General features: G+C 30.1%; 1 protein-coding gene and 2 non-coding genes across 11 annotated transcripts; 2 read left to right on the forward strand and 1 right to left on the reverse strand.

The window, feature by feature from the left end:
• The first annotated feature begins 15,608 nt into the window (after positions 1 to 15,608).
• Positions 15,609 to 103,737, forward strand: LOC111628429 (calcium/calmodulin-dependent protein kinase type II alpha chain-like). Of its 9 annotated transcripts, none has more exons than XR_002757171.1 (13): positions 15,609 to 15,703; positions 15,785 to 15,907; positions 16,823 to 16,906; positions 17,671 to 17,713; positions 23,931 to 24,020; positions 47,450 to 47,503; positions 65,088 to 65,165; positions 76,159 to 76,191; positions 86,211 to 86,286; positions 89,104 to 89,198; positions 90,069 to 90,166; positions 101,060 to 101,174; positions 101,281 to 101,303. XR_002757171.1 is itself a non-coding variant. In XM_023372209.1 (12 exons), exons 2-12 carry the CDS (start codon positions 15,842 to 15,844, stop codon positions 101,408 to 101,410), a joined length of 864 nt encoding a protein of 287 aa, XP_023227977.1. In that variant the 5' UTR covers positions 15,609 to 15,703; positions 15,785 to 15,841; the 3' UTR covers positions 101,411 to 103,737. The 9 variants fall into 9 exon arrangements, 7 of the variants coding, with proteins under 7 accessions (XP_023227977.1, XP_023227978.1, XP_023227980.1 ...); XR_002757172.1 differs by having other exon boundaries at positions 89,104 to 89,150; XM_023372209.1 differs by lacking the exon at positions 90,069 to 90,166 and having other exon boundaries at positions 101,281 to 103,737.
• Positions 103,738 to 124,051: 20,314 nt separating this feature from the next.
• On the reverse strand, positions 124,052 to 124,175 carry LOC111628434. The gene has a single exon (XR_002757176.1). It is a non-coding gene; the product is annotated as a U5 spliceosomal RNA (small nuclear RNA).
• An 8,917-nt stretch (positions 124,176 to 133,092) lies between these two features.
• Positions 133,093 to 133,213, forward strand: LOC111628433. The gene has a single exon (XR_002757175.1). It is a non-coding gene; the product is annotated as a U5 spliceosomal RNA (small nuclear RNA).
• The last annotated feature ends 4,106 nt before the right edge of the window (positions 133,214 to 137,319 follow it).

A 137,319-nucleotide genomic window follows, 5' to 3' on the forward strand; every position in this document is an offset into this window, starting at 1 on the left:
AGTGAGAGTGTATTGACTAAATCTATGTCTATATTATCAATGATGGATGAGGAAGTGCCTATAGTATCATTAATGGTAGTTGTTGTATGTGTGCTATTATCAATGCTTGTTGCTGGATTATCCTGACAGGTTATGTGATCTTCATTAATGTTACATGTTTCTGTCTGTTGATGTACTTGATCAGCAACCTGTTGTTTGATAAGTTCAAGTATTGTTTGTGGGATAAGGTTGTTGTGTATAATTGTTCTTTTTTGATCAACAACCCTTTGTTTGGTGACAGTGAGGAAATTGTTGTGTGAATCTATGGTGTCTGTACGCTGTCATGTTTGTTTCAAGTTTTGTGATGGTGTAGTAGGTATACCATCACAAAAATAAACTTGATAAACTAGATAAACTTGTTTATTTCTATTGTCCATTTCATCCGTTGGCATGATTTTCTAGCCTTTGTGGTCTGTGGATGCATTGCCACAGAAACACCAAGGCTAGGTTGATTCCTCAAATCTGTTGAGGGCATTTCAATAACCATGCTTGGCTTTTCACCACCAGTAACCAAGGGAGACTGTAGCCTATTTTTCAAACGTGAGCCTCTGCCTAATCCACGAATGCGGACCTTGTTAACCCAGGCAATGTCTGAGCTGGTATCATATTTAGATCTGGTTACTACCATGATAAATATCTCCACATGATGTGGGTGTGGTCACTCTTAGCTTCATTTCTCTCCATAGACCTTACTGGCATGGGTGTCCCTACCAGGAGCTTGTGCTCTAGCCTGCATTGTCCTATGGATCAGTAAAATTACTGGGCTCTCCCACCATGACCAGGTGGTGACCATGGGAGAGTTATTATTATTATTAACCCATCTCGATTATATTATAAGATTCTAAATTATTTATTAAATATTAATTTAATTAAAATGATTAAACTTAATAAGAGATGGCACCTAATGTCTACCTCTAGTNTTAATTAAAATGATTAAACTTAATAAGAGATGGCACCTAATGTCTACCTCTAGTGCCAAATTATTTAGAATTTAATTTAAAATATTAGCAATAAAGTAGCCCAATTTAGGCTGCATTCACACTGCCGATGACAATGACAAAAACTCCTATTTTTATTGTTCGTCTTTGCCTGTAAAACATTCACACTAGTTGTTATCGTTGTTCATCATTTGAATGTTAGCCAAGTTTCAACATGAACTTCCCATAATTCTTTGAGCAAGATGGAGGAATCACTAATTTCTTGTGTCAAAGAAAGAGGCCCTACAAAGCTTAATAGATGGTTAAAGTATTTGGAGACATGCAAAAATAATTTTAAAAATATTTTGATATCTTTTAATTGTAATTCCTGGACCAAAGCATGGAAATCACCTTGTTTTTCTCTCAATATGAATGGCTATGATTACCATCAACATTTTTATATTTTCCTAACATGTAATAAATTGCTCTATCAAAATTGAAAAATTAACATTTTACTTTGCATATCCAATTTTAAAACACAGATAAGAGCAGTCTAAAAACACAGAAAACCACAGAATAATGCTATGTCTAATGTATAATGCACATATAATGCTCTAAGACAAAAACTAACGAACAATGTGAATGTTTTGGCAATGAATGAATATAGTGAAAGACAAGTCATTGTTATCGTTTAGAATCTGTGGTCATTGTCATCACCAGTGTGAATGCAGCTTTAATCCTGCAATCATTTAGCAAATATAAAAACTTTTTAACTTTTTGATGTACAGTAGTATAGAATATTGTGAATGTTTTATTTTATGTAAACAATTAAACATTTTTTATTTTTATCTTAGCCTGAAAATCTTCTTCTTGCAAGTAAGGCTAAAGGAGCTGCTGTAAAATTAGCAGATTTTGGATTGGCTATTGAGGTGCAGGGGGAACAGCAAGCCTGGTATGGTAGGTTTCTTGTAATATATTTTTTATATAAGGTATAATCTGTCTTGTCTTAACTAAAGAATGGTGAAAGTATTTCAATAACTGTAAATGTTTTAATTTATTATATATAAATATTGACACAATTTTATATTCATATTTAAAATATACATTTAAAGGAATATAAATGTAAAAACAGTTTGTTGAAAGATGTGATATAAAAAGCAACTATGTATGGAAAATAAATATTAAACATTTTTTCTTAATTATTTCTCTTTGTTTCTTTAATACAATAATTTAACAAATTTACAATATACAATCTAATATGGCTTAACTTTAAAGATTATGTTCTGGCAATTGTTCTGTTAGCTACATTTTTGTGTACACTGCAGTCTTTGACATTATTAGTTTAACATCAAGTCGCAACAAATGCTGGTGAACAGAGTTTGCAGACATTTCCTGCTGAATGATATTCCTCCATTGTTGCATTAATGGTCAAGAAGGGATTTTGTATCTGCCAATATTATAAAATATTGGGATCTTGAATAAGTTCTCACTGTTTTTTGTGAAAATTAATGCTTTATTTAAAAAAAGTTGTAAAAAACATCACCGAAAGTATTGTCCATTGCTAGCCACTACTTTCTCCCATTGTTCTGGCAGCATTTGAATTCCACGTTGGAAAAACAACACATCTTTTGAGACTATCCAAGAATCAACCCATTTTTTGGCATCTTTATAAGGATGGAAGTGCTGCTCAGCCAGGCCATGTGCCATTGATTGGAACAAGTGATAATCTGAAGGGGCAAGGTTTGGTGAATATGGAAGGTGGGGTAGGACTTCCCATTTAAGTGTTTCCAAGTAGTTTTCACCGGTTGTGCAACATGTGGCAAAATAATTTTATCTGCCAATCACACCTAAATTCAAAATTTCCAGCAAATAAAAGTCAAAAACACATATCGAATGTTTTTGGCCACTAAATTTATCAGCCTTCCTCAGGAAGTATCAACTGGAAAAACCGTTCTATAAATAGAACTTAGCTGCCTTTTTAAATTTTTTAAAAGAACAAAAATAGCTGTGACGTATTATGTATGACGTATATTATGAGTCTAGATAGTGTTTCCACGCTGATGATATAGGAATGACATCCATGTTGATGCAGTTTCCACTCATGCTCGCCTTGTAGACCTCTACTGCTTCTACAATTTTTATATTTTGCCTGTCGAAAACCTTGTGTATTAGCTAGATCTACAAGGTGAGCATGAGTGGAAACTGCATCAACATGTTTGTCATTCCTGTATCATCAGCATGGAAATGCTATCTAGACTCATAATATACATCATACACGATACGTCACAGCTGTTTTTGTTCTTTTAAAAAATTTAAAAAGGCAGCTAAGTTCTATTTATAGAATGGTTTTTCCAGTTGATATTTCCTGAGGAAGGCCGATAAATTTAGTAGCTGAAAACGTTTCATACGTGTTTTTGACTTTTATTTACTGGAAATTTTGAATTTAGGTGTGATTTGCGAATATTACAGTCAGCGGCGGCCTTATCCATTGCGAGGCTCTGGGCGGCAGATCTTTGCGAGGCCCTTGTCCTTTGTGCAAAGTATGTGAATTGAAATAGTAGGCACTTATTAATATTAATATATACTGTACTATAAATTAAATTTATTTTATTGTTATAACTAATAGCCAAGGATAAAAGAAAAAGTTTTAAATATCAACTTTTTTCTACTTGGTTGTTGCGCGAGGTCCCGGGCGATTGCCCTGCTCGCCACCCCTTAAGGCCGCCACTGATTACAGTTCCAGTTTATGGTGAAGTTGCATTTAATAATTTTGTCATGTCTCTGCTTGTATAGCGGCCATTTTTCCTTTAATGCTTGGCTCAAACGCATCAATTATAATCAATGGTGATCTCCTGTGATGGTTTCATTCGGTTTGAGCAGCTCATAATAAACTACACCCAGCTGATCCCACCAAATGCAGAGCAGAAGCTTCAAACCATGGATATTTGGCTTTGCTGATGATGTTGATGCATGGTCAGGCTTACCCCACAATTTTCTATGTTTAGGGTTATTGTAGTATATCCACTTTTCATCACCAGTCATGATACGATGCAAAAACCTTTCCTTTTCTGCCATTGAAGCAATGTTCACATATGAAAAGATGCTGTTCAACATCTCCAGTTTCAACTCGTACGGTACCCAATGTCCTTGCTTTTGAATCATTCCTAATACTTTCAAACATTTCAAAACTGTTGCGGAATCATTAGGAGTTGATCACACAAGTTCAGCTAGTGTCTGACATGAGTCTTCATGAAGTACTGCCTCCAATTCTTTGTCTTCAAACTTTTTTGGTGCACCAGAACATTCTTTATCTTCAACATCAAAATCATTATTTTTTAAGCATCTAAACCAATATCTGCATGTTGTTTCCATCAGAGCATGGTCACCGTAAGCCTCAACAAGAATTCTGTGCGCTTCAGCTGCAGCTTTTTTTTTTTTGAAAAAAAATAATGCAATAAAATTCCCTGCAAATACTCTTTTTTTGGTACGAAACTCGACATGTTTAACACTATGAAAAAAAAAGTTATTTACACTTTGACAAAATGACATACTGAATTTCAAGGTTGTTTATCGTACTTCCTTACAGATGCATCACCATCGAAAACTACATGCACACAGTACTGGTAACGCCATCTGTTGGAAAACAGCAAGAACTTATTCAAGGTCTCAATATAAAAAGGTTAGTTACCACTAACAATGGAACCTAGAAAATTCAGCAATACAATTACAGATTTAAATATAAATTGCATAGATTGTTTATCTATGCCAGGATGATTGAGTGAATCTGGCGTGCACAAGAGTTTGGCAGACAGGCTCTATTTTAATTGTTGATTTTATATTCATTGTAATATCATGTTTTCTTCATTATAATACAATGCTTTTTGAACTTTTCTGATTCTAAAATTAGAGTATGCATTAGAACAAGATACAAAGTTGACTTAATTTTAATTTAGCATCATTTGCTCCTCACTTTTGTCGGCAACTTGTCTGTATTACATTGTTATAGAAATTGTACAGTACATATCATGCCCACTACTTTTGTTTTGATTTTGGAACAGTTTTCATGATCTTGAACTATAGTAAGCTGAGTGAATGATGTCCAGCAGATGAATCTCTTATTAAGCTAAGTTTAAATGGAGAATTAACCACTATGCTGAAGAACATGCATACAGGTATTTCATTGTGGTTTGAGTATTTGGAAAATTTTATGCCATTAAACAATTTCTAACCGAGTTACTGGAATAATAATACACACTCTAGAACCTTTATAATACAGTAACATAAACTTTAATGACTACTAATGTTTTAGACTGCAATCTCAGTCTTCCTCAGGTTTGTAACCAGTGAGATTCAACTTTCATGCCTTGACTAAGGGAGTTTGTGTGAATCTTTTCACACGTGCCTATAAACTATTTAGATATTGATCATCTACGGGTACACAGTCTGTGTCCATGATGTATTGCTGCATTAGAGATTTGTAAGTGTCTTCCTTCAAGAAGACTAGAACCCTACTTTTGTCTGCTTTGAGTACAACAATGTGTTCCTCAGCTAACCATTTCTTGGATTTTCTTAGAAGACATCAGAAACCATCATCCCGGCCCCGGTTGTTGGTAGAACAGATTTTGAATGTTGCTTTCCATCTACAGTACTTGTGGACATCCATCGTACTTTTAATGACGTTTTTGACGTCTGGCATCACTTTTTCAGGTTGTATTTTGGAATCACCTGGCGCATACATCAGACCGTGCATTATGGTATGGACAAAGTATTCCGAAGAATGTGATGATGTCCCAACAAATTAAGGACATAGCATGGACTTCCTTGCTAGGCTTTTGTTTACTTATGATCCATGTTATCTTCTTGTGATATCTTTTTGCCAGGATTCATTCAAGTATGTCTTCGAAAATTGTTGCCTTTCTATTCACCTCACACTGTAACACAGGGTTTTGCTCGTAACGTAGAGTTTATGCCATTACATACAGACATGAAATATCACTGTTAAAATATTGATTTTACAGTAATTTTTACTATGGTTTTGTTTTAGTTGGCAATCTTCTGTACCTGATAGAGCAGTCATAAATAAATATATTTGGAAATGTAAACATAATGAAGCTCTGTAAATATGACAATAAAGCATTTTTCAAAAGTGCATTTATTGCTGTTTGAATATATTAACTTCCCACAGCTGTGTTCAGTTATATAGGCTGTACATTACATTGGCAGGCTAACTTTTTCGGGTTTTGATGTCTCAAAAATTGCGTCACATCATATTTAACAGTGTATTAGAATTGAGAAACAGTAAATGAAATTGCATCCTACTAATTTAAACAACTCCTCCACAAACCTAATTTCAGGTTAAAGCCAGACAGTCAGTTTAATTATAGCCTGATACAGACTGTAATTTGGCAAAGTTAATAATTAGATGCAAAGTAACTTATCTAGAGGTAGGTGATTAAGCTACCATGATTAAGCTGATGATAATTTTAATAATTTATTAAAATTATCATCATCAGCTTCATCAGCTTTCAAATTATCATCATACAGCAGTATCATCTCTGTATCACCATTGCCAATTGACAAGGTAAGTTGGAGAGGAAAAAAGTAGATGAATACTATTCATCTGGTTCATTCTGGTAGCTGGAAACATATATTATAACTAAATCTTTCGTATCAGCTTTGAACATTAGAAAATACCATTGGTATGGTGATGAAATTTCTCTTAAATAACTTAATCAGCATCATCAAATGGAGTTGTTTTTCATCAAAACTTGGTATTATATTGGATAATTGACAAAATGTATGGTTTGGCTCACCCAGTGGTGTCAGGAGTTTTCAATTCAGCAGCAAGTTATAGTGCCCTCCTCTCAAGTTGTGACTGGTGACCAGCAAGACATTAAACAGATCTTCAGTAACAAGTTAGACTGTAGGTCAAATAGTTGATAGCTGCAGACTAGACAATATACCTATATTGTGGCAGGTTTATAGTGTGGTTTTAGCCTCTGTTACCATGGAACAAATGCAAAGTCCTAATGCACTGTCTTCTACTTTGCTGAATTTTGTGAAGGTGCAAAGTTTTATACTTGGTACCTTCATCAAAATTGCTATGATATAGATAAACAATCATTTTAGATGGAAAAACAATAAAATTTTTTTAATAAATTGAATAATTGTGGGATAGCAGATTCAATGGCTAAGTTATGCTGATGATATGGCAATTCTGGCAGAGAGTGAGGGTAAAATGAGAAAGATCCTGAGTAGATTAGAGAGAGGTGTATGGCGTTCAAAATGAAAATTAATGTTAATGAAACCAAAGTGTTATGGATCAGAGAAAGGAAAAGAAAGGTCAACATCCATACAAATGGTGACAAAGTGGAAGAAGTGAACAGGTTTAGATATTTGGGTACTTGTCTTGACTCTGAGTCCAGAAGTGGGAAAGAAATCAAGAAGAGAATTGGAATGGCAAAAGAGGCATTTAGCAAAATGAAAACAATTTTGTGTGGTCCTCTGAAATTAGAATTCAGAAAAATGCTGGTCAATTGCTACATATGGAGTGTTTTCCTCTATGGGACTGAAAGTTGGACCTTGAGACAATGCAACATCAGGAGAATATAGACCCTAGAGATGTGGCTGTGGAGAAGAGTAGAGAGTCATATGGAGCAATAAGGTGAGAAATAAGGAAGTCCTAAGAAGAGTAGGTGAAAAAAAAAAGCATATTAGAGACAATAAAAAGGCAAAAAGCTAAATGCAGGAACTATTCTATTCTCAGCACCGGGATGAAAATGACATCACACTATCGGAACCTGTGACCGGTGCTCTATGCGTATACGTTAAATATCGCTTGACAAGCTATCGCTCGAAAACGTTTGTCAAGCGATATTTAACGTATACGCATAGAGCACTGGTCACAGGTTCCGATAGTGTGACGGCAAAAAGCTAATTGGATGGGCACATGATTTGAGAGGAAGACTTATGGAATGATGTTATTGAAGGAATGGTTATAAGCAAAAAGAAATGAGGAGGAAGAAGAAGAATTAAAATGGTAGATGACTTAAAATAGGATAATTATAAGGAGCTAAAGACAAAAGTACAGGATAGATTAGCATGGAAAAAGAGGAGGTGCTCACCGGACCTGCTATAACTAGCAGAAAACTAAAGAGTGAATGAAATTATACAGAAACAAATTTAACAAATATTTGTGGTGTTCATATGGGTGAGACAGTACAATCCGCAGATGAAACGTACAGAAAGGAACTTGCGACAACTACTAGAATATACGCTTACTTTTATTTTTCAAGAACAAGTTCAGTTTTATAAGGAATCCCAACTGTGATTTGTAAGAAATTTTTACAATACGAGGTGTACTAAACAGTAAACCTTTTGTTTCATAACAAAGCACGATAGTAAAAATCTCCGGGCACATAACATTTAATCTTCTGTAACCATGTAACTAAAACCTAACTTAATCCTAACTTAATACTAAGGAAATGACAAGGGAGATAGGACAGTGGGAAGGTAGAAGAACTTCACCCAGGCCTTTCCTTTCTTTCAGTTGATATTCGCTTTGGGTAAGATTTTTCTTCAATGATGATGGCTCTTGCTTTCACTATTCTTAATTCTCTTTTCATTCTGGAAGTTCTCAAATATGCCAGTCATTCTATCTAATTGTGGAGATTTCACTTCCTTAGGACGATTTTCGACCTATTCGGAGTTGTCTGCAAGCCTATTATTCGAACGTGGTTTCTCCTCAGTCCCTTACTTGACTATCACAAAAATTCTTTTTGTCCTCGCTACAAAGTCATGCTCTGAGCTCCATTTGACATGTTTGACTCTCCGTGTCTTGTCTCGTCGAAAAAGTGACTTGTCCCCTAGCCGTTTCTACCCAGACCACCTCACCTGCTATTGTCTTTACCGATTCTCCGAACGGCTAATCCTACCCAAAGGTGATAACTGTCGTCTTGGAAGGTTTTAGAAAGGATAGACAAAGGAAATAAAGGAAATTGCGAGAATAAAATAGAATTATAACTATATACAATTACAAATACATATATACAATATGGCCGATGGCCACATATTCTTACCAATTACAATTCAGATTAATATATAATAGAGAGAACTAACTCTTAGTAAAGTTCTTAGAACAGAATGTGTTTCACAAGATTTTTTGTTTTTTGAAAATTGATTGTGGTCTTGCCTGAATGGTTGATGGCCATGACAGTGGAAGTTCATTTCAATATATTTGTCACTTTAAAACATTTAAAACTTTAAAATTATATTTGTCACTATATACATTAATCATCATTTTTTTTTATAGTATTAAATGAAAAGAAATTTTAAAATTACAATATGCCAAAATAAAATTGTTTTAATGCCTACTTTTTATAAGGAATTGGAGTATATATAACCAGCATATCTGTATTTTGAGAATTTACAAAAGTTTTCAATTTGTGACACTTGTTTACATCATTCATTTATTAATCAATTAACTGATAAATAATTAAAATAAATTAAGTTAACATTAATTTATTACCTATATTATTTCATGCAGTAGAATAGGCTTTATTATTAAATTATATTTACAGATTTTCTAATTAAAAAAGATAATATACTTGTTAAAGAAGCACTTCAAACAAACTCTATTAAACTGCATTTTTTGGAATGAAAGAAAACTTTTTAGAAAAATCAAATATTTTTAAGCATTCCAAAATCAATAAGAAAAATCCTTCTTGCATCATTTCGTCAAGCTAATGACACGCTAACTGAATTTTCTCATATGATCCAATTGCACAATGAAAGTCTAAAAATTTGTACTAGAACTTCAGTTACCGGTTAGTTTGACTGGTTTTCATAAAACTAATGAAAATTTTCTTTGTGAAAAGGTTATCATGTACCCAGATAATAATGAAAAGGATGGATATTTACTGTGTGTTCTTAATGAGTTCTTACAATGTTAAGCAACCTTGAGGGCAAAATGGGATCAAAAGCCTGCTTGATATTGATTTCTACAATTACTAAAATCTTCTCACCGAGAGTACGGTCGAAAACGTTTGTTTGTTATTAAATTGATTACTACTGGATGTTTAAAGGTTTTGGAGTTTTAATTTAATTGATTTCTACAATGAAAGACAGTTTTTGAGCTTTGAAATTTTCAGTTGTAATATATAACAATTGTAAATTGGATGGAAGTACAGCAGTAGCTTAGAGTGTAGTGTTGACAAGGAAAAATATAATCAAATAAGCAGACCTCAAAAATTTTTTATCATAGTTGAAGAGATAGAAATTGGTTTGTAGGAATTGGCCTCTTTCTTAGGATTAGCAATAATGCATGAAGACTTCTATTGATCTGAAATAAAAGTTGTTTCAGTTATATCAGAAAAATATGTGATATAAATACTGTGGCAAGTGAAGAAACACTGGAATAAAAGATAGCAGTAATATGGTCAGGAATATTTGAGAATTATATAGATTAGAAATAGTCTTCTGAATCATTGCAAATGAAAATAATAAGCAAGTTGTGACAGAATAGGTTTTAAAAGCAAATTTGAAGCCTGCTTATGAATTAGGAAGAACTGAGATTTAAAGATATAAATGTGGTTAATAGAGTCATCAGAAATACAGCTTACACAGATGTTGGAATGCTTAGAAAACTGGAATAAAACCTCATAACATCTTGGGATCATAGGCAAGTTTATTAACAATGAAAATAAAATATTCTGTGTAAATTAATCCTAATGTATGTTCTTAGTTCATTATTATTTTTTTTTTTTAATTTTAAGTAAATGAAATAAAAGAGTTGAAGAATTAATTATGATATTTAAAGTAAAAAAGAAAACAAATGATCTCTTAAAAAAAGTGAAAAAATACAGTTTTTTTGTTTAGAAAATTTTTGTTAAATCAGTGTAAAGAGTCAAGTTTTATTTTCTTTAATATGGATTGAAACTGATTTTACTGTTTGATAAATTAAATATTATTTAATATTTTTTATCAATAAAATATTTAAATTAATTTTATATTAATTTTAAAAAATAAAATTTAACTTATATCAGAATTTGATTTGTGGGGGCATGTCTTGACTGTCGAGGCTGCTGGTGACTTTTTCTCTGCACTTCAACAACACTCAGAAAACTTGTGAATCCATAATCTTCAGATATTTTTAATCATTAAAAGGTGAATAGAATTAAATTTATCCTATTATCCTTTAAAGAAAAACTAAATTTTGGATAAAATGCAACACTCACCTGTAAAGCATGGAAGACCATCACTAAATAGTTTGGTGCAAACTGGGAAGCAGAAAAGACCAATCAACTATGACAAATACTAAACTTATAACTAACTTTAATTTATATGCAGATAAAGACACACAAGAATTGTCTTCAACTGTAATTGATCCCCATATGGATATTGTATCACAGAGACCACAGAAATCCTAAGGTGAGTCAGACGTATTACACTCTACCCTACTAACCAATCCAAGCAATTCACTGGGCACTGTAATGATAGTTTTATGGAACAGGATCTCAGATTTAATGACTCCAATGATAGACTTTCTAATCAAATTATGTTCATAAAAAAGGATCTTGATCTGATTTATGATAGTATTCATGAAACTAAAGAATATTATCAAAAAATGGAAGGACAAATTAATAATCTGACACAACAAATCGATAACTTAAAAATGAAAAAAGAACTCATACAATTTAAAATGGATGCTTTAGTCAATGAACTTCATCATAATAATATTAATATTGCATAATTATCCCACCTCAAAAAATATCTCAAAACTAGAAATTTATAATTTTATAAAATCAATATTGGACTTACAACTTATGTCACAGGAAGATATTTTAGATATAATCCAATTAAATAAGACATCTAACCCAGTTATAATTCTAACACTCAGGAATAATTATACCCGCGATTAAGTTTTTACTGCCTTTATAAAAAAGAAACATCAAAATTTGCTCAAAGACTGGCAAAATATGCAGATTTCATCAGACTTAACAAAGGCCTGAAGAGAAAGACGAAAAAATTTACTTCCAACCTATACCGAAATGAGGAATCAAAATCAACTGATAAAACTATGTAATGACTTCTTGTTAATAGGCAGAGATAGACTAACATATAGTACTGGTACAGAAAAATTAGTTTATGCGAATAATTTTTTGCCATTTTCCTTGCCAATGAAATTGAAAAGCTGATATCAGACAAACCAAAGAAAACTTCATCAAGAAAAAGTAACTATAGATAATAAATTGCTCTCTATAATGAATTGGAACTGCCAAGGACTGAAAAAAACAAAATATTTTCATTTAACTCTCTTCAACTTTAATTTAAATCGGACATCATCAGCTTAACCGAAACATGGATAACCTTTGAATTGTTCTACAAATCAAATTTCTTTAATGACTTTATAATAGAAAATGTACTGGCACATAAACCGTCAGGTCCAGATTGCCCAAGCGGAGGCCTATGCATTCTCATAAAAAAGGAACATTGTAAAATATTGCAAGTAAAAAAAAAAAACAGATAACTTTATATTATTACTAATTGCAATGATTAAACCCATACTTGAGAACATAAACAATAATTTAATGATAGTGATGGTCACTTATATCCTGCCCGATTGTCTAGAGAAACTAAAATAAACCTTCAAAACAATAGTATTATGGCAACACACCACACCATATACCCATTTATTAGGGGACTTTTAATTCATGAATTGCTGAGGTAATGGACTCCTGGTATAGTGGCCCAAATATCTTAATCCAAAACATCTGCCAATCAAAAGACAAACATCAATAGACTGGGTGTAAATTTAATATAAATAATAACCAACCGAAAAAATGTATATCCTAAACGGGTGCATGAAACCTGATTATCCTGCAGAATATACTTGCATAGAACACAATGGAAAATCTACAATCAACTTTACTATATGTTCAGAATTTCTACTAGACCATTGTATGGAATTTATCACAATAATGTTTGATGCATCTGATTATTTTCCTAGTGACAAAACTTTTATTGTTTACGCAAGAAAAAATAAATAAACTGAATAACAGATACCAAAGGATAAACTACAATGTTTCAAGATACTCATCTGAAATTGAAAAACATTTCAATAATATCATGGAAATAACTGATTTTAATAATGAAGAAATTTACAAACTCATGTTACATATAATGAACAGATATAAAATAAAGTAACTAATATGCAAAATAAATTTAAAAAACCATGGTATGACTCTGACTGCTACAACTTAAAGCAAAACAATCTAAAACTATTCTGGAAAGATTCAAATGATTTAAACTTTACTAATTACAGGAAGGCTAAACAGACCTACAATAACTTGCTCAAGGCCAAAAAGAAAAAATATTTTGGAAATCTGGAATTAACCTTAATCAATAACAGCAAGGCTCGTAAATTGTTTTGGTCTACAATAAGAAAATTCTGCTTCAAATCTAAGTGAAAACATCTCAGTAATAAATTTTGATACATGGAAAATTTTTTACCAGCCTTTCCAAATATTTAATCAATTCCATTGCTAATATCTAGTATTGATTCCTACAATGAATATTTAGACTCCAGATTTACAATTAAAAAATTAGATGATTTCATTAACAAAACTCAAAGTAACTTGACCCTGGGCAGTGACCATATCCCAACTAAATTCTTGAAATTACTACCTTACCAAGCAAGAATAAAACTACTGTATTTATTTAACTCAATGTATAATGCAATCTCATACCAGTCTCATGGAACTCCATTTTACTATGATATATAAAAAGGGTGATAAATTATCTTCAAATAACTACAGACCAATAGCTTTACTTTCAACTCTGAGAAAATGTTTCATGACAATATTAGCAGTCAATTTCAACAATGGACTAAAATGGAGTTTGAAGCCAAATTTCAGTATGCTTACATCAGAAATAAAGGAACAGAATCTTCAATTTTCTTATTACTATCGTTAATACAACTACACTTAACTAAAAAACATAGAAAAGTATATGCCTCTTTCATAGATATTCAGAGAGCCTTTGATTCAGTCTACATTTCTTTACTGGTGCACAGTTTGAAAGCTAAAGGAGCAGGTGAATGATTCTCATCAACGATATTAAAATTATTTTCAAAATATAATATAGTCTTTCCCTGTTTAATTAATTAATTTCTATATCTCCTCCACTAGACCTATCACATGACATACTTCAAGGAGATCCTCTTTCACCTTATTTAGTTTTTACTTAATCGGAATACATCAGCTTTTTCAAAAATCTACTGATGGTATCGAAATTAGCAACAAACTTCCATTATAGTCTATTTGCCAATGACCTGGTAATTTTAGCTCCAACTAAAGTCTCTTTGCAAAGAAAAGTTAATCAACTAAATTTATACTTTAAAGTGATTCACTTAACAATAAATCCTACAAAAACTAAAATTATCATAATTCAAAATAATAGTAAAATTTCAGAAAAAGAATCTGAAATATCAAATTTGTACATACGCATGAAACTATAAATAATTGGATTAATTATTGAATTATATTGTGCAAGTCCAATATGGGATCTAGACTATTTATATAAATTAGAATGTTTCCATATCTACTTCCTTCAAAGATTACTTCATTTAGAAAGAACTGTTCGTGGTTATGCCATATGCCATGAAACCAATCGCATCTGGCTTTTTCCCTTTTTTCTAAAACATAGAATTTAATTATATTACCAGCTAAAACTCAAAAGTGGCAACAATATAACCTTCTTACACCAGGAAACAATCAAACAAAGTAAAAAATCAAAAACCAAACAGCTTTGGCAAACCAAATTTAATAAAATCTTGAATTCATTCGGAGTGTCAGATTTGTTGTTTAAAGATAATTTACAAGACTGAAAATATGGCTACACACTGTTATTACATTCTGCAATATCTCAATCTATAAATAAAGACCAAGTTAACCTAAGCCAAAGTAATTATCATCCTTGGTATATAAATATATTAAATATACCATCATCTCAACCATATATGACCAAATCAGTAAACATCAATGTGAAAAGATCAATAGCTCAATTACAACTCAACAAATATTCACTTTTTATTGGTAACACTTATATAAAGTTTTCAAACACTTATGTGCATATGGTGTAAATCTGAGGATTTCTCAATGTGTCATCTATTGCAAAATTGCGAAGGACTTGTAAGCATGTGTGAATCATGTGATATTTTGCGGATATTCCAGTGCAGTTTATCTCACGATTTTAGAAATACTTTAAATAACTTTAACAAAAAAGATCTTTATAAACTGTATAACTGTTTTACTAAAATTATAGGAATGCAAATAAACTTTAGATAATGAAACCTAACATGTAACATTATATACAATGTAATTGTTTTTGTAAGAATACTTGTGATAAAACCATATTATTTTCCTATGCTCAGAACAGGTTTATATGGAACCTACTGTAAAATAATTGAATAAGTTAAATAATTTAAAAAACTGTTTTAATAATTTTGTGAATTCCTATCTATTGATAACATATGTATTACTCCCTGCAACAGGGAAATATTCCTTTTTTGCTAATAAAGATTGATTAATTGAATTTAATTTGTTAAAGTCATAAGCTATTTCAGAATTTAATTTTTTTATTTTTTTATTTTAGGGGTTATATTATACATATTATTAGTGGGCTATCCACCTTTCTGGGATGAAGATCAGCACAGGTTATATGCACAGATCAAGGCTGGGGCTTATGATGTAAGTTAAAATATTTTAATTTTTGTTTCAAATCACAGCATATTTTTTGTATTTCATATTTTATATCAATTAATTTTCAAGTATCCATCTCCTGAATGGGATACGGTGACTCCTGAAGCTAAGAATCTGATAAACAGCATGCTGACCGTCAACCCAGCAAAACGAATAACTGCAACCGAAGCCCTTAAGCACCCTTGGATTTGTGTAAGTTAATGGTTACTATATATTGTTTACAGTGTTGTAATATAGATTATTAAATACTTCAAAAATTTTAAATTTATGAAATGAGAAAAATTTTAATTAAAATATTAATTTAGGTATATATTTAAAATTTTTAATTTTAAATATATACTTAAATTAAAAAATTAATGTTGAAATAGTTATTTCCAAAATTTTTGATAGATTATTGTAAATGTTGTATTAAGAACTAATTTTCTTAATTTAACAGTTGCGAAAGTTTTATTTGTATTAAACTTGTAAAGCTCCTAGTTTTGAACCATTTTAAAAATATGTTTAATTCTTCATCTGATTTCATTTTGATATTAACAGAGATTATTATTAAAGAATTATCCCTGCAAATTCAGTCTGTATTTATACAGCAAGCTGCTTTCAATTATTCTGTCATGCAAGAAAAGCATAAAACTTATTTTGTCCCTTGAACACTATATAGTGTAAATACACGAACACTATATAGTATTCAAATGACAAAAGATTCACTGGCACAGTTCTAAGAGTGTATAAAACTTATTATGAGGATTCTTAATATTTTGATAATTGTTAAATCATAGTATCAATAAAAACAAAATTTTTACTAAGTAAATAACTTACTCTGTGTAATGCTCATTGAAATTATATAGAGCTATTGATTGAGTTAATGATAATGAATTACAAAGTGCAAGTGTATAGAAAATTTTTTGCTGTTAGTACAGAAATTATTAACATTTCAAAAATGAAAAGAGAAAATTCTGTATTAAGTTCGTTTTTTATAAGTAAGTTTACAGTGTACAGGGAAATAATAGTAATAGTTAAATGAATTACAAAATTAAGAAACTAATTTTAAAAAAATCATGTGTATAATTTTAGTAAAAAGTTTACTAATAATTTGTTATTTTTGAATAGCAAAGAGAGCGTGTTGCCTCTACACTTCATCGCCAAGAAACTGTGGAATGTTTGAAGAAGTTTAATGCTAGACGAAAACTTAAAGTAAGTATCTTATTTTGAATTTCAATCAGTTCACAGTTATTATGTAGGAAATATCAATATCAGTTTGACTTCAACAACAAGTAAGGAAAGGCACAGTTTACCTAAAAGATAATTTTATTTGAATGAAAATGTTAAACTACTTAAGATTATATGGCTTTACATGAAATTCTTAGAATGAAACAGCTATGCTAATGAAAAACTATATTAGATAAATTTATGTAAATATTGTTATAGATAGAATAATAGTCTCAGGAATACAAATAATTTATTTACTAAATTCAATCAAGTTTAACTACTAACTAGTTAAATAAAATTGATTGAAATTAAATCAAAAGAACAAATATAGAACAGAAAAAATAAAATTGAATTCTTTGCTCTAAAATCTTGGAACAGAGTGATTTGTGAGAACTTTTTCCATTTGAACAGTTTATTAGGGTGAAGGTCCTCAAAAATCCACTTAGTGACACACACAAACAAACAACATAAAGAATTTAATAAATATTAGACATACTGTATGGTAGATTTGTTTCAGTTTTATTAAGAAAGTGAACAAAAATGATAGTGTATTTTCATAACACAAATTCTCCATAACATTACAAAATGGAGAATCAATGTGTTAAGTATTCTCATCAGTTTAACATGATATTGTATTTAATATGATGATAATACATATTTAATGTGCATATTTACAAATATATTTTATAAAAACATTAAAAATGTATATTCATTTTAAATGTGTAGAGTAAAAATGAATTTTTTTCCAGGGAGCTATTTTGACTACAATGTTAGCAACAAGGAATTTTTCTAGTAAGTATTATTAAAAGATTTGATAAAATTAAATTACTAAGATTTATATTTTTACATGGTTATTATCACAAAAATTATATTATTTAATAATAATAATAATAATAAAGTAAGATCACTTATTTAATAGATATATCCGTTCCAAACACTCATAACAAAAAATTCTCACAGTGAAAAAATCAGCAAGTACAGTCCACTCACTCAAGAAATAAGACAGATGTAGTAGAGGATGAATAAGGTATTTATTGTACTGTACCTGTTCTCTCTTCTACCAGTGTTATACCACATACACTACACAAAAGTCTAGAAACGTTAAGCCTTAATAAAAACATATACATTGCACTATAAAAAACCACAATATTGAACATATGTCACATTATTAGGAAGTTTCTAGATACAGTAATACCCCAAACTTACGCGATAGGTGGGACCAAGCGATAATCGTGTAAGTCGAATTCATGTAAGTTGAGGTATAATTTTGCAATTTGTGTAAAATCCAAGTCAGATGTATGTAAGCTAATAAATGTTCTCGTTAATCTTATCTCATCATTTGATTCATTCACGGTTACAACAAATCACCACATAGTCTCTCAAGTCTCCGTAGATATAACAAACACAGAAATAAATAACACAAAATAAATTGTAGCTGTGTGTCGATTCTGCACAACACATCCGAACATGTAAGCTGAACAATAGTGTGGGGGAAGTGAGTAATCAAGAGTTGCATGGCACTTAAACAAAAGACGAATGGCGAGATTTGAAAATCGCATTGTAATTTGTTTGGTTAGCTATGCCTTGACTTTAGTCTGGGCACCAGTACCAGCTGAGCATGACATTTGCAATATAATAATAAATAAATTTTTAAAATAATTAGCCATAAAGATAAGATGATAGATATATCTAATACTGTGATAGTCATATCCTTTTGCTGATGTTAGCAATATTTATAAATAATCAACTGCATCAGATGATAGGTACTTGTACTGTACATTACAATATGAAAAAGTTTTAAATAAAGATATTATTAAAAATGATTAAATTGTAATAAATATTTGTTAATAGTTTGGCAATTCAAAAAATATATTTTTATAATTTCCAAACTATTAAAAGTTTAAAATAAGATGTTTTATTATATAAAAATAATTATAAAATTATACAATTCTGAAATAAAAAAAAGCATTCTTTTAATTATTATTTATTAATAAACCTTGTTATCTATTACAAAAATATACAATTATTAAATTTGTTGAACAGATTTCCTGAATTTATTAAAATATTAATAAACTGGAAAAAACTTAATCAAAAATGAATTTACTTGCTGTGATAAACAAAATGATTAAAATGAAAATTGAAAAATGTAACTTAAGTGGTACAATTTATCAGTTATTTATATTTTCTTGCACTGTTTTTGTTTTTGTAGTTGGCTTCATATATTTCACATATTTCTTGGAAAGGTTGAATTGAAAAGGTTTTTTGAAAAAAGTTACTTGAAAATCTTTAATTATCAGAATTACAGGCAATGTCAATGCCTGTAATTCTGATAATTAAACCTTTTCAATGTTTACTGTTCAAGATTTGGTGAATCCAGAAGTGCATCATTGCTGATGGTGCATGCTTTGAATGCTGTCTATAGTAGACTAATTAGCAAGTTTGTTGGTACATAAATGTTTATCATGTAATGTAAGTCTGAATCAAACTGACAAAGAAACTTTCAGTGTCTTTTAAGCCAAAATTTAGTTAATAATTATGTTAAAAGTATACAAACTCTTAGTGAATAACATTTTATCTTAAATTTGTAGTAATCAGAGTTAAATGTCATACTATTTTAAGTAGTTTAAGTATTATAGTAGTTTAACACAAATGTGCAAATTTTTAGTAGCGAAAGGGTTGTGGAAAAAGATGATGATACAGTAATATCTCAGTTATTGTTGGTTTTGGTCGATTTTTTTCACAAAAAATTTGTCTCGGATTTCGTCAGCATGCCATGTCACCTCATTTCTATTTTCTGAAAACAAAGGGCTATCCACGCATTTTTCTGCTCAGTGTGGCATTGTTTCTTGTTGTATGAGCATTACTCTGCATTTCTAGCCAACAATTCCATTGCTTTCCTTCCTTTTAGCTTCATCATGGTACCAAAGAAAGTTTCCAGAGCCAGTAGCCCTTCAAAGAAGAAGGCCAGGAGCACAATCGAGTTGAAGGAAATCATTAAAAAATACGAGAGTGGCATTAAGATTGCTGAAATCGGCTACATGTACTGTATGGGAAGTCACCATCCACGATAAGTTCTGTTGTGGCGAAAAAGGAAGCAATAAAGGAGACTAATCTAATGAAAGGCATAAATGTGCAAAGAAACAGAAATCACAAACAATTGAAGATGTTGAACAGTTATTATTAATTTTGATTAATCAAAGACAGTTAGATGGCGATTCTGTTTTGGAGACCATCATATTAGTGTTTTATATTCATTTTATATTAATTTCTTATTGTTTTTAGTATTAAACACTATATTTATTCCTTATAAAATGTGTTATTGATATGCATTTTGGAATATCTAGAATGAATTAATTTGATTTACATTGATTCATATTGAAATAATTGCCTTGGTTTTCGTTGGTTTTGGATTTTGCTGATTGTTTTTGGAAGGATTATTGATGAAAACTGAGATATCTCTGTATTACATTTACAGAGTAGAATAAGGAATAAACTCAAATAAATGTTATGAAAGATTAGATATATATACTACTTTAACAATAAAATAAATATGAAGAAAATAATCAAAACATATTAAGTAAATACATTTTAATAGATATGTAATATGTAGATAAATGAAAAGTTACTACATTCACAAATTATTAGATGGGCAAGTATTTACGTGATAATTTTCAACAAAGCAAAATAAACAAAAAACCGGTTGACATTGTGCACAATGTCAACCGGTAACAAATTGAAGATTTTGGCAATTATTCTTAACACAATTTAAACTGTCAGTGTTTAAAACAGAAAAACAAACTTGTTTTACATTTAAGAATTGACATTTTCATGTATGAATCCAGAAGCAAACCATGCATGTTTAATCAAAGTATTAAATATTGGCGCAGATAATTGATGAAGAATTGAATGTAATTTTATTATGCCATTTCTAGTTGTCCAGAACAATTTCATTGAAGAATCATTACAGAATAATTGTATAGCATTTAAAATTTCTTTAGCTAAAAGTTTTACTTGTCTATGAAATCCAACATCTAAAGGTTGGCATATAGATGTACACTTTGGTGGAATAATTAGTACTTCACATGAATTTTGATTTGTAGATGTTTGAAATACTGTATTATAAATATTAATACAGTAGAGTGTCGATTTTCCGAAAGTCAATCATCCGAAAGAATTCCAGTTGGCAAATTTAAATTTTTGCCAGTGTTGTGGCGCTTCAATCTTTGGCTATGTCTTGGGCTACTCAAATATTTTACATTTTTGATACTAAATTAACATCTGAAGTATAATTTTTTATTATTTTTATATTTTTCAATATATTTATTTTGTTTGTACAAAATAAAAAAATAATTTTTAACGATACAGTAGTCTTTGTTAGGCTTAACATCGACGAAAATTCAACGCTAAGCAACACGCAACGGAGAAAAATTTCGACATCGGATATGTTAAACTATTTTTTCGTACATAAATCAGTTATCCAAAATATCAGTTATCCGGACAACCCCAGTCCCCAATTGATTCGGAAAATCGATGTTCTACTGTATTTAATTGTCCACTCCAATTATTAATAATGAGTTTTCTGTTATATTTGGAGATAATAGATCTTTTACATAGTTTGTAATAATTGCTGTAGATAATTTGACAGATGAGCTAGCTGTAACGGTTACATTTGGGGCATTAAACAGCAACGTTTGAACTCTAGGTTCAAAGGTTCCACGAGCCTGTTGATAGCAAATAAATACATTACCTACAACTTGTCCATTAGCATTAATTAAATATTGAACAGTGTAGGAATGTTTAACTTTATTACTTGGAAAATGTACAAATCCAATAGTATTTTTTTCTCCTTTATATGAAAGTGTTCTTGGTGAAATCATTTTGTATGAAAAACCACACTGATCCATATTGAATATGAAGTTATGCAAATAAGATGGCAGTAAATTTTTTACTGTTTGAAATTTCGCAGCTTTTACGTTTTAGTAAAAGCTGTGTAAAATATCCTTTTTGTTTACAAAACTTGTAAATAAAACAGAAATAGTAATTTTTCGAGATACTAATCTGTATTCTTTTTTAAATTTTGCAACCCAGGAATCACTAGCTGTAAACTTAATTGAACTCTTCACCTCAAGAAATTTCTGTAATGCCCATATTTTTAATTGATAACCTTTAACAATTTTATAGTTGCCTCGAGCTTTGTCAAACATTTGTTTAGTATGTTCTTTAATGATTTTTAATGCTTCAATTCTATGTTTTCTCCATTTATATAGAAGTTTATATTATACACCTTGCTGTGCAGTCTGGATTTACATTTATATAAATCGCTAAAATGTTTTAATTCTTCAGCTCCTTTCTGCTGTAATATGTGTAATTTCCATTTTAGGTGTTTCCTATGTAAGTTAAGAATTTCTTTTTTTCATTTTGTTCAGATTATATTCTTATCAACTTTTTCATCATCATTTGAATATTCACAGTCAGTGTCTGCGTTATCAATTTCTTTTTCTTGAAGCAGATGTGTTATTTTTTCATATGAAATATTTTAAATCAAATTATTATTTTTCATCTGACAAAACTCTTTGTCATCTCTACTCACATAAGTACTTAAAATATCGCTAAATGCATTAAAAAAGAGTTTAGCTACCTGTTTATCAATGTCCGAAATAATAGGCCTACAAATCTCTTCTGTAGGCCCGACATTATCACATAAATGTTTAAATTCTGCTATAATGTTTTAAATATTTGCATTTAATTCTTCTCCCAGTTTTGAAAATTCTAGAATTTATTCTTAAATATAATAGCATCGTCTTCCTCCAAGACTCTTTCACTACTAAAAATTTGCATATTTGTGTTAAACTACTATAAAATAGTATGACATTTGATTGCTAATAACTGTTAGTGAATACTACAAATTTATTATAAAGTGTTAATCAGAGTTTGTATACTTTTAATGTAATTATTAACTAAATTTTATTAAAATTTATTAAAATATGCTCCGACAGTTCCCTTGCGAGTACAAAAAGAAAAGAAAAAAAGAACAAACCACTAATCTGCAAATTAAATAAACATCAATTAAGATTATAAATGATTTTAAATATTAACTCCCAATAGTTCAGGCAAATCAGGTATGACTAATTAACAGAATATTAAAATACAAAAATATATGGGTAAGATCATGATTTATACAATCTATACATTATTTTAAAATAATATGATCTTATAATACAAAAGAACAACAAATAAGTCTTATCTAAAGCATTAATTTTAATTTTTACTTGTGTAATATGTTTATGCCTGATTTTAAAATACTCATACATATACGAAGTTAAAAAGTAATGAAAAAAATCAATGTTTAGCATTTACATTTCTGTTGAACGTTTTTTTATAGAGAAGATAAGTTTTTGTTACAGATGTTATTTAACTTAAAGATTTTCTTGATTTAAGTAAGGTAAACTTGATAATTAAAATTCCAGAAGATTTGTTCCTTAAATATGGAAGTGATGTATATCTACATTGTGCAAGTTCTTGTTTATGCACATTTTCCTAAATGTAACTCCTACATAAATCATGCCCACATATTAATTTAAGTCACTGTTTCACTAATTTTTATAAATTGTAAGGATTAATTCATTTTAATATTCTTATTGTCAACAGCCAACCTGTGTTTAAATTCTGAGAGAAAAATGTAAATTAATATAAATCTTTGAAAAAGTAGAAAAACTGCATGCCTTTGGGTATGGAATGTCTGAAGTTCTATGAGAATAAGTAACAATATTAGCAAACATTAAAAAAAAGCATCTGCAGTTATTTTAATACTTTTAGATTTAGAGGATTTTCTAAAGTATAAGCAAGATAAATTTGTACCTAATCATATGTATTGAATGCTTTAAAATTATTATATAGTGCTCATGATACCTGTATAGACTTTTTTATCATATTTTAAAGAAATTGTAAATTAGACTCATATTTTGTTATAATATCAATAATTAAAGACTTTTTTTTAAAAAATGAACAGGTCGCAGCATTATGACAAAAAAAGGAGAAGGATCACAGGTAAAAGAATCTACTGACAGTAGCACAACACTTGAAGATGATGAGGTGAAAGGTAAATAATCTAGAATATCAACTTTGTTTTATTGTTTGATATTGTAATCTTTTTGTATTTGCTTGTACTTTATTAATTAATTTAAAAAATTCTTATAAAATTGTAGAAATAAATAAATATTCAATACAGTTTTCAATATACCTATGTATTTCCTAAAAAAATATGGTTTCAGTATATGTTGATTAAAATATAAAGTTATACAATATTATTTTGAATGCAGTTATGTAAAAGTTAACATGTGTTGGAAATTAGTCTTCAAATCATAACATATGTCAAACTATTAAGATGAATTTCAATATTTTGATGATAAATCATAAAAAAAAATACATAATAGTTTGATTTTGGTTCTATATTTTTGAAATACAGTAGAGCATCGATTATCTAAATGTCGATCAACTGAAACGCAATTAACTGAAAGCTTTCCAGTCGGCAAATTTAAATTTCCGCTAGTGCTGTGGCGTTGCAATCTTTGGCTATGTCTTGGGCTACTCCAATATTATTTTTGCTGGTGTGACCATAAGAGTGTACTTAAGGACGTGCCAGGATTTGAACAAATTTCAAGATGGGATAGGTTAATATATTTTTTCATACATAATCGGTTATCCAAAAAAATTGATTTTCCGAACAACCCCAGCTCCAATTGATTTGGATAATTGATGCTCTACTGTATTGTAGTTTCAACTGCAGATATCTTATATTATTATATCTTTCTGACATACTGGAATGGCATGAATTGTAATTTCAATTAAATTATATTTATTTACAGTTATTTTACCACATTTGTTAAAGAAATAAATAAGTAAATGCAATGATTTAAACCTAAAAAAATTGTATTAAAAATTTAATTTTTTTGAAATGAATATACAAACAAAAGTATATAGTTATATATTTGAAACACCTTTTTACTATTATGCTGTTGTTTATGATTAAATTAGAGAGAAGTGCATTTTATACAAGACAATAATTGCAACATTTCTTAGAACTGGAATTATAATAAAAATGTAAAGGGGCATAGTCATTTAGGCTAAAGAGCTTTTATATCTTTTTGAAATTTATTGATATTTTTGTAGCATTGAAAATTTTCTCAGCAGCTGTTGAATATTAAAAATGTAATAACTTAGTTTATTAATTATTAAATAAAGAAGTCTGTATATGAAAACTACATATCAGAATTTTATCATGTGAAAATTATAATATTCAAAATTGTTAGAACAAAATTGAATGTTTTTTTTTAATTAATAATAAAATAAAATAAATGTAAAAGCAAAAAAAAATGTATAAAACAGTTAATCTTAGAATAGAATGAAATTTAAAAAATTATAGTAAATAATTATAAAATTCAACTATTAACATGATGATAAAACTAATATTTATTATTTTCATTATCATATATTATCATCAATTAAATGATATAAACTATTTAAAAATAGATATAAGATACAATAAAATAAAATACAATAATCAACTTAAATTCCAGCAATTTATTTAATAACTGACTAATGTTTTTAATAACTTTTAGCAGTTAGTTATTAGAAAATTGTTATTAAGTTGATTATTGTATTTTTATTGTATGCATCCAGTTGTAACCTATTAAGATATATAATTTAAAATAATAATTATATGGCATTGAATCCAAATATGCTTATTTTCTCTTTGAAAATCAGAAAAGTCAATTAATTAATTAATTAATTAATTTAAAGTTAGTTATACATGTAAAGACAATAATTAATAAGAATCAGTTAAACTTTGTACATAACTTTAAAAAAATTCATTATTTAAACTTCATTCAAATCAGATTTAAAAAAATTAAATTATGAAGATGATGATAACATATACTGTACATATATGTTTTTCTTTGAATATATAGTGTATAATGCCATAAAAAACATAGGTCATGTTCCTTGCCTATATTTTTAGTGTTAATTTTCTTGAGTATAAAGAACAAGTAGTAGACATAGTAAATAAATATATGAAAACTGGAATATTTATTTATTTCTACATAATATAATAAAGCAGCACATTAATAGATTTGATAACTGAATGTTTATTTAGTTCATCTTATTTCAGCATGATTTTTTTCATGTTTGTAAAAAATAACAATGAGTAATTTGCCTCACTATTTAAAAAAATGGGTTTTGCATAATTATGCTTGTGTTGTCAGTTTGGTGTAAATAGTGCATGATTTTACTTAAAGTTTTAATTGTTTTAAATATATTAAACGTTTCTTGCATGTTTTAATTTTAAAACTGCAAAAAATATTAACTTTATATGTAAATTTTATTTTACATTTACACATACAATATATAATGCAACATTCAAAGGACATGGCCCACAGTTTTTAAGTTATTAATTCCAAATTTATATTCTCTACTGACTATTATTGATTAGAATTTTTATAATATATAATATTTATCATTATATAATTTTTTCTTTTTAAATATTATATATTTAAATTTATAAAATTTTCAAATATATTTAAATGCTATTTAAAATGATATTTTTAAAATCAATCTGAATGTTTTTAAACTGCAGAGCTTTAATTCTCTTATTCTGAAGTATCCTAGGCATTTTTGTTTTTCATGAATTGTTTAAATTCTTTCATGAGTAATAAAATTACTTTTAATGAATATTGCATCCGATTTTCCTCTGTAATTTAGTTACAGACTAAAGAAATTAAAAATTAATTGCCTAAAATAGCATTTTTACTTGTTTTAGACAATTAATTTAATTTGTTCTTAATTTTCTAACTTAATGTATAAGTATTATTATTTTTTTTTCCTTTATGTAGAATTTTTATTCTTATATGTAGAATGAAAACCATATAACTTTCTATTTGTCTTATTTCTAAATTGTGAAAATATTGATATAATTTGTTTAAAGATGAAATTGGTTAAAGTTCAAGATTTTTTAAAGTTAAGAAAGAAAAGTTACATACTCATTACTTTTCAAACAATACTATGTTTTTTAACATAATTTGTGTGTATACATTTTTTTAGTTTCAATATATATTAACAAATTCAGTATTTTTGAAAATATATCTCAATTATTATTATTTGTAAAAATATCTGATCAGATTAATAGTCCTCTAGCATTAAATCTCCAATTTACAAGTCTACGTTTATCTTATAAACAGAAAGAGATGATTTTAGTAAATTTATTTTTAAAAGTAAATATTAACTTTAAAATAAATTTACTGTATTTAATACATATTTAATCATATTTAAAATAGTTTTGTTGCAAATTCAATGTGATGTTCTAAAAAGTTTCAAGTAAAATTATTCCTAAAACTACATTAGATCATGATGTTCTCATACTGTTAATCATAATGTTTTTGCTTTTGTGAATTTAGATTTTTTGTTTTTGTCTTTAATGTTTCTCTTTAGTGAAGTATATATTTGTATTTTGTTATACTATAGAGGAATTTTTTTTTTTATAAAGTTTTATTAAATTTTAAAAAATAAATCTTGTGACCAAACTGAATCAGGAAACAGGAGGAGGTAAAAAACACACACGATTTTTTTTATCTTTGATTTTATCTTGAGAAAACAGTGTTTAAAATAAATGTATTTTATATTTTACTTTCAGAAAAATTAATTTGAAATAATTAAAAAGTACAGACATATTTATCCAACATGGAGTTTATTCTAAATCTACATTGCTGAATTCAGTTCACTTTGAACATTTTGATTTATTTTTATGCAAATTAATATATATGTCCATCAGAAATAAAATTAATATTAGATTAATGAAAGTGAAAAGTTTTTAATGAATATTCTGCATTGCCCAGAGAAAAATTATTGAGAGTATATGTTGTTTAAATACAATTATCTTACATTTTATTGAAAAGATTAAAATTTTAAAAAAATTTAGAATAAAGCATTTTCATTAGAAAAGATATAATTTGTTGTTATTTAAGTGCATGATAGATATGATAAAATAAATTGTACAAAAGTATTTTCAAAAATTGTTCATTGCATATATAAATATATATTGTAATATATAAGAATGTAGATATTTATGATTCGTGATCATATGCATCTAGCATGCAAACATCATGTTGCTAGTTTGCTAAATTGCTGTTGTTTTTGTATACATGGAATTATTGATCTGCATGAATACTTAACCAGCTAAATAGTTGCATATAATTGTAATTGTGCTTAAAATACATAAATATTATTTTTGTATTTATTAAATTTAATAGCATATTGAAAGGAATTAGTGTGATTTTGTAAGAATATTATAAAATTCAGTTATTTGTAATTAATAGCTTTCAATTGTATATGAAAAATTAATTGCTTAATCCATTAAACAAAATATTGAATGTAAAAGAAGTAAATCTTTTACTCTTCTGACTATGTATAAATCAATACCAAAAATTTTCTTTATCGGAGCACACTTACATTATGTGACAGTTTCTTGAATATTTTCAGGAAACAAATTTATCATCAGGAGATACAAAAGTGAATTAGCTTATTTAGTGATTTGGTTATCAAACTAATTCATTTTTATATTTTCTGACTATGAGTTTGGTTGCACAAAGGTATTTGAGAAATTGTTAACTAATGTGTCCTCCAATAGATCAGACTAATTGTTAACTTAAGAAATTGGAGTTATATTTGTTATTTTGTTAATGTGGTCGTATTTATGAGTGGTCTCAGCATTCAAAATGTGCTACAGGAGAAAAATAGAGTACAGACCATCAAAAACTATACAAGTCTCTTCAGCAGGAAGAGAAAATATCTAATAAACAACATTTGTTGAATATTATTAATTATTTAAATTTAATGTCAATTTTTAAATTATAATCAACTGCTCAAGTTTTTTATTTTTAACATATTACACCTATTTTTACTTCTGAATTATATTTCAAATAAATTTGATTAATTTGAGATTATATTATTTATTATTTCTACATTTTAAAAACAGTATTGAAATTTATTAGATAATAAATTTTGCGTTATTTAAATATTTTATGTAATTGTACACATAACATGTTTTCATTAAATTAACTAACATAATCTAATTCTAAGACTTGCATTTATTAATCTTTAGAACTAAGAGAAATCTTATACTATATTTTTCTCCTAAAAAATTATTTTTCTTATATAGAAATTCCTAAAGAAATAAAATNTATTGACTCATTCTTTTTTAAACTTATTACATAAAGCTTATTACTTTAGTTTACAATTAAAAAATATTTTTAATTGTATACTGAAAACACCATAAAAGAATGAATTTAGAGTCAAATTGAAAGTATTTCAGGAATAAAAGAATAATTACAAACTGAATATTTATACAAAAAGAAAACTCTAAATAATATAGTAAATCATTACATTTGAAAATGCTAAAATTATTTAATTACATGTATCCCTCGTACAACACGGTTTAAAAATTGGGGATATTCCTCATACAGTATGACTTCTGGTTTTACTCTAACATGGTTTCGAAAATACTCTGTACAAAATTCCACAATTTTTAAGTGTAAAATTCATTATTCAATTTTTTTTTATTCAAGTAAGCATGTGTGTTGTCTCAAATTTGCCCACAGGTTTTAGAATACTGAAATTTTCAGTTTGTTTTATGTCTTTTGTCAGGTTACTTTAATGAAAACTGATAGAATTTTTTTCTTCCTTGTCCTAACTTTCCTATCAACCAGGTGTTGTTGTTGCTTTCAGACTTTAGTCTTTAAGACTGTCACTGTGTTGTGTTTTTATAGTTTAAATAAACTTACCTAAATACGAAGATTAAACACTTTACTAAATACGAAGATTAAACTTTTTTAACTCTGGGTAAATAATCATTTATAAAAATGACAAATGAAACACAGTGCTATCTTGGTACTCAAACTGTTCCCAAATGGAACAATTCGGTATTCAAGCACAAATTTTGGAAAAAAATTGCTTTGTATTTAACTGAACAAATGTGACCTGCTAGAACAATTATTGATTAATAACATATTCTTATTTTGTCATTCATAGAAATATCAGTTTCTTCATTTTTAATTTTTAAGATCAACAAAAAAGCTCAGATGATATTTTGAAAAAAGAAAATGCCCTTATTTAACTAAAATTAATATTAACAGTATTTTTAATTGTGCTTGTTAATTAATTATTATTGATTGGAATTAAAGTATTGATTGCTTTAATAAACATTTTTCTCTTAGTAATAAAAAAGAATAGTATACTTTTGTTAACTTCTGAAACTTAACCCCTTGTTTTACATTAGTCCTTTGTTTTGTATAGCATAGATTTGCATAACATGGCACTTTTTGGAATGTTTACCTGTTATATGAGAGATACCTGTATTTTTAAATTATCATAATATTTTTAAATTTATATGATATCATATATTACTCTCTGTAATCAAAATCCAGCAAAATAACTCTCATAAATTCAGCAAATGTTTACTTCTATCTTAAATGATCATCATCAATTCTATATTGTGGAATCTTGAAACTGTTTGAGATGGAGCATGTAGATTCCACCGATCAACAAGCAACCATATTTTTGAGTCCTAATCATGGTCTTCTCATGGATATTGAGGACAGTTTGTGGGATGCTGGTGTTGTATGCAAATTCTCTATGCTGGTGGAAAAGTGTTGGTGTTATTAAAGCCATGCTTCTCAAATATCCCTATAAATCTTCATGAGCTCCAGGTATCAGTTGTTCTCTGTTTTGTGCATGATAGAGAATTCTTATTTGGTCAAAGTGGTTTTTGTTAGTGAGAGTGCAGTATGCAATATTAATATTTATAGCCAGTACTCAGTGGTGGTTGTTTATAGATATTAGTAATTTGAGATGATTGTATAAATTTATATAAAATATAATATAGTTTGTTTCAATTTTAATGTCAATCCCAATTATAAATATTGACAACTATCAAATATCCTATTTCTGACAACATGCCAGTTCTTTGAAGCTTGAATCTTACTCTTTGATGATCTTGAATTCATTCTTACAGTCATATGATTTTGTGTATATGAATCATTAATTATAAAATTTTTATATGCATATTTAATATAGAGATATTAATTATTGATGTCCATAATTTTTTAGTAATTATTATTATTAAAATTTCAGAAAGTATCATAAAACATTCATTAATTTATAGTAATATACTTTTAATATGCACAGAAAAATTAGATTAAAATATATTATATGGAAACTTAAATTGTGATGGTAGTCATTTTTGAAAAGCTATAAAAATACACCTTTTAATAAAAACATCTAATGTAATTAAATGTTTTTAACCAAAATTTTTAAAATATACCTGAAAGTCAAGTTATTTCTAATTTTATTTTTTCTATTTTTTTGTGATATGTTAATTGCTGTTAAAACAACAAATATGTTAAACAGAAAAAAATACCTAAATTGTACATTTAATTAAATTCATAAATAAATATATGTGTAATAAATATTCAGTACGCTGTATAGCATATAAAAAGCAGAATTAAATTTATATATATGTTTATATTTATTATATTTATATGTTTTTATGCTCAAATGGGGTAGGTTAAAAATAAATATTCATACTAGATTACTATATAATATAATTTTTGTTAAATGAAATAAAATTGAATGTAGTGAAATGAAAAATCTTTATTATGTATAATACATTGGTTGGAACGTCACACATCTTGATCAATTTTATAGGTATTTATACTGCTATAAAACTCTTTTAAAATAATGATACATTTTGAAATAATTTAAATTTTTTCTTGTTGAAATGCATTATTAAATTACCATTTTATTTGAATTGAAATATTAGTTCTATGCTTATTATCCATCAATATGTACAGTACTGTACTTGTTTAGTCATCATTTACAGATCAATCCTAATATGCACAACAATAATTAAATAGGATCTAGCATTGAATTACCAACAAACAATATCTAATATTCTATTTTAACTTTACGTGTACTTGTAAAGTTTGTTCTTGAAATCTCTGTGTTGTCAGACTTCATATGAAGATACCAATGTCCTATTGAGATTTTTTAGCTTTTGTCTTATCAGATTTTGCTCATTTTTAAAATTATATCATATTCTGCATTTTGCCTGTTGGCATAAAAATTATTAGGCATAGAACTAGTATAAAAATTGAAGAAAATTAATGAATTCAAGTATAAGCAATTTAATCAGTCACAAGATAAAGCACTTTAGTTATTCCTAATAGAAATCTTTTCCATTAAGTGATATCATTTAAACATTAAATAAAGAATATGTAGTATTTAATGAACTGTTCAAAAGATCTTGCTTGAATATTAACTAAAAAATTATGGAAAATATTAGAACAAGAATATTTCCAACTTTTTTTTTTGAGAAAGTCCATATGAGATGTAAATGACAAGTCTTGGGCAATGTATGAAAGATATAGCCAAAGATTAAGATTGATTTATATCCACTGTTGTTCAGAAAGTTAAAAAATAAATTTGCAATTGCTATTTCAAAAGAATATCATCAAAATCACGAATAAATTTTGCAGCATCAACATTAAAATCTCTTAACTATTCATTGGACAGTGATGTTTGATATTTTGATTTTTATATCTTTTATTTTTTACAAGGTTTGTTCACAAAGATACAAAATATCTCCCATGCAAACTTCTTAAGACTTAAAATTCCTTTTGGCAGAGAGTTATAAAAAATTTAATAAACTCTCTTCTTTAAATAGGTTTGCTGCAAAAATTTTTTATAAAAAAGTCTTAATTCTTGTTGACCTTTCAAAAGTTTATATGCTTTGAACTAGTTCAAATGCTGATAATAAAACATAGTAAAATGTGCTTAGCAGGCCAGATAAATATGCTTTCGGGGCTAAAGCTTCAAGAACCCTGTATTATAATATTGGTACATTTTACTTTTAGCAGATAGGGGATGAAACCAGGGCTACTCAAAGGTATTGCCTGGGCTGAAAATGGAGAAGAAAGATGATTTAGAGAAAAAGGCTGAAGGTAAAATTATAAAGGAGGATAGGAAAGGGGATGAAATGGAAGTCCAAAGGGTGCCTGTATCATTTTTATTTAAAACAAAATTAAAAATTTACATTCAGTTGTGGAACAGTTGTTAAGAATTACAAAAGCACCCTAATTGATTGGCACACAATCATAACATATTTACGACACCCATTGTACTTGCAATGGGATAACCAACAAAGTTCCTTATGACAAGACAATAAATATGTGCAAACAGAATAGATGTCCATGTTACAGAAGTGTCATAAGCGAGGGACACCACTAAGTAAATAGACAAAACATTGTGACTTGCAATGGGAGACTGATAAGACCATTAACACATGGCATGACATAAAACAATGAACATATGCCTAAAAAAAAACATGCCAAACTAGCAGTATGAACAAACATATGAAACATTGCAACTTGCAATGGGGACTGAAAATAGGGAAGAAAATAAACAGATATATACATAGGAATAAAATACAATGCATACTAAACAAAAGTGCCCTAGATGGGGTAATACAATACACATGGCAATTTGCAATGGGAGACTGACAATTTTCTGTGTAACAGGTTGTCCAACAATTGGTTGACACTTGCAAGAGATCTGCCTGGTCTTCTTAGTAGCTGAAGATATTGAAAGCCTGAGTTGAATGCTGGAAGAAACACCATTGAAAATGTAGGTTTAGCACGTGGAGATGAAGATTGAATTGAGTGCTTTGTGGAACAGCTTTGATGACACCAAGTATGTATATTTAGTCTGTTGAGATGAAATCCCCATTCAGTGCTTTTTTAGAGCATTTTTGAAGACACCAAGAATGTACGTTTAGTTTCTGGGACTGAAGGTATCATTGAGTGCTCCTGTGGAATTGATGAAAACGTTTAGTTCTGTATATAAGTCTTTATTGTTGATGAAGGCACTCAAAGGACATGGCCAGTTCCATCCTGAAGAAAGCACCTTTTGTAAAAGTGGAACCCTTTGAGTATCAAAAGTAGCAGTCAAATATAACATGATGAACATATTGCAGGGTTTGTCCATCACACTTACAGTAGTTACTGTCTCAAAGATGGAAACCTACGGAGTTATCTCCGTAGGTTTGCATCTTTGAGACAGTGACAGTAGGTTCCATGGCCCGTGAGGAGTTGGGAAGTGCTATGGTTGATTTTCAGGTGTTTCCATTTAAGTCTTTCTTGGATTTTTGGTATAAAGGAAAAGGTTAGCCTCCCTGTTTTTTCTTTCTTCCACTCTCTCTGCCAAAGAGCAATAACCGTGTTGTGTAAAATGTTTTGGAGAGTTGTCTTAGCTATTCCATTAAAGCTAACTGGAATTTCAGTCTGCAGCTTGCTTTGCAAGGTGATCGGCTTCCTTGTTTCCTTTTAGTCTGTTATGTCCTTTAACCCAGGTTAGTGCATAATGATTATTATTATCGTTATCATTTATATCTTGATTAATAATTCTTGACTGGAAACAGTTTTGATTATGGATCCTTTTTAAGGCAGTTTGACTTTCGGATAATATATGGATATGTTGACTGTTGATCTTTTGATTTTTGATGTATTTAATTGCTTGGTTAATGGTTAGTAGTTCAGCTTGCATGATAGTACAATATTCTGCAAGACAGAATTTGTCACTATAAATTGGTTGAGTAGGGTCTTTACCATATATGACGAAGGCCGCCCCAACCTTTGTGCTGTTTTTAGACTTGTCCATAAAAATTTGCAATGAGGGTTTTGGTTCCTCATTTTGGTCGAGTTGTGGGATTATACTGTGATGACTGGGATGTAATTTGATTGGTATCTGTGCATGAGAAAGACCTCTGCATATCTGTTTCAATGTTCAGATTTGGTAGGATTCTGATTTGAATATATTTCAACAGGCCTCCAGGCTTATTGAGATCTAAGTTGTTAAAAGAAATCATATGCCATTGCCACATGATTTCTTTTACTTTCAGATGTAATGGTTTAAGACCAGTGAGCACCTGAAGGCACTGTCCTATAAGCTCTGGTCAGCCAAAGAAGAGAAAGCCGTTGGACTTTATTGAGTAACTTTCAAATCCTTACATTGTCAATCACACTGCCCCAAAAAGGAGCACTGTAGAGGAAGGAAGTAAGTCTCTATGCAGGCTGTGTATATAAGGTAGATAGAAATTGGGGACTAGGCCCCAAAGCCATTACAAATGCAGTTGAGTAGGCCGTTGTAAACAATGTTCCACATCCCAGGGCCCGAGCAGGAACCTGGGGGCATCCCCTGTGTATGTTTTCAATAATGGTAGTGTTATTGTAAAAAAGAGTAACCATCCTATCTTTACATCATTACTAAAAACTACCTTAAAGGTTTCGTGGACAGTTATTGGTTTGTAATTGCTGTAATAGAGCTGGCCACCAAAAGGAGTTGAAGGTGTTTTGAAGTCATTCGATATCACAAGGACATGTTCTTTTTTCCATGATTTTTCAATGTAGTTGGTGACTTTGTTTATAGCATGATAGGTTGATTTTCCTCTAGTAAAGCTGTACTGATTTTGGTAGAAAAAGTGCCATTCAGAAATCCACAAAAAAATTATTTAATAGAAACAATCAATTTTTCTACTCAAACGTGAATCTGACATCCAAAAAATTGCCAGGAAATAATTCCTGCAAAATAAAAACCCCTCCAAAAAGTGATTTTACAAAAAAGTATATAAAAAAATAAAAATAATTTAAAATAAATGCTTTTATTTGAAAAATATAGCTGCAAGGATTATTATTCTTTCATTTAACAAGACATGAAATTTTACACATGCAATCTACATTGTTTACAAGCTGGTTGACCTTGAGAACAGCTGGTGTCAGCTTACCCGGGTAGTTCTCATATACGCCTTAGGGGAATATTGGTTTAAAGCAGGAGGGGAGCTAACTTACCGCATCTGTTCAAATATAACACAATTTTTTCGATTTTTATGCTATTAAATTATGAGGGGACTGAAAAGAAGGTATGGGGAAAAAATTTTACTAAACAAAAAGACCTGCTAATGTCAAAAAACATTAATAGCGTTTTAAAAAATTTTACTGAAGTCAAATCAGTCAAATAGAAGTTTGAAACGATTTAATTAATTTGAAAAAAACTCCCATAAAAAACAATAACACAATTAATTACCTAATTAGTAAATCATCATAAAATATTTTTGCGGCAAATAATTCATGAAATTTGCAGATATTATAGATAACGATGTATATATGCTGATCCATGCATTTTTGGAAAAGTTATAAGTCAAGGCCCTTTTTTGAGGACCTTAAAGCCTATGCCCAAGATAACTCGGGATATGGACTGCACAGTGTCATGCGCAACTCGGGTTACGGGCGGAAGGAGATAATTATTATTTTGAATGGATTTAATTGCTTTAGAAACTTCAGTAAAAGTAAATGGAGTATATCTTTTTCTGTGTTTGGATTGTTATCCACCTGATTACAAATATCCTGTTGTTTGTTAGTGTCGTTTTTAGTGTCTTTGGGGAAATGTGTTTCCATAAGTAATTTCAGTGTGTCTTCTAGTGAGTTAGTGTATTCTCCATTTTCCTTTTGAATGGTTGCTGGTATTATAGTCCTTTTTTCTGGGTTTGCATACAATATAATAGGGGTCTGTCCATGCTGATTTTTTACCCATTTTTGTGCAATATTCTCTCCACTTCGAGGTCCCGGTCTTGTTAATTTTCTGAAGTAAATTAATAAATATAAACATGGCCGACAGTATTACATTTAATTAAATATAAAATTGCAACGTTTAACAATACTTTGTTTCTGTTTGTTCATCCGTTGTTCGCTCCAGTTGACAGTCCACAATTTTACAAACACGGAGGCGACCTTTCTGCCTGACCAGTACCTCTTTAAATTGACCGTATCAGAGCCCAAAATCCTTATATACAAACAAAGATGTTTATCATTTGATTAATATTATTTCTCTACAACGATAACTGTTATTGACCGTTGGAAGTCCTTTAAACGACCATTATCATTCGAAAATTTGCCATAGGAATTAATGCTACAAAACTAGATCACTAACAAATAATTAATTACATAATGTAGAAGCACCAAACTTTAGGGAGTGACTTATTATCTTACTATGCGACCCCCTTTTTTGCCCCGAATTATTACTCCCCCACTTGCTAGACCCATGCGAATTTTCAAAAATTTAAGGTTTAATTACTCCCTCTAATTAGCATACCAAATTGTCCTCAGTGACTAGCTGTATTTAATACTCGGTTAATCCATATCCCAAAATTTTCCAGGAGCTTGAACAGACACAACTTCACTCTGACATCAGTCCAGGCATTGGTGTTTGCTGACCACTATATTTTTAAATTTTTATGCTAATTCATTCACATGGCATCCNTTCTCAAGATTTTTAATAGAATTTCTGTGAAATGCTTTTAAGAACAAATCTCATCTTGAAATCTAATATTGAAAATTATCTGAAAAAACAAGCACCTAAAAATATTTTATAGAGCAATAAATAACATCAGCAAATATAATTTAATATAAATATGATATGACAAACATTTTTGATCCAAGTAAGATCTGATTCAGATCAAAATGTTAGAATTAGAATATGTTAATTCGATAGAATGCTAAAAGATCAATTTAGTATTCTAATTCTATCAAACATTTTGACCTGAAGCAGATCTTATTTGGATTGAAGTTTGTCATAGCATATTTATATAAAATTATATTTGCTGATATATTTTTGAATGTTTTGATGATGTTATTTACTAATATATAACCAGCTGTGGGAAGATTTAGAATTTTATAGAACTTTAACTGAAGAGTTTAATTTTAATATTAATGTGATAGTTTTCTTCAACTCTTTATTGCCGTATTAGTCTGCAATTCACTAAGAACATCAAGACAAGACAATTTGTTAGATTCAAAAGAAAAGTAATTCTTTGTAACTAGTATAAAATAAATAATGAAGAACCAAATGCATCTAAAACTTTTATGTCACTAGTTCTTTTCAAATAATTTCTTTTTGAATGTTGGATCTTATGATGCAGTTTGTTCTCAAATATATATTAAGTGTTTTGTGTGAAATTTATTCAAATAAGAGTTTAATTTTAATAGTTTTAACATTAAGACAAGACTGATTTGTGAGTCAAAGAGAAGTGTGACATTTTAAGGAAAGAGTAACTCATTATCTTCTTTATAACTTTTTACTTTTATTTAATTGAAAAGGTGTTCCAAGTTTTTTAGGCATTTTCCCATATGCCATGCACACACTTTTCTATCACTTCCTCCCAAGCTGATTTTATGTTCTGAATCTTCCCATAGCTGGTTATACACTACAAAATACCACCAAAACTCTCAACATATTTATATTTGCAAGTATATTTTATGACAAACCTTTTTCATCCCAATAGGATCTGCGTTAGGTCAAAAATGTTCAATAGAATTAGAATGCTAAATGTTTGAATTTAAATATTTTAAAATCGTGGGAACTGTAAACATTAGAACAAGTTTACAGTTCCCACAATTTTAAAATATTTAAATTCAAACATTTAGCATTCTAATTCTATTGAACATTTTTGACCTGACGCAGATCCTATTGGGATCGAAAATGTGTCATATCGTATTGATATTAAATTATATTTGCTGGTATATTTTGAAGGTTTTGGTGGTGTTATAATATTTTACATAAAGAACATCAAATAAAATTTCCATAAATCACAAAGGGTTATTTCATCACTTTCTGTTGTTACTATGCTTTGAATGTAGCTATAGCTCCTAATTCATTGGCTGTAGGCTAGTCATGTTTTTATGCAGATACACTGCCTTTACATCTGGGTATAAGTCAACAAGATGCTGGGAGGTGTCCTGGAGAATTATTGAGCAGGAAGTTAATTTTAAAGGAATGCCCTTTTCCAGACAATCATACTTGACTGAGGTATGAAGTGGTTGATGGACCAATCCTTGAATAAAACTTGCATCATTCGTGCCTTGTTATTTGTATGATAGTAAATAGGATGGGTGTGTGCTTACTAACCTGCTTCAATACATGTTGTTCTTGGAGCAATAGATGAAAAAAGGCTATCTTAAACCCAGCAACATGATCCTGTTCTTAAAAGCTTTGAATTGTTTTCTTTGTGTGATCTTTCAGGCTTTTTTTTTTTTTGAAAGGAAAAAAAATAAGTCTGGTTTCATCCACATTGAGGATCTCTTCCAGATAGTAATTGACTTTCTTGATAATTTCATCAAATTGGTCAACAAATATTTCTGCTGCTTCTACATCCATGCTTGTCATCTCACCACTGATACTTTGATTATGCAGGTTGAATATCTGATGAAACATTGAAACCATTGATTCTTCACTTCACATGCATTCAAAGATATTGCATGCCTTGGCTTGAATTATTAAAATGTCACTGTTATTCTTTTTGTATCTGGTTTTGTATCTATCAAATAAGTTTAAATTACTGGGAATCTGTTTTGACAGATTCCCAGTAATTTTCCATTTCATGAATGAGGTTTTTTCACTGTGTAGTTATTATGGCTTTAAATCTGTTGATGTTTCCATTGCTTCTTTTACTTTCAAGATCAAAACAATTGAATGCACCATCTCCATGGGAGTAGATTATCTGACACTAGGAGTCTTACAGATAATCCAGAAACACTTTTATTTTTCTGTTTTGGTTACATCATGCACTGCACATTTAATGTTTCATGAACAAAAATTAATTTACTCAAAATCTAATGTAATCTTCAAATACAGTACAGGTATACCTACAGTGACCATACGTCCTTTATTTTGTAAAGTTGACGCAAAGTTAAAAAAAATTTTTTTAATAATATATTGAAGAAGTTAGTTTTATATACGCCATCATGACCAGTGTTGCATTGCTACATAGAGCGCAGTAGTGCAGTGTGTCGCCAACCAAACGGCCCACTGACAGTACTAGGGGGTGGACACTCTTATGGGGATTTTTGTGATAGTTTTTTAACTCTCTAGTTGATAGATGATACANAATTTTTGTTAAATGAAATAAAATTGAATGTAGTGAAATGAAAAAACTTTTTTATGTATAATACATTGGTTGGAACGTCACACATCTTGATCAATTTTATAGGTATTTATACTGCTATAAAACTCTTTTAAAATAATGATACATTTTGAAATAATTTAAATTTTTTCTTGTTGAAATGCATTATTAAATTACCATTTTATTTGAATTGAAATATTAGTTCTATGCTTATTATCCATCAATATGTACAGTACTGTACTTGTTTAGTCATCATTTACAGATCAATCCTAATATGCACAACAATAATTAAATAGGATCTAGCATTGAATTACCAACAAACAATATCTAATATTCTATTTTAACTTTACGTGTACTTGTAAAGTTTGTTCTTGAAATCTCTGTGTTGTCAGACTTCATATGAAGATACCAATGTCCTATTGAGATTTTTTAGCTTTTGTCTTATCAGATTTTGCTCATTTTTAAAATTATATCATATTCTGCATTTTGCCTGTTGGCATAAAAATTATTAGGCATAGAACTAGTATAAAAATTGAAGAAAATTAATGAATTCAAGTATAAGCAATTTAATCAGTCACAAGATAAAGCACTTTAGTTATTCCTAATAGAAATCTTTTCCATTAAGTGATATCATTTAAACATTAAATAAAGAATATGTAGTATTTAATGAACTGTTCAAAAGATCTTGCTTGAATATTAACTAAAAAATTATGGAAAATATTAGAACAAGAATATTTCCAACTTTTTTTTTTGAGAAAGTCCATATGAGATGTAAATGACAAGTCTTGGGCAATGTATGAAAGATATAGCCAAAGATTAAGATTGATTTATATCCACTGTTGTTCAGAAAGTTAAAAAATAAATTTGCAATTGCTATTTCAAAAGAATATCATCAAAATCACGAATAAATTTTGCAGCATCAACATTAAAATCTCTTAACTATTCATTGGACAGTGATGTTTGATATTTTGATTTTTATATCTTTTATTTTTTACAAGGTTTGTTCACAAAGATACAAAATATCTCCCATGCAAACTTCTTAAGACTTAAAATTCCTTTTGGCAGAGAGTTATAAAAAATTTAATAAACTCTCTTCTTTAAATAGGTTTGCTGCAAAAATTTTTTATAAAAAAGTCTTAATTCTTGTTGACCTTTCAAAAGTTTATATGCTTTGAACTAGTTCAAATGCTGATAATAAAACATAGTAAAATGTGCTTAGCAGGCCAGATAAATATGCTTTCGGGGCTAAAGCTTCAAGAACCCTGTATTATAATATTGGTACATTTTACTTTTAGCAGATAGGGGATGAAACCAGGGCTACTCAAAGGTATTGCCTGGGCTGAAAATGGAGAAGAAAGATGATTTAGAGAAAAAGGCTGAAGGTAAAATTATAAAGGAGGATAGGAAAGGGGATGAAATGGAAGTCCAAAGGGTGCCTGTATCATTTTTATTTAAAACAAAATTAAAAATTTACATTCAGTTGTGGAACAGTTGTTAAGAATTACAAAAGCACCCTAATTGATTGGCACACAATCATAACATATTTACGACACCCATTGTACTTGCAATGGGATAACCAACAAAGTTCCTTATGACAAGACAATAAATATGTGCAAACAGAATAGATGTCCATGTTACAGAAGTGTCATAAGCGAGGGACACCACTAAGTAAATAGACAAAACATTGTGACTTGCAATGGGAGACTGATAAGACCATTAACACATGGCATGACATAAAACAATGAACATATGCCTAAAAAAAAACATGCCAAACTAGCAGTATGAACAAACATATGAAACATTGCAACTTGCAATGGGGACTGAAAATAGGGAAGAAAATAAACAGATATATACATAGGAATAAAATACAATGCATACTAAACAAAAGTGCCCTAGATGGGGTAATACAATACACATGGCAATTTGCAATGGGAGACTGACAATTTTCTGTGTAACAGGTTGTCCAACAATTGGTTGACACTTGCAAGAGATCTGCCTGGTCTTCTTAGTAGCTGAAGATATTGAAAGCCTGAGTTGAATGCTGGAAGAAACACCATTGAAAATGTAGGTTTAGCACGTGGAGATGAAGATTGAATTGAGTGCTTTGTGGAACAGCTTTGATGACACCAAGTATGTATATTTAGTCTGTTGAGATGAAATCCCCATTCAGTGCTTTTTTAGAGCATTTTTGAAGACACCAAGAATGTACGTTTAGTTTCTGGGACTGAAGGTATCATTGAGTGCTCCTGTGGAATTGATGAAAACGTTTAGTTCTGTATATAAGTCTTTATTGTTGATGAAGGCACTCAAAGGACATGGCCAGTTCCATCCTGAAGAAAGCACCTTTTGTAAAAGTGGAACCCTTTGAGTATCAAAAGTAGCAGTCAAATATAACATGATGAACATATTGCAGGGTTTGTCCATCACACTTACAGTAGTTACTGTCTCAAAGATGGAAACCTACGGAGTTATCTCCGTAGGTTTGCATCTTTGAGACAGTGACAGTAGGTTCCATGGCCCGTGAGGAGTTGGGAAGTGCTATGGTTGATTTTCAGGTGTTTCCATTTAAGTCTTTCTTGGATTTTTGGTATAAAGGAAAAGGTTAGCCTCCCTGTTTTTTCTTTCTTCCACTCTCTCTGCCAAAGAGCAATAACCGTGTTGTGTAAAATGTTTTGGAGAGTTGTCTTAGCTATTCCATTAAAGCTAACTGGAATTTCAGTCTGCAGCTTGCTTTGCAAGGTGATCGGCTTCCTTGTTTCCTTTTAGTCTGTTATGTCCTTTAACCCAGGTTAGTGCATAATGATTATTATTATCGTTATCATTTATATCTTGATTAATAATTCTTGACTGGAAACAGTTTTGATTATGGATCCTTTTTAAGGCAGTTTGACTTTCGGATAATATATGGATATGTTGACTGTTGATCTTTTGATTTTTGATGTATTTAATTGCTTGGTTAATGGTTAGTAGTTCAGCTTGCATGATAGTACAATATTCTGCAAGACAGAATTTGTCACTATAAATTGGTTGAGTAGGGTCTTTACCATATATGACGAAGGCCGCCCCAACCTTTGTGCTGTTTTTAGACTTGTCCATAAAAATTTGCAATGAGGGTTTTGGTTCCTCATTTTGGTCGAGTTGTGGGATTATACTGTGATGACTGGGATGTAATTTGATTGGTATCTGTGCATGAGAAAGACCTCTGCATATCTGTTTCAATGTTCAGATTTGGTAGGATTCTGATTTGAATATATTTCAACAGGCCTCCAGGCTTATTGAGATCTAAGTTGTTAAAAGAAATCATATGCCATTGCCACATGATTTCTTTTACTTTCAGATGTAATGGTTTAAGACCAGTGAGCACCTGAAGGCACTGTCCTATAAGCTCTGGTCAGCCAAAGAAGAGAAAGCCGTTGGACTTTATTGAGTAACTTTCAAATCCTTACATTGTCAATCACACTGCCCCAAAAAGGAGCACTGTAGAGGAAGGAAGTAAGTCTCTATGCAGGCTGTGTATATAAGGTAGATAGAAATTGGGGACTAGGCCCCAAAGCCATTACAAATGCAGTTGAGTAGGCCGTTGTAAACAATGTTCCACATCCCAGGGCCCGAGCAGGAACCTGGGGGCATCCCCTGTGTATGTTTTCAATAATGGTAGTGTTATTGTAAAAAAGAGTAACCATCCTATCTTTACATCATTACTAAAAACTACCTTAAAGGTTTCGTGGACAGTTATTGGTTTGTAATTGCTGTAATAGAGCTGGCCACCAAAAGGAGTTGAAGGTGTTTTGAAGTCATTCGATATCACAAGGACATGTTCTTTTTTCCATGATTTTTCAATGTAGTTGGTGACTTTGTTTATAGCATGATAGGTTGATTTTCCTCTAGTAAAGCTGTACTGATTTTGGTAGAAAAAGTGCCATTCAGAAATCCACAAAAAAATTATTTAATAGAAACAATCAATTTTTCTACTCAAACGTGAATCTGACATCCAAAAAATTGCCAGGAAATAATTCCTGCAAAATAAAAACCCCTCCAAAAAGTGATTTTACAAAAAAGTATATAAAAAAATAAAAATAATTTAAAATAAATGCTTTTATTTGAAAAATATAGCTGCAAGGATTATTATTCTTTCATTTAACAAGACATGAAATTTTACACATGCAATCTACATTGTTTACAAGCTGGTTGACCTTGAGAACAGCTGGTGTCAGCTTACCCGGGTAGTTCTCATATACGCCTTAGGGGAATATTGGTTTAAAGCAGGAGGGGAGCTAACTTACCGCATCTGTTCAAATATAACACAATTTTTTCGATTTTTATGCTATTAAATTATGAGGGGACTGAAAAGAAGGTATGGGGAAAAAATTTTACTAAACAAAAAGACCTGCTAATGTCAAAAAACATTAATAGCGTTTTAAAAAATTTTACTGAAGTCAAATCAGTCAAATAGAAGTTTGAAACGATTTAATTAATTTGAAAAAAACTCCCATAAAAAACAATAACACAATTAATTACCTAATTAGTAAATCATCATAAAATATTTTTGCGGCAAATAATTCATGAAATTTGCAGATATTATAGATAACGATGTATATATGCTGATCCATGCATTTTTGGAAAAGTTATAAGTCAAGGCCCTTTTTTGAGGACCTTAAAGCCTATGCCCAAGATAACTCGGGATATGGACTGCACAGTGTCATGCGCAACTCGGGTTACGGGCGGAAGGAGATAATTATTATTTTGAATGGATTTAATTGCTTTAGAAACTTCAGTAAAAGTAAATGGAGTATATCTTTTTCTGTGTTTGGATTGTTATCCACCTGATTACAAATATCCTGTTGTTTGTTAGTGTCGTTTTTAGTGTCTTTGGGGAAATGTGTTTCCATAAGTAATTTCAGTGTGTCTTCTAGTGAGTTAGTGTATTCTCCATTTTCCTTTTGAATGGTTGCTGGTATTATAGTCCTTTTTTCTGGGTTTGCATACAATATAATAGGGGTCTGTCCATGCTGATTTTTTACCCATTTTTGTGCAATATTCTCTCCACTTCGAGGTCCCGGTCTTGTTAATTTTCTGAAGTAAATTAATAAATATAAACATGGCCGACAGTATTACATTTAATTAAATATAAAATTGCAACGTTTAACAATACTTTGTTTCTGTTTGTTCATCCGTTGTTCGCTCCAGTTGACAGTCCACAATTTTACAAACACGGAGGCGACCTTTCTGCCTGACCAGTACCTCTTTAAATTGACCGTATCAGAGCCCAAAATCCTTATATACAAACAAAGATGTTTATCATTTGATTAATATTATTTCTCTACAACGATAACTGTTATTGACCGTTGGAAGTCCTTTAAACGACCATTATCATTCGAAAATTTGCCATAGGAATTAATGCTACAAAACTAGATCACTAACAAATAATTAATTACATAATGTAGAAGCACCAAACTTTAGGGAGTGACTTATTATCTTACTATGCGACCCCCTTTTTTGCCCCGAATTATTACTCCCCCACTTGCTAGACCCATGCGAATTTTCAAAAATTTAAGGTTTAATTACTCCCTCTAATTAGCATACCAAATTGTCCTCAGTGACTAGCTGTATTTAATACTCGGTTAATCCATATCCCAAAATTTTCCAGGAGCTTGAACAGACACAACTTCACTCTGACATCAGTCCAGGCATTGGTGTTTGCTGACCACTATATTTTTAAATTTTTATGCTAATTCATTCACATGGCATCCTCTTGAGTTGCAGTTGATGGACAGTTTATGCTAATTACAATTATGATGTTAAGATTCAATTTCTTATAATTATTATTAGTCAGATTTTTGTAATTTAGCTGTTCAGTATAATAAATAAAGGTAAAATTGCAACAAAACTTTTTTAAAATTTGTTTATTAAATGTAAATAAATAATATAAATTCATGTTAGATAACACTATTTACTTCTACTCTATATTTAATAATGGTGATGAATAATAGAGAGGTTGAGGCACACATTTTAAACGTGTAAATGTGTACGTGTGACGTTCGGCGCCGCTTTCCCGTAAGCCTAAAAGTTTGACGATGGTGTTTGGAATGTCGAGCGTAATTCCACCGACTATCCAAACACCATTGTCAAACTTTTAGGCTTACGGGAAAGCGGCGTCGAATGTCACACGTACACGTTTACACGTTTAAAACGTGCGCCTCAACCTCTCTAATTATATCCATCATCGTGTCTAAACATGTTTCATTCTTCACTTTCAATTACTATAATTTAATCTATATATTAATATAAGATAGGATTTTAAAATTGTAATAAAATGGAAAAAGTATTTTTTATGATAACAGAGCTATATTAAAAGTGAAACAAGGATTCAAATTATAAATTAGAAAAACAGTATAATGCCATTTTGTTCAGATGGCTCATAATGAAATTTATTAGGCATTATAGAAAGTAAATTTACTGTTATGACATTTACTTATCAATGTCAAAATTTTCTGGAAATTGTTTAATTACAAATAACTGTATTTTATGAAATATGAATTTAATAATAAATATGCTTAAAGATGACTGCCATTCTAATTGAAAGCTTTCCAATTAAATTTAATTCATTGTAGAAAAAAAATTACATATTAAAAGTTACCACTATATTCATATTTCCTCATTCCATTCTGATGAGGAAACATGAATGATTGTATTGGTTTCAAAGTGTGTAGCATGTAGAATGAGAATTAATTAAATGTTAATTTAATATCTATTGAAGATACTTGTATGTAAATTATTTTTTCTTTTTCAGTTTTTTGAGATATTATTATAAAATGATATTTACAATTATTTTTCTGCTGACTTCAGATGTCAGATTTTTGATAGTTCCTTAATTTTGGATTTTGAATAGATTTTTTGCATTTTGATATGTGTAGTATAATCAACCAGAATTTTATTCTACCAGGATATTTGCTAGATTTTTCCATTTTTTAATTTTTGTAATTTTTCATAAATAAGTGCAATGATTTTAATTGAAATTATTGTTTAAAACAAGGAAATTTTTATAATTTAAAATAAAATTTGATTTTAAATAAGTTGATATATTTTGAATAAAAGTAGAAAAATTATAACAGCAGTTATATTATAAAATGAAAATAATTTATATACGCATGTAGTATGTAAAATTGTTGTTAACATACATATACATTATATATATATAAATTTAAGTGTATATGTATAAGTTTAATAATTATTAAAATTACAAAAATATTTAGATCTATATATTTTAACTAAAATAAGTTTTATTTAAAACCTAGACATAATATTTTTAAAAATAGTTAAGTTCTATATTGAAAAAACAAAGCCTCAGAAAAATAAACAAATTTCAACATTATCCATCATCTACTAACAATTGAACACAAGTTTTATATTTCACTCCACTTCTTTCTTCTGCTTTTTTCCTTTTCCCGTTTTTTCCTGTACCCAAATATCTATAGATGGCACTCATTCTGGACCCGAACGGAGTAAAACTGTTATACAAGTAGATCAAGGTAGGATTAAAATCCACAACATTGTTTTGAATAAAAGTTATGATTAATACAAAGTATTGAGAATATTTATAACAGCTTAATTTTCTGAATTATAATTATATTTACTGTATTAATTTATAGATTGACATTTATATACAAATATTTAACAAATGACAATTTTTATTTTGAATGTTTTTTTATGTTAATATGATAATTTTATTCTTTTTTTTAGCATTACATTTTAAATAATATCCTTGTAATAAACAGTGTTTAGATTGAAATTGTTCTCTATATTTCATATTCTAGAAATATAACTAAATTTTCAGTTCAATTGAAAAAAAGTAAATACTTGTTCTAGATATGTATGTTCAATTATAAATTAGTGTTGGTACAGTGAGTGGAAGTGTTAAATTTATAAATTGATAGTTGTCAGCTAATGTTTCTTTATTAATATAAAAATAATATAGAAAATTCAATTGCGTAACTTTACTTACTTTTAATAATAATTACTTTTATTCAAGCAAAATTACATATGATAATTACTAATTAAATATTATATGAAATATTAGATTATAACAACAACAGATACTGTATGTAGACACAAATATTTTACCAGACTTGTTCTAGTAATTTTTGTCATAATTAGTAGGGCTTATAAAGCTTATGCAAATTTGTATATTTCTTGTATATAACTTACAATGGCATAAACTGTCATTATAGATTATATGTGCTAAAATATGGTACACATTACTTATTATGATGGCAATTTATTTTCAAATTGAGTATGTAGAATTACAACAGTGATTATGTATGAAGTATTTTAAGTTTAAAATGTGAAATATGCTTTCAATGTTTTGCTATTATGTATATCTGTGATAAGTGTTCTGGATAGAAAATATTGATTTAAAGTTTTCAGAATATTTATAAGTTTCATTCATTCTCATAATAATCTACAAATTTTTTAAAATAAATATAAATGTCTTTTCTAGACAGGAAATTATGATTTTTACTAGTAATAATAAATAAAATAAAAAGTTAAAAAATAAACTTCTCAAGATTTTTAATAGAATTTCTGTGAAATGCTTTTAAGAACAAATCTCATCTTGAAATCTAATATTGAAAATTATCTGAAAAAACAAGCACCTAAAAATATTTTATAGAGCAATAAATAACATCAGCAAATATAATTTAATATAAATATGATATGACAAACATTTTTGATCCAAGTAAGATCTGATTCAGATCAAAATGTTAGAATTAGAATATGTTAATTCGATAGAATGCTAAAAGATCAATTTAGTATTCTAATTCTATCAAACATTTTGACCTGAAGCAGATCTTATTTGGATTGAAGTTTGTCATAGCATATTTATATAAAATTATATTTGCTGATATATTTTTGAATGTTTTGATGATGTTATTTACTAATATATAACCAGCTGTGGGAAGATTTAGAATTTTATAGAACTTTAACTGAAGAGTTTAATTTTAATATTAATGTGATAGTTTTCTTCAACTCTTTATTGCCGTATTAGTCTGCAATTCACTAAGAACATCAAGACAAGACAATTTGTTAGATTCAAAAGAAAAGTAATTCTTTGTAACTAGTATAAAATAAATAATGAAGAACCAAATGCATCTAAAACTTTTATGTCACTAGTTCTTTTCAAATAATTTCTTTTTGAATGTTGGATCTTATGATGCAGTTTGTTCTCAAATATATATTAAGTGTTTTGTGTGAAATTTATTCAAATAAGAGTTTAATTTTAATAGTTTTAACATTAAGACAAGACTGATTTGTGAGTCAAAGAGAAGTGTGACATTTTAAGGAAAGAGTAACTCATTATCTTCTTTATAACTTTTTACTTTTATTTAATTGAAAAGGTGTTCCAAGTTTTTTAGGCATTTTCCCATATGCCATGCACACACTTTTCTATCACTTCCTCCCAAGCTGATTTTATGTTCTGAATCTTCCCATAGCTGGTTATACACTACAAAATACCACCAAAACTCTCAACATATTTATATTTGCAAGTATATTTTATGACAAACCTTTTTCATCCCAATAGGATCTGCGTTAGGTCAAAAATGTTCAATAGAATTAGAATGCTAAATGTTTGAATTTAAATATTTTAAAATCGTGGGAACTGTAAACATTAGAACAAGTTTACAGTTCCCACAATTTTAAAATATTTAAATTCAAACATTTAGCATTCTAATTCTATTGAACATTTTTGACCTGACGCAGATCCTATTGGGATCGAAAATGTGTCATATCGTATTGATATTAAATTATATTTGCTGGTATATTTTGAAGGTTTTGGTGGTGTTATAATATTTTACATAAAGAACATCAAATAAAATTTCCATAAATCACAAAGGGTTATTTCATCACTTTCTGTTGTTACTATGCTTTGAATGTAGCTATAGCTCCTAATTCATTGGCTGTAGGCTAGTCATGTTTTTATGCAGATACACTGCCTTTACATCTGGGTATAAGTCAACAAGATGCTGGGAGGTGTCCTGGAGAATTATTGAGCAGGAAGTTAATTTTAAAGGAATGCCCTTTTCCAGACAATCATACTTGACTGAGGTATGAAGTGGTTGATGGACCAATCCTTGAATAAAACTTGCATCATTCGTGCCTTGTTATTTGTATGATAGTAAATAGGATGGGTGTGTGCTTACTAACCTGCTTCAATACATGTTGTTCTTGGAGCAATAGATGAAAAAAGGCTATCTTAAACCCAGCAACATGATCCTGTTCTTAAAAGCTTTGAATTGTTTTCTTTGTGTGATCTTTCAGGCTTTTTTTTTTTTGAAAGGAAAAAAAATAAGTCTGGTTTCATCCACATTGAGGATCTCTTCCAGATAGTAATTGACTTTCTTGATAATTTCATCAAATTGGTCAACAAATATTTCTGCTGCTTCTACATCCATGCTTGTCATCTCACCACTGATACTTTGATTATGCAGGTTGAATATCTGATGAAACATTGAAACCATTGATTCTTCACTTCACATGCATTCAAAGATATTGCATGCCTTGGCTTGAATTATTAAAATGTCACTGTTATTCTTTTTGTATCTGGTTTTGTATCTATCAAATAAGTTTAAATTACTGGGAATCTGTTTTGACAGATTCCCAGTAATTTTCCATTTCATGAATGAGGTTTTTTCACTGTGTAGTTATTATGGCTTTAAATCTGTTGATGTTTCCATTGCTTCTTTTACTTTCAAGATCAAAACAATTGAATGCACCATCTCCATGGGAGTAGATTATCTGACACTAGGAGTCTTACAGATAATCCAGAAACACTTTTATTTTTCTGTTTTGGTTACATCATGCACTGCACATTTAATGTTTCATGAACAAAAATTAATTTACTCAAAATCTAATGTAATCTTCAAATACAGTACAGGTATACCTACAGTGACCATACGTCCTTTATTTTGTAAAGTTGACGCAAAGTTAAAAAAAATTTTTTTAATAATATATTGAAGAAGTTAGTTTTATATACGCCATCATGACCAGTGTTGCATTGCTACATAGAGCGCAGTAGTGCAGTGTGTCGCCAACCAAACGGCCCACTGACAGTACTAGGGGGTGGACACTCTTATGGGGATTTTTGTGATAGTTTTTTAACTCTCTAGTTGATGGATGATACACTTGTTAATTAAAGCTGAAGTTAATTGAAAGAAAAATNACTAAGCTTATTTTATATCAGAAACACTTGCTGATAAAAGAATATACATGCTATGGAATATCTATCCTCTAATCTGTTTAGTAAAAGCCCAGAATTTTTAGTACAGGTATACCTCGCCTTACATTGGTAATTGGTTCCAGGAGAGGCATCTTAAGTCAAAAAACAACATAAGTCAAATTTACTTGTCACTAGGCTAAACCACAAATAACCATTTCCAGTTTTGTATTTTATTTATAAATGAATTTTTAATAATATATGGTTAATAAGAATCTATTTTAAGCTTACAAACAAATTACTTTTTTCTGTACTATATTAAAAACTAAAATTTATCTAAATTTATGAATTCATGTACGTACAATACATACATATAAATGTACATGTTTGCAAGTACAGTAGAGCGTCGTTTATCCAAAAGAATTCCTAATAATATATGGTTAATAAGAATCTATTTTAAGCTTACAAACAAATTACTTTTTTCTGTACTATATTAAAAACTGAAATTTATCTAAATTTATTAATTCATGTACGTACAATACGTACTTGTAAATGTCCATGTTTGCAACTTGGCAATGTTTACAGTACATTGCGGACTCTTTATTTGTGAATGTGGTTTGCTCTAAGACATTATAAAATAAAATGATTTTGTAAGGTTAAATAACAAATACAGTTAGTTTATTTTGTACTGTCGCAAGATAATTTTAATAATTTATATTAAATTTACCAATATCAAGTGGCGCTGACAACGATGCCAAATGGTAGATATTGAAGCTATTGTGGAAAACACCAATATTGAGCACTTAAAGACCGCTAAATAAGATGACAACACAGAAACACAATGTTTTCGTGTTTTGTTCTCTAGGATTTATGATGATATATACATTTACAGTAAATGTTAATATAATTTTAATATGATTTTATGTGCTTTAACACTTTTATAGTGATATTACGACTTCAATGTTTGTGGCGGACAAACAAAGTCGAATAAAGTGACTTATATGGAAAAATAAAAATCAAGTTTATTTTTTGACAAATGACATATAATTGAGAACGACATAACTAGAGGTATACCCATAATTGTATAACATTAAATAATGTTAAATATAGGATTAGTTTCACAGCACTACAATTGACAGATGACTTAGAGACTAAACTCTCTATGTAACTGGAAATCACTGTATATTGTACTTTATGAAATGTACACTAAGCTACAGTACAATGCTATATGTTCTAGGTAAATTTTTTTAAAAACTACATCATATAATCAAGTTTCCAATGTATATTGATTTTAAATAAAAAAATCATGGAAACTGGATGTCTTCCTGTAAGCAATATCAATCAAGTAATAATAGAATTGTTTGTGACTGACAATTTGTAAAATCTTGCTAGCTAACTGGAACAGAAAAACTCTTCTTTCAAACATTATGAAACATTTATGCACTTTGATATAAAATAAAACACTTTATGATTGCAATGATACCAAAAAAGAATAAGCATTAGAGATCTGAAGAGAGAGAATGCTATTGGACTGGTTTTTTGGTCAGAGATTTTGAATGAGAAGAATAAATTAACAGTATAGAGAAACTTGACTTATACAATTAGAACAATAATAGATGTAGACTTCTTTAGTAATAAAATTTGTCATTTCTTGACTGTTTTTAAAACTAATTACAAATTAAATAATTTTGAAACATTAGGGAAAAAGTAATGAAAGTGTTTTCAAATTGCATGAATTTATTTCAGGATATTGGTATACCTTCCTCTGGGGATTGTAAATTTACTGACTTTTTCATTTACCGGTAATTCGGTACATGAAAATTAAAATACCAGTTTTCCAGTAAATTTTTTCTTGAAAAATAACATTTTTTATCACCTTAATTTTATTATGATTTCCATTTCACATTTTTATTTCAAAGATATCAAATATAAAAATTAAAGTGTTATTCTAAACAAACTATAATAATAAATAGAAATAAAATAATACAACAAAAATAATATATGGTACCTAATACCATTTTATTGATTACCATTTTTTTTTTAAATTAACTTCTCAAGAAACTTAAATTATTTATAGTCTTATCTCCTAATTTTTGTACAAAATAATCCTGATCCCGAGAATACCCTTTCTGATTCAACACTTGTTGGACAAATGGTCATTAAATTAAAATTAAACAAAAAATATCTCACATAAAATTAATAATGAGGTATATTGTTGCTTACACTTACCTGTTTTTTTTTTTTCAATATCCCTTTAGCCCTTTTAAATATCTATAAACACAATATTTTCTACATAGAAATTTCTAGTATGGCTTTTTTATTTACCGAATTACCAGTAAATTTTTGAAATTTACTGGTAAGTTTATCAAATGTTTTTTGTCAATTTATCGGTAGACCAACCTTTCTCTAGTGTTAAATTTGTTAATAATAATTTTCTGATCATCTTAAACCAAACTGTCTGATTTTATTCCAATCTGATAGTATTTGAAAGATTAATTAATCAATCTTAAAAATGTGTAAACAAGAATCACACAGTACTGAATACTTTTTCCAGTTTGGCATCTTTCCATTTTGAACAAGTGTTTTTTACATTGAAAATTGTTCTGTTACAAAGAATTTTTTCCATTTAGACGGGTTTCTGTTTTGAACAGGTTTTACTATATTATATAAACCTATACATTAATAAAATGATTTAGTTATCTACTTTGATAAATGTGGAATAAAACAAAATTATTTTTTCATTTTGTGTATATTATCATCATGTTATGTGTAGTTAAAAATTTTATATAATTCAGTAAAAAAATCTAATTATTGTTTTAGTTAATTCAGTAGTTGTGTACATTGCTTCTGAGGTTCCCCATCTCTCTTATTTCCCTCTTCCATCCCTTATCAGTAAGTCTCATACATGATGGTGCTTCTTGTGTGGTTCAAATGGTTCCTGTGAGCCAAAATTTACAGATGACATTCACATCATGTCATTTTGTAAACAGAATTTTTATCTGTAAATTTAGTTAGATAATAGCAGATTAAAAACCATTAGTTTTTTGATGATGATAAAATAAGTTTAAAATACTTGTTAAGTATTAAATTATTAAAACATCAAAAATTATTAATGTTTGAAAGAAAATACTAATGAATTTAGGATTGTCAAATAACTGGCCAAAGAACTATAATAAACATAAGTTTTAAATACATCATCAAATATTGCATATGCACTAAAATTTGTCATAAACTTCATAGTTTATCATGTGCTAATAACAAAATTAAAATTTGTGGTGCATGATACCACATTACAGCTAGTGCATTACTGCATTCCAAAATATTGTCAAAATCATTTACTGACAGGTTGTTTTTGCAATATAAGAATGCAGATCATCTGATTTTGGTACTGAGTGTACAAATTCTACTCTTAACATAGTCAGCTTGAAAAATTGTTCACTATTCCTCATTTTGAAGAAGTACAAGAGCATTTCTTGTAGTTCTTCAAAATGATTCTGAAAGAAAGTTTGGATCTGGAAGAAAAGCTTGCATGAAAATTTTCACTTAGAGGAAGATCATTGGGAGCAGCTGTTCAAAGGCATTATTGCCTTTGAACAGATCAATTCAACAAGTTTCTTCAAAAAGTTTTGTCCACAAAGTGATGAACATCAAATATTAGTACCAGTAGGAATACTTTTTTTAGTCTAACAAGTGAATTCATTTGGCATCTGCAATTGGATTATGCTTTGTCAGAAAACTCACTAATCTTTCCTTTGTCTTAGACAGTGAATCATATTTTACTTTGTCACAATCAATGATTGGAAGAAATAATGATGTGTAAAGTTATATCTAAAATTTAAATACATCTGGAAGCAAATGCTTACTTTAGATCGGGTGGCACAACTGGCAAGCAGAAGTCAAGGATTCAAGCCCTGCCCTGGGTCAGTTGTTTTCTTCCCAATGGTTCTGAATTANCTAGACATAATATTTTTAAAAATAGTTAAGTTCTATATTGAAAAAACAAAGCCTCAGAAAAATAAACAAATTTCAACATTATCCATCATCTACTAACAATTGAACACAAGTTTTATATTTCACTCCACTTCTTTCTTCTGCTTTTTTCCTTTTCCCGTTTTTTCCTGTACCCAAATATCTATAGATGGCACTCATTCTGGACCCGAACGGAGTAAAACTGTTATACAAGTAGATCAAGGTAGGATTAAAATCCACAACATTGTTTTGAATAAAAGTTATGATTAATACAAAGTATTGAGAATATTTATAACAGCTTAATTTTCTGAATTATAATTATATTTACTGTATTAATTTATAGATTGACATTTATATACAAATATTTAACAAATGACAATTTTTATTTTGAATGTTTTTTTATGTTAATATGATAATTTTATTCTTTTTTTTAGCATTACATTTTAAATAATATCCTTGTAATAAACAGTGTTTAGATTGAAATTGTTCTCTATATTTCATATTCTAGAAATATAACTAAATTTTCAGTTCAATTGAAAAAAAGTAAATACTTGTTCTAGATATGTATGTTCAATTATAAATTAGTGTTGGTACAGTGAGTGGAAGTGTTAAATTTATAAATTGATAGTTGTCAGCTAATGTTTCTTTATTAATATAAAAATAATATAGAAAATTCAATTGCGTAACTTTACTTACTTTTAATAATAATTACTTTTATTCAAGCAAAATTACATATGATAATTACTAATTAAATATTATATGAAATATTAGATTATAACAACAACAGATACTGTATGTAGACACAAATATTTTACCAGACTTGTTCTAGTAATTTTTGTCATAATTAGTAGGGCTTATAAAGCTTATGCAAATTTGTATATTTCTTGTATATAACTTACAATGGCATAAACTGTCATTATAGATTATATGTGCTAAAATATGGTACACATTACTTATTATGATGGCAATTTATTTTCAAATTGAGTATGTAGAATTACAACAGTGATTATGTATGAAGTATTTTAAGTTTAAAATGTGAAATATGCTTTCAATGTTTTGCTATTATGTATATCTGTGATAAGTGTTCTGGATAGAAAATATTGATTTAAAGTTTTCAGAATATTTATAAGTTTCATTCATTCTCATAATAATCTACAAATTTTTTAAAATAAATATAAATGTCTTTTCTAGACAGGAAATTATGATTTTTACTAGTAATAATAAATAAAATAAAAAGTTAAAAAATAAACTTCTCAAGATTTTTAATAGAATTTCTGTGAAATGCTTTTAAGAACAAATCTCATCTTGAAATCTAATATTGAAAATTATCTGAAAAAACAAGCACCTAAAAATATTTTATAGAGCAATAAATAACATCAGCAAATATAATTTAATATAAATATGATATGACAAACATTTTTGATCCAAGTAAGATCTGATTCAGATCAAAATGTTAGAATTAGAATATGTTAATTCGATAGAATGCTAAAAGATCAATTTAGTATTCTAATTCTATCAAACATTTTGACCTGAAGCAGATCTTATTTGGATTGAAGTTTGTCATAGCATATTTATATAAAATTATATTTGCTGATATATTTTTGAATGTTTTGATGATGTTATTTACTAATATATAACCAGCTGTGGGAAGATTTAGAATTTTATAGAACTTTAACTGAAGAGTTTAATTTTAATATTAATGTGATAGTTTTCTTCAACTCTTTATTGCCGTATTAGTCTGCAATTCACTAAGAACATCAAGACAAGACAATTTGTTAGATTCAAAAGAAAAGTAATTCTTTGTAACTAGTATAAAATAAATAATGAAGAACCAAATGCATCTAAAACTTTTATGTCACTAGTTCTTTTCAAATAATTTCTTTTTGAATGTTGGATCTTATGATGCAGTTTGTTCTCAAATATATATTAAGTGTTTTGTGTGAAATTTATTCAAATAAGAGTTTAATTTTAATAGTTTTAACATTAAGACAAGACTGATTTGTGAGTCAAAGAGAAGTGTGACATTTTAAGGAAAGAGTAACTCATTATCTTCTTTATAACTTTTTACTTTTATTTAATTGAAAAGGTGTTCCAAGTTTTTTAGGCATTTTCCCATATGCCATGCACACACTTTTCTATCACTTCCTCCCAAGCTGATTTTATGTTCTGAATCTTCCCATAGCTGGTTATACACTACAAAATACCACCAAAACTCTCAACATATTTATATTTGCAAGTATATTTTATGACAAACCTTTTTCATCCCAATAGGATCTGCGTTAGGTCAAAAATGTTCAATAGAATTAGAATGCTAAATGTTTGAATTTAAATATTTTAAAATCGTGGGAACTGTAAACATTAGAACAAGTTTACAGTTCCCACAATTTTAAAATATTTAAATTCAAACATTTAGCATTCTAATTCTATTGAACATTTTTGACCTGACGCAGATCCTATTGGGATCGAAAATGTGTCATATCGTATTGATATTAAATTATATTTGCTGGTATATTTTGAAGGTTTTGGTGGTGTTATAATATTTTACATAAAGAACATCAAATAAAATTTCCATAAATCACAAAGGGTTATTTCATCACTTTCTGTTGTTACTATGCTTTGAATGTAGCTATAGCTCCTAATTCATTGGCTGTAGGCTAGTCATGTTTTTATGCAGATACACTGCCTTTACATCTGGGTATAAGTCAACAAGATGCTGGGAGGTGTCCTGGAGAATTATTGAGCAGGAAGTTAATTTTAAAGGAATGCCCTTTTCCAGACAATCATACTTGACTGAGGTATGAAGTGGTTGATGGACCAATCCTTGAATAAAACTTGCATCATTCGTGCCTTGTTATTTGTATGATAGTAAATAGGATGGGTGTGTGCTTACTAACCTGCTTCAATACATGTTGTTCTTGGAGCAATAGATGAAAAAAGGCTATCTTAAACCCAGCAACATGATCCTGTTCTTAAAAGCTTTGAATTGTTTTCTTTGTGTGATCTTTCAGGCTTTTTTTTTTTTGAAAGGAAAAAAAATAAGTCTGGTTTCATCCACATTGAGGATCTCTTCCAGATAGTAATTGACTTTCTTGATAATTTCATCAAATTGGTCAACAAATATTTCTGCTGCTTCTACATCCATGCTTGTCATCTCACCACTGATACTTTGATTATGCAGGTTGAATATCTGATGAAACATTGAAACCATTGATTCTTCACTTCACATGCATTCAAAGATATTGCATGCCTTGGCTTGAATTATTAAAATGTCACTGTTATTCTTTTTGTATCTGGTTTTGTATCTATCAAATAAGTTTAAATTACTGGGAATCTGTTTTGACAGATTCCCAGTAATTTTCCATTTCATGAATGAGGTTTTTTCACTGTGTAGTTATTATGGCTTTAAATCTGTTGATGTTTCCATTGCTTCTTTTACTTTCAAGATCAAAACAATTGAATGCACCATCTCCATGGGAGTAGATTATCTGACACTAGGAGTCTTACAGATAATCCAGAAACACTTTTATTTTTCTGTTTTGGTTACATCATGCACTGCACATTTAATGTTTCATGAACAAAAATTAATTTACTCAAAATCTAATGTAATCTTCAAATACAGTACAGGTATACCTACAGTGACCATACGTCCTTTATTTTGTAAAGTTGACGCAAAGTTAAAAAAAATTTTTTTAATAATATATTGAAGAAGTTAGTTTTATATACGCCATCATGACCAGTGTTGCATTGCTACATAGAGCGCAGTAGTGCAGTGTGTCGCCAACCAAACGGCCCACTGACAGTACTAGGGGGTGGACACTCTTATGGGGATTTTTGTGATAGTTTTTTAACTCTCTAGTTGATGGATGATACACTTGTTAATTAAAGCTGAAGTTAGTTGAAAGAAAAAATGAGGGGTTTCTTCCTATTGTTATTAGAAAAGTGGTTTTAGCATTAGAAAAATCAGAAAATATACAAGCCAAAAAATTCAATGATGCTGTGTACACATTTTATCAAACGTGCATAGATTATCTAAATAATTGGGACATGTTTTTTATTGAAATAGAGGTGTTTGAATGGGTCACATTATGCGAAATCCCTTTGTGGGCGAAAGTAGAGGAAAGCTATATCTTTATTTCGAATCATTGGTCCGTAAATATACTCGACGGTGAATTATTTGATGAAGTTTCATGTGTAAAAAAATATGTCACAAACGAAAAGATCGACGAATGGTGACAGAATAACCAGCCCTGCCATCAAAGGTGGATTGAGATTTTTGAACATTTTACAGCAAAAGAAATTGTTTTCAAAAACATTTGTAAAATCGTAGAATTTTCTTTGTCTCCCTGGATCTAATGCCCCCGTTGAACGAATATTTTCATTGCTGAATAATATGTGGACGAATGAAAAAACTGATTTAAAAGTAAGCACATTAGAAGCATGTATTTCCATCAAATACAACTTTCAAATGAACTGTATGGAATTTTATGACTTTAAAGCGTGAAACGGCGCTATAAAAAAATTAATTCTACTGAAAAGTATCAAAATTAATGTTATTTAAATTTTTACAATGTGTGTATGTGTAATAATTCAGATTGTTTAAAATTTTAATGTATGCATTGTTGTATGCTACTATTTTCGTAATAAATGTTATAAACTTATGAATTTTATAAGGTATTTTTTGATTTTCTTCGATATGTCCTTTAATTTTCCCCCAAAAATATGGTCACTGTAGGTATACCTCACCTTACATTGGTAATTGGTTTCAGGAGAGGCAACATAAGTCGAATTTACTTGTCACTAGGCTAAACCACAAATAACCATTTCCAGTTTTGTATTTTATTTATAAATGAATTTTTAATAATATATGGTTAATAAGAATCTATTTTAAGCTTACAAACAAATTACTTTTTTCTGTACTATATTAAAAACTGAAATTTATCTAAATTTATTAATTCATGTACGTACAATACGTACTTGTAAATGTCCATGTTTGCAACTTGGCAATGTTTACAGTACATTGCGGACTCTTTATTTGTGAATGTGGTTTGCTCTAAGACATTATAAAATAAAATGATTTTGTAAGGTTAAATAACAAATACAGTTAGTTTATTTTGTACTGTCGCAAGATAATTTTAATAATTTATATTAAATTTACCAATATCAAGTGGCGCTGACAACGATGCCAAATGGTAGATATTGAAGCTATTGTGGAAAACACCAATATTGAGCACTTAAAGACCGCTAAATAAGATGACAACACAGAAACACAATGTTTTCGTGTTTTGTTCTCTAGGATTTATGATGATATATACATTTACAGTAAATGTTAATATAATTTTAATATGATTTTATGTGCTTTAACACTTTTATAGTGATATTACGACTTCAATGTTTGTGGCGGACAAACAAAGTCGAATAAAGTGACTTATATGGAAAAATAAAAATCAAGTTTATTTTTTGACAAATGACATATAATTGAGAACGACATAACTAGAGGTATACCCATAATTGTATAACATTAAATAATGTTAAATATAGGATTAGTTTCACAGCACTACAATTGACAGATGACTTAGAGACTAAACTCTCTATGTAACTGGAAATCACTGTATATTGTACTTTATGAAATGTACACTAAGCTACAGTACAATGCTATATGTTCTAGGTAAATTTTTTTAAAAACTACATCATATAATCAAGTTTCCAATGTATATTGATTTTAAATAAAAAAATCATGGAAACTGGATGTCTTCCTGTAAGCAATATCAATCAAGTAATAATAGAATTGTTTGTGACTGACAATTTGTAAAATCTTGCTAGCTAACTGGAACAGAAAAACTCTTCTTTCAAACATTATGAAACATTTATGCACTTTGATATAAAATAAAACACTTTATGATTGCAATGATACCAAAAAAGAATAAGCATTAGAGATCTGAAGAGAGAGAATGCTATTGGACTGGTTTTTTGGTCAGAGATTTTGAATGAGAAGAATAAATTAACAGTATAGAGAAACTTGACTTATACAATTAGAACAATAATAGATGTAGACTTCTTTAGTAATAAAATTTGTCATTTCTTGACTGTTTTTAAAACTAATTACAAATTAAATAATTTTGAAACATTAGGGAAAAAGTAATGAAAGTGTTTTCAAATTGCATGAATTTATTTCAGGATATTGGTATACCTTCCTCTGGGGATTGTAAATTTACTGACTTTTTCATTTACCGGTAATTCGGTACATGAAAATTAAAATACCAGTTTTCCAGTAAATTTTTTCTTGAAAAATAACATTTTTTATCACCTTAATTTTATTATGATTTCCATTTCACATTTTTATTTCAAAGATATCAAATATAAAAATTAAAGTGTTATTCTAAACAAACTATAATAATAAATAGAAATAAAATAATACAACAAAAATAATATATGGTACCTAATACCATTTTATTGATTACCATTTTTTTTTTAAATTAACTTCTCAAGAAACTTAAATTATTTATAGTCTTATCTCCTAATTTTTGTACAAAATAATCCTGATCCCGAGAATACCCTTTCTGATTCAACACTTGTTGGACAAATGGTCATTAAATTAAAATTAAACAAAAAATATCTCACATAAAATTAATAATGAGGTATATTGTTGCTTACACTTACCTATTTTTTTTTTTTTTCAATATCCCTTTAGCCCTTTTAAATATCTATAAACACAATATTTTCTACATAGAAATTTCTAGTATGGCTTTTTTATTTACCGAATTACCAGTAAATTTTTGAAATTTACTGGTAAGTTTATCAAATGTTTTTTGTCAATTTATCGGTAGACCAACCTTTCTCTAGTGTTAAATTTGTTAATAATAATTTTCTGATCATCTTAAACCAAACTGTCTGATTTTATTCCAATCTGATAGTATTTGAAAGATTAATTAATCAATCTTAAAAATGTGTAAACAAGAATCACACAGTACTGAATACTTTTTCCAGTTTGGCATCTTTCCATTTTGAACAAGTGTTTTTTACATTGAAAATTGTTCTGTTACAAAGAATTTTTTCCATTTAGACGGGTTTCTGTTTTGAACAGGTTTTACTATATTATATAAACCTATACATTAATAAAATGATTTAGTTATCTACTTTGATAAATGTGGAATAAAACAAAATTATTTTTTCATTTTGTGTATATTATCATCATGTTATGTGTAGTTAAAAATTTTATATAATTCAGTAAAAAAATCTAATTATTGTTTTAGTTAATTCAGTAGTTGTGTACATTGCTTCTGAGGTTCCCCATCTCTCTTATTTCCCTCTTCCATCCCTTATCAGTAAGTCTCATACATGATGGTGCTTCTTGTGTGGTTCAAATGGTTCCTGTGAGCCAAAATTTACAGATGACATTCACATCATGTCATTTTGTAAACAGAATTTTTATCTGTAAATTTAGTTAGATAATAGCAGATTAAAAACCATTAGTTTTTTGATGATGATAAAATAAGTTTAAAATACTTGTTAAGTATTAAATTATTAAAACATCAAAAATTATTAATGTTTGAAAGAAAATACTAATGAATTTAGGATTGTCAAATAACTGGCCAAAGAACTATAATAAACATAAGTTTTAAATACATCATCAAATATTGCATATGCACTAAAATTTGTCATAAACTTCATAGTTTATCATGTGCTAATAACAAAATTAAAATTTGTGGTGCATGATACCACATTACAGCTAGTGCATTACTGCATTCCAAAATATTGTCAAAATCATTTACTGACAGGTTGTTTTTGCAATATAAGAATGCAGATCATCTGATTTTGGTACTGAGTGTACAAATTCTACTCTTAACATAGTCAGCTTGAAAAATTGTTCACTATTCCTCATTTTGAAGAAGTACAAGAGCATTTCTTGTAGTTCTTCAAAATGATTCTGAAAGAAAGTTTGGATCTGGAAGAAAAGCTTGCATGAAAATTTTCACTTAGAGGAAGATCATTGGGAGCAGCTGTTCAAAGGCATTATTGCCTTTGAACAGATCAATTCAACAAGTTTCTTCAAAAAGTTTTGTCCACAAAGTGATGAACATCAAATATTAGTACCAGTAGGAATACTTTTTTTAGTCTAACAAGTGAATTCATTTGGCATCTGCAATTGGATTATGCTTTGTCAGAAAACTCACTAATCTTTCCTTTGTCTTAGACAGTGAATCATATTTTACTTTGTCACAATCAATGATTGGAAGAAATAATGATGTGTAAAGTTATATCTAAAATTTAAATACATCTGGAAGCAAATGCTTACTTTAGATCGGGTGGCACAACTGGCAAACAGAAGTCAAGGATTCAAGCCCTGCCCTGGGTCAGTTGTTTTCTTCCCAATGGTTCTGAATTATTTAATAAATTATTATTTTAGCTAAGAAATGCACCTAACATCTAGTAGCAAATTACTTAATATTAATCATTAAATTAGCAGAGTTATAACCTGATTATTTAGGTGATCATTTGGTGATGTTTGATATACTGAACCATCAATTTTGTATTGTATATTCTTGTGGATAATGTTTTCTAAAAGATAAAATAACTTAGTTACAAATGTAGAAAACATTCTAAGTTTTATTCACTGTTAATTTTTAATTGTTAGTTTTAGGAATTGATTTGATATTAAAGAAATGAAAAACTAAGAACTCCAGCAAAAATGAAAAATATTTAATGATAAACAAATGTTTTCAATAACTTTAGCTATCATCATCAAATTAAATATGTTTGAAAAAGAAAGCAGGAGAATCAAAAGTTTTACTGGAGTTTGGTTTTTTATTCTGGAGTTTTTTGGTTTGTGTTATGCATTGACACATAATAATATCGATACAGTTTCTGTGTTATTATTCAGAGTTTATTTGACATTAGTGATAGAATAATTTGTAAGGTTCAGAGTTTGTAAATAAAAAAAAATGCACATAACACACACTTTATGAAACTAGACATGCTAGTACCAGAATTTCTGACTATAAATAAAATGTTACAATAATTAATATAGGATTCAAATATTACAGTTTCAATTTAGTTATTACAATAAATAAAATTGATTAGTAAAAACTACAAGTATTCAATATCTCAAACAAGTTGTCTGATTAGCAAAAAGAATCTAGCAGAAGAAAAAACCGTATTTATTGTTGTGTTCTAAATAAACTTAATTATTATTTAAAATAATAATAACAAAAAAATACAAATATTAACCACTGACCAAACTGGTACAATAAAAATAATTAGTGTCAACAGTTTTTCTTGTACATGCAATTTAATGTTTCAAGATTTTTGCATAGTGTATATGGATACACTATGCAAAAGTCTTGAAACATTAAATTAATACTTCACAACAGCAGAAAATTTTTAAACATGAACAGTATGTAAACATAATTGCTTGTTCTGCAGTTATGACTTGACTCTGTTCTGGCTTAGTGCTAGGCACTGATATATACACCATGTAGGATAAACTCCATCATCATAATAATAAAATTTATACATACCTAGTAAAAATACAAAAAACAAGCTCATTACAGTTGGTCAACACCACTTTGAATCCAGAGAACCCTTATAACAATACCTCTAAAATAAAACATTAAGAACAAGATTTATAAAAATAAGAAGTGAAAGTATGTAAGAAATTTACATTTTATTGAGTGACTAAAAGATAATCTTTTCTAAATAATCAAAACTAATATTTTGTTACTAATTATTAATTTATATTTCTTTAATATTTTTATATCAGCAGTGATCTGTTTATATTCATTTTAGCAAAAAACAATTATTTTCCCATATAATTTTAATTTTCAGATTTGATGTATAAGCCTGAACAATTTTTTTTCTAACTTATGTTTTTATTATTTATGTTTTTCAAATATTTGATTAGAAAATTTATTTTCTGTATGCTACTTTTTCTTTTTAAGTAAAATCCTCTATCAGCGATAATAAAATAATCCATAAAAGATCATCGGACAATATTCAACTAACAGCTATAGCAGCAGGTGAGATCATCATTAAAGAGGATAAGAAATTAAAAATTTTGTTGGTAATGTCCCCAAATTCTGCTGTAAAAAAAATTTTTTTTTGTTTAGAAAAGCTTTTTAAGAAGTTGAATTTAAAATTTATTTTTGTGTTATAATTATTTAATTTTTATTACTTTTCTATATAATTATTTGTTTTTTTAATTATTTTCACAAAATATTAAAAGATTATTTTGATTTTCCAGATAAAGATGTGGAATATTAAATATGACTTTTTTAAAAGATGTCATTTAAAAATATATTTTTATGAATTATCAATAAGATAAATATCAAGCATCCAAACATTCCAAACTGTTCACTTTATACAATGTATGTCCATATTTAATCGAAACATTATTCTTTGTTCTTATATATTAAATTATGTTTAAATAGAAAAACTTTTATGAATATTTTCTTCCATAAAATCCTTTGGTACATCCCATATTCAAAATAATTATACAAATCTAAAAAATTGAGATACTGAAAAAATATTGGCTGTAACTTCATTTCTACATAGTTATTAAAATCAAAGTATAAAACAATTAAAAAATATATAAGACTTAATTAAAGAAGTCCACTAAAATTACAATTTCATTTAATTCAGATTCTTTTGATGTGAATTGGTTGTTAACATGTGCCAATATGATAATCATCTTCAAATTTATTATATCATCTTCAAAGCTTTATTATAAAACTATACAAAATCAAGAACAATATAAACACTTTACTTTACCTAATCTCATTGCCATATAGATGATAAAATTATATTTGACAAACAGAATTAATCTTTCATCATGTTATTCTTTAATTGATCTTATTTCTTATAACCTAATGACATTTATTAGGTATGAGACATTTTCAGTTCAATATTGAGTCATCTTCAGCTTACATACAAAAAATAAATGTAAAACAAGTTCAGAAGAAAATTGTATTGCGAGTATTGATAATTGAAAAGTTTTGAAAAACTAGGAATTCTGATAAAAGAATCATTTTAAGATTAACATATTATTCAAAATAGCATTGTACAATTAAATCCAAAATTTTATATTAAAAAGTATACTAAATTAACAAAATACAAAGGTAGTAAGTGTAAAGTTATTTATCTACTTGGGGGTTTGGAAGAAGGTGCTAGATAAATATAAAGTTATAAGTTATTATTTTGTAAAAAGGAGAATAATTAGTGGATTATGTTTAACTAGTAGCCCGGGACGCCCCCTAGTGGGTGTTCTTTACAAATTTCCATCAGGCACGGTTCCTTTGACTTTTTTGTTCCTATCAATATGCTGTACAGCTCTGTTAAAGTACCAATGGTAAGATTTACCCTTCGAATGAAGAGGTGGCGACCCCCCCAAACTGTAGCCCGTGCGAACAATAAAGTCAAAGGAACCATACCCCTACTCGCGATCCTTCGCGAGATATAAGCCCCTGAAATAATAAATTCCTATTACAAATATACTGAATTATTTATATTGTTATATTGACCAAATAATAATTTATGGGCCAAATGAATAATAATAATTCATATTGTTAATTTAAATAAGAATAATATTGTTAATTTGAATGTTTGAAATATGACACACGATAGGGGCGCCTCTAGTGTCCGTTATCAAACGGTTACGGGACAGACGGACACTTTGAATGGGTTATATATATAGATTTAATTAAAGGATCTTTAATTAAATCTATATATATATAACCATCTTTAATACAACAGTAAATTATAATGAATTAATGTTTTGATCTTAATCAGCCATTACTAGGTTTGAACTAAACAAGATATTACATTTCAGAATATTGAATGCATGAGACAAATGAACTCATACATAGTTTAAATTGAAAAGAATTGAAAAATTGACAAAATGTTTTTTGGTTAAATATGCTTTTTCTTATTATAAAAGAAATATTTATTTTAAATTTTTAAGAAATAAAAAAAATTTCCAAATGAATATATTTTTTTAATCATTTTTGTTATTAAAACTGAAAAAAAAAATGAAATGTTAATGAAAAAATGTTAATTCTGAAGTTAAAACTCCGAAGTTTGTTATCCTTTGTCTCAGCTTGTTTATAACTGGATGATCTTGAGAACAGCTGGTGTTGTCTTTCCCAGAATGTTTACACCTAAGGGGATGACAAGTCTAAAGTAGGGGTGAATACTAGCTGGCGGTATATTTCTAAATATTTTGCAAAAATTACAATTTTTATTGCAATTTCTGTCCCCCTGACCTAATTAAACATGTATATAATAAAATCTATTAAAACATTAAAAAACTATTGGGATGCCATTTTTGACATCAGAACGTAGCTTTAAATAACTTTACCAAAGTAAAATCCATTAAATAGAACCTTAGAATGATGACTGTAATTTGATATCAAACTCCCATTAAAAAACAATTAATCTTTAATGACGTGCAATTAACATGTAATTAAAATTGCTATAAAACTTTTTTGTGCGGGTAAAAACTTTTTTAATTCCGCAAAGTTTTCAAAACATTCTAATAAAATTTTTTCGGAGGAGACTGGCATTAAGTTTTTTGGCCTCTTAACGCCCATGCCCGAGTTATCTCGGGATTGGTAGGAAAGTTAATCCTCTATGAAAATTGTGCCCACCAGTTGCTGAACAGATAAAAATCATTGAATACTAGTAGTTGGTTATGGTTCATGCCTCACCAGTTGGCTGGCACATAGTACAAATGTGAAGAAAACCTGGAAAAGTATCTAAATAGGGGGCAGTGTCTCGTAGAAAGTCCTCCTGGGAAGCATCTCCCTCAGCAGATAACACATTGCTGTGTATAAAGAAAGAAACTAAGAAAATTGCTTATTAATCTACCATTTTCTGATAAAATTGCCAATTTTTTTCATTTAATGATTTAATTACGCATTGTTTTTGATTTTTGAAATATCTATTAAATATTTCTATTAAATAAATCACTGATTAAGAATACAGTAACACCCCGAACTTACGCGATAGGTGGGATCGAGCGGTAACCGCGTAAGTCGGGGTATAATTTCCCATATAAATACATACAAATAATTTTTAATTGGGGCCGGAGACTAAAGAAAACAATAATTTAGAAAAAAATGTTTAATAAAATCTTACATAATACATATGTATAACAAATTAGGCCTATATTATTTTACAATTTTTCACATTTACTTGATTATTACGCCATAATTTTAACATTGTTTCCATCTCAGCGATAATACTGTGACGTTTACCAATGATGCTTGAATTTAAAGATTGAGCATTTTTCACAGCTTCGAGAATTTTTTTCTTTGCCTTTTATAATTGTTCTGTCCGACAATTCCGGTAGATCAAACTTCTTTGCCAATTCACAAATTTTCATTTTTGTATCGAAGTCTTTAATAATGGGTACGTTCGTAAAGTCAAACGAGTTAAACGCGTTAGTAACGAATCGTTCGAAAAGTCTAACGAAATAGGAATAACGATGACGTCATTCTCGTTTAACTCGTTCGACTTTACGAACATACCCAATGTTAACTTTACATTCCAAAGATAAAGCTTTTCTTTCCTTGTTTGATGCAGAAGAATTAGTTCTACTTCATTTGGATGACATAGTAGAGTCTCTCGAGTCTCCGTAGATATAACAAACACAGAAATAAATAACACAAAATAAATTGTAGCTATGTGTGGATTCCACGCGACACAGCCGAACATGTAAGTTGAACAATAGTATGGGGGTAGTGAGTAATCAAGGATTGCATGGCGCTCAAACAAAAGACGAATCGACGAGATTTGAAAATCGCGTAAGTCGGGGTATTACTGTAATAATAAAATCAAATCTTCGGTTATTAAAACTAACTATGTAGTAAAGTAGTAAACTATAATCAGTTTATTCCTAAAAACAAACAAACAAGGATCTATAATCAGTGTGCTTTTAAAGTAATATACTTTAAAAGCACACTGATTATAGCATTAATTTAGATAATATTGATTCTAGAAATAAAAATAAGCTAGTGTATATTCTTAAATTCTGTTGGTTTAACACATTCACAGCGTCAGTAGATAAACGTTTAGGCAGCTGCTGGGTGTTACAAGTCACCTGTGACTCGTACTATTAAATTAATATTTTATTGCACCTAATAAAATAATATTGATATATCAAGTATGACGTTTGTAGAATTATGTTATCAAAACATATGTGCCGCCCCATGGAAAAACAAGCAATTATGTCTATAGCTCTAACTAGACATGTCCATACCAGTCATATGTACCTCGTAATGCTGTGAACGTGTTACTCATGTTTTAGTAGCATTAAATTCAATAGTGATTGATTTATTAGTTATTAAGAAAACTGTTAACTATCATATGATAAAAACTTTATTTTAATTAGATTTGTGCAAGATTTATTGTCAATTCATTTGAATTTACTTTTGCTATTTCTTAAAAATAAATTACAAATGGAAAATATCAGAAGTCTTTTTAACATAGTACTGCTTTACAATTAGCAAATGATTTTCTTTTATTAAAATATTTTCTTGAGTATTCATTTCTTCCTTCAAATATATTAAACAGTATTTTTGTAAAATTATTTACATAAATGCTTTTCTACATTAACTGATATTGAATTATAGCAGTTAAATAAGTTGAGAAGGGGATCATTATCAGCAGTTAGTTATTAATATGGAAACAATGATAATGGTGCATAACTATTTAGAATTCTCACTGCCTCAAAATAATGCATCAAAAATTTATTGCTCCAATCAGTTGTTTGCTTTGTCTTGCATCAGCTTGACTATTTGAATAAAATATTTTCTTTCAATAGTTATACACTATCTACCAGAAAGTAATTGGACACCTGTGATAGAACAGAAAGACAAAGTTTATTCATTGTCAATAGTTGATAGAACCTCCACAGGCAGAGATTACAGCTGCGACCGTTCGGGGCATACTCTCCACTAGTCCTTGTATGACAACTGGCAGTATTTTCTTCCACTTGGCTTGGAGAAGATATACAAATTCCTTCACCAATTTTGAGTGGTGGGGACAACTCATCCCAGAGATGCTCGATAAGGTTCGGATCCAGACCTGAACCTTATCGAGCACCTCTATTCCAAGCAATGGTGGTCATCGCAACATGACAAGTAGCGTTATCATCCTGAAAGTAACATGGATCTATGCTGTAAAACTGCCACAATGTAGGAAGTATGTGGTTATCCAAAATAGTGCAGTAGGCATCGGTGTTGAGCCTACCATCAATTGCAACCAAGGGTCCCAGGCAATACCAGGAAAAACACCCCCACACCATAATCCACCTCTGCCAAACTTCACTGTTGGCACAACACATTCCAGCAGGAGGCATTCTCCAGGCAGATGCCAAGCCCAGGCTCTGCCATCCAAACAGAAGAGAGTAAACCTGGATTCATTGCTCCAGAGAACTTGTTTCCACTGTCTATGTTCTTTTCACACTTTTCACCAAGCTAGCAGAGCAGCACTGTTGGTCCTGATGATGAAAGGCTTGTGGGCAGCAGCATGTCCATGATAACTGAGCAGATGGGCTTCCTTATGGATGGTATTCAATCGAAACAACAGTCCCAGCTGCCATTTGAAACTCCCTACAGATGTGAGCCATCAGTTTGGTGGTTTTTTTTTTTCGAATTTCTCTGGAGAGCACCTCTCGTGCTCTCCAGAGAAATTCCCAGAGAAATGAAGGTCTCTAACTCCCAGTTTTGTGGGCCTGCCTGGTCGGGGCTTATTGACAGTTATCACTCACCTTCCACTTGTGAATCACGTAGCCCACTGTTGATTTTGGGTACTTCAGTTCGCTGGATGTCATGTATGGAATGGCCATTTCTATGATAACCAATGATTACACCTTTTTCAAAATCAGACAGCTCCGAACTGTGTGGCATTTTGCATGCAACCAACCGATGCCAATTTTCTTTCCCACTCGATATTTATCCACAGCAGTCGTGATGTGTATTAAGACAGCAAATGTCACTGTTTGCAGGGGTGCCTAATTACTTTCTGGTAGATAGTGTATTTGAGAGCTATTTACTAATTTGAAATGTGTTGTTATATTAAGGAAGATTTTTCTGATATTTTACATTTATTTTTAAATACATTCAATACTTACTATATTTTTCTTTTCTAGCAACTCTTTATTAGTGCTGGTTATTGGTTAATAATCTTTATCATAATGATAAATGATTAATCAATTAACCAGGCAGTACTCAAATTTCAATTTGAGTACTGCCTGGTTACTACCCAAAGACAATTTATGTAAAATAAAATTTTGACTAATGTACAAAATGCTTTTGCTTGCTTTAATGTTTACATGATTATATTTTAGAATACAAATTACAGTACAATATAAGTTCATTAATCCAGCATGTTTAACATATCTGATTTGTGGATATTAGGATTCCAAGCAAAAATTGAAGCAAAGGCAGTAAATGCAATTATAAAATAATTTTTTAATCATAAATGAACTTTTTGTTTTATCCCATTACACAAAAAATGTTAGAAAAATATTACAATAATGGTCAGCAGGGCTGGCACTCTGCTAATTTTTATAAATTTATTTGAAAAATAATATTCCTGAAAATTTTGTATAGTTTTTTTTATATAGTTCTACTTATTGCCTAAGTTGAATATTTAATAATGGAGCAAGATATGGGGCATCAAATGCATATCTTGCTCTTGGCAGCATAAACTCTAATGCCAGCTCTGATAGTACAACTTCATTCAATAATCAATTATAGTTATTAAAAAATTTCAATATTAACATCATGTATTATGTGTAAAGTGAGAAAAAGGAAATGAAGACAGAAGAATAATTACTGGATAGAAAACATACTTTATGAAAATCAACAGGAGAGTGTTACCACTAATTGAACAATATTACTCATGGTTCTTCTTGGACTCTTCTTCTCTTCTGATGCTTTGTCTTCATACAGTCGACCCCCCTATAATTACGGTCCCTATAATCACAATTCCTATAAAACTACGAAAAAATATACGTATTTTGGAAATGTTGAGTCGGATTAGTGTAGAATCGATTAATTTTATGGAAGAAAACCTTTCAATCAGCCGTAGTCCGTAAACTTGACACGTGTCGGGCTGTGATTGGAACGACTTGTAAGAAATCGGATTCCTAATAAATTGGAACGTATCTATATCTTATAGGGGGGTCGACTGTATTAAAAATCAAAGTTTAATTTTCCTAGGGGAGATTCCAGCAATACTATCTTCTCCACCCTCCTTGCATGGGACTTTCCTCCAAGTTCCATTTTTCTTGTTTTTATTCATCCATCCTTTCTTCACCTTGACTCAGTCCAAACTCTTTCTTCTATCCTGTTCTATCCTTAAATGAAATTTACATTTTTTGTGTGTTCAGGTCAACAGATATTAACCAGCTGAGAAGAGGGGGGAAAAAACAAATAGTGCACAGACCTGAAGAAAATTGCACTAAGATATGAAACATAGAGATACAAGACAAAAAAAAGGAAATAAATTAAATATGTGATACACAAATACTGCATAGTTGTGTATATTTGGAGGTTGACCTTGGATTTGAGAGCAATGTGATACAGAAAAATGACTCATTTTGTTACAGAACCTTGTTTTTATGTCATGTCTAATACATGTTTGTGCCATAACCACCAAACAAGTTGATGCAAACATCTTTCAGGATCGGATTTAAAAACATTGCCTGAAGTTCATAATTTTGACAATGATTTGATCCTTACTATATCTGCATGGCATCATCTATAAAAGGAGCTTTCCTACATAATGACACTGGAACAAAATGTATAGCAATGTGTGCAATGTTCAGATTTGAATATAACTTATCAGACTGAGAAAATACAAAATCAACAATCTGGCACCATTTAGCAATAAGCATAAATTTTGCTGAAGAGAACAAATCATACAAGGAACATACCAGTAATGACGTTAATATCCTTACAAAAGAAAATGTTATGAATGTTTAGAAATCATTAAAATTAAAGAAAACAGAATGAATTTAAATCCAGAAATAATCATCAGTGAGATATGGCATTACTACAAAGTTAGATGAGCCAGTTGTGAATGCCTTCCAACCCATTTCATCTTCCATGTTTTATAATGTGCTTTATTGTGTATCTGTAAATATCAACTTGGTTGAGGAATACAAAGTACGGCAAAGGTTTTAAAGTGATTTAATTTTATTTTTAAAGGAACTTACATAAAGGAAAGCCTTTAATAATCAACATTTTGAAAACATTTACATTCAATCATGTATTCCAAACCAATTATGGTGTGCAGATAAAGAAAACAAACAAAAACATGTTTTTGAACTCCTTCCGAGTTCTTCAATCAAGTTTTGTAATGATTCCCCGATGGTTCTTTTTAATTAATAGCTTCTGGAATAAAATTTGAACAAGCATTTGAATAAAAGTTCAAAAATTATTAAAACCATGTCGCACCTGCGCAAAGAGTCACCCTACCAGGACTCAACAAATTATAACCCATTTTTTATTTAACTTTATCATAGCCTTATATTAACTTTATTTTATTTATCACCTTATGAATACAAAGTTGATTCATCCAGTGGTCACTAGCATAGTTTTAAGAAATAGTCAGGGCTGTGGAGTCTAAAAATCCACACTCCAACTCCAAACTCCAACCAGGGGCAGACTTGTTACCAAAATAGACCTGGAAATTCTGATGTCATCACGTGACCTTAGAATAAAATATTCAATAAATAGAGTTCTAATAAAGATAGAATGTAGAAACTTTTTTATTTCAAAGCTAAAGACTCCTCTAAATAATGACATAGTCAATATATAAATATGTACTGTATTCAATAATTTTTACTTTTCCAGATGTTATATATCTAACAGAGGGAAAGTGTAGCAGTCAGTCAAAAAATGACCCCTCCCAAATTTTTGGACTCGGGACACCTTGAAATGTCGAGATATGCAAAAGATTTAGTTTTTTTCCCCTGTATGTTTTGATGTTAGACTGTGTGGGGGAAGGCGATTTTGTTCACCCTGTTTGAAGCCTAATAACTTCTGTGGTGGAGTTGGATGGTTTAACACAGGAGTTATTAAGCTTAAAAGTGGTTGAACTAAATCATGCCCCCCCACACATTCTAATATCTTAGGCAAGAACATCTTAATGGGTTTTACTGTACTATTATAAAATGACAAAAGGCTTAATTTTGAGGATAGCGACAAGTTTTTTTTTTAATTGTGAACACTAATAACAAGTAAAATATTCATTAAGTTTGATAACACTGAAGATATGACACATGACCCCTTCTATGTCTCCAGCCTGTCAACCTTTAATTAAGAACCAAAGTTTAATAGCATTAATGTCCCTTTATACACAAGCTACAGTGCCAAATTTAGTTTCTTAAACTTTGCCCGTTCTGAGGTATTGTTTAATATCTCAGAACACAGAATAAAGAAATTAAACAAACTAGATGCCAACACACACATGAATTTTTCTCCTTTAATTGACATTTTTCTTTTTTTTGTTTGGGAGGTCTCCAAACAAAAAAGATTTGCAAAAAACTTAGAGGGTCAAATTTGACATGATTCCAATACTTTTCCATTTTATATACATAAGTTGAGAAGTAAAAATAAGTCTGAGTCAGCAGATTTTTTGATGACTCTGACTAAAACACCAAAACTCCATGACTCCCATTCCACAGCCTTGGAAATAGTCAAACATCTGTAATAAAGGACTGAGGAGGGACAGGCCTGAAATGCATTTCCTAGTATAATAAAGTTGGAATTGTCAACTACTAGTGTGTTCCTTTTATGATTTGTTCTCTTCAGCAAAATTTATGCTCATCACTAAAGGATCTTAAAGAGAATGAGTAATAATTGAACAACAAAAAGAACTCTGGCACTACTCTAGTCCCATATATATCAGATTAGTGAACTTCTATTGTATTTTGAAATTCAAAGTTATGGTGCAAAATAAAAGAGAAAACAAACTGTATAATTTAATTTTGCCTACTAATTGAATTAAAACACATTTAATTATAAAATAAACAAAATATAAATAAAATTCAATAAGCTGTCCAAGCAAGCTCCAGTTTTCGGAATGGAAAAATTCAGTATGTTACAGGGTTTCTCTGTTAAGATATCATACAGATTATCATTTCTAAAAATATTTTATATTAAAGTAGTAATAAATGGTTAATCTCTGTCTGTCTGATTGTATTGTATTTGTATTTTAATACTGTCAATTACACTTGGTTAGTATAAGAAAAATTGTTGTTTTAGTTTTAATTGATTAAATAATAATGAATTTTCCAAAATTATTGGGCTACTATTGGACTACATTAGTAATTAATTTGGCTAAACTTAATTAGTTTTTTAGTCAAATTAATTATTAATCAGCCCAATAGTAGCCCAATAATTTTGGTAAAGTTCATTTGGCTGTAATAAATTAAAATTTGGTTATAAGTTGCTTTATATTATTTAATCATTTGGGTGTTCTTTTGTCTCATACTTGTATTTAATAATAACAAGAAAAGTTGACAAAAGAATATATAAGAAAGAAAATTTATTTTAAATATTGCAATTTGTTTATACTATAATTTTGAAAACAATAGATGATTACAATAATGCTCATATTACAGTGAATATAAATGTGTGCCTTACTGTAAGGTGACAATACATAAAATAATTTACTAATAATATTCCTCAAAATTGCTATTTTGTGATAATTTTAATATCTGTAAATTTATATAATTACTTTTACAATAATTAATTTTTATGTTTATTTTAATTCAATGAATGTATAAAAATGTTTGCTCTTGCATTATCAGTCTGCACAAAACCATTTCACACAGTAGTTCACTAGTCACCAAGGCCATTGCATCTATCATTTTGCCAAGATTGCCTTATATTAAATTTTTTATATAATTAAATAAAGTTAATTTTTATATTTCTTAAATTTCTTATGTTGTTATAAAAAATAATTTCTTGAAAGTAAAAATCCAAAACTTTTCTTTAGCACTGAAGAATAATAATGGTGGCATCTTGGATCGTAAGTATCATTCTATATACTGCTTACATAGAACAATAAATAATGATGTAAATAAATATTTATTGAATCCCAGTAAGACAAAAGCTGATTTTATTATAATCCTATTGTTTTTATATATGTATATATTTCAGTTATTGCATCATGATTATAGTTTAATCAGAATTATACTTAGTATCAAGAATTAAATGAGCAAATTTATCATAATCTTTATATAGAATATTAAACTATTTATGTTCTTAAATCTTAGCTTCATCTATATAAAGTAAACTTCATTATTAGAAAATTTCAAAGAAATTACATAAAATTCTCTGAATGACTGTAATTTTTTGGTGTTTATCTGTTAAAGCCCAACATGGCACATAACATTGTATGGTGTGTTCCTCTCAATAGTCTGTGGCAATTCACATTATTATTTTGAGAAATACAAATAAAATAAAAGGAAGCTTTTTGGAAACATCAAAATACTATATTTTTCAAAAATTCAAATTTAACAAAATGTTTTTTTTTAGAATAGTCTTAATATAAAAAGGTACTTCAGATTCAAAAAAAGCACATTATTCAAAAATTCAATATTAAATATTATTTGACATTTAACAAAATTTTTCTAAATACTGTAGTATAAAGAATTAAATTATTAATTATTGAATTAAATCTATTAATTAACACAATAAAAGTGTAAATGGGTAAACCTGTTGACGGCACTTCTTGCTTGTGAATGTGATGTCCACAAACAAAATGACAACCAGCGCAACTAGTAACTACACTGACATTTAAGTAAAAGTAATCTTTCACCATTGACATATTTCTAATTCTTTACTTCCAATTTCTTCAGTAAATAACATGGTTCAGATGATTCTTTCATAAATTCATCCTTTTCCATTGTAGAAACTTTTTCTGCATTATTAAAAACATTGTATTTTAATCTAGGTGTCGCTGTCAATTATTTTCAAAGCAGATTTGTTATCAAGATTGAAGTGTTGCCATCAGGTTAATCCATCTACACTTTTACCATTAACACTTACATTCTTATAAATTTTAATTCAGTAACATTTTCCAACTATTTGTCCATATATCATGACACCATTTGTTTCTTTTAATAATCTGAAACCTTGCTTCAAACACAATGAAGTGTTATAAATTACTGAATAAAATAAAACTGAATAAAAGATGAGAAAATCGCCAAGTATCTTAATTTATAACACTTCATTGTGTTTGAAGCAACCATTAGTTTTGTTATGCCCACATTTTGGATTTTTCACTTTAAATTCATTATAATGATAAAAAAGTAAAACAATTGAAATATAATACATCAAATTTCTGGAGAATTCAAAAACATCAACTTCAGATGTTGAAAAATTCCAAAAATTGATTGAAGAATCCATTTTCTAAACCTCTTTCATCAATATAAAAGCACATATCAAAGACTTGTGTGCATATTACCATATAATATTAAACACTGAATGGTAAACTTATTTCTTAAAAAAACAAATATTCTGATTATAGTAACAAAAAAACGATTTAAATATTAAATCAAATTAATTTAATTTTAATTCTCTTTGTGATTTGTGTAAAATGCAATTAATTCATTCTGTCACTCATTCAAGTTTGCCTACATTGTTTAGAGAAACAATGTGGCAGAGTATAACTTGGCATCAACTTGAACAACACCGCAATGCAATGTGAGGTTTAACAGATAAGTACCAAATTTTTTTATATTTTCAAGGATGTCTGTTTTGTTGATTTGTATTATTTATTAAATAGTAAATGGGATAATTAAGGAAACAAATTAAAATAACTACCTTATTAAACTCCAGCAAATATTTAATGAACAAAAATAAAATAAAAAAATAACTTACTGGAATATAAATACTTAAAATAATCAAAACACCTGGAAAACGTTTTTATTTTATTAAATACTTCGTTGCTGGAATTACTAAGATGTTTTGATTATTTTAAGTATTTAATGAACAAAATCTTTTTCGATCCAGCTTGATGAATTGAAAATATTTTGGTATTTTAGTTTTATTCTTACTTCATTCTCCATTTCTGTTATAAAACATTGTGATTGTGCATATGTTATATGTTCTTTTACATCAAATTTAAAGTTTTAATATTGCATGTTTCTACAGTGCTTCCCAAAAGTATAGATCGGCGATTCCCAACCTGTGGTACGCGTACCCCTAGGGGTACGCGTACCACAGGGGTACGCGATAGGTTGTTTAGGGGTACAGAAAGAAGTTAGTTATTATGGCAGAAAAAATAATATATTATGTATCACAAACTAATAGTATTAAAAAATTATTAGATAAAAAATGTTTCTTGCAACAATCACAACTTTATTATACATTTTTTCTTTTAGGTTTTTTTTTTCTTTAATTTAAAGTTACAATATGTAAAATTAACAATACAGTTACTCACTAAATTTCTTAAATGAGGGGTACAATCTAGAGATATGACATGTCACGGGGTACGCTAATGAAAAAAGCTTGGGAACCACTGGTATAGATAATCAACATTTTACTACTTTTCAGAAATGTTAGGAATTTAAGAGAAATGAGAATGATTTCATTTGTATATTTGAATTACTTCAATTTTAAAATTATCAAAAATCAGTTTAAAGATCATTAAATTAATAATTTAACAACAAAAATATATTTTTGACTGTCCCAAAAGTATAGATAATAAAACAGAATTGTAAAATTTCTAGCATAAGAAACTTACTCGACATTATTTATTATTATTTTCATAATTGTAACACTTCAAATTATTACTTGACAACAAATTTAAATATTGAATCAAAACTTTTCAAAATGCCATATGGAAGAGCGAGTAGTATGGAAAAAATTGCAAGAATATGGAAATTAATTAAAAGCAGAAGGCTGTCATGTCAAGGAAAGGAAATTTCTGTTTTAATGAACAGATCTACTCCTGGAATTTATAAAATTTTGAGAAAATCATCACCAATACCTTTTAAACATCAATCATGAAGACCTAAAATCACATCTCAAAGGGATGATAATCGAATTATGTGCCTTGCATCACAATAGAATGAAAGTGAATTAAAAATATCAAAAAGCACTGTTTATTGAAGAAGTTAGCAGTTCCACATATGAAATTTGCTGCTATGATCAAAAAACCACCACTAATAAAACAACACAAATTGGCAAGAATGCAGTGGGCTAAAGATCACATGCTGTAGAATGACCAAGGGTTCTCAGTTCTTTTCACTGATGAGAAGAAATTTAATTGGGATAGCCTAATTACTAGTGTGAAATTAGGAAAAAGAGTGCAGTTTTTCATCAGACAAAAAAGGGCAGTGGTTTTGTTATAGTGTGGGGCTGCTTTGGATTTAAAATCACTAAATTTGATAAACCATTAATTTAATTAAGTGGTAGACAGACATCAAAAAATCCTAAACTATAATTTAATAACTATTGGAGGACTTGATTGGATTTTCCAACAGTACAATTCCAGTATTCATTGATCACACTCAAGAACTAATTGGCCAGCAAGAAGCCTAGACATAAATTCGATTGAGAACTTGGGATGCATTCTTGCTTGAAAAATTTATGCTAATAACAGGCATTTTACAACAGTTTGAGCATAAGCAAGAATCATTGAGTGCTGGTTTCAAATGCATCCAGAAATCTTACAATTTAATCAAAAATGTGATTAGGCATTGATTTAAAGTCATTAAACATAATGATAGTTCTATTTCATATAATAACATAAATTGATGAAAATTGTTTTAAACTGTTGCTCAAAGTTTAAATTTACTTATATTTTTGGGACATCACAAAACAAGTATTTTGTGTTTAATATTTGAAAATTACAATATTTTACAATACTGTATTGTAATTTTCAAATATTTGAAATTTACAATATTAAATAATTTACATAATTATTTAACATTGTATTATGCTATAAATAAACTATAATAACTACTTGCATTGTTAAGAAATACTTAATATTTAAAAAAAAATAAAAACAGATTTATCTATATTTTTGGGATGCACTGTAATACATTTCATTTTGTTTAAAGCCTGATGTACTGTACATCCATCAATCTGAAATAAAAACATTCTGTTCATTAAATTTTTGCTGGAGTTTTTAATAAAGTGGTTATTTTTTTATTCATTTAATAGAAATATCTAACATTTTATAAAGTTATTTAAGTGTTAATTTTTTCTGATAGAAAATAGAAATTTTTGCAAGAAGAAATGGAAAAAGTATCTGCCTAAACATATAAATACATAAATCTGTTGTAAAATATAACTTGAGCAATGCAATGATATTCTTATCAAACATAATTCACACAAGCAAAGACTATATTTGATATCTCCGAATGTTTTCTAGCTTTTGTCACTGAGTAGATTCACTGAAAACAAAATTAAGTGGCACAATGGAACCCTTTTAGAACAATTAATATAATTTAAAGAAATTTATATATAGTAGAGTGTTGTTTATCTGAAAGCCGATCAACCAAAAGTGTTCCAGTCAGACTGTGTCATGCTGAATCGAACATTTTTGATACTAGATTAACTTCCAAAATAGAATTTTTTTGTTTTCATATTTTTCAATATATTTATTTTTTTGGTACAAAATAAAGAAATAATTTTTAACGATACAATAGCCATGATTATTATTTTTAAAAATTTACATTGGGCTTAACATCGACAAAAATTCAATGCAAAGCAACATACAACAGAGAAAATTTTCAACATGGGATAGGTTAATATATTTTTTCGTACATAATCAGTTATCCGAAAAATAAATTATCCAAACAAATCCAGTCGACAATTGTTTCGGATAAACGATGCTCTACTGTAATTAATTAAATAAAATTGATAATTTAGTGGCTAGCATGTTATATTCTGCTATTTTTTGATGATGATTTGATTCTGGAAATATTTTTTCTTTTGTCTTCTTCATTTTTTTAATTATTTAATAAATATTAGCAAATATTTTTTTCATAGTTGTAAAAAAGAAATATATAATATTTTTTATTTGATAAAAATATGTTTACTGTTAGAATTTTAATCAATTGATGTATAGAATAAACAACATATAGATGATAAACAAAAATTAAATTAAAGTATTAAATTTCTTTTATCCATCATCATCTCATTATATATTGGAACATATTTAATAAAGATAGCAATAATGAATAAAAAATTTATTAGAAATACAGTACTTATCTTTACAATCTCTCAAATAAAAAAAATAAAGGAGAATTATAAAAATATTTATTATATTAACTTACTCTTTTTAAAAATTTTAGCTGTAAACAGGAAATTATTTATTGTTAAGTCAATGAATTTATTGTATGATAACATTAATAGCAAAAATTATTTAAATAAGGAATTAAGGCTGAAATAAAAAAAATGGCAAGGTCATATACTAATTATTCATCTATTTCTGAACAAATTTATGGTATATATTATTGTTAAATTATATATTAATTTTTTACTTAAAACTTTACAAAAGTTCATTACTCTGGCATCCATAGAACCAGAATGATGCTGGATGATTTTGTATTTTTGCAAATTTGAAAAGTTATATACTATTTGAATGTTTCAGACAATTATTGTACATTATGTACCAGCATAGATTGCTATGCGCTTTGATTTGTCCATACATGCTCTTTATAATCAATCTGAAGATGATAGTTCACTATACTGTGTTAAATTAAGATTGATTGAAAAACTTGCAAAAATGTCAAGGAAACATTACACAAAATCAGTATTTACAATAATTCATGTGCATATATAGTACTATAATAATATTTTCACACCACATGGCCAAGTAATTTTTAATTTTTGGAATACTAGCTGGATTATTCTTTACTATTGGTTCCATTTCAGAGAGTGCCAGATTAATGACTTTCTACTGTATATTATTTTTATATTTACAATAAGTAGATTACATGACTCAATACAAAGAAGAAAAATACAATGATAAACTATATGGAGGAATCAAAATTTTATTTGAGATTAAATGTTCTTTAGGACTAAACATCTCATCATCAGATCTTACAATTGGAACTTGAATGTGTAAGAGGCTTCCTAAAGCTTTTCAACATCTGGAAGATTTAAATAACTTATTTAAATATGTGAACAAGTAGTGGAAAATAAAACCAAAAACAAAAAAGTAAAAGATAAAGCTGGATTATTTAAAAGTGAACATAAAACACATCCAACAGATCCCAACTTTGTGGCAATTTTTGAGGGATAAATTTCATCAGACTGGTTGGTTAGTTACTCTAGTTTGGATTCTTGTAAGTCATTTGGCTTCTCATGCTTGCTAATCCATTATTTTTCCTCCAGCTTTCTTTTCAGGATCCTTTCACTAGCAAAAGCCAATGGCATGCCAGAAGAGACAAAAAAGTCAAGGACCTCAAAATAATGGGCATGACTCCAGATTATTACAGAAGCACTTCAAAAACAAAAAAAAATCAAAATTACTATAATCTGCCAATCTATTGTCTATTACCTGGTAAAAATGAAAAAAGATGCTATACCAAAAGAACTATTAGCTGGCTACTTCAATACTCCGATTCAATTCTCATGTAGCCATTTTCTGCTCTTTGACAAGTCACATCAGGATTGTATATTTTGCAGTTTAGTCTTTGTTTTTCATGCAGAAAGCTGCCTTCCACCTAAATGCAAGAAAACATAAGGAGTTCTATAGGTGGAAGAAAAGTTTCTGCAAGTCATACAATTCTGATATGACTTGTCAAAAGGGCAGAAAATGGCTAGATGAGAATGAAATCAATGTATTGAAAGCAGACAAAAACAGAATATTGTAGTAATGAAGAAATCCACATACTATCATCTAGATCACGGCTTCTTAAACTATGGGTTGCTTAAAGAAATCTTGTGATCCCAAGATTTTAATGCAAAATATTGAAAATAATTTGTGAGAGTTTGAAAATGGCACGCTGTGTGTCATAGGTTTCGTGAGTTGCGCTTTATGTCACTTTTGGTGCAGCGAGACAACGATTCAGCAACACTGATTGTAGTGTGAACTAGTGTAGTAGTATTGTCGCTTTTCAGTGTATTCAGTTGTCTCTGTTCCATTGTAACACAAGAGTGAACTGTGGTAGTATACCATTATTGTTTTTTTGCAAATTTGTATATATCTTTATTTTATATTTTTTGGATCACGAAAAAAATCACAATCATAAATGGGGTTGTGAATAAAAATAGTTTAAGAAGCCCTGATCTAGATAGTATGTCTATCATTCTATCTAGCATATACAAAATTTCATTGATGATGAAAAATAGCAAAGATCTCAGCTTACCAAAGAGTTAATTTCCAACAGGAATGCTCATCTTTTTAGCAAGATGCTAAAATTACATTATCTGTCACTAGACAACTATTCAGACTGCTGAAGAACTTATTGTAATCACTACAGAACTTCCTAAATAAAAGAAGAGAAAACCTGGACCTTTATCCATGGATATGACTAATAATATCTGTGAAGCCAAGCTAGAAGAATTGACACCTGTTTGATGAGATTTACCCTCTTACAAGAGTTTGCACAAATTTGTTATCCATTAAATGTCTTTTCTGCCTTCTTTTAAATAATTATTTTATTGTACTTTTATTTTTTACTATGCCTTCAAATAAAATAAAAATAAAGCTGGAACAAATATTTAAAATTATTCAAATCTTTTAAATACTTAAAGGCTTTTGAATAACTTTGCAAAATTCTAATTCCAAATCTGTAAAAACTAATGATAGTATGTTTGGATTCCTTTATTTTTATATTTTTCATTCAAATGTATATAGACTTTATTATATATTTATTCATAAAAATAACACTTCGACTTATGTCTTCTTTACAACTGTGCAAAAACATTTATCTGTTCCAAATATTTAAAATAATAATTGAAATAAATGAAGAGAGAAAGAGAAGGGAAATCAAAAAATGTTTCCAAAAAATAATCTGTCTTCCAAGGGCATCAAAAAATGAAATGCTAATCATTCAGCTACCATAACTAAATTTGCATCATTATATATTATAGGCTTTAAATTAAATCCAAAAATTAAAATATTTGTTTCTCAAATAGTTTCCTAGTAACATTTGTTTTAATTAAAAGGCAACATATTATTTAAGTTTATTGAAAATAAAAGTATAAGAAATGTTTTAAAAAATCTCAAAAGCATCAAGTATTTTTTTCCTTATACCAAAGCTTTCTTAGATAAAAGAAAAATATAGTCTATATATTATATATTGAAACCATTACTGCCAAGTTTTGTAATAACCAGATTGATTGCTCCCTCTCACAATCATAGTTTTAAAGAAAACTATGATTGTGAGAGGTTAATAACTAATAATTATATGATTAGTTAAAGAATTAGCTTTAACTAATCATATAATTCAAAAAATCTGAAAAATTCAAATTTTACAAATTAGTCTTTTCCCCCCCATAAGAAAATTTGATGGAATTATATATAAGAATAAAAATTGTTTTATTTGTGGTGTCCTAAGCCAATAAGACTTTATGCATATACGTCTGTTATATAACAACGAGAATATGTTTTCTGAAATTATTAGAAGATACCATATTTTAGTTACAGTTAAAAATGCAAACATGGTATATTATGTTCTTATTTACTATTTCTACATTATGACATGTAGATCATCAATTAGAAATTTGAAAACATTATTTATGACAAATGAAAGTAACTTTCTAATGAGTTATTACAAATTTTATAAAATAATATTAATGCTCTGCTGAGAAAGTTGGATTACAGTAGCAAATGTCTATTTTTAAAAATTGTAAAATGTTGATAATAATAATTGGCTCTGGAGTATACATTTTTTCTTTTTTGTACTTGTTGGTGGCATATCATAGTAAAAGAAGAGTATTTTCAAGTAAACAAATAAAAGTTATTTTTTAAAACGTATAGCAGATGCATTTATTTATTCATAGTAAGTCTTGTTGTTGTTGTTTAGAATAAACATTCAATTAGTTAAATAGAACTGAATTTACTGAGTCTTAATGGTTTTTTTTAATGAATTTTTAAATAGTCTTTCTATTTTAAATTTTGCTACTTTCAATTTTTGTATTGTTATTTTTATCTTTTACACCTTTTTCTTTATGTGGTTTTTTAATAGGGTGTTTGTTTTTCTTATTATGGGATGGTCATACAAGACTATTTATTGATATTTATTCATTTTTACAGAAGTGAATTAACTGAAATTATATGTATATTTAAATATTCAGACGTTTACATTTATATTAGGCAACTGATAAACAGATACCCTAAATTTACATCATCTTTCCAGTAATAAGTTATCTAAGAAAAGTAAGGTCACTATTGAAGATACAAAACACAATTAATTTTACTTGAAGCTTATGTAATATTCATTATTGTCATGTTTTTATGGTTACCTGATGTCCATAGCAGTGAAAATCTGTTCCCTTAAGGACACAAATTTGAATCTGGAACAAAACCTTCAGAATTTTTCATTAGAGTATAGACCAAATATGTCAAGTTTTATTCTTCATCAGCCAATTAATCCCACTGTAGATAATTTTGAGTCCAGGGATGACAAACTTTTATTGAGTCCACATGCCATATAATAAGCATAATTATTTTTTAAAATGTTGCATGCCAAAGTTTTAAACTACAAATAACAATTTTCAAATAAATAAATGTAATGAATATGCTTTAATTAGAATAAATGTAAAGAAGCTGATTGAGACAAGTATGATGATATACTGAACCGAACATAAAACTATGAAAAAACTGAAATTTAGCAGTAAAAAAAATAAACAGAATCATATGTTGTGTACCAGATAATTTCTCTTGACTTACCACTTGAGCACGTGTACTATAGATTCACTATCCCTGATATTGTCCATAGTGTGCTGGGGCCTCATGTCAACAAATTAAGCATTGTATTATATATTAAAAATATAAAATGATAAATATAACAATATAAAATTAATAATTAATCATAAAATAAACAGCATATTGATGGTTTTTTTATTATTATATTTCAGCACGAAAACAAGAGATAATCAAAATTACAGAACAAGTGATAGAAGCCATCAGTAATGGCGATTTTGAAATGTACACGTAAGTATATTTGTAATTTTTTAAAATTTAGTGTTGAAAAATAGCACAGCAAAGTATAATATTTATATTAGCAAAATATTTCATATAACAAGTACAGTATAAACCAGGGGTGTCCAACCTGTGGCGGCACAAGGCAAGTTCCAATGTGGCCCAATAAATGTGTAAACAAAACCGACAAATTGTTTTATTTTTTTATTTCAATGGCATAAACTCAAAAAAGAAGTTTCACAAAGCCATAAACTTTTATACATATTTTATTTTTGAGTGAAAAGGAAATATTTTCAAATACTTGGAGATGTGTGGATGACGAAGGAATACTAAATAAAAGATGAAGTTGTGACTCAAAGGATTATAGACCCAAATTTGAGAAAAGGAGAAAAAGGCCAAAAGATAAAAAGTAGTGAGGAAGGTTGGAAAATTAAGGGTCAATATTTGCATAACAGAAGGTCTATTTAACTTTTCTCACTACTTTTTATCTTTTGGCCCCTCTCTCTTTTTCTCAAATTTGGGTCTATAATCCTTTGAGTTCCAACTCCAGCATTATTTAGTATTCCTTCCAGTGTTGCAATATTTGGCTACTTTGCACCAAATTTGGCTACCCTTTTTTTAGTTTGGTGTAAAAATTATCATTTGGTGCATTGGCTACTTTCTGGGCTACATATTATTTATAAATGTATTAGTCGAATAAAAATGCACTTTAAAGTGCTGTTTCGTCACTTTTTATAAATTAGAGACCCAAATAAAACAAATATTTGTGTTTTTCAAATAAATTTTTGTTTGTCTCCCTTATAATAAATGAATTTATTTATTTCTGAGTAAAAATTGAAAGTGTCTATAGAAGTAATTTTTTAAAATATCCTTTTTCGTGATAAAGTTTTAATACTTATTACTATAATCTAGACCTGTTAATAGTGTTGCAACGAATAGTATATCTAAGGCCAGGAACATGGCCGAATAGCCGAATATTCGGCTTGATTAACGCACATACAAAAATTGGCGTGCAAACCGCATTATGGCGAGGACCCTGCTCTCTATTGGCCCACTGTCACTACGCTTCGCCAATCGTGTTAATTATTGACAGTTCAGACAAGAACGTCATGGCAGTATGTGATAAGTGATGATATCAAATGTGGATAACAATGAAATGACCTATATGTGTAAATAACAGAAGAAGAACAGAGAAGGACCGCAAAGTGAAAATGTGAAAATAAATATGAAATTGAGTTGATAACATAATCGAACAAGTTAATTATGCTATCAATTCAATAAGCTGCCTCAAACAAGTCGAGGCAGCTTATTGGCATGAAATTCATGGTGTGAATGCCAAACAATTGTTGTCATAGACTTCGGAAAGCTAAATGCTTGTAATGAAAGTCACTTAGCGTGCACGGACGAAAGCCTGGAGTCGTTCGGGCTACCAAGCTGTTTCAAATCTGTGAAATCATAACTGTGACTTATACCGACGTCATATCTGTCTCTTTTTTCTGTTATCACCAGACTATGAGTCACGTAATTGTAAAATGGGAAATCTACGACGGAAAAGTGACAAATCAAAAGTATCGTGAGGGCATATTATGATGTATGCATAGGCATACGTGGACTAGAGCAATAGAGGGAAGAGCAAAGACGAGCGCTTAAAAAGAAGGATAGGCAGGGTCAGACCCTCAGATGTGCGACGATTCTCGAACGAATAGGTGTGTACGTGTGCTGATCTTTGTAATTATAAATTGTGAATACAAGTGACTAACATTATTTTCTTTTTTATTTTGTGAATGTTACAAGTTATAAATAAATATAAACAAACAACGCTAACCCAATAACATTAAATCTAAATACCAAAATGATTAATTTACTGTGTTTTTGTTATTTCTTACTCCTGTTTTTAGGTATTCGGTCGAATAGCGAAAAATAGACCGAATACCGAATAGTAACCAAATATTCACTACATCACTACTTGTTAATCCTTAAATATACTTTTATATTTAAGGATTGGGTCACAAATATATAGTCGACCCCCCATAACACTGTTGATAATTCCGTGTTATATGAATTCCATGCTGTACAAGTCACTAGATTTTACAAATACATGTGTCGGGCTGTGAATGGCTCACGTATTTGTAAAATCTAAGTGACTCGTACAACATGGAATTCATATAAAACGGAATTATCAAGTGTTATAGGGGGTCGACTGTATTATATACACTTGTGGCACAAAACTCCATGACTTCTTCCAATGTGGCCCAGAGGAATAAAAAGGTTGGACACCCCTGGTATAAATAAATTATTATTTAAAAAAGAATATAGTTGAAAATTATTTTATTTCAAGTTTTTTGTTTTTATAACATTGAAGAACTCAATGTCATAAAAAAATCAATAAGAATGTTCCAATACTTTTGAGCCCTTCAGCTCATCTTTAAGTGTATATAAGATGTAACAGAAAGGTGTACAAAAAATTTGAGAGGTTGTAGGGGGAGTTAAATATTTGCAACCGATATAATATAGTAATATACTGTTCTATATCACAATATTACTTATTCAGTATTTTAATAAGCATCAGTATTTCATTTAAATTTGCTTATTATAATGCCTAAACTATGCTATCAAATCATCAAAATTTAGAATGTAATAGATTTATAATAAATAAAGTTATTCAATCTAATTACAACAGAAAGAGACTTTAAAAAACTTTATTATTATTCAAAATTGAATAATTTTTTATAAAGTTTTCCATTTGTTACTTAAACACTTAATAATTTTTATGAGTATAGTTTATTGATATAATTCAATTTAATTTATTATATTTACTTCTCATTTTAGGAAATTTTGTGATCCTCAGATGACAGCATTTGAACCTGAAGCCCTAGGTAATTTGGTGGAAGGAATGGATTTCCACAAGTTTTACTTTGACAACGGTAATTACACATGCATGATCACAGTAATGCATTATAATTTAAAAGTGAAAAATTTGTTTGATCAGGTCAGCAGTTAAAATTAATACTTGCACACTGCATGTTCAAACAATAAGCATACATAAAATAATTTACTGTTAATACACAAATATATGAAATTTAGTAAAATATTAATACAAATTAAATTTTAATCATTTAATTTCTTTTTTAAGTCTGGAACAAAATATTTATGATTAAAAAAATGTTTTTAAAAAATTTACTTAAAAGTTCAAAATTTTTAAAAAACAATTAATAACTGTGTTTTATTTACTAGTACAACAATATTTTGTTCCTTTTAATGTGTGTAGTGAAATAATATTTATCCTAAGCACTAGAAAGAGAAAAAGTTGCATAATGTGCACTTCACAGTAATTAGTACTAAACTTTTTTCCTTCAAATGATTAAAAAGCAATTATATTTTTGAATATTTAGTTACAGATCACAGATACAAAAATGCACATTCACCTAGCACAAATGCAATATTCACAGTTATTCAGTTAATATGCTTGTTTCACAAAAAATATTATTTCATTACAAAAACTATTTGTCATAGTTCTTATTAATGCAGTAGTAAGTATTTAATATTAGATTTGCATTTTAAAATTATTACATTATGTTTGTTGGAAATTTTGTTTTGTTATTTTTATTTATTTTGATAAAATTTCAATTTTTAGACATTTTATTTTTTTTTTAATTTGTTTTTTAAAACAAAAAATTATTATTTTTTATTATTTTGTTTCCTCCTTTTTTTGTTTTGATTAAATTTTTGGCAGGAGGACTTTTTTATATAAATTAACTGTTCAGTTTTTGTTATCATAATTTTTTGGTTGGGAGGTTTGATTTTTGTCAAGGGCTGGAGATTGATGACTTCACTGACCTTTGACTTTCCACCATTCCTATCCTGCCTTCATAAATACATGGAGCTTCTGATGGTGAGATTCAAATATTTTTTTATGTTCATTGTTGTGTATGTGTTTCTATGAAATAATAGGTAATCAGTTAATGTTGTGTATTTGTTTTTTGAAAGATATAAGTATTATATGTATGTATGTTTGTTAATTTTAATAGTATATTGAAATTTAAAGAAATAATAGTTAATATTATATGAAAAATAAAAATCAAACCTATCAGACTAAGTTTATTTTAAAATTATTACTAAATATTCACAGTAATCATACTCATTAATCTTTCAGTATTTTCTATAAAATATTATATATCCCAGTCTTAAAGCATATAATCATAAATTAATTTACACTTTAATTTAAAAATATTGTTATACATATCAATATAATTGCAATAAAAATTAAGCATTATTAAGATAGTGAGAGTATAATTATTTCCAAATAATAATTAATTCAATTATGTATCCATATGACAAAACATCACAATTACAGAAAGTAGTAACTCTTGCTGACAAAAACAGTATACAGGAAATCCTTGTTAGTTTCAAAGTCAAGGGACAAAATAATTGCAACTTTGAATTATCCAAGATTTATATATTTCTGCATAGTATGCCAAATGTCATGTAACTAATGTAATTTATTAAGCAAACAGAATATGGCTACATATGCAGAAAACTATTATTGTTAATTAATAATAATTACTGTAATAATAGTATAAATAAACTGCAAGTGAATGGCATGTGTCCAGTGAGAATCTCACAGATTGCCAGATAGGTTTTATAAAAAGTAAAGCAGAATTCCTGAAAGTGTAGCCCAAATTACTTTTAAAGAGGCCCAAAAAGTAGCAAGTTGCTCAAATCTAGTAGCCTAGAGAACTACAAATATCTCAATTTGCTATTTTAGCCCAATCTTGAAATCCTAAAACTCAGCTGTATTTTATGAGAAATGAGAAAAAGGGTAAAAGCCGTAAAAACAAAGTTCCATGTTAACCAGATTAGAGTTGTTCTTGGTCTATTGTTCTTTTATAGTGTGGAGGCATTTTGATCTAAATGAACGAGTTAACATAAGCATATCACAGTTTAGACAGAATTTTCACTTCAAATTTTGAAGTAGCCAAATTCCTTAATGTGTAAATCTATATCCCTGGACAGGACAAATAGTAGTTACAAACTATTTGAGTTTGAATTAACGAGGATTTCCTATATCATTATACACAAAATACACAGATGCCATCAGATAGTCTTGGGTTGGAAAGAACGCCACTTTAGACAGCCTAAAAATCTCAGCCAGGATCACATTAACATGACATAACTGTATCAAACTGCTGACTGACTTGTGGTTGTCTCTTTAGAAGGACAGAAGGATTTCTACAAATACAAAAAAACTACAGAAAACACATCTTAAAAGACACCATTTCCAATTAGGCCCACTAAACCAGTCTAGGGATGCAAAAATTCAAAACAATAACAATTAAATAACGAAAAATAATTTTATGTAGAAAATTCATAAAGGAATTAGTGAAAATTATAGTTGTATATAAAAAATATATGAATATAGTTTTTAAGAACTGAGTGGTGGTACTTATGATAGGTTTTCAATAGCAGTGCCCTTTGTCCATTTGTCATTTTATAGACTTTTAAATATCAGTTAATGTAGAATTAAAATTATATAATAGAATCACTCAGTGGAAAAATGGCACTGGTATCTGGGAATGCCTGCATATCTTAGGTCTAGCGGTGCCATATTTCTAAATTGGCCGCACATTGGGTTCTAGCTTTTGGCACAGACTATTTGCATCAACACAACCAAATAGCAAAGAATAATAAATTAAAAGCTTGCACACAAATGCAAACTACTATATACTCAGGAATCACATTACATCCACACTATACAAAATACATAAGCTGAAAAAATTAGGAAATTTTCAGAACTCATTTTGTGCATCTGTGGAGAAAGGACCCATTCTTGTACAGGTATCATACCACTACACAAAAATCTGAAAATAATAAGCCTTAACAACAGTATAGACATCATATTACAAAAATCAGTCAAACAGACATTGCATAGCTACAGTAAGGTTTTCTGTAGCTATGCCTTGACCTTGGTTTGGTATAGTACTAACCACCAATAATAAGTAGGATACATTTCACCAAAGCCATAATAATAATAATATAGTAATGAATATTTGGTTACATGTAAGCCAACTATAAATATTTATTGCCAAATTCTCTAAGTTATAGAATTAAATAATTTTCAGATTTAAGTTATCATTAATTAAGTTAATATCAAAGTATTCCATAACCCAATGCAGAAGTATTATTACAGTACTGTACATGAATAAATCAAAGTAGTAATATCAAATCATACAGTAATATGTAAAACTGATTATCTGCTCAACCTGAGTATTATTGTTAATATTTTAGCCTAAAAGATTATAATTAAAATATTTGAAGAATATTTTTATATTGTCTATTATTTTGAATTTGTGTTCATAAAAGTGATTTTTTTTTCTTTTCACTTTGTATTAAAAAAAAGGATTGAATTTGAGAAATAATAATTAAGAATAAAAACCAAACATATTATTAATTTCTATAATATTAAAGTTTTATTTAAAATTTCAGATAAATTTCAACAAAATATATACTCAGAAACAATTTTATGTAATAGTTTTGTTGGTTGATGGGGGCTATTAAATAATTACAGTAATAAACTTTTAACATAAAAAATTGACAATTAGAATATTACACAAATAACAAATGGTTATACTATGACAATATACTCCGAACAAAACATCTCTCATAGTAAATTAAGTTTATACTGGTGTTAAAGATTTTGTTTGGAGTATATTGAAATAGCATATTTAATAAATTTATATAATATAAAATTCATATTTTTAAACATTTTCATTAATTTACTTCATTTAAACTGTTATATCAGATGATTCATTCACTCAAGCTTTTGCCAATGTTATTACAACTATATATTTATAAATTCAAATCATACTTTTGTACTACTAAAATTAAAGCCATATTATAGTGTGTGTGTTACTGTGAATGACCGATATCTGACGAATGTCAACATTCTCCAGTAAATGTCAGCATTCACACAGTTGTTTCGTGTATGTATGAAATATTTGCTAAATATCATTATTTCTCACTTACACCGGCAAATGTCGACATTCAGCATGCACTGATGGTGAATGTCGAATAAAAATATTTTTATTACATTAAGACAAAAATGTGACTTTTTAATATGTCAAGATAGGAGAAGGCTAAAGTAACAGCAATGTAAATAAACTGTTGAACCTAAAACGAACAGTACATTCTTAACCATTAAAGAAAATAATACAATAATAAACTTACACATAAATTATGTGATTAACGTTATACAATCTTATTTATTGCAACAACTTAAACTGTTATGGCACTTTGAATTGCACAAGAGTCCCTTGTTTTACAACTGCATTTAATCGTGGAACACTTCTTATTGCAATGACAGCGTGTATAGTCTTGCCCTCCACTTTTCGAATTAATTGCAGCTGCTTCTCTCAGCGATATTTCTTGAGAAGAAATCTCATCTATTGAAAGTAACTTTTCTTTACAAATTACGAACAGATTACGTGTATAAAGCTGCTTGAGGGTATCATTTTTGTTTGCTAATTTATAAAAGTCGGAATCTTCTATTCTAATAACAACCGCCAACACGTTTCGGGCATCTGTACGGCCACGGTCGACACAGGGACTTGTATTCGTACGGTATCACCAATTTGAGCAGAAGGAAACGGCGAAGAATTTGGCGACAGACTGTCGCCTCTCTGTCGACATTGGCTTCTCGGGTGTTGTTTCGACCTTCACCAAAGCTTATCTGTGCTTGTCAACATACACCGGCGATTGTTCAAATGTATAATAATACAACCAAATATTCGGCCTTTCACCGACGTATTTTGTATGTGTCGACATTCACTGGAGAATATCAACATTCTCTAATTTCGGTCTTTTACAGTAACATATACACACACACACAGACAGGTACACAAATACAGAAATAATTCTTATTATGAAATAATATTTTTATTTTGTTACTAATTACATAATAAATAAAAATACCATCTTTTCTCTTTGCTGTATATCTTAGTGGTGATAAAGCTAAATGAACTCATTCCATAATTTTCTGTTGTTTGTTCTATTCGAGATCTGTTACTCAAGTTTTTGTTTTTATATCTTCTCTGATTTCATCTATCCAATGTTTTTAAGTTCAGTTCATTCTCTTTACCTGTGTTGTTTCTATCAATTTTTTTTCCAATTTCTTCATTCTTCATTCTCTATATTTTTGCAAGTTCAAAAAAGTTTTTTACAAACTTGTTTTATCTGTCAATAAATTTGCTTCCTCTGTTTTTTGTTCAACACTCACTGGAAAAAATATATATGTATAGTATAGCATTCTTGTTTCAAATTCAGAAGTTATTTTTTTATACATTGTATGATATTACTGCTGCATAAAAAGTCAAACACATTTCATTAACATACGTGTAAGAGCATGTATATAAAAGAGATTAAGCTTCAGTTTCAAAAAATTATCACTTGCATTATTATTCTTTAATCTAATGTTTTAAAACAACACTAGGTAAAGCTGTAGATAAATAATTATTTCTGTAGGAAGGAACATCAATCTATACCAATGCTTATCTTGTCAAAATGTCTTTATTTGACCAATTGCCACAGATGTGTTTCAAGATCCCAATTATCAATTAACATGTATTAATTGATGATTTTATCCCGTAACTTCATAAGTTAAAAGTATACTTATAGCAAAAAGTAATACTATTCGTTCAGTATTGTTTGTCTGCTATTGTTTGCAATACTGTCTTTAACACAACTAGTACATAAACTATTGTCATTTCTTATTTCAGTTATGTGCTTACAGTACAGTAGTTTAATGATTACAATGATTATCAGTTATAATCTATGATTTAAATGTTAATTTCACTTTATCAACCATGCATTCGGGATAATAGCATGAAAAGACAGCTTAAGAATACCTGTTTACCTGAACATGATGATTGATAATTATAAGCAAATTTTGATTACAATTAGTTGATATTATTGTGTTTTACAGAAGTTAAATATTTTTTTGTGAAAATTTATTTTAAAAAGCTGAAACAATTCATATTTACACAAGTTTTCATTAATAAATAGGATGTAATTCAGGCAGAGTGTTAGCAAAGTCTTTTTTTTATATGCCTTATAGAATTGTGTTCATTTTCAAAATTTAATCAATCAATTTTGATTAAATTTTGAAATCGATTAGCCATTTTCTATTAATTGCAATGAGAAACCTAAAAGTGTAATAAAAAATGGGGGTCTGATGCTTTGTCATCATGACCTAACTGTATCTCAAAACAATGTCTATACTCCTGAGGCAATTGAGCATGCCTAATGGAATTTAGGGGAACACATCTTTGCTTGCACCTAATGGAAAATGAGAACCAAAAATGAGCAAAACAAAAGAACAAAGCAGTCAACACCAAGTGAATGTAAGGATCTCCTGTTCATACCCAACAAGTGCAAGGATTGCCTTCTCATGTGATCAAAAGCAGTTGATCACAAACTCACTCTTTCTATCTAACTCTCACATACTCATTCAAATGCATATCAGTGCTTGGGTTAGATAGAGCAAAAGATAATTTATATGTACTAATACTAATTTAAAAATTTTTAATTACAAAAATGTAATGAACTCAATTCTGTTGTGATATGACAAAGTCATGCAGTGTCCTTAGTCATATTTGAGTTGGAGCATTAGTGAAGCCTTTTCTACAAGACTAAAGAATTGTGTTCATTCTCAATCTTTTTGATCAATTTTGATTAAACTTTTCTATTTACCATTAATTGCAACAAGGAATCCGAAAATGCAATAAAAAATGAGGATCCATGATTTCATTTTTGAGATATAAGGTCATTTCATAAGCACATGTGACAATGCAATATCGCATAAATTGCGCGACATTGTCATGCGATATTTCGTGGTCACTAGCATGTCTTCTATGCACTTTGCTAGAGTTGAGTTCATTCTCAAAATTTAATGCCAATTTTGATAAAACTTTGCCATTTTCTATTAATTGTGATGACGAATCCAAAAATATAATCGGTGTCCATTTAAATGTAAGAAAATAGGGATTGAGAGGTTTTCGATGTACAGAGGGGTTAACTATTCTATGTAGGTTTTTTTTTTTCAAGCTTTGATGGTCCATAAAACAAGGACAAGTGTAAATAACAAAATGAATTTATTACCAAAAGTTAGGTACAAACATGGTTACTTTTTGACATAATCACTGTGAAGATTGAGGTATTTGTCATATCTGTGGACGAGCTTTTCCATCTCCTTGTCATAGAATGTTGCCACCAATGACTTGAGATGGACCCTAATGTTGTTTTGAAGATCGTCATTAGTCTCAAACCTCTGCCCTCCTAGCCACATTTTCAGTTCAGGAAAGAAGTGGAAATCTTCACACATTAAAAAGTTTTAAACTGGGTGGAAGTCTTCATCACCTTTAAACACTCAGTGTATAGCCCCGATTTAGCGCCAAGCAACTTCCACCTCTTTCCTGAACAGAAAGTGATTAGCAAGGCAGAGGTTTGAGATTAATGATGATCTTCAAAACAACATTAGGGCCCATCTCAAGTCATTGGTGGCAACATTCTATGACAAGAGGATGGAAAAGTTCGTCCACAGATATGACAAATGCCTCAATCTTCACAGTGATTATGTCAAAAAGTAACCATGTTTGTACCTAACTTTTGGTAATAAATTCATTTTGTTATTTACACTTGTCCTTGATTTATGGACTATCAAAGTTTGAAAAAACCACCCTTGTAATTATATCAATTGCACTTCTGTACAGTACACTTCTGGATACAATATTGGACACTACTGAGAAGTTATAGTTGCTGAAGCATAACTATACAACCAAACCAGAAATGACTCAGATACAGTTAATGACAGATTGGTTATATTTGAAAAGGTTCTTGAAATTTTTGGATCTTTCTGCAAGATTCCTATAAAAAGCAAAGTTAGAAGTTCCTCCACTGAAAGGAAAGTGACTTTGCATACAAGTGTTATCACATTTTTCCTTATGTATTGTATTTTTGGAAATAGTATGGCTTGGATTGTGTGCAAAGAATGCATTCTGATGAAGTGTACTCAGAACTAAAGTCCTTGTGTTAGCAGTATCAGACATTTCTAGAAACACTTTTTCCATCTTTTGGAGACTGTCATTATCATTGTCATCCATAATGTCAACATCAGAAAAGAAACTCAGATGACCACCTGTTCTACAAAATTGAGATGGGCAATCACAGAAAGAAAGAAATGGCAGTGATCAGATAAAATCAGTTAGTTGTTGTTACTCAAAGAATCCTTTGAGTCTGAATATATCCCATCATACTATCCATGGGATTCTGCAACAGAAGCATTTAGCTAAAAGCTTCTGATCTCAAAAAACAAGCAGAAATGCCTTCAGTGAAATCCTCTCACTGAGGGTACTGATGCTATTATGGTAGTTTTTCAGATGAAAAGCGATTTTCTTTGGGTGATCTGAACAAGTTGTATTCATGTGCTCAGGTATGATTACTATGCACTCAATCATAAAGTATAAAACATCAACAGCATGAAGGAAGTGTTATGATTTTAGGGATGGTCACCAGTAGGAAATCTTAAATTTAAGGCTGTCAAAGTATAACAGCAGTGCATATCTAGAGGTTCTTTAGAATGCCTTTCACCCAGCTTAAGTACCAGTTTAGCTACAAAAATGGATATGAAAGAGGGATAATGCATCAATATGTAAAAAATCCAGATAAGTTATTCAGTACTTCCAGATCAACAATATAAATGTTCTGCATTGACCTGAAAGAAGTGCTCAACACAACAACTTAGATTAACTAGTAAAACAACTGTAAGGAACTCATTAATTCCATTAGTCAGGCTGTTAATATTTTTAACAATGGTATGCTAAAGAACTTTTATAAATCTATGCCAAAATGATTTCTTAAGGTGTGATGGGAAAACAGTGATCAGATATAGTGAAAACCAGATGTATATTCTTGTCTTTGACATATGTTCTTGATTCCTTTGTGGTAATAAATATTATGCCCACATTAAAATCTTATTTAATGAAATTTATGTCTCAAATCTGTTTATTTCATATCAGTACACTCCTTCAAATCTCTACACTAGGCATGTTTGCATTCATTGTGTGTCAAATTGGAGTGACAGGTAGTAGAAAACAGTTTGACCAGGAGTACATGCATACACACATACATACAAATTTTATCCATTTTCATTGCTTTGATTATTAGTGCATCATATATTATAGGTGTAAATTTGTTCATTTGCATTAATGACTCATGTTTTACTTTTCTGATGGATATTTCTTTTATTTTGATATACCTTTATTGTTTGAGGAGTATGAAAAGTGAAAAGAAAAAAAAAACAATGATTTTTTCAATTGAACACTGGACTTTCATAAGTTTGCAATTTGCTTTGTTCTTGCTTCCATTGTTTACATAATGTCTGGCATTTTCACTAACAGTAATCCAAGCACCTATCAGCCTCAACTGTCACATAATCAGAATTATACTATAAAATAATTAATAAAAAGATCAATTTATCATTATTGTATTTCCAACCTCCTAAAAACTCTATACAAGATCTCAGCATTCTTTTACTGGACAGAGATGGTTGATCTGTTAGAATATGGATATATATATCACTTTTTCCCGTGTTCAATTTTGTGAAAACTTTAGTATATGAATTTTATCATTGAAATTTCATTTTAGTGTAAACTATAATTCTACATTTCTATATATATGCAGTAAAGTATAATAAAGGAGATAATCTATTCAAAGTAAAAACAGGAATAAAAGTTTATATAGTCAGAGATAGATAGTAGTTAACTATAATGCAATTAAACTACATAGTTAACTGCATGTTTAAGAAATTTTTGATTTTATTGTTTAGTATGGGTGCTAAAAAGTTAAGGGTAAACATTCTTGTGAAGTGGACTATGATATTATATTTTCTAAGAGTGTATGGATTAAATTAGTTAAAAGATTAAATTATCCAACTATAAATGAACGGAAAAACTGGGAACAAAATGTTTGTTATAAATGAAAGTACTTGCATAATACCTAGTTTTGTTAAAAAAGATTTTAATTGAAAGGTTTAAACTTTATAATTAATTTTTGTTGGGCCATTAAAGATTTCATAGTAAATTTAGAGGACATATTAAATAAAATAGAAACTAATGAGAGGGAATAGGTCAGGGCCAATTTTAAACACATTATTAATATTTTTATAATGATCTATAATCATAAAATCAAACAAATTAAATTTCATAGTAAACCTACACAAGTAAAAAAAATTTTTAACTGATGATAATTTAACTGTAGTCCCTGCTGATAAATCAAAGCAAATCATTATAGTGGATAAAGACAAATATAATAATGTTAAATTTAATTTAGTCTCTTCTTCTCAATATCATCCTTTAACCGAAGATTCTACTTTAAACATGTGAAAGTTTAGTAAAAATAGTTTAAAAATTTAAAGAAACTAATTATATTAATGTAAACAAAGTTAATAATATACTTGATTACAACAGGAGAATTCCCAGGTTCAACATCAGAGTAAAAACCCACAAAATAAATGAATTTTACCGTCCACTGGTTGACATTAAATTTTATGTACTTTATTTTTAAGGAATTTATCTAAGTTGTAAACTAAATATATTGATAATTCAATTAATAGTATTAAAAATTCTGACCAGTTCATAGAAAACCTACAAAAACTCAATATAAATAATGATATGAGAATGTTGAGCCTGTATATAAAAAACATGCACCCCTCCATCCATCCATAAGTTTATAATAGATACATTAAATAGTTTAAATTGTGACAAATGGATAATTCAAATTATCAATTTGTTTTAGTTAACAATTACTTTATTTGTAATAGCAATTTTTTTAGACAATTAGATGGCATCTTTATGAGGATAATACCTAGTTTTGTTGCATTGGTCTAAAAGTTGCTGATCTGTGCATGATTAAAATTGACAATATTATCCAAAACTACAGAGCACGATTTTTTACAACTGTTATGTTGACGACTACTTTGTTGTATATAAGAAGAAATGAACCAACTCCCAAATCATACTTCAATACGCCAGTAATATCCAGAACAATATATGCTTTGAAATAAAAAAATGACAGAAAACTTAATGTTTTAACTTTTAAAACTTTTTAGACATCACTGTACTAAGATATGATAATTTCATTACTTTAAAACATATATAGAACTATGTGATGTTAATAAAGTAATCAACTTCTACACCAGTACACCCATGTATATTAAAAATAACGTATTCAATATGTATCAATATATGTATGACAGGCCTAAATCATTTTTCTTAATTTTCAAGTAACCAACATTTTTTAATTTATATTCCTTATAATATAGTGTCAAGATTTATTCAATTTGAAAAGGTCTTACTTTGCATTTCATTGTTTCCACATTTTCATAAATTTTTACTACAGTTGTCATTAAACTATTTTATTTTATTTTTAAATTTTGACTAGTCTTATTTATCATATCATTTTAATGATGATTTTGCTTCTTTTTTCATTTAGACTTTGTTTAATATTGATATTGACCAATATGTTAATACAAATCGATCAATGTATCAATGACATTTTTATCATAAAATAAATTTTATCAATATTATTAGAAATTTTTGTATAGTGTTGTGATCTATAATTTGTATATTATAGTTTAGTAATACATATATTTTTTAATTCATTATTTAATCAAATTGTAATTATCCAAATAAACAAACATTACATGAGCTAAAAAAATTATTTTTTATTCCCTTAGTTTTAGGGAAAAACAACAAGGCATTAAATACAACGATCCTGAACCCAACTGTCCATTTGTTAGGAGACGATGCAGCGTGCATTGCTTATATCCGTCTCACACAATTCATGGACAAGTAAATAATAAATTATTATTTATTACTTACAATATTTTAAAATATATAATTTACATTTATGAACTTGGAGTAAAAATATTGTTTCAATTCTTTCATTTACTTACAGATCTGGTTTGGCACACACTCAACAGTCTGAAGAAACTCGAGTCTGGTATAAGAAGGATGGAAAGTGGCAAAATGTTCATTTCCATCGATCAGGCTCTATTTCATCTCATTTTATTGCTGCTCACAAGTAAGAAGAGAGCAGATTGTCAGATGGTCAGTCACCCATCAGTATTTATGGCTGGCTGTCACAGCTGATAAAAGATCACTCATCTTCAGTCTGCATCAAAAATATCTAAAAACTAAAACATAAAAGTATTTTGAAAATGGCATTGTGAGCTTGCATTATGTAATGATCTTACCTGCTCAGTAATACAATAAGTCCCAATGATTGCAATTAAAGCAGACGAAATGGTTCACATTTGCTTCGGCTACATATCAGTCATCAGTGGCTGTAGCAACTTGAGGCAAGATGAACGGATTGATTTTAATAGCTACTAAGTCTGAACCACCACGGTGGAATCAGCCAAACAGAGAGATCAAAAAATTTGCAATCTCTTCCCATCACATTGATCCATTTAATCTGCCTTCCTTCAACATTCTTTGTCTATAGTTGATTTCATACATGGTGGCAGTCTTATCCTTTTTCCCTTATGAAGTATGAGATGAAATCCTTCAGATGGTGATTTAGAAATGACAACGTATTTCACATTATCAATACTCAGATTTTTACATTAAGCAAAAAAAAGAAAAAAATAAAAAAAATAATAATAATTTATGGAATCGGTGGTGGAACCTCCGACTTGCAATTTTTTCTCATCTTCTAAATGTGTTCTCAGAAATTTTCCAATTGGGATATAAATCTTGTAACAAGCTTTGTTTCTTGGCAAGAAGTAGATTGCAAGACAAAAAATATATATAGCTATATATTCTATTCAAGGGGACATCTTGCAGGCTGTGGAATGTATATTCAATTTCTGTAGGATTAGTGCAAATTCTATCTGTTTGCCACCAATGCTGCAACATTCAATTGAATTGCTGCATGTCACGGAAAGGACATTTGTTTTATTTGGACGGCCGGTCAGTGAAATAGGCAGCTAGAATAACTGGGGATGACCGATCTTAGCACATATAGTGCATGCTTTGTTCCTGATGTCATGCAATTTGGTATGACTTTAAAATAGTTCAACAATGTTCTTTTTTCATTGCTTCAAATTTTTGCCATTTTGCCTGACGACAATTACATATTTGCTAAGAGCAGTACAAATTTCCTCCAAGTTCATTGAAATATTGTGATATTGTCAATTGACTATAGTATATAAAAAAATAAAGATGTGGACTTGTATCCATGATATCATAATGATATGCTTTATAATAAATCCATATTTCTAGTCATTTATACTTAAGTTTAAAACAGATTCCAGAAAAATGGCATTTTGGTATGAAATCATTCAGTTAATAGCACAGGAGATTGATTTATAATATAGGGGAAATTCATAAAAAAAAATTTATTTATAAGATTTATAGATTTTATTCAAATAGATTTTTTATTTATTTATTTGTAAATATGTAGCAATTTCCTAATTATATATGCTTGCCTATACTCCCTCCATTGAAGTGTAATTATTTTAAACACTGTGATTGTATATCATGGAGAGAGAGAAAGAAGAAAGGAAGTTTAGTGTTGCATTCCTTTTCCTGCCTTTATGGTCCTATAAGAGATCAATTTTGATCTAACAAAATAGTTTACAATACCATATGGGCTGTTGTTATATCGGTCAAATAAGGTTGTGCAATGGTTGTAAATGTTTTATCTAGTATCTTGCAAAAGGAGGATGACAAGATAGAAATGTTGTTGTATATGTGTTATGATCCTTAAAAAAAATTCAGGGATTCTTACTAGGGTGGGGTTTATGACCTTATATCTCTCTTCATCTTTTTGGTGATCAGCATGATTGTATTCTAATATGCGTTGTGCAACTATTTAAAATGATGGTTTGAATTTTGACTGTCCCAAATTGTTGCTGTAATTTTCTGAAAAGTGCCACCAAGTCAACATTCTGGAAAGATTGGGTAACGTTTGGTGCTACACCCCCTCCTCTTCCTCTGTTCTGATGGCAAAGTGATATTTGTAAAGAGTGCATACTCTAACAGGTCAAAGAGGTATAAGCATATTTTATCTGGTAGAGGAATGGACGTGGGCTCTTTTTGCCATTAGACAAAAGAATGGAAACTCAGTTCACAGACAGATATTAACAATGCATATTTAAGTGGCTGCCAAGTTAGTTTGCATCAATTGATTATACATCAGTTTGGGCAGTCATCTGGATTGTCTACAATCTTGTGATGTATGTAATCTGTAAAATTTTGTATTTTAATATTACCTTAGACTCAACAGTTGTTGGTGTGATATATCACGGAACATCTGAAATGTGACATTTTTTCGTAGATATTGAAATTTCTGTGAAACTTAGCTTCATCTTCTTGAGCAAAACAAAATTAAATATTGTTTCATTGGTGATGTTGTTGTATTTATTTTTATTACATAATTACATTTTTTAAACATATAGAAAGATAATTATGTTATTTAGTTGAAACGTTACAGTGAACTTAAAATCGTTCAGTATAAGCTGTTGAGATTATGATAAATTTATTCTAGTTGAAATTAACTCTTTAAAGTATATTACTATTGTTATTATTATTAAAAAAAAAAATCTATATTCAATATTATATGTTATGAATACCTTAGCCATAATGATAATTTTCATATTACTATTTAAAATCTGTTCTTTGAATTTGTTTCAATAAATTATAAAAATGACAATTTTGAAAAATTGATGCTTAAAATTTCACATCATTTTGCCTTTGTTACAAGTAAAAATATTTGAGTTTTATCCACTTCTAATTATGTGTAATTCTTTAATATAGTAAATAGAAGTAAAGAAAAATTAAAACATTCAAAATGCATTTGTTATTGCTGTATTAGTTTTTATAAACAATAAGATTAACTGAAACATTATTTTTTATTTTTAACCATAGAGAAGATGATTTTTATTGGGTAAAGGAATAAACATAGATTCTTTTGTCATTATACAAAAAGAATGGATACCGAGTTCACAGACAGATATTAACAATTATTAATATATTTAAATGGTTGCCGAGTTTGTTTGCATTAATTGATTATATATAAGTTTGGCAGTCATTTGTTGTCTACAAACTGTCAAAATAATAAAACCTTCAAAATGATTAAAGAGGATTTATACCACTAATTAATCAGCTTGAAGTTTAAATGTAAATTTCTATAACCATCAATAAAATATGATTGCTGCTGAAGAATTAATTACGTGTTCAAATTCACATTATGTAAATTCATTTTTCAACATATAGTTTGTTTGTTTTGTTAAGTTATGGCAATGTAACACTTGGGCAATTTGCCTATGGGGATGCCTTCTGGGAGGTCTTTTTAAGGGTAACTGGCCCCTATTTGGGCATTACAGACATGGAGAAAACCAGAAAACTTTACATGGCCAGCCCGTCCTGGTGACGCGCAAACTCAACCAAACTTCCAGTGTTTAGGGAAGAGAACCACTTGGCCACTAGTAGGCCTACATATAGTTACAATGATTATTTTATGGTCAAAATCTTTGTTACCAATCCTGAAAGCATCATTTTCAAAGTATGGACATATTTAGTTATTATTATTTTTTCTTTATTCCTACCTGTATTACAAAAAAATTCAATATATTTTGATTATAAGTGTTTTTTTTTATTAATACAAATATTCAAATGAACTAAAATATACTAATTGTGTATTTTAATCTTCACTCAGAAATATAATAAGTTATTTGCTTACAAAACAATAGTTACAATAGTAAAGCATTTCTAATGTTACATTAAAAATAAGCTGTATTATATTAAAAGAATATTAAGAAATATGTTAACAACATTATTTATCAAATTAAAACAGTAATGTTTAAATGTACATAATTATTTGCATTTATTCTTATTATTTTAAGTTTCTAGACAATATCCTATATTTTGTTGATAAAATTAATGAGGAAATCATAATACAAAATACATGTCACAAAAACATGTCTACATGTTTTCATAACCATCTATATCAGTGGTTCCCAATCTTTGCCATACATTTGAGCAATACAAGGACACTATTATTAAATATTAGAGCTGCCCAACAGATCAGTTATGGAGACTCTTCAATAACTGACTGACACAAACCTCTGAAATAAATTTTGTACATTTTGTTATCAAACATGTTATTTCTTTACAATTTTAATTTTTTTAATTCATCTTGCAAAACACTTGAAATAACTTCACAACACATTGTTGGAAGAAAGCAAATGATATTTAGACCAATTATAAAATAAATAAAAACATTAGTTTCCTGAGAACTGATCCCAACAGATCTCACTGTATGTTCAGTAACTCAAAGGTAGCATACATGCAAAGCTCTGATTCATGAACATACAAAGATCACAGCAATCCAGAAAGTAAAAATCTAACTGTTGTTCTCTGGCTTTGAACAAGATTTAAACCAATGATTGTGTGTTCATACTGGGGAGGTGCCCATACATTGAAGCACATGTTCCCTTTTGTCTGTGTTCTTTTCTTAATCCAAGGGGGCCTCAAATTCCATTATTATTTGTCTAATGCATCATGCAACATCACCACCTGGCCAAATTTTGGTCAGTTTTTTGCAACCAGTGCTACCTTGAACACTGATTCCATGTTTAATCATAGCTGGAAGCTTTTTCCATAATGTGCAATGCACTCCTGTACAATTTTTATTGGGAAAAAAACAGAATAGCCACACATCAATTAACAAAGTTGTAGCATCACATGCGCTATATCAGAGTTTCTTAACAGGAAACCGCAGACCCCTGGGGTCCATAAGAAGTTTGCCAGGGGCTGTCAAATTATGCAAAATTTCCTTCAGAATATAATTAAAAGAAAGCTGATGTATAACCAAATATTGTATTGAAAAATGAAATAAGAAAGTTTTCATATTTAGTTTTTTTTTTTTATCTCATTTCTTCCTACATACAACTTTGTTAGTACAGAAGAAATAAATGCAAATAGGCTACTTAACACCACAGTATTTACGTCTTTCATTCCAAAGTAATTGTAAGAAACTATTAATGCTTGGAATTTTAAAAATAATTAGGAAAAATAGTAGGCTTAGTAGTAGGCTTTCAAAATTTAAATGTTTTTGCAAAAGATATGCAAAATCTTTACAGGTGGGTGTTTTAGTTTAGTTTTAGCATCAACTTTGGATCGAATAATAGTGCATTTCTTTCTTATAATGTGTGTTTAGTTTTAATTATTTATAATTAACCCATAAAAATGAGCAAGAAAACAGAAAGGAACATTAGAAAATTTTTTAATGTAAGTAATCACGGACCAGGACCTTCAAAAAGAAAATATAGTGAAGAAAATACTACTGAAAGTTCCAAGGTTGATAATTTTCGAAAATTATGAAATATTTGGTGGGCTGCGAGTATAAAAAGTTTTTAATTGCTTACATTTGAAAAACAGTTATTCAGTATTTCCGAGTTATGTGTTGAAAAATGAAACACTGATATAATTATTGTTTTCCTGTTTATGACTTGTATTTTTGATTTATTCCACAATTTTATATCTTTCAGGATATTCTATTACAATAGTCTTTTGATTACCAGTAGCACAATCAAAATTATACAATTTACTGCTCTACAGTTGAAAATTAATATTGAATATTGTTAAATTAAGTTTGGGTTATTGTTTGTTCGGCCCTCTAACAACTCAGATTTGTCTTGTGGCTCTTTGGAAAAAAATAATTGCCCACTCCTATACTAGGGTGTGACGATGTTGCGTGACAATACGAAAGATTTGAACATCTTTATTCTTTTCCTTTCTTCTGTAGAAGATATACTGATTGTGATTTTTGGAGTGTCAGTTCTTGAAAAACTTTCAAGCAAGATACCCATTCACCAATTAGGCTTCAAGTACAGTACATGAATACATGCAAAAGCTAAGTGGCTTTTTCATGTATCCATGTAGAATATTTTAATGGTAAATTTGTCTGGTAAATAAGTCATTTACAACTGAGAGTTTAAAAGAAGGCTGGCATTCTAATGTAATTTTTTTTTTTAAACTAGCATATAGCAAAAATAATTTGAGGCCAAGTGTCAAAGAGGCAGGGTGGCTTTTAAATTAAATATACTAAATACTTTTTATTAAAATGTTCTATGCCAAAATGGAAATGACTCTTATATTATGTAAAATACAGTATTTAATTTCTCTGTCGCCATTATGATAACGCCAGCACTGTAGTCGTACCAAGGCAGTGTGTCCTGGTACTTTTTTAAGCAGGGCAAAGACCTTGTACTTTGTGAACACATTGGACATTAGACTAAAAACTGCAAGAAATAATTTCCTTAGCCTTTTCCCGCTGATTACGTGTAGATCATTTTCGGCACATCTAAGCCGTTTTGCAGATATTGCACAACTAAGTTGCACTTTGTCCGTACAGAATTCCATAGACAGTTGACTCAAACTCAGGACATCTGTTAGCGCCCTGGCATATTTTAACTTATTTATGACTACGCCACTGCTTCAGACCCGTTATAATCATTATCTGGTGAAAACTGGAACCGATATTCTTTCACAACCATACTATTCTGACTCCAGATGGCCAAGATGGTTGAGGGGACAGCTTATCTCTCTGGTGACACGGGATTGAATCCGGACAATCGAAAAAAAAAAAACCCAGGAATTTTTCCGGGATGGTATCCTCCGCCCCTCACTACCCGATCGTCCATATTTTGAACCTGGCCAAATCTATGATGGGTATGATTTAAAAGGCCCTCTTGGTTGTTAGTGCCTCAGGACGGAGTCAAATATTAAAAAAGGACTCATGTATTCCCTCGATCTAGCACTTTATTTCTTTTTCATTTATCCCCCAAAAAACTTATTTTAAAATTTCCTAAACTGGTGAAACTGTTGGTGTAATTAAATCATTTCATTAGAACTCATGCAACCAGCTCTTAATGTCATGCTTAACTTCACTTTAATCTACACTTGTACAGAATGGGTCACTTACCCCGAGGCATTGCGCGAATGTAAATCTTTTAGACTAGTTAACCGACCAAGTTCGATATGTAGGATACGATCTTTATTTACATTGCTTAAACGAAGTTGATCCTAATCCCGACAAAATATTTATAAAATGATCACATTCCTTATACAACATTATACAATATAAATTTTAATTAAGTCAATATATATCCACTGAATCGCAAATTCATGCCAATCATCTAACAGGAAAAGTATGATGTAGAGGGGCAAGCCACTACTAATTTGAAATGGAGATCATATATTTTAAATGAAATAATTTTGGAAAATGATTAAAAATTGCAACCCGGCATTGTGACGGTCACAAAAAATAATTGCTCGTTACCTTTGCCTTCTTTAAATCTATTTCAATACGTTTACGATAACATCGCACGATTGTCTTATCCGGCGACACTATGCAAATAAGTAAGTTTCCTATTTAAAGGGATATGCATCATCTTTTATTGAATACTCGAATGTTATTATCGCGAAACTTATGTTTTATTTAGGAAGTTTATACTCTGAGGGGCCGTAATCTAAACATAGGCCCAAAATCATTCCATCAAATCGGTTCGGATCACTTTTTTAATAATTAAAAAAAGTTAAGATTTAATGAATGTATCGACTTCATACCTATATACTACTGTGATCAAAAAGTATTGGGAATGGGTTAGGTAAGAGTGTAGCTAGGTAAACCTGATGGCATCACTTCTGGTCGCCATCTTGTTTGTGAACGCAACGTCCACAAACAAGATGGCGACAGACACAACTACTAACCACCGACATTTAAGTAAAAAAATCTTTCACTCAACGTTAAAATATTTCTAATTCTTTACCTCCAATTTTTTCGCTAAATAACATGGTTAGGATGATCCTTTCCTAAATTCATCCTTTTCCATCGTAGAAACTTTTCCCACATTCTTAACACACGTCTACATTCTTCCTCTTACGATTTTCAGGGCTGAAGGTACAGTACAATATCTGGCTGGCTCTTTCCAAACTGAAACATTGGGTAAACCGTACTCGTACTCTGAACAAACAGGTCGAAACTTTCTCCTCGTTTTGTCCTTTTGCTCACTCACAATAGTCTCGTTGATTTCGACAACCTTTCCAGGTCCGCAAATTTTCATTCCGATAAAATTAAACTATGAAACCATCATAATGTATAGCTCAAAATTTGTCCAGTCAACAGCTGTTCGACTACTCACGCCCACAGCCAAACAGCTGACGCTCAACGTACTGTACGTTCTATGCAAATTAGATGCAAAATAAACAAAAAAGTAGTTCCCCAAGAAATTTTCCCGAATTTACGTTTAAAAGTTCCTTCAAATAACGAACTGTTCGTCTTGCATTTATGACATCGAAAAGAAACAGAATCACAATCCTTTCGATAATTTCATTCACGAAGACCATAACAATTCGATGCATCTACGGGTTGCAAACCAAACTTTATGGCAAACTTGACATCTGATGAAATTCTCTCGTCGACAACAATTTCAGGAAATTCCTTCTAAATAATGTAAATAATCCTTTGAAGTCCACTTTTGCCACGAAGACTGACGAACTTTAACTAATTCTGCCATTACAACAATGAAAAGGAAGATATCAAATATTAACTCCAAAAATTATTATACAAACCGCAAGAAATAAATCTATGAAACATAATATTAAAATAACAATAAACAAGTTTATGACACGTTAAGAAATTAATTTAAAAACTAAATGATGTTAGAAATGACGGAAATTATTGACAGCGAAACCTAGATAAAAATGCAAAAAAGACTTGTTGTCGAGATTCCGTTAGTGCCGCCATCAGGTTTACCTAACTACACTTTAACCTGGATGAAAAAACTAAAAAATATGTAAACGTTCCTGCAAACTTTGTTATGAAAAGATAAAGAAAGATAACATTAGAAATGCAGCAAGAAGAAGAAAAAAAACATCAAGTCTACTTTATACTTTCAGGATGTGAAGAATTGTATATGTATGCGGGGGTCGCTGTAGAAAATTTAAAAATATCGCCACCATTTCTCCAGAATCGAAAGATATACTGGTCCTTGCGTTGCCAATAGCTCCAATGCTACGATACTGGCATAAGTTTGGATCGAGCATAGGGAGAGTCAGCTGTAAACATTAAACATTCGAAATTTTTTCGTTTTTAACTCAGATATTGCTTTTGTCTTTTTTAAAAGACTGCTTATAAATACCGTACTATTTTAATTCGGTTTTGAACATTATTTATTCGTAAATGTCGTTAATATTTATATTTCTATTAACTGTTACTTTCACAATTTTAGACTTTAAATTGATTAGACTGTTTGTTTGTTTGTTGCTTACAATTTGTGTTCATTTTAAAATATTTTTCGGAGTTTTCGTTAAGGGTAAGAAAACGTAGTCATAAAATTTACAGTTAAGCCTGTAAATACATGATTAATATGGGGTGTCTTCGGGATTCCCGAAAACTCTCTGAATCAGGAAGAAAAGGGGTCAATGAGAATTATATACATTTAATTATGAAAATGAATAGAAATGCATTTATTTTACATAAAATAACTTATTTAATATTAGTTATAACAACAAAACATTTAAATATTGGAAAAACATACGTTGACCCAGCCAAATTCATGGAAGGGATGAAAAAAAAATCTCTCTCAGCACCTTTAAGGCGAAAAGAATTTTAAGAAATATCCTTAGATTTGTCAAAATATAGGTGTAAAGGTTAGTTAATCCTCCAAAACCGGAAGCGGTTGAAACAATAGGGCAAGAGTGAAACAAAAGAAGATCACGACAGAAGCTTTTAGAAGGTCAAGAAGGAAGGACCACGTGCAAATAACGGATATCGAAAAGACGGAAAAAAAGAAACTTTACAAGTCGACAGGATGAAACCAAAGAAAGGGATTAACTACGAAGACGATGAACCCTATTCAGAACGGATTAGTAGAAAAGAAAAGGATACGAATCCCCGAAAACATGTAAGGCAAACAATTCAAATTTTTTTGGGTGATAACAACGCGCTTAAGGTAGAAAACGAAACGGTGGCGGAATACATGGGTCGTTTCGAAAAAGATAAAATAATGTTAATGGGAGATTACCTAGAAGATAAAGCCCCTAAATTGGTACATCGAACACACGGACAATCAGAGTTGGGGAGAATTAAAACAAACTTTTGTGGGGAGATTCGGATTACAAGCCACCGAGCCTATCGTGGATTTCGTAAGGTTAAAATAGGAATGAAAATTATTTCGAAGAAAAAAAAAAGCTTAGGGAAGTTAGCGCAATTGAAAGACTTCCAAATAATACCGCTAATGATAGAAGGGTTACCCGAGAAATGGCGGAATATTTCGTAACCGTAAGACCAAAAATTTTCGTATAATTTTATGGAATAAGTCTGAGATTCGAAGAAAATTTAAAACAAAAACGAATCAATTAAGTCCACAAGGAGTAATTTTGGTTACGGGACGGAAGAATTTAATTCGGAACACAAAGAAAGCCAAACGCTTGTAAGATTTGTGAGAGTTTGGGATACCAAAATAGGTTCCATTGGGCTCTAGACTGTCGGAATAAGCGAAAAACGCCTGAACGAAAGGGAAAAGTAAATCTCGCTGAAATAGAAAACGACGACATAGAAACGTATAAACTAATGGACCGACCCAAATATAACCCCCTTATCACTTTCCACTCCATGATCAATGGTGACAGAATAACAAAGACGATCTATGATAGTGGTGCAAACATCTCTTGTGTTGATAGTAAAATTACTCCCGAATTAAATTTAAGAATATGGAGATACAAGAACGAATGCCTCAAGTTCAAAACCATTAATTCAACACAAATATATTTGGGTTGGATAACCGTTAATCTGACAATCGGTTTCATAACGAAGGAAGTAGACTTAATCGTAGTGAACAATGGCCATTGTGATTTGCTAGTAGGCTTAGACCTTATAAACCGGTTCGGCTTAAGTCTCGATCAAAGTTATAGAATTTTCCAATCAAGTGAAAGTGGTGAATTAACAGAAGAAATCCAATCTAATTATTCACAGGACGAAAATCTATTGTTTGGGGGTCATTTTGAATGCCCTTTGGTAATAAAAATACGTCAGCCACATTTCAGAGAATAATTTACACCGTTTTAGATCGATACCAATTGACTAACTTCTGTAGTAATTGCCTGGATGATATCATAGTATATTCGACCTCTTTTGAAGCCCACCTTAAACATATCAAGCTAGTCCTAGACGCTATAAAAAGGGAAGGTGTAAAACTAAAATTATCAAAATGCAAATTTGCAAAGAAAGAAGTGCGACATCTCGGGCATATCGTCACAAAAAATCGAGTCTGCCCAATAAATGACAATGTCGCAGCAACTAAAGAATTTCCTAAGCCTAACGACGTAAAATCTCTACAGAAATTTCTGGGAAAAGTAAACTATCATCATCGTTTTATATCCAACGCCCCAAGACTTATCTTAAATCCGTTACACGATTCATTAAAGAAAAATAGGAAATTTATCTGGGATTCAGAGTGCCAAAACGCTTTCCACAACATTGAAACATACCTAACCAGTTTCCCAATTATGTGCAACTTTAATCCAGACAAAGAATTGTGCCAGTAAACACGGCAGTACTAAAACAAACGCAAGACAACGGAAAACAACTTCCAATTGGTTACTTTTCAAAAAAATTATTAGATTATCAAAAAAAGTATGGCGTTACGGAATTAGAATGCCTAGTATTATGGAGGCAATCGACTATTGGCACCATTATCTTTATGGAAAAAAAATTACAGTTGTAACGGATCATCACGCCTTAAAATGGTTGCAGTCTTTTAAGAAACCAAACTCCAGATTATTTAATTGGTCGTTATGTCTTAGTCAATGTGATTTCGATGTTAAATATACAATCCCGGCATTCCTAACATAGAAGCTGGCCTACTGTCCAGAAATCCGGTGTTAGATAGCGGCCTTATATCGGAAATATCAAAATCGTGAATTTAATTGAAAGAGAAGACATTATGTCAGCACAAAAACAAGAGCTAGCTATCGGAAATTACCATAAACGAAATGACTTAATCGTAAAAACTAAAGGAGATAAAACGAAAATCTTGATAACCAAAGTCCCTTAGATGCAGACTGCTGAAAGAGAGCCATGAAAAATTCGGACACATAGGAGCGAAGACATTGTTACGACTAATATCTAGTATGTACACTTGTATCCACTTTCGTAAATGGCTGTGGAGTCTGCCAGTTTAAATAAACCGTCGTCGAAAATGTGGCTGGGAGATGGACTGTCCCATCTCCCAGCCACATTTTCGACAGATGACAGATGGGAGATGGGAGGATGACAGATGGGAGATGGGACAGTCCATCTGGGAGATGGACTGTCCCATCTCCCAGCCACAGATCCTTTTGATGTTATAGCAATTGATACAGTAGGAGGATTTAAGGGATACAACTCGAAAAAACAATATTTGCACCTGGCGATTGACTTCGCCACTCGGTATTTATGGACATTGAGCTCCAGAACTCAAACTGTCAAGGACTTCGTGAACGTAATAAACAGTGTTACACAAATACAAAGACCGAAAATGATATTAGCAGACAGGTATGCAGGAATCAACTCAAAAGAATTCATACGTTTTCTAGGAAAACGAGAAATAAAATTAACATTTATATCTTCCAATTATCTGGCAAGTAATGGCTTATGTGAAAGGGTTAACCAAACCATCGTAACCCGGTTGCGCTGCAAGATGAACGAAAACAACAGGTTCAGTTGTTGGAGTAAATTACTGAAAACGGTAACGGAAGAATATAACAACTCCCCTCACTCAGTAAAGGGCTTTTCATCAAAATATCTCATGTTCGACATCCCACCATTCCCCCGAGTCATACCGAATACTCTCCCGCAAGTAGAAGCTAGAAAATTGCCTTACGAAAATACTCAAAGGAAGCAGGAGGTGAATAAAAATTATTTCGATAATAGACACCAGAAGGTAACGTTAGACCCAGGGGACCTATACTAGTCGAAAATAAAAATGCAATCACGCGGAAAAAATTACAACCGCTAATGTCTGGCCCGTATAGAGTAATAAGACAAGTATCGATGTACTAAATGAAATAGAGTGGGTTAAAAAGGGAAAACCGTCAGACGTCCATATATCCAAGTTACGTTTATACAACAAAACCCAATCTTGGATCTATAAAACGGGGGGTATATAAAGGTGTAGTTCATCCTCCAAAACCGGAAGCGGTTGAAGCAATAAGGCAAGCGTGGAACAAAAGAAGGTCAAGACAAGCTTCTAAGTCAAGAAGGAAGGACCACGTGCAAACGACGGATATCGAAAAGACGGAAAAAAAGAAACTTTACATACATTTTACTCTTTGTCAAGGAAAATAAGCAATTTTCCAAAATGTAAGGAGAAATTCGTAGAGTTACCAAAGCACACTATAACGCGACTCGACAGATGACAGATTCTGCCCGTAAAACAGTTATTCGGTCTACTTTTTGATTAGGAAATCATCCCGCGTAAAGCGGGATTTCAAAAATTGCCTATAGGCTCATTGTAATGTTCCCTTCCACGGTAATATTTAGTAAAGGTTTTATTAAAGTTTAAAAATATATACATCAATTGGATGTTAAAAACCATCCATTTTCTTACAGAAAGATAACCCGACATCATAAGAATCATATATAACAATATATATCTTAAATTATATATTAACATTAACATAATCCCAAGCAGTATATTCTATCGTGAAATGTTAGGGTTAAATCACATACACTGTTATCCATTTTAGACTATCAGTTTGTTTCCAATCAACATCAAACAGTGAGGACGGTCATCAAAGACACCGCCCCGCCACCAATTTACGCCAACCAGTGTAAATGGCTATTCTAAACATAATCCTGTTTCAATTAACATTAAAAAGTGAATGTAGCCATACCGTTCTGTTTTCAATTATCGCCAAATATTGAAAATGGCTGTACAAAGTAACGTTGAACATTTATTTTAGGCGCCTAATTTTTAGGGTATCGGGCGTAAAAACAGTTAATATTAGAGAGACAATTCACCATTCATCATTAAAGATGAACATATCACCAACGCGTTTCCAAATATAGCCTTCCGTCCCCCTGTAGTATTCCTTCCATTCTTTTTCAGTTAACGTTTCATTATCATATTTAAATTTTTAAGTTCTGCTTCTCCTCTGATTTTCTTTATTATTATTCTAGAACTAATCCTTCTTTTGTCAAAAATTGCTAAGCATCTGGCTTTCCATAAGTATCTTTTTGTTAACCCAACCATCCAATTTACTAGATATGAATTTTGATTATTTACTTTATAATTAATTTGATATTTAATATTAGTCCAGTTTAATTTTACTCTACAGATACGATTTATCCATGACTACACCGATCTCGCTGGACTACACTCATAGAAAACATGGTAAATTGTCTTATCTCTTCCACATACAGAACATCGAGCATTGCGACGCCTATGGTATCTATGCAAATAGTCTCCCGTCATCACTACATCCAACAAAATTCTCCATGAAGTCTCTCTCCATTCAGATGGAAGAATATCGGTATTTTTCCATACAGCTATCCAATTTACATAGTTTCTCTCGACACTTTCACTAGTATATTGTTTATACAGATAACTCTAAAATTTTGTTTGGTCTTATTTTATAATCATTTTTACCTATATTATCATCTTTATCCAAAATATTTCTTATACCATCCCTCCATTTTCGATACCTTTTATTATTATTTACAATGAAGGGGTGTTGCCCTTCTATTTTAATTATTTTCCTTGTTATTGGTCCCAAAATATACAACAGTATATACAACAAAGGATGGTCTCTTTGCTTTAAATTATTTATAATTATCGACATACGTAGTGAACATTCAAATGTCTTCAGATCTTTCACATTCCAACCACAATTAACGGTATCGCTTTTCATTATTTTCCTACTAAAGGGTTCAAAAGTATTTTTCCATATAAAATTAAAAATTGGTTTTTCCAGCTTTTTAATATCTTCCGTTTTCAGATAAGTAGCATATAATAGGTATACAACTCTCGGAATAACTAATCTATTTACAACTGCTACCTTTTCAGGCAAATAGAGCCATTTATTTTCCCATTCATTTAACGAACTTTCAATTTTACCATATATCAAATCAACATTTTTTTTATCTGCATTTTCCCCAATCCATACACTGAGAATCTTCATACTCTTTACCCTTTCATAGTTCAAGTTGACATTATCCACATTTCCATAAAATTTCAATAATTTACTTTTACATAAGTTGATTTTCATACCAGTCAATATATTAAAAACATTTAATACTGTATCACGTTTATTCTGTGTCTTACGTCTGTTCTTGCCCCCCTTCGCCACGTGGTGGGTCTAACTTGGTGGAGAGGAGTTATGTAATTCAGGGGTGAGTGTTTTTATGGACGGGGTGTGTCTCAGGGAGAGGGGTAAAGGGAAGTGGAGAGTAAAGGAGAGAGGAGAAGGACAGTGGAGTGAAGTGTGTGAGGGAAGATATAGAGCCTGTGCAAGCAAGTCCATAGAGATTTTTAGAACTTTGGAACTTTTTCCTACCCGGAGTGGAAGAGAAGAAAGGATCGCCGAAGCCCCATTTATGTCGGTATGTTTCCATGTATTCTTGTTACGTCAGCTTGAGCAATTTATTGTCGGGAGTTTTTTGTTATCTATTCGCGATATACTAGATTGTCGGACTCTGTATTCTTGTGTCTCATCTTTATCTTGGGAGTACTGTATTCTTCCAAGTATATGAAAGAAATATTGTTATAGAATTCAATAGTTGTCTTGTCTAGTCCCTATTGAGTCCAGTGGATTCCCCCTAATAAGCGTTTGTTTCCACCAAGCACGCTTGTCATATTTTTCCCTGGTAGAAGCACTTATATTTTATCGTGTTGATTCATTCACACGATATTTCGTACCCTCACAATTCTTTCTAAGGAAAAGTTGTTTGTAACAAAAAAACCCACATCATCAGCATGATTTAAAAACTTAACCTTCTCTCTTAAACCTGGTATAAAGATACTTTCCAATAAGATTGTCATTTTGAATAACTTAAAAACAGATTTATGTAAATCACGAACAGAATCGTAGAGCAGGGGCAACCCTGTCGTACCCCTGCCTTACATTCAACTGCCCTTGACATTTCATTGTTAACTGTAATAAATGTTCTCGGTGTATCACACATAAAGTTGTTTTATTATTTTAATTTCGGTACTATTTAACCCGTATTTACTTAACAACTTCCACAAAATTACTCTATTGACTGTGTAAAGCTTTTGACACAGTCAATAGAAACGATATTTGTTTCTCTATACAGAAACGGTATTTGTTTCTCTACACATATTTCTGACACTAATTTCAAAAATACTATATTACTCTGTATCGATCTTCCTACAACACCCGCACTTTGAGTATTCACTATCTCGGTATTAAATATATCCCCCAACCTCTTAGCAATAATAAATCCATAGATTTTGAAATCATAATTTAACAATGTTATCGGTCTATAATCTTCTACAGCACAATCCCCATCTTTTTTTTAATCAAAACCATTTTATCCACATTAAAGCTATCACTAAAGTCCTTACAGTTATATAAACAATAGAATAGCTCAATAAAATCTTCAATAAAGTAAATATACAGCTCCGAAGTTAAACCATCCATACCTGGGGCCTTCCTAACTTTCAAGTTCATAATTGCATCTTTAATCTCTTCCCTCGTAATCTCTTTATCAATAATATCATGTTGTTTCTCTTTTACTGGTTTAATTAAATTAATACAACTCGAGATCTCATCCCACCTACTACCATCGTAATCTGGGCCTCTCATCAAGCAGTTATAGTATTCATAAAATTAATCTACTATTCTATTTCTATCATTTCATCACCCTTCATTAATTCTTATCTGCTCTCTTTTCTTCTCTCTCCTCTCATAAATACTAGTATCTATTTCCCTTCCAATCCTTAACCTTTTCATTTTATATCTAACATAACTCTCTCTACATCTTCTCTCAATTTCCTTACTAATTTCCATCTCTATCATTTCAATTTCCTTTTCACCTTTTTTCATAATTATAGCTTTGGTTAATTCTCTTCTCAGTTTTTTAATCTTATTAAATATATCTTTTTTAATTTCCCTCCATGTCTTCCTAATCATCCCTCCAATTTTTCCTTTAACTATCTCCCATCTTTCACCTGTTATGTTCCCACTTTCTTCTTCCAATAATTTTTTAACATTATTCTTAAATTCCGCATTTTCTAAGATTTCTTTTGTAATTCTAATATTTTTCTTAATTCTCTCCTGTATTCCTATTGCTATTTCAACCTCTACCATCTTGTGATCAGATAGCTTAACTTGATCTCCTAGGTTATAATTAACAATACTCTTAACATTATAATTTTCTATATTAGTATATATTCTATCCAGTCTTTCCTTTACATTATGTCTCTCCCAAGTAAACCCAGGGGAACTGGGGTTAACACTCCGAAAAATATCAATAAGATAATAATCTTCTAAGACCCGAGATAGAATCTTTCTAGACCATCAGAAAAAAGACGCGTATTCTTATCCAATGCTGTCATAACATTATTAAAATCCCTAAACATTACAATTTTTCTATCTACTGATAAAAAACTATTTAGACTATTAAAGAATTCCTTTCTCGGAGAGACTCGCGTAGGGGTATAAATATTTAAAATTCTCAAAAAGCAGTCACTCACTTTAATATCAACTGCAAGAATTCTTCCCTTTGAGTCCGTAACAAAGTCCTGTATCTTTATCGTATTCTTTATCATCGTCACAATTCCCGTACTCCTTCTTATGGCGAATGACATATAAATATTATAACCAGGAAACAATTTTCTCAGTTCCCTTAAGTCCAAAAAGTTTTTAATATTGGTATCTTGCAATCCTAGAATATCTATCTCTTGCACTTGCACCAAGTTTGCCAAGAATATTTGCTTGTATTTATCCCTCATTCCAGAGATATTAACAAAGTTTATCTTTAGTTTTCTATCCATTATCAGTTCTTGTTTGGGTTTTTCCTTGTCTCTTTCTTCCTCCATCATTTTCCTTTTTATTTCTCCCTCGTTTTCTAGTTATCTTATCCACTTCCACTTCATCTTCCTTATCATCTTTTTTCTGTTCATTTTCCTTATTAGCTTTCTCATTTTGTATCTTTATCTCTTTTATTTTCCTAATTTAATTTCTTTTCCTGTAACTATCTCATTCTGGTTTTCTCTTTCATTTTCCTTCTCTTGTTCCTTTTCACTTTCTATTATTTTTCCTTCATCCTTATCTTCTTGTTTTCTTTCAACTTTTCTTGCTTTATTTTCTTTCCCTTTTTCAACATTATTACTTCGAGATCTCTTGAAAATCCACATTTAACAATTTCCGAAAAGGTAGGTTTCCTGCATTTACCAGTATGTTCTTTCAGACACAATGGACATTTCAAACATTCTTTTATCAAGTGTGTCGTTTCTCCACATCTATGACAGGTTTTAATTACACATTCACGCAATTTGTGGTCATATTTACCACATTTCCTACATTGTTCTTTTAGTCCAGGATAATAGACTTGAATTCTTTTACCAAAAATTTTGATAAAGTTCGGTATCCGTTGTCTGGTCTCCATTATTATTAAATAGGTTCCATTTTTAATTTTAGGTTCTCCTGGATGGTATTTCGGGTTGACTTTGATTACTTTGCCATAATGTCTCTGTGGCATTCGTCGCACCACTGATTATGTGTTTGCTGAGAATATATATAGAACCTGTAGACATATTTCTCACCATTTGTTTTATTTACATAATGTACATAGAAATCTCGTTCTACACTATCCGTACGGTTGGTTAGGATCCACGTGTTGGTACAGGAGAGTAACTGCGTCCGCAGAGTAGTTGACCAGTCGGGAAAAAGGAAGAAAAAAGAATATGGCGGACGGCCTGCACATGTTTATATATCCGTCGCGCCAGCGCCACCTGGATTTTCAGATGTAGCGCTAGTTACAATTGTTCGGCCGCCACAGTCTCATTACTTTTTTTAACAGAAACTCATCAAACTCTGATGGCACATATTTTAAAGTTATACTCAGTAATTCTGCTTCAATGCTCTCTATCAAGTAACACTTCATTTATTGTTATTTCCTCTCCAATCACTTTCTCCTTATCTTCTACTGATGAGAGGCCAATCTCTATTATATTGCCAGGCTGAAAACACACCTGCTCTACCACACCAGTTATTTCTAGCTTCAAGCTAATCGCATGAACTAACTCTCTCACCTCAATCTTCTCTTCCACTCTAATTCTAACTGATTTAATTTTCTTATATTCATTAAGTTTTTCTATTTCCGGTGATTCCTCTATATTTTCTTCACCAAGACTGACTTCTTTCTCTTCTCCTTCTGAGTCATCATCTGATAAAGAAGAGTCATCCTCCAGCTCTTGCGTTTTCTCTGGTTCAGCTATTATCCCAGAGGCTACTGCATAGCTCGGTCCTGGTCGGTCCATGGCTCCATCCATCGGCTCCTTAGAAATCCAAGGTCGGTGTTCTATCCTAGACACTGCTGCATGACTCGGTCCGGGTCAATCCATGGCTCTATTCAGCAAATTCCAAAAACGTTGATGATGATGGTCTCAGGTGAAATTCAACAATGTGGATGGCTTCAGCACATTCATGAACAATAAAAGCACTTACTCCCAGCCAAAAAGCTGCGAGGTAAAAAGATAGTCCCCTCCACGGTAATCTTTAGTAAAAGGCAAAATTTATAAAGTTTATTTAGTCCAGGATAGTACATAATATGCTCCTGCAACGTTTATCACGGGCATTATGTCAATCCATTACAATGAATTTACAACATATCAAAACATTAATTGATAATCTTTCAAACATCACTTAATTGCACATTGATTTAACTTTTTCAAAACATTACAATTCAAAAAATTGCGCATATCATCACAGCATTTACATAACTATTAACAATTCACAAAGCCAAAGATACATATACCAACTAATCAATCATTAAACTATAGCAGTACAGTAATCTATCGTTACAATACATTATATAACATCAATAAAATTGCCACACTATTTGTATGGCTAACACACAGCCAATATTTACCAATCTAATGGCCAACCACTAAAAATCGTTACAATTTAAGAACTAAACAACCAAAATCACCTAACATCAATAAAAATTAATAAAACTCTCAATAATCGCTGTTAACGTAAAATTCTATAATCATTTCCTCTTCTTTCCCAAATTTTACCTTCTGTTCCTTCATAGCAGGCCTCTATTTCTTGTCTTGTCATTATTTCCATATCTTTTTCAGTTTTAATTCAGTCAATCCTTTTATTCTTCCTATTACCAATGTAGAGCTCATTACCTTCTTGTCATACAGTTGCTCACATCTATGCTTCCACAATGCTCTCTTGCTTAATGCAATCATCCAATTCAACATATATGTCTTGTATCTCACTTTATATTCTATTTGTAATTTGAATAACATTCCTCCATGTTATCTTAGTGTACCACAATTTCGCCATCCATCTCCACACTATTCTCGCTGGTCGGCATTTATAAAAGACATGTATATTGTGCTCCACTTCCCCACATACTTCACATTTGTTCTCTTTTCTCCAGTGAAGTCTCACCATAAAGCTCTTTGTTATTGTTACCTTCATTATCAGACTCCAAGCTGTTTCATGCCACTCTGCTGGCAAATTCTCCAAATTATTCCAGACCATTTTATCATTACTGCTTTGATTATGTAGATATTCTTTGTGTATTATCCAGTATATCTTTGAAGGTTTAACTATACTTTCCAACATCAACAACTCTGGTTCATTTTCTGCTATTTGCTTCAGTATCTCTCTCCACTTTCTATGTCTTTTATTGTTTTTTTTTTATCATAAAAGGCTTTTTACTACTATTTTTTTCTATTGTATTTATTTATTATTGCTATCTGCAATGCCATTGCAAATTCACGCATTTCTCATATTTCCCATCCTCCATTTTCTGTTGTTTCTCATTATTTTTCTAGCAAGTGGTTCAAACCTTCTATTCCATATATATCTGTATATTTCTATATCCAATTCCTTCATTTGCTCTATTGTCATGTCAATCACATAAAGAAAATAAATAATCTTTGCTATTATCACCTTTTTTGCTATCATTGCTCTTTCTGGCAGATATAAACTACTCGTTTTCCACTCTTCTTTAACTTTTTTTATGTTATTTTTCATTTTATATATATTCTGTCTTCTTGCATTTTCACCAAAAAATATTCCAAAGATTTTTAAACTTTTAACTATTGGTACCTCAGAATCTTTAATTATCTCTCCCACCACATTACAGATTTTACGCTTCTTTTTATTTATCTGCATTCCAGTCATTAAACAATATTTTTCTATTATTTGTATTACTTTTTCATAAGATAATCTATTACTAATTATAAAATTTATGTCATCTGCATGTCCTATATATTTTATTTTTTCATCTGATACTGGGAAATATACCGCTTTCATCACCCTATTTGTAAGCAGACTTAGAAATATCACGAACAAAATCATGGATGCCGCACATCCCTGTCTTACACCTCTTTCACATTTAATACTTTCTGTTAATTCACCATTTATATAAACCTTTGCTTCTGCTGTACTGTACAATTTTGTACCTATAGCCATCCATAAACATTATTTAAATACAGTGCCTTTATACAGTACACTGATGTGGTCGAACGGATTTAAATTAATAAACTCCTCTATTTCATTTATTTTTCGTTTTTTCGAGATCGTCACAATTGTAGGATTGCCGCCATTGTTAGAATAAAAACCACGTGTCTACTTTGACGTCATAGAAAAGACTTCTCTTTATTGGAGGAATTTTGGCGTAAAAAGTAGAGACATGCTCTACTCTATTTTCAGTTACAGAACTGAAAATAGCCAAAATTTCAGAAAAATTTTTACGCTTTTTGTTTCATGCTAGATTTCACGCATGTGTGTACCTGGTCTATTACGGTTATTCGGTCTACTTTTTGATTAGGAAATCATCCCNATTACTTTTTCATAAGATAATCTATTACTAATTATAAAATTTATGTCATCTGCATGTCCTATATATTTTATTTTTTCATCTGATCCTGGGAAATATACCTCTTCAATCAATGGTTCTTCCATCACACTATTTGTAAGCAGACTTAGAAATATCACAAAGAAAATCATGGATGCCACACATCCCTGTCTTACACCTCTTTCACATTTAATACTTTCTGATAATTCACCATTTATATAAACCTTTGCTTCTGCTGTACTGTACAATTTTGTACCTATAGCCATCCATAAACGTTATTTAAATACAGTACCTTTATACATGACACTGATGTGGTCGAACGGATTAAATAAAGTCCTCTATTTCATTTATTTTTCGTTTTTTCGAGATCGTCACAATTGTAGAGTTGCCGCCATTGTTAGAATAAAAACCACGTGTCTACTTTGACGTCATAGAAAAGACTTCTCTTTATTGGAGAAATTTAGGCGTAAAAAGTAGAGACATGCTCTACTCTATTTTCAGTTACACAAGTGAAAATAGCCAAAATTTCAGAACAATTTTTACGCTTTTTGTTTTATGCTAGATTTCACGCACGTGTGTTCCTGATCTGTAACAGTTATTCGGTCTACTTTTTGATTAGGAAATCATCCCGCTTCAAAAATTGCCTATAGGCTCATTGTAATGTTTCCCTCCACGGTAATCTTTAGTAAAAGGCGAAAGATTAGCACGCATATAATGAAGGGAAACCTGAGCTCGAATTCGAATCTTCTTCTGCAAAGATAAAGATTTCTGTGAGTTTTGTGAACATTTCAGAAATTCAAATGCGTAATGATAAATCATTTCAAGACTTGCTTTCTTCTGTGGAAAGTACGCTTTACGACAGCAAAATTCCACTTACAAATAAGTCAATGAAAAATATTAATGAGATTGAAAATATGAGTAAGAAGCATAGGTATTCAAATCATCCTGAACAAGGCAAATTAGTCTGTTCATGTGGTTTTAAAGTTTGAATTTACCTTATAAAATAGATCATGTTACAGATAATTCAAATTTCTTGCCCAATGAGACTACTTCGGACGGGTGCTTTCGTCTCTCTGGTGTCGTTATAGTTACGTTTCTCTCTTCGCGAAACTTTTAAACCATTTCTCAAATCGTTATGTCATTCCAAATAATCCATCGGAAATTTCGAATATTTCTTAGAGACGTCAAACGATAGGTATTTTAACTATTTTTTCTCGGCGTTAAATAGGAATATTTTACTAACTCCTCCACAGATGGCGCTAGTCGTCTATCAAACGGAACTGCGGCCGACGAAGGACGGTCCGTCGTTATATTTGTAAAGCTTTTGTATTTTATTCGAAAACCAGCGGTTGAGCCCGACGTTGTTCGGGCAAAAAAACAACAAAGATTAAGATTACGTATTAGATTATTTCGTACTTCCAATCCTTCTTGCTTGCTTGCCGCCCTCTGGCGACGAAGTTAGGCGCCAGCTACGTTGGATATTTCGCCCCGCGTAGTTGTTTTTCGGGTATGTGAGCAAGGTACTTTGATAAGGTAAGCGCAACTCGTTCTGACGAGAAAAATGCCACTGCGCATGACGTCACCATCGAGAAACTTTATTCACTAATGCTCTAACATGTACTGTTTATGTCAGAAACGCAATCTTAGAGAAACGAATGCACCGCAAAACTCAAACAACGGTTAATAAACATGTACGATTGTTAATATGGTGCCATTCAAAATTAATTAATTTAATTACGCCTGTAAACTTATTCTAAATAACACACCGCAATTCACTCGTATGACAAAACCAATTAGAGAAAAAGTATTCTACAAGCAATTAAATTAAATCGTTACTTTACCTTATGGCTGCTCCTCAGGCAAATAAACATGAAACAATAAAAAGTAAATGTTTTTCCATGATATTTCCCGAGTAAAGAAGAAAATTCTGAACTTTCATGTAAAGATTTTTAGAAAAATTTTTTTTTTGTTATAAATATGCTTATACAAAACTAAAGTTTAAAAAAAATAATACTAATGCTTCACAAGTAACAAAATACATTATTGCTTTTTTATTCAATACAAAATTAATGTAGGTATTACAATAGATCTAGCTGTAGAGCTAGATATTAAATAATGTGTATATTTATACTGGTTTAAGCAAAACATTGCATCAAGAGAGCTATATACATATATATATATAATTATAAATTTTTTAATGTCTGGATGTGCAAGCATATGAAGCTTGCCACTTTCTTGCCTTTTTTTTGGTGTTGTTCAGCAGAACTTTGGATTTTGCTTTCTGCATTCATATAATGTATCCTTATAAAAAGTCTTGTTCTAACATACAGTTTTATTTACTTGGGGATGCAAATGTGGAACCTTCTTTGATAAAATTTCACAGAGGCCCTTAACGACATTGCTCACTTTAGAAATATTGTCTCCAATAAACAGTGAAAATGTTACTTCCATTTGCTTTACAATGTTCAGCCAGCTATCTGTTGGCATTATCAAGTCACCTCGTGACAACTTTTCTATCCAGTCATTGTTCAATTGAGGTGAAGAGAGTTTCATTTCTTCACTATTATGACCAAGAGAAATATTAATTTGCTTGCAACGATGAGCAATATAACCAGCTAAGTAGCGCAGTCCCTGTTCAGCTGTAGGTACTGACAGATGAGATGGTGAAATTTCTAGTCATTTCTTGCACCTCTGCGTCTCTGTCAATCATCTGAAGTGTTTCTTCCATACTAGGAATTAATCCAGTGAAAAGATGTGATGTAAGATATTCATCAACATCTTTGTCAACTGCTACTGGACATGAAAAGCTTAATTAATGTAATGTCAGTAACATTTCTACTCATAATAAGATGTAAACAATTCTTAAATTCAACAGGGAGAGGGTGGTCACACGTTCTTCCTAATGCACGAATCTGAGATAAAAAATTTTCTAAACAGTCTTGATTAAATCTTGCAGTTAAAATGTACAGTACTTAATATTGTAATTTTTACCAAGGTCTGTATAGCAGCAGAGGAGTGAATGAATAGACATAAGGAAATCTTTCTGAAATGGTAATAAATGTGTTCTTTTTCCCAAACTCGTATTCTTAGAAATAGAATAAAATTTGCGAAGTACTTGTTCTTGGCCTTCTGTATGCATTCTAAATGCACTAGCAATTGGACGATCATCAATTTTAGGGATTCTTGAATTGAGAATGTCAAAAGTATCATTAACAAGTTTTACAAAATCAGAAATTTCCTGGTCATCAGGTAGAAGGAAAGATATTGCTTGAGCGACATGATTAGAAAATAACTGACAAGCAAGATTAACTTTTTGATGTTCTCTTTCTCGCACATCGAGCTTGTGTCAGCTTTGGACATAGCTTTATTTCCCCATTATCTAAGGATAATATTTTTAGAAAAACATCTTTATTCACATGTTTTCCTCCTGGTAAGATAATGCCTTCATCTAATACATGATTCTTCAAAAGTTTAATCAAATGTGGCACATCTGAATAGACCCATATGTGCTTTCCAGGATGGGTAGGATTTTGAAAGCATATTTTCATGGTCAACTTTGAGATAGTTCCATACCTTTGAATTTTTTCCTCATCTCGATCACACACAACACCAACAACTATAAAACCTGCACTCTAAACTTTAGTTATTATTTCTTTCAATAATTCACCTGTCATAGTGGTATCAAAGTCATAATAAACAGGCTATTTCCAATTCCCACACAGAGCACGAGTCATTACTACCTGCACCTGACTGTGAGGTCCAAAAACTTTGTCTATCTCTTGGTCATAACAGAGTCTGGAGTCAACATTCATTTCATCAAAGCTCAGAATGCAGAGAGATTCTATAGCTGTGAGACTTTCAGATTTCATCTTTATTATTTGCAAAACATCATGCAGTACTCCTGGATAGCAATGAAAAGATGAAGAAACCCATCTCCTTAAAGTAGAAAGTGTAGGTAAAGGGATTCTAAGGCTTTTTCTCATATACACATAACACTTCCTAGACAAAGAACGTAAGGTCAGTGCTTTTGCTATATCTTCTTTTGTCCAATTTGGCTTCATTTTTTGTGTTATAAGACAATCTATTTGTGTTTTGGTAAATATTTTTTTCAAAATATTATTTATTTTCTTTCTCTCATTCACTTCATGTTTTTTACTTTCTAATAATTTTAATTTTTGGTTATTCTCAGTAAGAGCCAACTGTAATAAATTATTTTTTCTTTTCAGGGTAAATATTTCCCTCTTCAAGTGATCAATTTTAGCATTTGCTAAATCCAGTTTTTTTGTTAATTTCACTTCCAGAGAAGGTCATTTACAGGTTCAGTTTCAGTACCTATGTCAATTTTATTCTTTTTTGGTGAAAGATGGGACAGTCTGTTCAGTGCACATTTCTGATTCTCTCGCTGTTTATATCTTATTGTTCTGTCATGCATTTGCTCTACTATCTCTGATGTACATGGGACATCCGAAGATCTAACAGGAGCCAGATTTAAAGATGGCACAGTATCAGGCTTTAAGCGTCTCCTGGAAGGTATATTTAAGAGTTCTGCTTTTAGATCTCTCTCATAGTTGTCTTTAAGGAAGTGAAAATGCAAACTGTTGCATTTTCAACATTGACTTTGTCCTCTCGTTTGCAGGCATGAATCCACTTACTTCTAAGAGTAGGATGCTTTGGGAAAGAATGATAAATTACATTACTTCCTTTAGTCTTTTCACACACTGCCACGCAACAGTTTGGCATTATTCAACTTGATCAGTGAACACTAACTAAAAAATTCACACGTCAATACACTACTATTTAACAGACAGATACTTTGAAAATATTAAATTTCACCTTATACTTGTATTCCAAACACCAATCAAAACTTAATTTCAAATGTAAACGAACAAAGATCACCACAGTATGTCGAAAGCTCATGTGTTTCTTGACGGTGACGTCATGTGCACAACGATTAAAAGAGAAACCTACTACATACACAAAATGAGCACCCCCTGGTATGTGAGTGGAAAAACAGATGGCAATCTCGAGTTGAAGAACTTGAAAGGTCTAGAAGAAACGTTTGACAAAATGAGTACAAAATGTCGAGGGATTATAGGAGAATGCACAAGGGGGTGTGGAGTCGTCGGTTCAGGACTCTGTAAATGAGCAACATCGAAAATAAGTGGATGAATTAACTGTTTGTCTACCATTGGCAGATAAAATGAGAAATGGATGAGAAACAAGTTAGATTGATTTAATAGTTGTAGGTATTTTTGTATTCATTAAAAAAGGTCGATAAGCAAACGTCTGTCGGGTTTAATTGAAGGCAGTCACTGATATTCAGTAGATGATTTTTTGTAAGACTGTTATTGGAGAGGATTTTTCCCCTGATGATGTCGAATTTTGAACACTCATTGAAGCAATGTATGGTTGTGTCTGTTTTGTTTGGACAGTATTTTCACTGGTCAGTGGTGCAAATGTTGCAAGTATAAAGAAAGTGGTTCGTAAGCAGAGAGTTGGTTCTTGCACAGTTGATGAGGACATTGATGCGGCAGTCAGTGATGTCAGGAAAAGAAATATCTGATGTGTTAGAAAACCAAGGGTAGAGATAGTTTTTGGGTAAGTGTTCCAGCTGTTGTTCATATGTTTCTCGTTGTCGGACTTGATGAGTGTGTTGAGGTCTTCGGGAGTAATATAGTGGGTGATGTTTGAGTTGAGAGGATTGGTTTTGGCGAGTTTGTCAGCTTGTTCGTTGATGGGTATGCCTTTGTGAGCCAGGTCCAGATAAGCTTGGTCTGAAGGTTGAGGATATGCCTCAACCAAAGGCAGATCCTCAACCTTCAGACCTTTATCAAAAAATCATCAAATTTCAATGGCACATATTTCAAAGCTACACTTAATAATTCCACTTCAACACTGTCTATCAAGTAACACTTCATTTATTATTATTTCTTCTCCAACCAATTTCTCCTTAGCTTCTACTGATGACAACCCAATTTCTACCACATTGCCAGGCTGAAAACACACCTGCTCCACCACACCAGTGATTTCTAACTTCAAGCTAATCGCATGAACCAAGTGTCTCACCTCAATCTTCTCCACTCGAATTCTTACCGACTTAATTTTCCTATATTCACCAAGTTTTTCTATCTCAGGCGACTCCTCTATACTTTCTTCACCAAAACCAACTTCTTCCTCTTCTTCTCTCTCTGAATCACCAGACGACAAATAAGAGTCGTCTTCCAACTCTTGTGTCATCTCTGGTCAGCTACAGTCCCAGAAACCTCTGTATGGCTCAGTCCACATCGGTCCATGGCTCCATCCAGCACTACGCCAGCTTCCACTTAGTAAAGAAACAGTCAGCAAAAAAAACTCAACAATAGCTGTATATAAAAGTTTCAACAATGTAGATGGTCTCAGTACAACCACAAACAAAGACACCCGGTCCCAGCCAAAAAGCTGTGATGTATTAAGAATAGTCCCCTCCACGGTAATCTTTAGTAAAAGGCAAAATAGATAAAGTTTATTAGGTCTATGGAAGTATGCTCATGACAAATCCTTCACGAGCACTATGTCTATCCATAACATTACATTTAAACTTTGTAATACAACATATCAACCCAATAATCAATAATCTTTTAACATTAAACAATATCAGTTGATTTTAACATATTCAAAACTTTACAAATCTAAAAACCATTTATAATAAATTAAGAAATTACAATGACATCAACACAAAAAGTTACATAACTGTTATTAACTCAAAAATTTAAGATACATATGCCAACTCAGCAATCAATAGGCTATTAACAAAATGGTACTTTCAATCATTTACAATTCTTTATAAAAATATCAATAAAATTAACACAAAAATGTTGCATAGCTGACATGCACAACAAAACCTTTACTATTAAGATTAGACAATGCTAATCAAAATCGACAACCATTAAACTATGAAAAATATACAACTTATCAATTAATCATCAATACATCTTGGAACAACCATAACTTTACAAAAGTTGACAACCAATCACAAAAAAAACCGTTACAAGTTAAAATTAAATAATCAAAACCATCGGTCATTAAACATTAAAACTTGAAATTAAAACGTCACTCAATTGTCAGTCTTATTTTAATATCCTATATTCATTTCCTTTTCCATATTTTTCCTTCTATTCCAGCATAACAGGCCAAAATTTCACTTCCTGTCATTGTCTCCATATCTGTTCTCAATTTCAATTCACTCAAGCCCTTTATCTTTGTTATGACCAACATAGAACTTAATGTTTTCTTATCGTACAGTTGCTCACATCTATGCTTCCACAATGCCCTCTTACATAGCACTATCATCCAATTGAGCATGTATGTTTTATGCCTCACTTTACAATCTATCTGTAGTCTTACATTCCTCCACGCTATGTTTGTGTGCCATAATTTCACCATTCATTCCCACACTATTCTCGCTGGTTGGCATTTATAAAACATGCATACATCATGCTCCACTTCCTCACATGCATCACATTTATTCTCTTTCCTCTAATGCAATCTTGCCATGAAACTCTTCGTTATTGTTATACTCATGATCAGCCTCCAAGCAGTTTTGTGCCAATCCGCTGGCAATTTCTCCAGGTTATTCCAAACCATTTTCCAATTTATATTATCATCACTCCTTTGATTACCTAAGTGTTCTTTATGTATAATCCAATATCTTGATGGCCTAACTATGCTTTCCAGCGTCAATAGTTCTGATTCGTCTTCCGCTATTTGATTCAGTATTTCTCTCCATTTTCTGTCTTCTATTACTCTTTATCATGAAGGGCTATTGCAAAATCATGCAGTGTCCAATTTCCCATCCTCCATTTTCTGTTTGATTTCTCATTATTTTCCTAGTGAACAGTTCAAACTCTCTATTCCATATATATTTATATATTTCTCTATCCAGTTCCTTCATTTGTGTTATTGTCATGTCAATTGAATAAAGAAAATAAATAATCTTTGCTATTATCACCTTTTTGCTATCATTGCTCTTTCTGGCAAATACAACCATCTTAGTTTCGGTTGTTCTCTCACTTCTTTAATATTATGTTTCATTCTATCTTCTTGCATTTTCACCAAAAACTATTCCTAAAATGTTTAAACTTTTAACTATTGGTATGTCATCAGAATCTTTAATAATCTCTCCCACCACATTACAAACTTTACTCTTCTGTTTATTTATCTTCATTCCAGTCATTAAGCAATATTTACCAATTATTTGTATTACTTTCTCATATGATATTTTGTTACTAATTATAAAATTTATGTCATCTGCATGTCCTATATATTTTATTTTTACATCTATTACTGGATAATATACCGATTCGACCAATGGTTCCTCCATCACCCTATTTGTAAGCAGACTTAGAAATATCACAAATAAAATCATGGATGCCCACATCCCTGTCTTACACCGCCTTCACATTTAAACATTTATAATTCTATAACCTTTATTATTTATCTTAAAATCTACCATTATAATTCTGCCTTGACTATCAGTAACAAAGTTCTGACTTTTAATATTATTCTTACACATCAAAACAACACCTGTACACTGCCGAATTGCAAATGATGCGTAAATGTTATAGCCTCTAAAAATTTCTCTCTTAAACTTCTTAATTCTGTAAAATCTCTAATGTTCGTTTCTTGTATAGCCAATATATCTGTATTTTCTCTCATTATTTCATTTAACAACACTGCCTGCTTTTTCTTACTTCTAAGACCTGATATATTAATTGTTTGTATTTTCAAAATTCGACATCATCAGGGGAAAAATCCTCTCCAATAACAGTCTTACAAAAAATCATCTACTGAATATCAGCGACTGCCTTCAATTAAACCCGGCAGACGTTTGCCTCCAATACTTATCGACCTTTTCTAATGAATACAAAAATACCTACAACTACTAAATCAATCTAACTTGTTTCTCATCCATCTCTCATTTTATCTGTCAACGATCGACAAACAGTTAATTCATCCACTTATTTTCGATGTAGCTCATTCACAGAGTCCTGAACCACCAACAACTCCACACCCTCTTGTGCATTCTCCTACAATTCCTCGACAATTGTATTGATTTTGTCAAACGTTTCTTCTAGACCTTTCAAGTTCTTCAACTCGAGATCGCCATCTGTTTCTCCACTTACATACCCGAAAAACTACTACACGGGGCAAAGTAGCCAACGTAGCTGACGCCTAACTTCGTCGCCAGAGGGCGGCAAGCAAGCAAGAAGGATTGGAAGTACGAAATAATCTAATACGTAATCTTAATCTTTGTTGTTTTTTGCCCGAGCAACGCCGGGCTCAACCGCTGGTTTTCGAATAAAATACAAAAGCGTTACAAATATAACGACGGACCGTCCTTCGCCGGCCGCAGTTCCGTTTAATAGACGACTAGCGCCATCTGTGGAGAAGTTAGTAAGATATTCCTATTTAACGCCGAGAAAAAATAGTTAAAATACCTATCGTTTGACGTCTCTAAGAAATATTCGAAATTTTCGACGGATTATTTGGAATGACACAACGATTTGAGAAATGGTTTAAAACTTTCGCGAAGAAAGAAACGTAAGTACAAGGACACCAGAGAGACGAAAGCACCCGTCCGAAGTAGTCTCCTTGGGCAAGAAACGGGAATTCGAGCTCAGGTTTCCCTTCATTATATGCGTGCTAATCTTTCGCCTTTTACTAAAGATTACCGTGGAGGGGAACATTACAATGAGCCTATAGGCAATTTTTGAAATCCCGCTTTACGCGGGATGATTTCCTAATCAAAAAGTAGACCGAATAAATGTTTTATGGGCAGAATCTGTCATCTGTCGAGTCGCGTTATAGTGTGCTTTGGTGACTCTACGAATTTCTCCTTACATTTTGGAGAATTGCTTATTTTCCTTGGCAAAGAGTAAAACGTATATTTTGACAAATCTAAGGATATTTCTTTAAATTCTTTTCGCCTTACAGGCGCTGTGAGAGAGCTTTTTTTCAACCCTGCCATGAATTAGAACAACAAGACACAATGAAAGTACAAGAAGCAGAAATACAGGAAATATCAGAAAAGAATGAAAAAACAGCCAAAACCAGAAATAACTCTGAGAATGAAGAAAAAAGTGAGGAAGAGAAGGGAATGACTAGATCTAGAGAAAACAGTTATCCATAAGCATGGATGCCAATATCACAGAGGTAGAAACAATCGGGGAAGCAGGGAAGGTGATAAATAAAACAGTACAGAAGAAAACAAGGAAATGTAAAAAGCTACAATCAATATTAAAGAATTAACATTCAAGGACATGAATAAAATTAACCTAAGAACAATGAACATAACTGGTTTTTTAGAAGTGAGACAAAACAGTTTTACATTATGAATCTGCTCATGACTAACAAAGTTGATGTGTTGATGCTGCAAGACACCAAAACGTGGAACTTCTACGACCTAAGGAACCTAAGGAAACTATTTGTACACTACGATATATAGACTTCCTTCGCGACGAGAAGTACAGGAGTCATCACCATGATCGACAAAAGAATCAAAGTGGACGACTTCGAGACAGACTCTGAAGGAAGAGCACTTGCTATGGACATTCAGATAAGTGAAGGTAGACAAGAATAATTAATATCCCTCCTGATTTGTCGGATAGAAAAGTGTTCTTTAAAGATCTCGCGAAATTTTTAATAGGTGGTAGAGACATTATCTTGGGTGGAGACCTTAATTGCGTGTTAAATCCCATGATAAAAATGGGCCATTGCAATGCGATGGATCGCACATAGTTTTAAGCAAAATCGTGGATGACTGTAGTCTAATTGACGCCTATCGCACTATCCACCCTGACTCCCCAGTATTTACGTGGGAAAGAAGAGGGATATTGGAGCGTCTGGATCGCATATATATTTCAAAAAATATGGGAAAAATATCAGCAAATACTGGCTAAACGAGGACCAAAGGAGGGTCTCGGGTCACAAAATGGTCGAATTAGAAATAGAGATCAAGAAAAACCATAAACGGAAAAATAAAATCAAAATCACTCGATGATGGCTTTTTTGTAGAAAATACTGAAGAGGTACTAGAGAAAGGAAAAGATTACATCACCCGAGAGGAATGGATTGAAACAAAGAATAAGTGCAGAGAAATATTACAAAAAGGTTGGGAGAGAATAAGAAAGAACAGATTCAACAAAATTAAAAAAAACTACAGAGAGAGTTAACGAATTATATTATAGAAAACAAAGAAGACAAAGCAAGAAAAATAAGGAAAACTATATTAGATATAAGATGAACAAATACAACATCAAACGTGAGGCTGAAAAAGCTATCTTCGAAAAGAGAAATAAGATGAAAGAAAGCATAAAAATTGACAAGATTGTAGTAGACAACAAAAAGAAATCAAGGAGAACAAAGAAATCTTAAGTAACTTTCAAAACTTCTACACTCGATTATTCAGTGATCCGGGTTCTGATGACTCTGTCTGGGAAGAGGTAGTAAAAAATCTTCAACCGGTCAAGAAAAACGATGAAAATATTATTAATAAAGAAATCACTAAAGAAGAAATCAGAGACGCGATTCAGGCACTTCACACAAGGAGAGCACCAGGTGAGGATGATCTCAGTGCTGAATTCTGTAGGTTTTTTAGCGAATGGCTAATTGATATCTTGTACAACTTATACAACACTCGTGTCTTTGATGGGTCCTTCGGAATAGGAAAAATGATCCTCATAAACAAAAAGAAAAGCGAGAAGAAAGGTCTAGGTGATTTTAGACCGATCACCTTACTTAACATCGACTATAAAATTTATAGTATAATCATCTCTGAAAGACTCGAAAGCTTATTCAAGGACCATGTGACCAATACACAAAGCTCGGGGATAAAGGAGCGAACCATCCAAAACAATATCACGTTTCTTAAGGTGATTCAAGACCTACATCCGGAAAGGAATAGTCCACTATCCATCCTCTCAATCGACGTCAGCAAAGCGTTTGATACAGTCAATCGGAAAATACTCTGGAAGTTTCTTGATAAATTCGGCTTAAATAAAGTTGAGTTAGAAATGATACAAAAGCTTTATATAACACCGCGTACCTTTATACACATTGAGAGCGAAAACTCTGATGAAATAATTTGTGATGCAAGGGTCAGACAGGGCTGCCCAAGCTCTATGATCCTATTTACCATCTACTTAGAGGTGCTACTAAGCAGCATAAAGTTGGAGAGCAGGATTGAAGCCATCCATGTTCCCGGCATTAAAGAAAAAATGAAATTTGCGTGTCATGCTGATGACATCAATTTTCTAATTGTCAATAGATATAGTCTAGAAAAAATTCTAATAAAAATTAACGACTTCAGTCGCCTCACTGGAATAAAGATCAATGTAAACAAGTCCAAAATCATGGATGTGATTGGGAGCATAGACTGCCGGCAATTTGATATAAAAAAAGCTGAAAGTATAAAGGTTCTCGGTGTCTGGATGGGAAAGGACAATAAAAATAAAAACGTAGAAAAAATGAAAAACAAAATTCTAGAAGCAATTGCATACTGGCAAACTGGCTGTATCTAACGGAAAGGGCGATTATTGTAAATAAAGTTATAATATCCCGTATTATTTACACCCTTTATATTTCGACCATTAATTAATTAACCTAGAAGACGTCAAAAAATTGGAAAAACCTGTATACAATTATGTTTGGAACAGTAAATTTGAGCCGCTAAGCAGAAAAACAATGAGAAATGACGTCGATATGGGAGGATCGAAAATATGGAATTTAAAGGACCTCGAAACATCATTACAAGTTTCAATTATGATCAATGTACTGGTTTATTGCGCTAGCAAAGACAAGTATTTGGAAGAACAGGTGCAAATTAATGTATGATCATCAAAACTACAATGCGACCTGAACTATCCTTCAGATAAAACATGAAGCGAAACTCAAAATCAAAAGTGATATGGAAATGATAACACACGACAAAATTAATAAGCTGTACAATGGCTCTGAATGTATACTTAAAATTGTAAACAATGAAATACTGTTTAATGATGAGTGGTAGTCATGCTATTGACCTACTTTTAATATCATATAGCGATGCGAACAAAACATTGCTAAATGTTATGTAACCTATTAATAACAAAAATTGTACTATGTTAGGTGTATGAAAATAGCAGATTAGACTTGATGTAACAAACTTAAGATAACGTATGGTAGACCTTATGTAATGCAAATGTGCCTGTACATTGGCGAGTCTTAATACAATTGTAAAATATATTGAATGGCAACTGTGCACTCAATTATAAAAATGAGTTACTTATGTGTACTCACCTTAACCGCTTGGTTACCATGAACTCTAGAATAGAGAATATGTCACTTTGTGTCTTGTAATGTAGACTTGTTTAATGTTTGTTAAGGTTCAAGCTATGTATACCATAGCAATTATTGAGGGAAAAAGTATAAATGTAAGTTATGATGTATTGTGTTTATATAGGTCCTTGGCTTTGATGTAATTTTTACAAACTTTAATAAACCTTTACTAAAGATTACCTTGGAGGGGAACATTACAATGAGACTATAGGCAATTTTTGAAATTCCGCTTTACATGGGATGATTTCCTAATCAAAAAGTAGAAAGAATAACTGTTTTACGGGCAGAATCTGTCGAGTCGCGTTATAGCGTGCTTTGGCGGCTCCAGGAATTTCTCCTTACATTTTGGAAAATTGCTTATTTTACTTGACAAAGAGTAAAACGTATATTTTGACAAATCTAAGGATATTTCTTTAAATTATTTTCGCCTTAAAGGCGCTGGGAGAGAGCTGACATGAATTTGGCTGAGTCAACGTGTTAGTTTTTCCAATATTTAAATGTTTTGTTCTTATAACTAATATTAAT

This window comes from Centruroides sculpturatus, unplaced genomic scaffold (assembly GCF_000671375.1).
Source record: "Centruroides sculpturatus isolate CEXI.00-Female unplaced genomic scaffold, Cexi_2.0 scaffold557, whole genome shotgun sequence".
Lineage (NCBI taxonomy): Eukaryota > Metazoa > Arthropoda > Arachnida > Scorpiones > Buthidae > Centruroides > Centruroides sculpturatus.

Bases quoted from the DNA above. Each gene is read 5' to 3' on its own strand.
- LOC111628429 (XM_023372209.1), top strand. From the start codon at position 15,842: ATGCTGACCGTCAACCCAGCAAAACGAATAACTGCAACCGAAGCCCTT. The intron at 86,287-89,103 runs GTAAGTATATTT...TTCTCATTTTAG, and splicing joins GGCGATTTTGAAATGTACAC to GAAATTTTGTGATCCTCAGA. The intron at 101,175-101,280 runs GTAAATAATAAA...ATTTACTTACAG, and splicing joins CTCACACAATTCATGGACAA to ATCTGGTTTGGCACACACTC.